A 144,179-nucleotide genomic window follows, 5' to 3' on the forward strand; every position below is an offset into this window, starting at 1 on the left:
TCTAAATGGGGTGTAATTTTAAGGCTGCTGGCAGCCTTTATGTTGAGGTCAGTTTATTTAAATTGGGGAAGCCGCACCGAGCTGACGCTTGTGAAACTGGCACCTGTCAAACAAAAATAAATGTGCTTTTGCCAGTTGTCCTGGGAGTAACCTTAGGTCACGAGTAATGTTAGCCATCTCTGTAGTGTTAGATTTTTAAACCTATGTTCGCAGCCCTTCTAGCCTACACGTGTACCTTTTTAGAGTTTTGGAGGCAAGATTGGGTTAATCTTGATTTCTGGGTTAAAAAGTTATGCGTTTATCGTGTGCATAGTTAAATGTGGTCTTCTCTAGATGCTGCTCGCTGGTAAATCCAGCCTCGTGCTACCGGTTTTCTGCATGAGCAAAAAAGTGCAGTTGATGATTAGGAAGGAGTACTAAACAGCTTTACAGGGATAATTGACAGTAATTGGTAATCAAAGCAGAAAAGCTAAGGATTGACCGGGAATGGACCGTAAATCACCCTCTTGCCTCTTGGCCCGAGGGGTGGACGTCCCTGTGTGGCAGGTTTGGAGACAGATGTTAAGGTATGTGAAAAAGTCAATGCCTCTTGTTACAAATGAAAAGCATAACCCACTTTGCTTTGCATTCTGGGATGAGAAGTTCTGTATTTATTATGGTACAAGGCTACCAGTACCAGAAGGCAAAACATGAAAAAAGGAATGTATAAACCTTAATCAAGGCCACTGGAATTATGCTGTAGGGTAGGGCCATATTATGCACCAGGGCTGAGTAAATTATGCGGCAAGAAAAGGCTAATTATGCAGCACATTTTGGGATAGTATTATGACATATTTTGTCATTTTTAAAGTTAATACTGTCTGAGCATAGGTTTGCACCTCATTAGTCAGTTTAACACCCAAACACAGCAAGAAGCTACAGAAATGTGACTAGTCAACTTTTGCAAAGGACCTTCCACTGTGCAGCAACACTGATGCTGCGTTTTAGTAACTTTTGACCCGTTTGAGCTAGTAACAAACTTTTGTTGTTGTTAAAATCTGCAGATTATGCAATAGATGATGGATTATCTGGCAAATGTAGTACATTTTTAATTATGCAAAAATCACAACGATCACACAATCTCATAATTTCAGTGGCCTTGCCATAATGTGCATTTCCACTACGAATACAAAAAAGACATTCAGGGCCCCTTTCTGCCAACCTCTGAAATGTAGATGAAAACATTCCCTCTCCTCTCCATGCCCTGTGATGACAGTGCATATCTACAGGCTAGCGATGACGGTGCATATCTACAGGCTAGTGAAGCCAATGCATATCTACAGGCTAGCGATGACAGTGCATATCTACAGGCTAGCGATGACAGAGCATATCTACAGGCTAGCGATGACTGCATATCTACAGGCTAGCGATGACAGAGCATATCTACAGGCTAGCGATGACAGAGTATATCTACAGGCTAGCGATGACGGTGCATATCTACAGGCTAGTGAAGCCAATGCATATCTACAGGCTAGCGATGACAGTGCATATCTACAGGCTAGCGATGACAGAGCATATCTACAGGCTAGCGATGACAGAGCATATCTACAGGCTAGCGATGACAGAGCATATCTACAGGCTAGTGAAGCCAATGCATATCTACAGGCTAGCGATGACAGCGATGACAGTGCATATCTACAGGCTAGTGAAGCCAATGCATATCTACAGGCTAGCGATGACAGTGCATATCTACAGGCTAGCGATGACAGAGCATATCTACAGGCTAGCGATGACAGAGCATATCTACAGGCTAGCGATGACAGAGCATATCTACAGGCTAGTGAAGCCAATGCATATCTACAGGCTAGCGATGACAGCGATGACAGTGCATATCTACAGGCTAGTGAAGCCAATGCATATCTACAGGCTAGCGATGACAGTGCATATCTACAGGCTAGCGATGACAGAGCATATCTACAGGCTAGCGATGACAGTGCATATCTACAGCGTAGCGATGACAGTGCATATCTACAGGCTAGCGATGATAATGCATATCTACAGGCTAGCGATGACAGCGCATATCTACAGGATAGCAATGACAGCGCATATCTGCAGGCTAGTGAAGCCAATGCATATCTACAGGCTAGCGATGACAGAGCATATCTACAGGCTAGCGATGACAGTGCATATCTACAGGCTTGTGAAGCCAATGCATATCTACAGGCTAGCGATGACAGAGCATAACTACAGGTTAGCGATGACAGCGCATATCTACAGGCTAGCGATGACAGTGCATATCTACAGGCTAGCGATGATAATGCATATCTACAGGCTAGCGATGACAGCGCATATCTACAGGATAGCAATGACAGCGCATATTTACAGGCTACTGAAGCCAATGCATATCTACAGGCTAGCGATGACAGTGCATATCTACAGGCTAGTGAAGCCAATGCATATCTACAGGCTTGCGATGACAGTGCATATCTACAGGCTAGCGATGACAGTGCATATCTACAGGCTAGCGATGACGGTGCATATCTACAGGCTAGTGAAGGCAATGCATATCTACAGGCTAGCGATGACAGCGATGACAGTGCATATCTACAGGCTAGTGAAGTCAATGCATATCTACAGGCTAGTGAAGCCAATGCATATCTACAGGGTAGTGAAGCCAATGCATATCTACAAGCTAGCGATGACAGTGCATATCTACAGGCTAGCGATGACAGAGCATATCTACAGGCTAGCGATGACAGTGCATATCTACAGGCTAGCGATGACGGTGCATATCTACAGGCTAGTGAAGCCAATGCATATCTACAGGCTAGCGATGACAGCGATGACAGTGCATATCTACAGGCTAGTGAAGCCAATGCATATCTACAGGCTAGCGATGACAGTGCATATCTACAGGCTAGCGATGACAGAGCATATCTACAGGCTAGCGATGACAGAGCATATCTACAGGATAGCGATGACAGTGCATATCTACAGGCTAGCGATGACAGCGCATATCTACAGGATAGCAATGACAGCGCATATCTACAGGCTAGTGAAGCCAATGCATATCTACAGGCTAGCGATGACAGTGCATATGTACAGGCTAGTGAAGCCAATGCATATCTACAGGCTAGCGATGACAGTGCATATCTACAGGCTAGCGATGACATAGCATATCTACAGGCTAGCGATGACAGAGCATATCTACAGGCTAGCGATGACAGTGCATATCTACAGGCTAGCGATGATAATGCATATCTACAGGCTAGCGACGACAGCGCATATCTACAGGATAGCAATGGCAGAGCATATCTACAGGCTAGCGATGACAGTGCATATCTACAGGCTAGCGATGATAATGCATATCTACAGGCTAGCGATGACAGCGCATATCTACAGTATAGCAATGACAGCGCACATCTACAGGCTAGTGAAGCCAATGCATATCTACAGGCTAGCGATGACAGTGCATATCTACAGGCTAGTGAAGCCAATGCATATCTACAGGCTAGCGATGACAGTGCATATCTACAGGCTAGCGATGACAGTGCATACACTCACAAGGAGACCACAGGCAGCTGAGGTGTAAATCTTCTCCCACTCACAAGAACGACATCACAGGCAGCAGCAGTGCAAGCTTCTTACACTCACAAGGAGACCACAGGCAGCAGAGGTGCAAGCTTCTCACACTCACAAGAAGGACATCACAGGCAAGTGGTGCAATATTCTCACACTCACAAGGAGATCACTGGCAGTACACACCACATGAACACACTCCATAACACATAGCAACAATACATTGGCATTTACAATGCCATTAGCTCAAACTCAAATAAATCCGAGCCCGATTGCATTTCTAATGCTTGTTCTTGGCTGCTTGTGGAATCTGGAAATCTGTAACTGTGGCTTTTAACTGCGATTTTCAACATTATGTGGAGAAATTCCCTTGCTGCTGGAATGCCTGTAATGTTCTGGACAATGTCTCACAGTGAATGTTTGTATCATGGTCTATACTTGAACTTCACTAAGTCACAAAAGGATTACTTGAGTCACGCAAACAATCATATTGAAGTCATCAAAATAACGATGCTTCATGACCCCACCCTGAGCTCCAACACTGGATTCCTGTGAGCTTTTCATTTGATACAATTGTACAGCTATCGTGTGCAGATGGCGTTTGTAGTTTTCAATCATTTTGTATGCATGTGCATACGTGGGGCGCGTGCTTGCAAAATAACGCGGCTGGCCTCTTCAACGGTTTTAGTTTTTACCTCCGCTATGCTGCAGAGCTTCAGAGATGCTGTGCAGAGTGCCTAAAAAACATTGGCAAAGCCATCAGTTCACAAAGGCGAGACCTATTGGCTTTGCCAATGCTCGTTATAAATTGGTGTCGGATTTCTCGAGTGTCTCGTATAGTTCTCTTCAATGTTGGTGCTGTTTAAACGCTTCACACTTGTACCTTTGTGTAAACCTAGCTGTTCAGAGATACAGCTATCCAGGGTTGAGCTAGAAAGTTTAACAAACTAAGCCAACTGGTCATAAAGGGGTGGGTAAGAGTATTACACTGTGAGGTAATGCATCCACACCATATAAGACACCCCATTTCCTCACGGTTAGCAAAAAGACTAATAATTGTGGGCTGGCTTGGTACACATAGCTCCTCTATGAATAACTGGGTTAGGGATACTGTGAAGTTGGCTCTGGCAGAGAGGATACACATCATTGCATCTTGAAGTTAGGAGAAAGTTGCTGAGAATTTGAGGTCTTCGGCAGACACACTTGTTCATGGATGAACGAGAATTTGACACTTTGAATCCCCCGCAAACATCGGAGTTGCAAGATGAGATATAGGAGGCACGCAACAGGGAACTTTGGCACTTCTGATTCCCACTCAACCTCCTGTGAGTCCTGGTCACGTATAGTGTGCGGAGGGCATGGAATGGAAAAAAGATTAATGTGTATGTAACTGCAATTAATTAAATATGTATGTAACTAATACGTTGACATCAGTAACCAGGATTTGGAAGCTTGTGACACTCATTAAATTTCTTTTCATATTAGAACTGAAATACAGTTGTTAAAAGAATAACATCCAACAATAAACATGTTATTCAGTGACAAGGTACCGTTGGGTTGAACGTGCGCTTTACAAATACACGTATGTTAAAAAATATCAATGGGCCTCAACTCTGTCTCTCACTCATCCCTCTAAAATTCTCTACCCCAACTCCCTGGCTCTTAGCCCCAAAGTAACTTACCATAAAATGTGATCCTCACAGTTTACTTGCTATGGGAAAGAACGACAAACCTTTCTCAGTAATACTGAAGTTAACTACATCATCTCTTCTTCTCCCACCTTCTGCGCCTACAATGGCTTTTCTCTTCCCTCCCGAACCCATGCCTACCAACAAGCCTTTTTGTCAAGACCACCAAAGAGCCATCATTCCCCTAAATCATCCTCATCCATCTATTCTCCACAGTCCCTCCGGCATCCGTGTCTTGACCCAGCCTGCTAGTGGAACAAGCCACAGGAATCTCCTCCAGTGCAAACAAGAATGCATCCACAATGTCTTTGAGGATACCTGTGACATGCTCGACTCTAAATAGGTTATGACACAGTCATCCAAGCACGAATAATCTCAGCAAATTTAACAGCTTTGCATCTCTAACAGATTACCAGTTCACAACTGCCATATTGTCCACATTAAACAGAACTTTCTTGTACTTTAATGCCTATCCCAGAACACCAAAGCCACAATAAGTTGGAAATTCCCCCCCCCAAAAATACTGCAACCCTCCTATTTCCATACTCCAGCACAGAGCCCTATCTTCCTTGCTAACAGACCAAATTCCAATGCACCTGCCACATCTGAAAAAATCCGGAAGGACCATTCTGCCTAGCCTCTAATCCCCACAAAGGAGTAACATTAAAGTCTCCCAAGAACGCTCTCCACACCCTCAAATCCACCCTCGATACCAATTGTATGCTGTGATGCTGCAAGCTGCTTCACGATAATGCTGCCATCTTCACAAATCTATTTAAAATCAAATGAATGTAAAAACTGTACCTGGCCCCACCATCTTACCTGGGGCCAGCAGTACTTCATCAACTCTTGAAAGGGTTTCAGCAAGTGGTGGGAAGAACTACAATCCTTCTCCCCAAAGACATAGGGGTCGATTAGGATCGCGGACGGAAACGTGTACCGTCCGCCGTGGAAGGTGGCAAGATACTCCGGACTTGTCCGCGGAAAATCCGCAACAGCAATTAGGATAAAATATGCTAAAAACGCCGATCGCGGCGTACGGAGCACACCAATCCCCGTCCGCGGCGGTCGGAGTACACCTGAGTCCGCGGCAGGCGGACGGAACAGAAAGAACACCGACCGCCGCGTACGCACATGACCGCGAATACATCCACTGCCCCCGCGATACCTGCGCAGTGTCCGTGTCCGCAATTAGGATAACTCCGCAAGTACCCCAGTAGTCACTGCCATCCACGTCCGCAGCGGTATCAATGCACCGAGAATCCGTGCTCCACAGCGGAACGCCAACACAAACAACATCCCTACTGTCAAACCAATGCCATACATTGCGACGGAAGTTATCACCAAACACACGAAAATGAACGACCACCCACCGAAAACATCCAAACCAATCACAACACACAATGATCCACCGCCAAGCACCACACAATGCACACCTGGCAACACTCCCACCTAGCACCTGACTGCCAATAACCATTCAGACACGGCCAAGACACACACCATAAAATAACTCCCACCCACTCCACAAATCCTCTGCATCACTGCATAGCTGCTAGCAGGATACACGACTTAACTGACAGCAAAGACATATATCATACACATAACCCACACCCAAACACACCCACCACACAAAGACCCACCACACCATTCCTACACACCACACACCTGCACCTCCCCATTCACGCAAACCCACACCCCGAGCACCACACACCATGGCACCAAAAAAAAAAAAATAATTCACTGACACCGAGTTAAAGGTTATGGTAGATGAGATAATCCGTGTCGAACCCCACTTATTCGGGGCCCTAGTGCAGCAGACCAGCATAGCCAGGAAAAACAGCATGTGGGACCGGATAGTCACCAGGGTGAATGCCTCCGGGAGTGTCCCGAGGACGAAGCAGGATATACAGAGGCGGTGGCATGATCTCAAGACCCGAGTGAAATCCATTCGAGCCAAGAACTATCTCCGGGCAAATCACACAGGCGGTGGAACCCCCCTGGAGCCCTTACCCTACACCGAGTGGGAGGACAAGGTGATGACCATCATCCACCCTGAGACCCTTGATGGACTTGCTGAGGGAGAAGAGGCTGGTAAGTACAAACCAAGCACCACGAGCACAACTACATGGTGTGCCTCACACAACTGTGAAGACACATCTCCCAGACCCCAACCCATGCATGCAGTCCACATACTCACCAACGTCGAAATCACTCCAACAGGCCCCCATGTCCATAGGGATGGCGGTGGTGGTGGTGGGTGGTGGGTGTGAGGGGACGGAACTACAACTCCCAACAGGCCCCCATGTCCATAGGGATGGCGGTGGTGGTGGTGGGTGGTGGGTGGTGGGTGTGAGGGGACGGAACTACAACTCCCAACAGGCCCCCAAGTCCATAGGGATGGCGGTGGTGGTGGTGGGTGGTGGGTGTGAGGGGACGGAACTACAACTCCCAACAGGCCCCCAAGTCCATAGGGATGGCGGTGGTGGTGGTGGGTGGTGGGTGTGAGGGGACGGAACTACAACTCCCAACAGGCCCCCATGTCCATAGGGATGGCGGTGGTGGTGGTGGATGGTGGGTGTGAGGGGACGGAACTACAACTCCCAACAGGCCCCCATGTCCATAGGGATGGCGGTGGTGGTGGTGGGTGGTGGGTGTGAGGGGACGGAACTACAACTCCCAACAGGCCCCCATGTCCATAGGGATGGCGGTGGTGGTGGTGGGTGGGGTGAGTACCATTGCAGACAGAATCGGCAACAAAATGAAAACAACTTGTCAAGTCCACATTACTCATCCTCACATTTTCGTTTTGCAGGTCATCCTAATCTGACAGCTGGAACCAACACCCGCCCTCCAGACTCGCCACACACAGAAGTCTCAGGGGACGATTGGGAAGCCACCTCCGGGGCAGAGGATGATCCCGGCACAAGCAGGCAGCCAGGGCCATCTGGCTCCCAGGTCACACCTGCACCAACGACTACGGCCTCTGCCATTGTCACAACACCGGCCACTGTGACCTGCACAGCCACCACCAGCACCACCTCCACCACCACCACTACTGCCACCACTTCTGCCCCTGCCACCCTGCCCAACCCACCGGCCAACGCCGTGCCAGCGCCATCCCAGCCACGCAGGGAGAGTGTGAGGCAAGGCAGAGATGCAAGGCCAGATCCGGCAGGCAGGAGCATACGCCAAAGACGACATGAGGATGCCAACACACACAATGCTGTGCAACAGTCATTGGAAGCACTGGGCAGGGTGGAGGTAAGCTATCAACGTGGTCAGGCACAGGCAGACCGGGCCCACCAGGACTTTGTTGACAACACTGCTATGTTGGGGGCCATTGAGAGGCGGCTTGGCCAACTAGTGGACATTTTTACCATGACAACCAACATGCGGATGCCATGTACATCCGCCAACACCACCCTCCCCACAACCCCACAAACAACGCCACCGCCACCGCCACCTGCGGCGGATGTGGTACCTGATGCGCCAGCGCACCCAGCTGACTCCGTACCGTCACAAAGACGGAGGGGCCGTCCGAGGCTGGAAGTGGGCGAGAGCAGTGAGGAAGCAGCTGGCACACGCTCCAAGAGGAACCGAAAATGACTATAACAGTACCTGAGCATGCCATTCACCCTGCCAACTATCCGGTCCCACCTGCCACAGGCCTGCTGCACTAGGCAGACATCACCCTATGTGGTGTCAGCACGGACATTTCATCTGCCATAACCTTCTACTCTCACTCCCCCACCCCTTCACTCATTTGTAAATATGCACCTACACCCATGCACAATTTGTAAATAAATGCCACTTACTCACTCAATCATGTGTTGCCTCCATGTTTATTCACATGAATGCATCAGAAACAGATGTGACTAGGTACAGGTATCCAACTGGTACAGAATCATGGCGCTGCGGGAGTGACCTAGGGAAAATAGAAACCGCAAAGACACGTCAGGAAACATGATCACACTCATCAGAACACACTGCAGTGCAACATTGAACAACCCACACGCATCACAACAGTAATGGATGAGACGACACACATCATGGAGACGTGCATTGACCAAAAATTAACACACACACACATGCATGCATCACATAGCAGAACACAGAGATGAAGCACACCACAATGCCACAACACCAGCACACATTCACAGGGCATACCCAAGCAGCACAAGAGGAGCACACTCACAATCAAGGGAAGTAGCGATCAATAATCTGGCGCCTCTGGTCCACACCTTCCTCCTCACCACTATCCTCATCAGTTGACATGGGTGGGTCGGGAGGGCGAGGAACTTGCAGTTCATCAGGGTCCAACAGCAGTTCAATGTTATAGCGCACAGCCAGGTTGTGTAAGCATGCAGCACGCTATCACGATCTTGCATACTTTGCCTGGTGAGTAAGGCAGGGCCCCTCCAGTCTTATCCAGGCACCGAAACCTAGACTTGAGCAGCCCAAATGTTCGTTCTACCACTCGACGTGTCCTACCATGGGCATCATTGTATCTCATTTCTCCAGCTGTAGTGGGATTGCGTATGGGACTGAGCAGCCAAGGCCTGTTTGGGTAAGCCGAGTCGTCTGTGTTGGTGGAAGAGAGAGAGAGAGAAACATCACAACCTGCATTGTGGGGCACACCATGCCACACAGATATCACTCCTGTCACCACAGCATACTCACCAACAAGCCACGCTTGTGCCGGACGCAGATTAGCCATCAGTTGGGGGACCATGCTGCTCCGCATGATGTGGGCGTCATGTGCAGAGCCAGGGAATCTTGCACACACATGTGAGATGATGTTGTCGGCCTGGCACACCACCTGCACGTTGAGGGAATGGAAGTGTTTCTGATTCCTATACACCTGCTCACGTGCCCGTGGTGCAATGATAGCGATATGCGTGCCATCAATGGAACCCACAACGTGTGGTATACGACCCAGGGCATAGAAGTCAGCTTTGACCGCTGCCAACTCCGCCGCCTGAGGGAAATGTATATAGTCATGCTTGTACAGCATCATGGCTGTCAGTACATCCCGGAGTACCGTGCTGAACATGGCCTGTGACATTCCCCCGGCATGTCCAACTGTGTACTGGAATGTGCCTGTTGCAAAGAAATGGAGTGCCGCCATCACCTTTTGCGTGGGTGTCATGGAACCTGGATAGGTTCTTCGCGGCTGCAGGTGAGAAGACAATAGGGTCACAAGGTCCAACAATCGACGGCGATCCAGCCTGAATTTCCGGATCACCTCCTCGTCCACCATATCCTCCAGCACAGTGTATGGGCGATGGACATTTGGAGCCCTCCTGTGTGGGAGTAGATGGAATGGAAGTCAATTCACATACAACGCATGTGTGTGCAACTCACTCACATGTCAACGCCCTCTACCAACATGTAGTATCCAGTGTATGATTGTCATATGTGTGACTTCTCTGATTGTCAGGACAACATGGATTGACGTAGCAACAATGTGCATCCACTAGCAACATGATGTTTACCAACATGTGCAATGCACAGTGTCTCACCTCAACATTACTGCCAACCAGACATGTGACATGACCCACATGTGTAGGCCCAACATCACATGCACACATGCAAGTACATGCACACATACTAAAATAAACACCGCCCCCCCCCCCATTTCATGATGCACCAATGGCAACACCAATAATGGTGGCCATACGGACATCACATGCATGGGGACACAATAGGCAACACACATGTACAGTACACAACAGAACCCCCACCATAGTCATCATCTGACACATACCACTCACTGACAACTGATTCACAGGTGCCCATACATACGGGATCTACTGTGTAGATGTGAGGTACGACAAACTTGTGTAGGGTACTACCCGATGTGGACATGCAGACGTGATGGACCCTTGTGGCTCACCGATGGCCATGGTATGGACACACATGGGATAGAGCATGACATGTGTAGCCACGCAATCACGCACACAACCGTGAGCAGGCAGCTGCAGACAATGGTACAAGGTGCATCATCAGCGAAGATTCAAACATTGACCCCGCCATGGCGGTGCACTGCTTCCGCTGTTTACGTCTGGGCATACGCGGCCCGCCTTCGACATTCACATTGTCTGCACGTGCACAGACCGTCACGCTCACACACCGGCAAGTGCATGTGCAAGGTTCCGGGACGGATGGTCGATTTGCAACAATGTTGTATCACTGGCGCCAACATGGCGGGGCACGTGTTCGGCGGGGGACGTGCAGGCCAACACATCCATTAGCTGATGTCAATGCACATGGCAGGTCATGCCCCCCCTTACAGTGACATTGCATCATCCAGCCTTCACCGGCCGGCCGGCCGGCCCTGCCCTGCCCAGGACCGCTGTGCCGGCCATGCCAACCACCGCCGTTGCACGGCCCTTCCACTACCGCCGTTCCCTGGCGGTCCGTGCAACGGCGGTGGTTGGCATGGCCGGCACGGCGGTCCTGGGCAGGGCCTGGCACGGCGGTAGTGGAAGGGCCGTGCAACGGCGGTGGTTGGCATGGCCGGCACGGCGGTCCTGGGCAGGGCCTGGCACGGCGGTAGTGGAAGGGCCGTGCAACGGCGGTGGTTGGCATGGCCGGCACGGCGGTCCTGGGCAGGGCAGGGCCGGCCGGCCGGCCGGTGAAGGCTGGATGATGCAATGTCACTGTAAGGGGGGGCATGACCTGCCATGTGCATTGACATCAGCTAATGGATGTGTTGGCCTGCACGTCCCCCGCCGAACACGTGCCCCGCCATGTTGGCGCCAGTGATACAACATTGTTGCAAATCGACCATCCGTCCCGGAACCTTGCACATGCACTTGCCGGTGTGTGAGCGTGACGGTCTGTGCACGTGCAGAAATGGGAGGTGCGAACAAGGGCGGCGTGTGCCCAATAGAATGTACCGTATGCTCTGCAGCGCAACACCAGGGCCAGTCACTGGCCCATTTCCAAACACGCTTCTAGGGCTGACCAATGGCTGTCGCCGTATGCCACTGACATGGCCACAGGGCCCTATAAATGTGTCATGTGCAATACCACACATTCCACGATGACCACCGACTGCTGCCTGTGACCATCACCTCCATCTGCGGAGCTGACCACCGACTGCTGCCTGTGACCATCACCTCCAACTGCTGCTGCGGAGCTGACCACCGACTGCTGACCTAGTGCCCTACTCCGTGACCTTGCCATGTCGAGAGGCAAAGAGATCCGGTCTCGTCCCTTCACCGCTGCGGAGCTGGATGTCCTCGTGGACGGTGTGCTCCGCAACTACGGACGCCTGTACGGCGCACCCGGACAGGTGGTAAGTGCTGTGGGGGACAAGTTGGTGTGCATGAGGTGTACCATGACACCTGTGCTCTGGGATCTTGGCGGTGTGATGTGGGACCAACACATGATTCGCAATGTGCATGGCTGCTGAGAGTAACGTGTTGCCCCAATCTGTGTGACTGGCCAACTGTCCACTAACTTGCACCCTTTTGTCTCCCATCATGTTAGGTCAAGCTGCACCTTCGCAAGAACGTGTGGAGGAGCATTGCACGTGATGTACGAGCAGTGGGGGTGTCCAATAGACGACATACACACTGCCACAAACGCTGGGACGACATTTCCAGGCTGAGCAGGAACGTAGCGGAAGTGACACTAGGGATGATTCCAAGAACGGCACGACTGGCCCGACGCTCAATGACCCCTCTCATGCACCGTATCATAGCTGTGACGCATCCTGCCCTGTCCGAGCGGTTGCGTGTGGATGACCAGCAACGTGGCGGTAAGCATACTGTCAGTGAATGTTGCTTGTGAGTGCAATGCATGTTATGTTGGCCAGACACATTAGTGACTTCCGTGAATCGTGCGTCTCGTTGCAATGCCATGTTGGTGACATTGGCGCAGTTAAAAGTCACTTTCCGGTGCGGCATGTTGAGACGGCACTCGCTAAGCAGTTGAGTGTTGATGCACATGCTGTAGTGCTCCGTCACCCCATGGCAAGACTGGTGTGCAGATGTAGTTGCTCATGCCCTCTCCGCATGCTGTACATGTCGCACGGACAACGCCACTTATTTCGTGTGAGGATGACTGGTATGGGTGGCCCGTGTGCAGGTTGGGGGATCGAAGTACATCGTCAGCAATGGCAATAGGGATTCCGTACCAGTACTGTACGTGAGTGTGGCCGTGACTTACACCTCTTTTCTGTGAATTTCAGCTTTGGCAGAGGACACTCAGCCACAGACCGAGGAGATGTTTGAAGCCAATGCATCCGGATCAGACGTCGGGCACATGCAGACTGACACAGAAGGGGGCAGCGCCGGAGAGGGGGACAGGACCGTCCCGGAGGACTCGCATGTGGAGACAACATCGTCAACATCTTCCGACAGTGTTGGTGAGTCAGCACTGTTGTCACAGACTGGGAGTGGGCAATCAACACCTTTGGTCGGGACACAGCACACAGGGCCCACCCTGCCGCCAACTGCACCATGTACTGTTCGTGCACGCAGGAGTAGGGGGAGCAGAGTAGCGTTCGGTGCCGGAACCGCTGCCCCGGCCTCCGTGAGCCAAAATGCTCTTTGTGCTGAGTCTGTTGATCTGCTGCGACAGCTGTGTGTGGGGCAGACCAATATGATTAATGCTTTCCAAGACCACGATAGGAAGTTGGGGCAGGTGGTAGCTTTCATGGAAGGTATGCATGGCGATCTGGCTGCTCTACACAGGACAGTGCAGTCATTGGGGAACAGTGTGTCGTCTGCCATTGTACAGTCGCAGGCACTGGGTGCAACTTCTGTTCCACCATCTATAACACTGGATGTCTCAGGGGGGTGTCAATTGTCTGACCAGGACTCGAACACAGGTCATTGCACTAGAAGCAGCGTCAGCCAGCACGTCAAGTCTCGGAGGGCTCAGACACCATCCCCTAGGTCAGCTAAATCTGTTCACAGAGACACAGTCAGAGACAGTGGAGTACAGACACGTGATCCAATAGAGGGTTTGGGTTCAATGGCAACACATGCTGCACAGGCATCCCACACACAAGGTACTCCCAAGGCAAACCTTACTCCCAGTTCCATTGACACTACCTTGGACATGGGCAGTGAGAAGAGGAAGGCACCTCATGAGAGCAGGGACACTCCCAGGGGCAGGGAGACTAGGAAGGAAGGAGCCACTCCCAAGGGCAGGGAGACTAGGAAGGAAGGAGCCACTCCCAAGGGCAGGGAGACTAGGAAGGAAGGAGCCACTCCCAAGGGCAGGGAGACTAGGAAGGAAGGAGCCACTCCCAAGGGCAGGGAGACTGGGAAGGAAGGAGCCACTCCCAAGGGCAGGGAGACTAGGAAGGAAGGAGCCACTCCCAAGGGCAGGGAGACTAGGAAGGAAGGAGCCACTCCCAAGGGCAGGGAGACTAGGAAGGAAGGAGACACTCCCAAGGGCAGGGAGACTGGGAAGGAAGGAGCCACTCCCAAGGGCAGGGAGACTAGGAAGGAAGGAGCCACTCCCAAGGGCAGGGAGACTGGGAAGGAAGGAGCCACTCCCAAGGGCAGGGAGACTAGGAAGGAAGGAGCCACTCCCAAGGGCAGGGAGACTAGGAAGGAAGGAGACACTCCCAAGGGCAGAGACAAGGACAGTCACAAGACATACGCACCTAAGAAGAGCACGGACACTCCCAGGGGCAGGGACACACACAGGGAGAAGGTGTGTCCTGGGGATGTGTACACCAAAGACAAGTCTGCTGCCTGGGACAGGGCACCATCCAGGGAACAGGGAAGATCCACAGACATCATTCCTCCTACGGAAATAGGACATCCAAGGGCAAAGGCATCTCCCATGGACAGTGGTGCTGTCAAGGACAGGCATACATCACCCCTTGATGCACTGCGGTTGCTGTTTTCTGGGAAACGGAATACAGATGTCTCCGCAGTGGAGTCACCCCTTACCTCCACTCCCATCAGGGCCCGTCAGGAGCGCATGGAGGTTGACCCTGTAGTAGCATCCCCCATGCCACATGTTGCAGAGGCCAGAAGGCAGCCACACAGCAAACGACAAGCTAGCTCAAGCACGTCCCCAGAGAGCATTCCCCCGCCTGCAGATGCACCTCCCATGGTGGGTGATATTTCTACCCAGTCAGGCCCACTTGCCAGTCCTGTCCTGTCCAGGGTGCAGTCACATGTCACCAAGAAACGGAAACACACACCATTGACACATGCCCAACCCGATGTCGGCCAATTGCAACTATCCCCCGCTCCCAGAGCCACCCTGCCTCCTGGCCCATACAGCCCTGTGGCTCATCATTTCAGTGGTCCCAGTGGCGCCGCTGCAGTTGACTCGCATGTGTCAGGTAGTGGCACTGTGTCTGTTGTTTGCTGTCATGCATCATGTAGTGGCACTGTATCAGTTGTGCCTCATCCTGTATCAGGTGCTGGCAGTGTGTCTGGGTCTGTGGCGCATGTGTCGGTCACTCGGGCTGTGGCTGTGTCTCACACTCCTGTTTCAGGTGCTGGCAGTGTGTCTGGGTCTGTGGCCCATGTGTCGGTCACTCGGGCTGTGGCTGTGTCTCACACTCCTGTTTCAGGTGCTGGCAGTGTGTCTGGGTCTGTGGCCCATGTGTCGGTCACTCGGGCTGTGGCTGTGTCTCACACTCCTGTTTCTGGTGCTGGCAGTGTGTCTGGGTCTGTGGCCCATGTGTCGGTCACTCGGGCTGTGGCTGTGTCTCACACTCCTGTTTCAGGTGCTGGCAGTCTGTCTGGGTCTGTGGCCCATGTGTCGGTCACTTGGCTGTGGCTGTGTCTCACACTCCTGTTGCAGGTGCTGGCAGTCTGTCTGGGTCTGTGGCCCATGTGTCGGTCACTCGGGCTGTGGCTGTGTCTCACACTCCTGTTTCAGGTGCTGGCAGTCTGTCTGGGTCTGTGGCTCACGTGTCAGTCACTACATCTGTGGCTGTGTGTCACACTACGGTTTCTGGTGCTGCCAGTCTGTCCGATGCGGGAACTTCACGCAATCCACCTGATAGTGTGATGTAAGGTGCTGTTGTCTTCACTCACATGTAATTGGACATGGTGTGTGAATTGTCCATTGTACACAGTCTTCCACTGCTGTGGACCTTGTTACGGGTTGTTGGTGATTCGTACTTGTGGTGCCTCAGATACTGCTCTATGCCCTGTGATGTACTGCCTCTGATGTACCTGCTCTGGTGTCCACACTGCCCTGTTGCTGTTCTCATGCTGCTCTATGCCCTGTGATGTACTGCCTCTGATGTACCTGCTCTGGTGTCCACACTGCCCTGTTGCTGTTCTCATGCTGCTCTATGCCCTGTGATGTACTGCCTCTGATGTACCTGCTCTGGTGTCCACACTGCCCTGTTGCTGTTCTCATGCTGCTGTATGCCCTGTGATGTACTGCCTCTGATGTACCTGCTCTGGTGTCCACACTGCCCTGTTGCTGTTCTCATGCTGCTCTATGCCCTGTGATGTACTGCCTCTGATGTACCTGCTCTGGTGTCCACACTGCCCTGTTGCTGTTCTCATACTGCTGTATGCCCTGTGATGTACCTGCTCTGGTGTCCACACTGCCCTGTTGCTGTTCTCATGCTGCTCTATGCCCTGTGATGTACTGCCTCTGATGTACCTGCTCTGGTGTCCACACTGCCCTGTTGCTGTTCTCATGCTGCTCTATGCCCTGTGATGTACTGCCTCTGATGTACCTGCTCTGGTGTCCACACTGCCCTGTTGCTGTTCTCATGCTGCTCTATGCCCTGTGATGTACCTGCTCTGGTGTCCACACTGCCCTGTTGCTGTTCTCATGCTGCTCTATGCCCTGTGATGTACTGCCTCTGATGTACCTGCTCTGGTGTCCACACTGCCCTGTTGCTGTTCTCATGCTGCTCTATGCCCTGTGATGTACTGCCTCTGATGTACCTGCTCTGGTGTCCACACTGCCCTGTTGCTGTTCTCATGCTGCTGTATGCCCTGTGATGTAATGCCTCTGATGTACCTGCTCTGGTGTCCACACTGCCCTGTTGCTGTTCTCATGCTGCTCTATGCCCTGTGATGTACTGCCTCTGATGTACCTGCTCTGGTGTCCACACTGCCCTGTTGCTGTTCTCATGCTGCTGTATGCCCTGTGATGTACTGCCTCTGATGTACCTGCTCTGGTGTCCACACTGCCCTGTTGCTGTTCTCATGCTGCTCTATGCCCTCTCATGTGCTGCCTCTGATGGACCTGTGCCTTGCCAAGGACTGTTGGTGCACTTAGCCCCTCTCATGTGCTGCCTCTGATGGACCTGTGCCTTGCCAAGGACTGTTGGTGCACTTAGCCCCTCTCATGTGCTGCCTCTGATGGACCTGTGCCTTGCCAAGGACTGTTGGTGCACTTAGCCCCTCTCATGTGCTGCCTCTGATGGACCTGTGCCTTGCCAAGGACTGTTGGTGCACTTAGCCCCTCTCATGTGCTGCCTCTGATGGACCTGTGCCTTGCCAAGGACTGTTGGAGCACTTAGCCCCTCTCATGTGCTGCCTCTGATGGACCTGTGCCTTGCCAAGGACTGTTGGTGCACTTAGCCCCTCTCATGTGCTGCCTCTGATGGCCCTGTGCCTTGCCAAGGACTGTTGGTGCACTTAGCCCCTCTCATGTGCTGCCTCTGAGGGACCTGTGCCTTGCCAAGGACTGTTGGAGCACTTAGCCCCTCTCATGTGCTGCCTCTGATGGACCTGTGCCTTGCCAAGGACTGTTGGTGCACTTAGCCCCTCTCATGTGCTGCCTCTGATGGACCTGCTCTGGTGTCCACACTGCCCTGTTGCTTTTCTCATGCTGCTCTATGCCCTGTGATGTACTGCCTCTGATGTACCTGCTCTGGTGTTCACACTGCCCATGCTCGAGCCTACACTGTGATGTTACCCCGATTATGTGTAAATAAAGTTGTCATTCATGTGTCGTGGGTTGTCGGAGTCATTCTTGCGTGTGTGATGCTGGTGTGTATTTGTTTTTCCTTCAAGGCAGTGTGTTTGGATATATGTCTCTCCCCCCACCTAGGTCACGACTCTTGCAGGTGCTGCCGTCCACACGACTCAGTGGTTTCCGGTACATGTGACTTCCCCCTACCTGGGTGACGACCCTTGCAGGTGGTGCCCTCCACAAGAATCAGTAGTTTCCGCTACATGCCACTCCCCCCTACCTGGGTGACGAGCCTTGCAGGTGGTGGCCTCCACACGTATCAGTCGTTTCCTCTACATGTCACTCCCCCCTCTCTACGTCACGTCCCTTGCAGGTACTCCTCACCAGGCTGCGAAATGTTTGTAGCCTACCTGCGTCGTCCTCGATGGTGGGCCAAGACTAGGACGTGGTGGATCGCGTAGAGTATCGGGTATGCGTGTAGTGCAGGGTCCATGTCGGCGAGCGGCTCGTGGTGGGTATGGTCGCTGTGGTGAATCCGCTGTGTTCAGGCAGGTTGTTTTTCCGCGGCGCTTTTATGTGTATTTTCCGCTATCTTGATTTGGTGGACGGGCGTAGACGTCAGTCCGTACGGCGGCGTATCTGGATTGGTTACGTCCGCTTTTGACCTCTATTTGCTATCCTGATCTGGCGGACGGAGTGTCCGCGACAGGCGGACGGAGAATAGGCATGTTCCGCATACTCCAGGGCCGCGGTGGCTCTTACGTCCGCCATCCTAATGAGCCCCATTGTGTGAGAGAGACTGAACTCCTGATGTAAATGTCAACAACCACTGAAAAAAAAAAAAAGAACTGACCTTTTTAAACGGAGCACTTGAAAGAGCAATTTATTGGCAAGGCGTTATCCACATATGAACAGCCCTTAAACGGTATGCCCAAGAGCATAAAATCATCTGGATGCACCAGTATAAGTCCAAATGCTGCCTTGATATCCCAATTTGCCATGCATACGCCTGCTCCTGCCTCCGGTATCAATTCTATGGCTACATCCACCGAGAGTGCTCCTCAGATATTAGCCCATCAAGTATAAAATCATTAACAGATTGTCCTATTAGTCTAAACTCACCTTTCAATTTCTTTGGGACCACGCCTGCAAAACGAATTACATTTTCAAACAGCTATAACTTAAAAATATCCTGCTACCCTTTATCTTCCTCCATCTCCTTGATCAATGTTTGCCTCGTCACATCTGGGTGTTTTCTTGCCGAACTCAAGTTCTCTGCCCACTTTCCCACCCGTGAGCCCTCAGACCCAAACAAAATCCATATTGATAACCTTCCAAAAGTAACTGTGTATTGCTTCTGTTCTCATTGAATTGCTATCAGGACTGTAAACACTCACGCCCTAACTAGCATATGTGACTTTTCGCAACTGACCCCGCTTGCCTCTTCCCCCACCCCTCCACTGCTGACGTCCTCCATCACGCCTTCCCTAAGCTCCTTCTGCCTGGATCCCACAATGCCTCAGTGGGTGCTTACCTCCACATTTTGAGCAATTGTGTTTAAATCTGCAATACCTTCTATTGCAGAAGCGTTTCCCCAACAGGTTCATGTTTACCCTCTCCCTACACACACCTTCCTGGGTGAACCACCCTTAAAAGGACAGATGAACCAGCAAACCACCAGCCTTCGGCACGGGTGTTGGTCTAGTTGGTGCCAACCACTGCAGTCACAGGTCCATATCCAGGTCTCTCTATCTTCCCTCAACATCTTCTTCCAAACTTGCCAGGAGATCTTGGTCATAACAAACCAAGGCCTATCCACCAAATGTTATTTGAGCTTCCTGAATGGCACGGATCTACTTGCATAGAGCTATACAGCGATCTGGCACAATACACACTCACATACATGAGAACCGTAGGCTCTTTGAAAGTTCAAATTCCTGCTCCTTCGAGCCTTCCTTGGCACTCTGTAGCAATTTAAAAACCTCAACATACTCTCCTTTCCATATCTTTGTGACTACTTTAAGATGTGCCCCAACAGTTTTGTAAAACGCATAGAAAGCAATTTTTAAAGTTTTATCCGTTTACTCTTTTTTTTAATCCTTGTCTTTATAGTGGTTGATCACTGCATCAATCGACTTTCCAGTTACTGACCTTTCAGTCTCCTTTCAGGAATCATTTCTTTTTTTACTGCTTCCTCTTCTCACCTACTCCTTAATCTGACACATTTATCTTTTAGTTACAGCACCTTGTTTCCTTCGCCTCCATACTCATTACCTGCACCTTTGGATCTTGACCTTGCATCCAATTTACAAAACATTTTCCCAGCATTCCTACCTGTCCTCTTGGTCAGGGCCCGCGCCAATGTCTGCTGTCCTGCCTCAAGCCGCCTCCTTCCAGGGATACCACATGCCCCCTACCCACAGCTGGCTGCTCCTTCTGCACCTGCAAGACATCAACCTCTCCCGAGGAAGTCATTGGATCCCCTAGCCTTTCAAATCTTCTTAACACCAATGCCATTCCTTCTCACTCTTAACCTGTCTCCATCAATGCACCAGGCCCACAAATTCCCTTTTCTCCATGTCATCATCCTCATCATCGTAATCCTGCAACGTCTCATCCTGCTCCTCACACATACTTCGCCGCACGGTCAATCCAATGGTGCTTGGGACCTCCCCACCATCCGCAAAAACATCACCCAAATGCAAAGCCCTCTGTGCCAATGCCTTCGCCAAGGAGCCACGCCAGACCTTTCTTGCATTCCTACTTTGGGGTCCACCACAGCCACTGGGTCGGCCAACCAGGACCGTGCCCGGTCTTCAGTCCAGAATGTAGGAGAAGCACAAAACGCTCCCACCTACCTTTCTTCCCTTGTATTCTGGATTGACAGACATTTATGGCCACCTAACCCTCACATCATCCTAGTCCTTATCTGTGATCTATTCATCACTCTCCATCTACCTTTCTTTGCCTTCACATCCTCTTCCCTGTGGCCTGCCAGTGGTCCCAAATTCTCTATTTTTGCTCATATGAAGCATCCCCAAACTACTGTTTTCCCCCAGCCCTACAATTCTCCGGTAATCTCTACCCTCGTACCTGATCTTAACCTTTCCTTCCGCGCTGCCTTCTCCTACGCCCTTCACAAACCTTCATGAAGCCATGCCGAGCCACAATGCATGCTGTGACTGAGCTTGCGCTACCGGACAGCGCCACCTGCTTCCCACCCTTCTCCTACCAGTGTCACCAGGCACAGGCCCTGGTGCCTTTTTTCAAGCTCAGCACCTTTTCTTGCTGCCACCCACAATGTGAACCCACCAAACCAGTTAAGTCTTGTCTGTCCACCCATACTGCCAGCCCCTCTCTCCGCCACAATACTGCTGCCTTCAAAGGCTTATCCGCCCTTGAAAGGTGCCCCTGGCTTCACCCCACAGCCTCCACCACTACCGAATCCTCACTGCCCTCTGCCTTCTTCACCTGTGACTTTGGTGGTGAGTAATCTAACATTGCTGCACCACCCTCAGCTGAGCACCTAGGCAACCATGCATGCTCGAATGCCTCTGAAATAAACAAATCCACCCTTCCTGCATCCTTCAATGCCAGCTATTCCTCAACCTCTAGTCTACCCTGTGCATTAGCCATCCCCACCTCTACCAACACTTGCCCCATCGACAAGGCCTGGCCACCAACCAGAAGCCCACCTATACTCTTTCTTGGTGGCTGAGGTGCTGTGTACTATTGTGAGCCCGCATGGTACATGAACTCTAATATACCTCATTATTCTTTAACAATCTTTGGTGTCAATGATTTATACTTTTTTTAGTTATTAATCTGGTTGATTTTCGCACTTTAGGTGGCGATTCCCAACTAAACAGGAAATTAAGTGATTTATAATGAAATTCCCTACAGAAACAACTGGTCTCCATACTAAATACTCTTGCAAACCGCGAGTTAAACTTAGTAGCATGTTGGTGTAGGTGTATTCATCGATTAGATGTAGTTAATTGTTTGTAAATCATTTTTACTGACGTCGCTTCCTGTGCCGTCCTTGATGCAAATGTTTGTGACATCACTTCCTCTGATTCCATCACATATGGTAATTAATTCGCACTTAGAATTGAAAGTTCTGCATTTATTGAATGGCCTGCTTCAGAAACAAGCTGCACGTTTTCCCAAATGCCCGGAGGACCCAGCCCCCCAAACCTGCGCCCACTGCAAGCAGAACAGAGTGCCTTTTTGTGCAACAAATCATGGTTGGAGACATGGTTATAAAAAGTGTCTTTATTTAGCACACGTTTTCTTGACAGAAATAAGTTGGTAACAAAAACTCGCCACTTTATTGTTCTTCCCTGGAAAACAGAAGAAACAAACTACCAATGAGTTTGGAAAGACAAGAGAGGCAGATAAAAACTGGTCTGATCGAAAACCTCCCAGCTTTTTACTAACCAGGAGACCGTGGGTGAATTGGGGTAAAGGGGTGAATCATTGGTCGGCAGCAGGTCTTTCTCCAGGGTCTGCAGAGTCCACACTCTCAACCAATCGCAGCTGGTGGATTGTAGGCATGCTCTCAATTCAAACATGGGGGTTGCGGTGCACAGGGCAATGCCCTTATCTAATTGACTCTGTGTGAAGGTGGGCAGTAAAGGGAACTGGTCATTTATAGGCTGTGCTAGTGAGGAGAGGAAGGGGGCAGTCAACAGGAACACTGGAGTGTTGGTCAAGTGCTTGCATACAGAGGTGTGAGGAGTACAAACAGTGAAGTCAGAGTGGGAGGTGGTTCACAGAGTTACATTTACGTGAGTAGTGGTTTTCTAAGTGTGAAAAGATCAGAAGTAGTAAAGGTATTTCAGCCTCAAAACATTGGATTCATCAGGTGAAAAAAATACAATTCATTCTTTAATTAAGTAAAGTGAGGATTTCTTTTTTGTCGCAATGGCCCTGTAGATCCTAGGCAGTGGCGCTTCCGGTTGAAAACATTTGCCAATGCTGAAGGAAAGGGCTCAAAAGTCTGCGTTAAGGGTGCAAGAGAGAGATAAAATCTGATGTTAAAAAGTGTTCAGAATGGGAACTTCAGGAAACGCACCCCAGCTGCTTTGCAAACAGGCAGACCAGCTTCATAGCAGCAGGCACGGCCCGTGCAGGGCGTTATACCGGGGGAGGGGTGACGTCAGGCGAGGGAGGGTCAGGGTGGGGGGTTGTAAAATGCGGGATATGGACCATTACAGGTAAGTACCGAAAAAGGTAAATAAAACGAATGTCGTTACCTGCGCTGCATCACATTTGGCGATGCAACAAAATTCGTTTCTCCCCCCCCCCCACCCCGGTACTTACCTGCAATGGTCCATATCCCGCATTTTACAACCCCTACCCTGACCCTCCCCCACCTGACATCACCGCCCTGGTATAACGCCCTGCACGGGCCGTGCCTGCATAGCAGGGAGAGGTCCATCCTGCTGCTTCGTAGCAAGACCACCATATTGCGGATGGTCTGTTGGGTCCGGTAAGGGCTTGTGAGATAGGCTGCATCCACCCTTAGTGGCAGCCCCCCCATGTCTTTCAGCCCATGACTTCTTGTTAGTTCAGCAAGTCTGCCAAAAAAACAGTATGGGCCTGACTGGGAGTTAAGGTGCCATTTATCGCATCCGATAACTATACCACGGGGTATGTTACCGTTACAAATCACACTTATTACAAGTTAGTGGGGAATAACATGCGGATTTTGGTGTTTAATGCACAAAAATCTGCACGACATAGTAAATCCCGTCTGCTTTTTCCTCGTTTAATTTCGGCAGGTTTGACTTGCAGAAATTTAAAGAAGGTTGAGGTATTTAACGCATCCGATAATTATCGAATGCGGTCAATAACTACAGCTCATAATTCCGACCTGTGCATAACACACAGGTCGGAATACACCAACTAACTCGTAATCAGGCCTAAAGAGGCAAGAGAGACAAACGCAGATAACATTTCTCTTGTCCTCAATTTCTGAAGCTGCTTCCTGGCTAAAAAGAGTATAGAGCCTAGACACATGCCTTCATTTATGAACTGTTTTATCCTCAGGACAGTCTCAAGGCTGTTTTTTTCTAGTCTGAGATGCCCTTAGGACTGATGCCAGTGAAAAAGTTTATTAAGTAGGGCAATTAGTATTTTTGGGGGCTGCACTGGAAGACATTATCTAAGCCTCATCAGGTATTCTATTAGAGCAACACCATATCACAGTCAGAGTAGTTGCAACTCTCGTCAAAAACATGTAGTGAACAAGCATCTACTGCTTTGGCAAAAAGCGTGGTTAGAAGTTTTTTGCGTCAACTCGCATACTAATAATACATAAATTAAAACCAGTGGCTAAGGCACTAAACAAAGTGAGTTTTTCCCCTTCTTACATTTCAGCTACAAATCTTTGTTAATTTATTTTACTACAATGTTTTGCAACTTCACAGCACTTGATGGGGCTTGTGGGCGAAGATGTAACATTTCTTTTGAAACACAAACCTAAGGGGAATGGGTGTCAAGGGAGTGGTTTTCTGTTTCCGTTCCTGGTGTCCCATCCCAATTTTAGGCGCGGTAAACCCAGCGCCCAGCAATGGTCCAGGTCCAACCTCAGTCCAAGCGGACGAGGTCTTTAATCTCTTCGTACTTTATGATGAAGTATGGGTAACACTGATCATTGTCAAAAACCACATAGATCTGTGGGTCCCTCAGGCTGTCCACGCACGAGTCATAGAGGTCGCTGGCGGGATCTTCTGGCACAAGGGCAGGGGGCCGCCTGAAAGTGCAGATGCCAGGTGTGGACTTGCCAACCAGCACTTTGGAGAGAAAGACATAGTGATGCCCGCTGGGCGAGCAGGGCGCATAGCGGTGAGAGTACTTCGCTTTCCTGGCAAAGTAGCTGCCCTGTCCATAGATGGTGGCGTGCTTGCCAGAGAGGCGGGGATCAAAGTTGTGTTTGCAGATAGCATCGATTGAAGAGTGTGAGGTACCGTGGAATAGATGCCGCTCGTTGACCAGCCGTTCCTGTTCGGACAACTTTCGAGACATGTGATCTTTTTTCCTATGGAGGAAAAGGAAATTAGATTAGTAGAGTAGTTCCTTTTGGGAGGACGTTGCATTGAACAGAACAATTTACAACAGATGATTTAATAAATGAAATCTGAATTTATGGGCCACCAACTCTGGCGCGGTACCAGTTCACCATCGTGAATATCGACCAAGCCGTCTACCCAAAACTCAAAGGCAGCTAACCTCGAGTCTTCGCTCCATAGCCTCGATCATCAGTGCTTCTTGGTCCACTGAAACATACGGTCTTCTGGCCCTGTTACTTAGGGAACGTATAACCAGGGCTGGCCTTACCATGTGCAAGTAAGGTCCATTTCCACTTAGAAACACACCATTGACTTTCTGTTCTTTTCCACTCACTGCATACTCTGCTCATGGAGGCTGTGACCAGGCTGGATTCCCCTTCTAAGCTTCTTCAGGTCCCCTCTGGCTCTCATCCTGAATTTCTTAAGGTTGGCTAAAATACATACTCAGCTACAGCTCTCTTGGTGTGGAGTCAGCCATTGATGCACCACAAAACAGAAGAGGGCATCTAGGTTTCTATTTTTGAGACTGCTCCTCCAAGACACACATGAGCCAACAACACAGCTTCATCGAGGTGGGCATAAGACAAACAACGATACTAGACTGCAGCGATCCACACTAGAGGTGTGCAAGCTGCAAAGCCTCACAACCTCATCAAGATATTTTTTTCGTATATGTATAACTACGCACACACTATCTGCAAGCATCCTCTCGACTCTCTTAAGCCTGCCTGCCCCAAGATCTGTTTTGGTTGCTCTCTCCCGCGCTTGCCACCACAGATCGCGTGACCTGCAACCTTCTGTCCATTTCCAACTCCTTGATGTCCCATCCAAGAACATACCAAAGCAAGACACTAAAGATGTTTGCCACTCAAGTGAAGTACTGTGAAATGAGCCAAACTTCGGGTAACTGAGCAAGTCCCATTTTCACCAAATAGGCATGCGTAACAAAATCTACACACAGTCCTAACAGACATCACACAACAACTGTCCCCTCAAACCCACTCTTGACTATAACCGCCCCTCATCTCAACATTCTCATTACAACACACTATACCCCACAATGCACTGCAATCAATTAAACACAGGATAATTTGCAGCATTATAATCACACCAGCCCTTCCCAGGAGCCACTCCACTCCACTGTTCCCAACAACCACCCACACGAGAACCTTTGGGTACGTGTCTTTTACTCATGCACCGGGCCAACACCAGAAATGCCCATACATCAATATACAAGACCATCAATCACCTCAACACTGTAAGGTCCTCTCACCACAATCCACATAGGCAGAAAATGCATCTTGCTAACCTACAGATTAAGGCCGACTATATCTCTCCGCACCACACCAGTGAGGCAGCATATCCTCTACACAACACAACACCCCCAGCACTACAGCTCATTCCCAAAATAGGTGTCATCTCCCAGAAACGTACACACCTGATCTCTCGCTCATATACGTACATATAAGCCTAACAGACACACACAACCACCTCACTCTCCCTAAACACTCAGTATCCCAGCCTCAATCCATCGATAAAAATGTCAGTTCCTCTCCTCTGCTCCATCCTAACAAGTAGGTAAATGGCACAATAAGTAAACTCCCCACACCGGTGAAGACAGACAGTGCACACATATAGACTGAAATCTGGGAACCCTCCTCCTCAAAGACTGTGGTCTTGAAATGTGGTCAAACACTAACCCCATTAGCCAACTAGCCTATGAAAAACTCTCAAGGCCCAACTTCTTTCTTCCCCGAACTCCTGAAGCAAGGCCACTTACGAACCCAAAAGAACAAAACATAATATGCAGTTTTCACTGTAAACCCCCCCCCCCCTCTCTTTGCCCGCCCCCAGAAGGACATTCTAGTAAATGAAACCAGGCTGGGGAAACATGCAAACTAGGAACACAAGATAGGATCAGAGCAGTGTACAGAAATACATATAGGATTGTCATGTCCTTTAGGCTAATCCTGTCATGTATGCCCACTTTTTACATACATTGTCCCATCCACACAACAATAACAGATCTGAATAGGTGACCTATTACCTACTAGTTTGCGCCTGTCTCTCTGACACCAGGCTCTTATGTTTATATCATAATCCCTGTACCCGACGTACATAATAAACATGTCCTCAGGCACTGCATATTTATTCCGTATAAGGGTCACAACCCTGTGATTGATTGCATTGTTTAGAAAAACATTCATGATTTCAAATCATTTAGGATTGTTTAAAAAAATATTTGGTTCTAGAAGAAACCCTGGAGTGACCACTCTAGTGTAAAAAATCCTTATTCCACCACCCCCCCCCTCCCGCCCCCCCTCCAAATTAGAGGAGAATTCCTTCTACGCTGACACAGGGTCCTACATGCTGACTCTTTGACACGCAGCGGTCTGACAGCCCTTGCGGGGTGTCATCCTCTGAGCAGAGACGGGGTCCTTCATTCTCTACCATCAGGTGAGGGGGTTGGTTCTTCCCTAGGGATTCTTGGCTATACACACACACACATATATAACTATACACATATACATGCTACACCTACATAGCTAGGCTAGGTACATTTATGCAAATTATGTAGGGCGCGCATTATAGGAGTTTGCAAGTGCTGCTGTCTTATCTGAACTGTACATGTTTATCTTCTTATCACTATGGTAGAAATGTATCTAATGTTTACTATTTTAGTACTTGCGATTTCTTTTGTATGCTTTGGTCTCCTGACTGTTGCAGCAAATATGTTTTACACAAGACTAACGCTGGACTAATAAATACTTATTGAAGCGTCCTAACCACCATCCATTTTCTGAGAATAAGTAAGCATGAGTGACTGAGCAAAAAGTACTGTACTGTTTTTCACGATCCCGGAGGAATCAGTGTTGTCATGTCCAGTGGTTGCCAGAAGCTACCAACACCACTGTAAGATACAGGGAAGGGCGCGGGGGCAGCGTGGAAGTGCCACTGTAGAGCTAGCTGGTCTAATGGCCGATCTCCTAGAACAGCCTCGAAATACCTAGTGCTCAAACATGACTTCAGGACTCCAGCCAATATCACTAGATATCCGAATTTCTTCCAACTATATGGAACTGGCAGAACACTGCAGTGCAGTCATTTGCTTTGGCCACACTGTCACTAAAAGAGTACAACACAAACTACCCGCAGGAGGGTATGGAACTGAATTAGCATCAGGTGAATGGCAGCTGACACAGATTAGGCGGAGAGTCGCAAGGCTGTAATTTCCACTGTAAACCGCGAAGTGTAGACAACCTCACTACTCACTCCACAGTCACCCGGATTAGATTTGAAGGTTGCAAGACTCATCTCTCCTCATGGAACCTTGCCGTGCAGACAAACCACACCCTTTGAGCACCCACATCAAAAGTGTTTCAGGAGGAGACTTCCACATTGGAGATCCTCTGTTGCATGAATCACAAGCAGAGATCAGAGTCTGTAGAAAATGCCACAAAGCTACACAACTGGTAGATGCTATTGTACACAAACACCCACTAAAAGAACACAGCATCAAATAACCTCTGCTGATCTCATCTCGTTAGACTGTTCTGGTACTCGCAATTTTGACTTCATGATTCAAAATAGCAATCCAATATAAGGTGGCCTCTTGACTGAAACCATACAAGGAATACAAAAGGCCCAGAATTGTGTAGAAATCATGTGCTCTCTCTCTCTTTTTCCAACCACACTACCTCAGACGTGAAGGCTTTGTAGTGTCTCCAGAAACTGGAAGCTTCAATGTGCCCCAGGCTTTTCATGCACTCATTTCTGCTGAACAAGGTAACCTTTTCCACAATTATCAGCCAACCAGATGCCTTCCTTCAGCTTCCGAGGCCACTGCCAATCCAGCCAGGTTAAAATAATTCTAGAGAAGCCTCTAAACTCTACCCTTTGGAATTCTACTCCCAAAGTTTGGGATGTGTTGGACCTGGCAGACTCTGCAGGGTCACCCTCAAACGTTTTGCCTCCTTCCTCCTATTTTTTCTGAATTCATTTTTGCTGGCACCAGTGCTAAAGTGCTTGTGGTCTCTTCTTAAAACATGGCAGAACTGGCTTCTACCCAATTGGCATAGTTAATTTACTTGTAAGTCCATAATAAAGTGGCACTACATGTGCCATGGGCCTGTAAATTAAAGGCCTGCAGCACCGATTGGGCCACCCAAAGTAGCCCTTTATACACTCCAGGATAGATGTGGAGCCGCCAGGACGGGAGCACCGTGTACCACTGAAGTAGGCAGACACAACACTTGTGTCTTTCCTCAACTAGCGCAGTGCATTCCACGAAATTTTTCTTATTAGGACCTATATAACATGGGAAGATTGTTTCCCATATGGTGATTGTACTGCCGTGATCATTTTTTAGCTAAATTGCTTGAGAAGACCTCCGTGGTTTTCCAAATACTTGAGTCATTTGAGCAATGTGGTGGTCGGTTTGGAACTATCACCGATTTCACTTTCCAGCCATCTGTAGTCTTACTTGACAGCTACCTTCATTCTAGTGCTTATTTACTTTCCGTTTTGATGGACTTGTACCCCACCGGGTTGGAACTATCACCGGCTGAGGGACTACACCGAGTTTGGAACTCTCCACACAGCCCTGAAGAATCAGAGACCACTGTTTCTCTGATGAAACACGTGTCGGCTGGCTTCTTTGTGTAACTACCGATTAAAAGAAAAACAAGATATCTACGTTGGATTTTGCAGTAATTTTGCTTCCCATCTACATTTGGATTGTCTGTTTTAATAACTGTGTGTGTGCACAGGATTTTCATTGTATGCCCTTTATACACGTCTCAGGCCTGCCACTGCATCCTGTAGGTGCAGCTGTAAACTCCAACTTTGGCCTGGCAAAAAAAAAACTTTTGCCAGGCCTAAACCTTACTTTTTACTACACGCATGTTACCCCTAGGCGAGGCCCTGGACAGCCCAGAGAGTGCAGTGCATTCAAAAAGCTGGACATGTCCTTTCAAGTTTGACATATCCTGGTAGTGAAAAACTCTTCAAATAGTTTCTCACTACTCCAAGGCCTACTTCTCCCATTGGATAACATTAAAGTTACCTTATTACATTTAATAAGCTGTAATTTCCAAATGGGAGCAGCTTTCAGATCATGTTTAGTGTCTTTGGAATTGTAATGACAAACCCTAACTTATGGTTAAGTTAGATTTTAAATCACAATTTAAAAAATGCCAATTTTAGAAAGTTGGCATTTTCCGTTCTTAGTCTTTTAGTGTGTGAAGCTTGTCTCTGGGTCACATGACTGGGTGTAGTTGACATCTGGGCTTCGTGTATTACTCCTAGACAGCCACACACAACAAAGAGCTTAGGTGTGGCTGAATGGGCCATCAGTGGCAGGATAGGAAGGAGGAGCTGGGCCCAGCTCGTATTACACATGAACAGGCTGTGTCCTTCCTCCACAAAAAGGGCTGCATACCCTGTGTAGTTAGTCTGGAACCCGTGCCACGAAGGCAGGGCACCAGTGCACTTCAAAGGCATGCCTCTAGAACCTTCTCTCAAAGGCACAACTGTGTATAAAAGAAGGCCGTCCGACACCATCTCTTCAGTACACTAATGGACTTGTGGATACTCTGCCACGAAAAAGGACTGCTGTGCTGCTACAAGGACTGCCACACTCCTGGACTCCTACACCGAAAGAACTGCTGTCTTGCTGTGCTGACCTGCTGCCTGGGAGGAAGAAGTGGACCTGCAACCTCATCTTGAACCCAGGACCCCAGAGTGACTCCAAGGGCTAGTCCGCTGGCCTCCTGAACTGAGCCTTGTGGACATGAAAGGCTCCCAAACATCCTGCACCAGCCCCTGGACACAGCTGTAGTGAGTTCCTGACCCCCAAGTGGTGCCCCTCAGATTCTGGATGCTTGGCGTTTTTCATGTTTTTCAGCTCTTAGTGACCGGGCCAGTTTGCATCGAGACCTCGCAGTTCACGCCACAATTCAATGCGGAGCTCAGTCAGCCTGACTCTTCACGCTCCAGCATTGACCACTGCAGGGGCCGACAACGCAAAGCTTCAGCAAAGCCCGCCTGCGAGGCCTGGCCTTGGTGGTACGTAGACAGCCTTCCACGACGCTCTCTCCCTTCTCCTCGAGGCTCCCTCCAATGCAAATGGGAGTCTTGGCACGGACTTTGAGATGGTAAACGTCAGAGAGCCTAACCTAGTGACTTTTGCCGACCTGCACTCCATTGTGGTTGATGTGAAAGTGTGACTTTGACCCAGTCCAGCAGGACCCGATAGCCCTGGTTGGCGCTGTTTGGCACTATTTTAACCTAAAAAAATTTAATTTCATAACTCCGGTTTGGATTTGATTTTTGTCATTTTGGTCTTGTTTTATTTATTAGATTTTGCTCTAATCTAATGACTTGGTGTGGGATTCTTTTTGTGTGGTGTTTTTCACTTTACTACTGTTGGAGGTAATGTGTAAAGTATTTTTGCAACCTTTCCAAGTTAAGACTGACTGCTCAGTGCCAAGCTACCTAAGGGTCGAGCACAGGCTTATCTGGGGTTTTCTTGTTTCTTACCCTGACAAGGACTGAGGTTGCTGCTTGACCAGGGGTCACACTCCAGTCAACCAACAACCCTATTTCGTACAGGACGTAAGCAGCAAGAGGCGACTTTTCATCTTTAGAAAGATATCAGAAAGTCCTCTGCGTACATGCGGTGCAGGTGAATAATTTTAGATTACAGCCTAGAGGCATCTCCATCTTGTCCCTTGACAAAACACTTCTGATATTCTACAGATTTATGAAAATCGTCCTTTTCATGGCAACTTATGATAAGTGAATCCTGAAGTCGCCTGTCCGCACCTTGCTTGATCTCGTGTTCCACACTAAAAGGTATCTGGATGCCATTAACTGCTCATCCTGTGTCTGTCCTTTTTTACTGCACTCACACACACTGTCTACAGCCTTCTCTTTCCATCTCCCTCCCATGGTATGCACTCTAAAGGCACACACATTAAAACGCAGCCAATAAGCTTCTCCTTTTCGACCTTAAAACAGTGCACTGCATAATGCGCTGCATTATTTTATACTCCAAATCTCCCTATGGAGGGGCACCACATTCCCAGCTGAAAAGAGCACCATGCATGCCAATTCCACTTCTGTCCTCCAGCTAAGAGACCCCATAATACCAGAAATGCTGCATCGTTTCTTTTCCCAGCGGTACCCAATATCAGAGGGAATGCATCATGTCTGCTTCCTGCAGTAACCAATACCAGAAACGCTGCATCACTTCCCCACTAGTGGTATCTAATATAATTTCACCTCCCACTGGTACTTAACACAACACCCCACCCCCCTTCCCACAGGGGCTTATTTCCCAGTCTTAAGGTGCCTCCTTTCCAATAGGAAAGCTGTTAATCAACTACCAGCTTCCATTCACCTCCAAGCTGACAGGCACATCTTAATTTCCAAGAGTGGGTCTACCTCCAAGAAATAAGGCAAATGCAATAAGGACAGAAGCTATTACAACTGGGTCAAGGAGCATGAATCCTATGCGAGTGTGCCCAGCGTGCTGACCCTTTCACTCACCGTTTGTACTTGTCCCACAGGAAGCAGTTCTGTACTCGTTGAATGCTGACAATCATGTACTTAGACTCTGGCATGGTCTTGTGGAAGAAGCTGTAGATGAGCCGGTACCCTCGGTCTTCAAAGGACATAGGAACCTGGGTGAAATCCTTCATGAGGTCAACCTCAAGCCATGTCTCGGGGTAAGGCTGGTACACACAGGAGGTACTCGAGGCCTGCGGCGAAAGTAACGCAGAGTTCTCCAGGTAGTCTGTTCCAGACAAGGTGCTAAAGGAGGGAGTGAGAGTGGAAGAGTAAAATATGAAACCGAGATACCAATGTGCCACCAAAATCTGATGACAGGCATTTCTGCAGTAAAAATGTATACAAAAGGGAAGCCAAATTGGAGATAGTCACATAGACAGACAAAGGGGTTTATTTCAGTCACTGAGTTTAAATAAAGAAGCCAGAGATGCAAACACCTAAATGACACATGGAAAGTTCCATCCTAGGCATGACATGCAAGAAAGAAACCCAACTGGAAGACATTTATCCCTCAGAAGATGTTAACCGGAGAGTCACCTAAGGAGAAGATATAGCAAAAATAAATATAGCCACACTGGCAAACCAATAGAGATTTAGATTAATGGGCTTGTCAATGGTTGTTTACATTGGCACTTCCATGCACTTTATTTCTTATATTTACCTTAGTGTAAGAAATGGCCGTTGGCAATGATGGAATGGTGAAGTTAAAAAAAGAAATGGTGAAGTAAAAAAAAAAAAAAAAGAAAAACCCCAACCAATGCCTGCAGGTGCATCATGACCCCAGCGTTTATGTGTCGTTGGACACAGACATGCATGTATTGTTTTGTATTGTAATTGCATTTATATAGCGCTTACTACCCCTGACGAGGCGTCGTAGTGCTTTTTCGGCGAGTAGCACGCTACTACGTTACTGATAGAGGATTAGTGTTGAATTAGTATAGTGAAACATGCAAGTACATTTTAAGTGGTGGATAGGTTAGTCAGTTATTTGGAATGATAGCAGAAGGATAGAGGAGGAGAAAAGGTTTGTATTTATATAGCGCATGTTACCCCTGATGGGGTGTTGAAGCATGCTACTCCGGAAGCCCATAAAGGATTAGTGGTGAATTAATATGGTGAAATATGAAGTAATTTCAGTGGTGGATATTAGTCAGTTATTTTGAGTGAGAAGGATAGCGGAGGGATAAAAGGGGATGAAAGGTTTGCATTCATATAGCACTTGTTACCCCTGAAGTGTGTTGAAGCGCTTTTTGGGCGAACAGCATGCTACTCCGGAACCCATAAAGGATTAGTGTTGAAAATTAATATAGTGAAATATGAAGTCATTTGAGAGGTGGATATGTTATTCAGTTATTTGGGTAGAGAAGGGTAGATGGCGGGATAGAAGAGGGAAAGAGGTTTGTATTTATATAGCACTTGCTACCCCTGATGGGGTTTTGAAGCGCAAGTAGCACGCTACTCTGGAACCCATAAGTATTAGTGAGCATATGGTGGAGATACTGGAATGGCACTTTTTTAGAAAAGAATTCTACGCTGGCTTATCTGCGCTAGCATTCCTGCACATGCACCGCGACACACTAGCAGTCATTAAAATTTTCTTTTTTAAATGTTAACACTCCATTGTTCCTACATGGCCATTAACAAATGGTGAGGTAAACACATTTGTTCAGGAGTGCAAAAAGGAACTAAACGTCCTGGTAGCACCTTGCAGGTGGCTGAGCCAGCAACAAAGTAAATAAAGTTTTAATAAAAACCAGGGAATTGGGAAAGGAGAAGACTGGAGAGCAACAGACAAGAGGGAGAACAGACAAGAGGGAGGAGGGATGGATGCGAGAAGATGGGGTGCAGGGATCCTCGCGGGAAAATAAAGCAATCGAAGCCACTGTGAATGTGTGTGTGCAAGAATGAGGGGAGACCAGTGCTTTAAATGGGCCAGTACTCACAGGTACTGAGTACCGGCACTTCTTAGTTTTATCACTCGGAGTGCCGGCACTTCACTACTGCCAAGGAGAGTACCGGTACTCATGAGGCACTGGTGCGGCGGCCTGTCTCTGACAGCCAAGGCACGTTTGTAGGCCTGAGCCGAGCCCCCGCTGAACTATTCAGTTTGGGCTCATTTGCACACCGTTGGAGTGTTCACCATCATGCTGCGTTGTAAACACAGAAATCGAGGCAGCCGGTGACAACGCTATTCAGAAAGACGTGGGAGGCAGGCGCGCAACAACCATTGGGCCCATGGGGCTTCAGCCCCCCCCCTCCCCCGTCGTGTGTGTCAGCCGTGCGGAGACAGCTTCACGGGCTGGCGACTGTTTAATTGCAGCCACACCGGAGTACTTAACAGGTCTTTAAAAGACCGTTTACTTGTAAATTAGGGTTTTGTTGTGTGTTCACCCCTTCTTACAGCCACTCTGTCCGTGGTTAGAAGAATTAGCCCCCCCCCCGAAATATTCTCCAGGCCCCCCCCCCTAGTTGCCTGCCTGGTGGGAGGTAACCAGGTTTAAATGGCTTTAAGCCCACCTGATTCTTTTGTGTGTCTGCTATGGTTTGTCTGCTTGCCCGATTGTTTTTGTGTGAGTGAAATAGGAGAGAAAGGGGGGGGGAGATTAGACACACTCTTAGAAGATATATTAAAGGAAATGTGAGGAATGCTTGTGTATGCACGTCTGCTGGTTTCTTTCTGTGTCACTCGAGAATATATGGTATGGTGCAAAGCAACCGCAATTAACAGGATTGATGTTGCAAATATTACAAAACAAGGAAATGTTAAAATATCACCACGGTTGGCTTTCGTTGTGTAATGAGCAATGAGTAAACAAACCTTCTTCTCATGTGTTTTGGTATGTGCTGCAAGTAGTATATAAGTCAAGAAGCATGTCTTCCCCTAAGCCCCGCCCACTCGCCACATTTAAATGAGTACCTGCACTTTTCCTCCCCCATTTAAAGCACCGGGGGAGACGCTACTCTTTTACGCTACTCACATGCGGGAAATGTCGTGGGCTGATACCAACGCTGATTGACAGTCCTGCCAGCCACCCACAGCAGCCAATGTCTGAATGGGGCTCTCGGAAAACCCCATTCAGGTTATGCATGTGTGCGTTTGTGTATGTTAGCTCTTGACAGACAAACCAAGCACCCTGTAGGCCAGGTGCAAAAAGAGGGCGGCGTGCACAATAAGGGAAAGCAAAGAGATCCTGAATTTACCGAAGCTGTGGGAGCAGCATGACGGGCGAGCAGAAGACGGGGCGGGCGGAGATCTGCCTCTTGGTGCCCGTCACCAGGTTCTGCTGGTAGCCGGCCAGCAGGTCCAGGATGTACTGGTACTGGAGCGTCCGGCAGTGGGCCTCCCGCACGCCGTTCCGCAGCGCCTCCTCGATGTTCTGCACAAAAACCTGAGGGAAGAACAGACAAGGAAATGACTTCTCTGCTGGATATTATAGAGATATACATCTGTAGCCCAGCCCTGCAGCTCCTTTCACTCTGGGCCTCGTGCGGTTCTGATCTCTGCGGTGGCTGAAGTGCTGCTAAGTGGGGTTCTGTCACAAGTGCTCTGCTAAACTTGGAAAACATTTTTACTGTGATCTGCTATGACTTAAGTCTGCTAAAAATGTGCCCAGATGTCCTGCTGCAGCTGTACAGAGAGCAGGTCGGGCGTGCAGAAGGGAGGGAAATACTCATCACCGCTGTCCCTTAAAATGGATAACGTGCTTTTAAAAGTGCTAGTGGAGAAGTGCAGCCAGAGCATGATGCCTAGGTGTAACAGGGATTAAAAAACATGAATTCTGGTAGCACAGAAAAGCGTCATTAAAACAAAGTCAACAGTGTACCCCCTATCTGATCACAAAACAACAACAGTAAAGTTACATTTCGATTACCTATAACCCTTTTACTGGTTTGGAAATATGAAGATCTGAAGATGCTTTTACCTAGGTACTTCAGTAAAAAGAAACGTTTCTGGGAAGACAGAATTGTAAGGCAGCAAAAGCACTGAACTTAGGGGATTTTTTGTCTTTCGTGCACTTTCACCCGAAGACACTTTCACTTGAAGAAACTGCCGGGGTTGTACACGTGCAGAAGGGGCATACCCTGCTGCCCAAAGTAACCTCCACCTGGCGGCCGTGTTGATGAAGAAACTATTTGATTTTGCTGCATAAAGTAAACTTCCTCATAGAAAACCAATGAATCCTGCAGGGGTCAAATGTTTTAGGGCCTGTGGGAGCTCAGCAACCACTCGCACCCCTTCCATAGGTTAGCAGCTCTATATTCCACATATGTAAGGAGTTGAAGGTCCATGTGCTGCAGAGGAGCCCCCTGATCACGGAACCCACAAACCTACGCCTTCCGGGCGCTGCTGCTAGAGCTGGACTCTAAATGAATCGCTACTTGGTGTGATGGCGGCTGGAGGATTGTTGGTTGCATCCAACATTGCTTGTCCTAGTGGTGCACAATTGGTATAGGAGAGAGACTTTGAGAGGCTGTCTCCCAGGGATTAGATGTGTGCTGCCTTCTTGGGGAAGCATTTCTAGTTCTCCTGCTGCCAAATATTTGTCTGTGGCAAAGAAGGATTTTCCAGCTATGAGCTGATCCACCGGCAGTACCCTACTCTTGCTTGCAATGGCCGCCTGGATCCAGTCTATTTGAACATTAAAAGGAGACCGGTACAGGAAGTGGCATAGTCAACACCTGGGAAGAGATGTGAAGGGTGTTGAGAGGCTCTGCCTTGGATCACCTGGCACCCCCAAAAGTAAAATAGAGCTTCTCATTGAATACAAAAATATATTTATTTTCTGCCAATGCAATACACTCAATTTCCATTATTCCCTCTTTCTTATAGAATCGCCTTCGCTACTCTGTGGATCTTCGTTTCTTTTGTTTCCCTTTGGTATTCGTAAAATAATCTCTAGGATGAACTGTTCCTTAGGCCTATTCTCCACATTGCGGGCTGTGCAGAGGGCGCAGGGCACCGGCTCTTCTGGCAGAACTGCCTACTCGCTTCCCCATTATTGCAAGACCGCCATTATTAGAGAAAGACATTTTGCATCAATATTTTGTTTGCACAAGGTATTTCTTATGCAAAATATCACATATCACCCTCAGGTCCTGGCCGCTCTCCGATGGGGGTGCCTAGTGTTAGCCCAACATGGCCTAGCAGAGCTTGGACACAAACGCTGTGTTGTGCAACTAACTGGCGATGAAACGCAACATAAGTGGCACCACTTGAATAATAACTGCTAGGTTTCACTGCGTTCAAGGATTTCTTCACAGAAAATAATGTGGTAAAGAATACGGTATTACAGCATCACTCACCGGGGAGCATTCGAGCCACTCCAAGGCTTCCTTGTAGTAGTACTTGTAGACCGTGTGGAAGGGGACGCTGGGATCAGCAGAGGTGCTCAGGCGCCGCACTCGGTTGAAGTCACTGCTGTACCAGACCAGCATGGAGTGCAGGTCAATGACGAATCTCAGGCCCCTGTGGAAAAAGCACATGTCATCAGAGACCACCAGGAGTATGGGGACCAGCCAGAGAAATAGAACAGCCTTTCTAAATGCAAGAGGTAGGGGAAACCATCCCAATCTGAGCACATGGATTCCTACACTTTTAACCCCTCCCATGCCTATGACAAGCTCAGCTCATCATGAGCCACGGTTGCGCTGTGCTCATGACGAGCTGAGCTCGTCATAACCCGCCCGGCGTTCCCACGCGGGGATAATTCCCCTGCTGTGCTGAGCGTTCTAAAGAAACGGGCGTGGTCATGACGAGCTCAGCCCGTCATGAGCACAGCGCCACCGTGCTGCATGGCCAGCCGAGCTCGTCATGAGCACCGGGGCGCTGTGCACGCCCCCCAGCACAGCGGGGGAATTACCCCCGCGGCCAAGGGTTTAATGCAACTACAGAGCATTGTAGAATGCAACGTTGGTAGATGGAGTAGGAAAGTTGACTTCTTGCAAGACATTGATACTGGGACCACTGTTGGGCCTAATTTTAGACAAAGCTTTTCGGTTATCTGTTGGAGGAATCTCTCTTCAGCTGAGAAATGGTCGAAGCTTGTGAATCGGAGGACACCACTGCTACAGATATGGAACGTTTCCTTCTCTAACATGGACGGTGTGGTGTCTCGGAGTCACACGTTTAAAATATGCATTCCTCGCCCATGGAGAATAACCTCAACCTATCAATATGTATTTATGTTTTGGAACTCAACTAAGGTCCACATTAGAAATAAAAAAAATACGTCCCTTATACATATTTACACAGTCACTGTTGCGACAATAAAACAATCTAAAAAACAACCACATAAGAAATTAAAATGGGACATATAACTGCATAATTAGAATTTACAATTCATTGCAACTCAATAATAAAGTTGAACTGTGCCAATCTACTCGACTGAGGACCACATAAGAAATATAAAAGTACATCCTTTAAAGCATTTACGCATTCATTATTAAAACACTACATAAATCTAAAAATACACAACATGTTAAGTCCAAATGGGACGTTTAAATGCATGATTCAAATTTACAATTCACTGCAACTCAATATTAAAGTGCTAATTGCACACAAAAGAGAATCAAATACAATCACAAGTAAAGTGCAAATGAAATGTATAACTGCCTGATTAGAATTACAAAGCAATCGTACTCAGTAACAAAGAAATGAAGTGCAAAAATGCACATACATGCAAAAATTAAAACACAGTTACAAAAATATTTTTGAAAGTAAAAGCAATTTGCACAAACCATTTCAGTTGGGGGCGAATAGACATTGACGAGCCTCAACTGCCGAATATATTTTATACTGAAAGAAAATCGGTCTCAAAAAGCGACGACGTGAAAATTTCAAATTTGGGCACATGAAAACCACCCGATTAAATCTTGAATATGTTTAAAAGAAAATTCACAAAGGTTCGCTTCCTTCGATATCCCCTACCATATTCCTGTGATCACAGGCAGAGGAAGCAGGTTTAGACTCAAATGCAAAATATATCCATGTACACCATGGGGATGGTTTCGAGTAAGGGAGGGTCGAGGATTTTTACTTTCCTTTTTTTTTCTAAAACAACCATATTCCCCCCATGCCATGCGCAAAGCAAAATGTCCCTTTTCATGCTTCCTCCATGCAAAGATTTTTTAGTAAGCTTTTTAAAACAAACATTGGAAGAGGGGAATCCTTATTTAAAAAACTCAAACATCTACATTGCTTTTACAAAAGAGGCATAAAAACACTTTTCTCTCTCATAATATCGAAAAAGTAATGCTTTCCTCAGAACTGCTGCCATAACAAGCACCAACAGTAGAGATAACCCAAATTTGAGCCGAAGAGCAAATGGGGAAACAAGAAAATAAAGATTTGACCCAAACCCGCCCCTCCACTATGTCAAAAACGGTCCAGTGTCGCATGTCCATCACTTCACAGGCCTAGCTCAATGTAGACAGGATTTTTGCCAAATAAACCGACCGGACATGTGCAAAGTGCCTTTTCCCACGCCTCGTATACAATCTATTGATGGTAGCAGCTTTGGAGAGTGCCTTACTTTAACAATGGTTTATATGGTCATTATTGCTACAATTACTGGGAAAAATCCTACCTAAGTAAGAGTAAAATTGAACTTTTTCCATCTGGACATCCCCCAAAACCCAATAAACATTTTGCCTGATTCTGGCACCCTTCTTTCTGAAAGGCAAAACTTTGCTCTTATGAGAGGTTTATTCTTAGGAAATGCTCTACTGCATAACCTTCCAAGATGCTGAAGTGCCTTTGGAGTCCTATCTGTGTTATATCCAACAAGACTACATCATCTGCATTTAAAAGACAGCATACATCCATGGAAAAGATTGGGGGGGGGGGGGGGGGGGCACTCTTTGCTTTTCCTACTCTGGTGGGCAGATCGTAACAATAGAGCAAAAAGAGCAGCTGCGACAACAGGCACCCTTCTTCAGACCGTTCTGCGTCACCACTCTCTTCGATAAGCCTAGATTCCCACCCATCAACATCGGAGTCCTCGTGGAGGAGTGAAGAGCTATAATGAGCCTCAAAAGATGATCGGGAGTTCCAAGCAGAAGCAATTTTCTCCACAGCGACCCTCGGACTACCCGATCGAACGCTGTGGAGAAATCAATGAATGCAGAGTACACCGGCATGCCCCTCAGCTGAGGGTACTTTTCTATGACTGTTTGTAAAGCTGCAATGTTAATCAGGGATACCATAGTTCTTTCGCAAGCCAGAGATGGAGTAGAATGCTTTCGCATCCATAAAGGCAATTTGCCTATATCTGCCAGGGGAAGATTGCAAGCCATTTTTTTTTTAATACAGGGTGACGACAATGCTTCCCTTCTAGGAAGGCGGGATATTGAACAAAAAGTAGCAATGATAAAATAGCAAACATAGAAATGTAGCCCATGGGAAAACCTCTGGCTTGATGATTGCTATATCATCAGGTCCCATGGCACCAGATGTTCTTGCACCTTTAATGAATCCCACGACCTCCTTACCAGAAGGTGGACCATAAAAAGCAAAGTAATTTGCATCAACTCTTACGACAGGCGAGTCACGGCTGCATGAGTTATATCCGTATAACTCAGAAAAATATTGGGTCCAATCGTCATCCAATATCAGAATAACTTAAGCTGTAACCATTGAGTCAAAATATTGAGCGATTAGAGTCCAGTACTTCGAGTTATTTAAAATAGCGACCTCCCACAGATTTATCCACTTTCGGTCCTCTTCCTTTCTTGGTTAAGTCACTTTTAATCTAGCTCTCTTATGCTCGAGGCGATAAATGTTCCCCTATCTTGGAATTGAAAAGGAAATAACTTGCTTCCGGTTTATTTCCTGATTGTTCCTGTTAGGTGGTATAGGTCCTTTGTTTTACTTCAACAGGAGAGAAGGGAAATCAACTGCATTGCAAACAGAAACTAAACATTGATGTGACACCACCATATAATCAATTAAAGATTTACCACGGGGAGAATGAAAAGTATAAGAAGCAGATGAATCTTGGGGAAACCTCCCATTCAGGAAAATGAAATCATGCAATCTCAAGTTATCTAGGAATAATAGACCCCGCCTGTCTGTTCTGATCCTTTCCCGGAGCACTGCTTCAGGAACAGACCAAGCTTCATCCATTTTTGTATTACTAATGATCATACATGCTGCATTAGATACCTTGACATTGAAGTCTTCTACAATAAATACCAGAGGACAGTCCTCTGACTGATGTTACTTACAAATGCAAACATGAAACGGACTAGATATTCCTGCGACTTGCCCCGGGGGAATACACAAATGAATTAACAAAAAAGATACAGCCCTCCTTTCTCTTTGAACATAGCCAACTTTAAACAAAGACATAGGTATGATCAAATATTTTTTGCCTCCAAGTGATATTGCTTTTCAGCAAGACGCTTTGGCAGACGGTTTCGCTCTACAGGAAAAAACAAAATAATTCTCATCCGCAACATCGGAGCAGGCCCGTGTTTCCAGCAAACATAAGATCAAGGGATTAATGCATTGCAGAGCTCTCTGCGTTTGTCTCCTTCACAACAAGAAGTTGCTAAACCCCCATGACATTTGTTCTGAGTTATTCATGTATGCTCTATTTTATCTTGTATTATATTCTTTCTATTGTACTTGTATATTTCTCACATGAGGCAATTGTGTTTGTATGTTGATATTTCTCTATTCTTGTATGATACCTTATAATGTTACTTACTTTGAACCATACTCGTTTCATTAGTTACATAATTGATACATTATGTGTCATTTATTTATTATATGTTGTTTTCATTTTATCTGTATTATTGACATGATATTTCCAATAAAATCTCTTTTTGAACTTAAAAAATAGATGCATTGCAGAGCTCAACTTCGAATCAGCTTGTCCTACCTTACTCAGGGGGTTACCTCTGCAACACTGTATACTTGGTAATGTTACTTGCACCATTCAATGTAACTGCTTGTTACCAGTCTTAAGAACTCATTTTACCAGTTTTCATATACCTACTAGAAGACCTTCTCAGCAACAAATATGTTGAGACATTTTGGAGTAGCATGGCATAGTTTTCTGCTGAGAAGAAGTCTGGCAGAAAGCATGAGGGGAAGGTTTGTCCAACTCGGGGAGAGTTAGAGGCCTATTATGACGTCGATCGTAAGGCCTCTGACCTCAGGTCGGAAAGCGTGCATGGGGGCCACTAGCAGGGCCCCCTTTCCTGTGCAGCCTCCGGTTGGTGGCCAAGGTGGCACCTATGGTGCCCCTCTGTTAATTCCTGCACCCCGTGGCAGGTTCCTTGATGTGCCTGCCACAAGATGCAGGAATTAACACTACCTCACATTTCCCCATAGGAGCATGTACTATGGCCAGTTTATGGCTGTAACACATGCTCCCATAGGGAAATGTCGGGGTGCGGTCACATCATAATGAGGTGGTCAGGACCGCCGATCGGAGGAGGTACTGTTTACGAGGCGGTGTCGCCCGCCCGGCATCCTAATAGGCCCCTTAATGTTTAATTGAGTAGTGTTTGAGGGCAAGGTGAACGGGATTCAGTTTGCACTCATTCACACCTTTTAAACTTGTGCTGGACAGGTGACCTTGCAAAACTCATTTGGGTGATGTTTGAAAGCTTTCGTTTACGGAGGGTTCTACAGCAGCAGTTCTTAACTTTTTGACTTCTCGGGACTTCCAATGAATCATTAGTGGGATCCAGAGACCCCAACTGAGTCATTATTGAAAGCAGGAGGTGCCTGGCCTAAGCAGTTTCAATGATTTTAACCACAAAACAATACACATAATACCAAAACACATATATACCAAACAAATGCTCAAATACTGAAATGTATTGTTTGATTTGTTATAAATTATAGAAAAAGAGTCCAAATTTTCAATGTTGCTTCTTTATTTGGTTATACTTTATTCATTTTAATTTATTAATTGTATTATTAATTTTGTAAAACTGTTGCAGATCCCCAGTAGGCCTTGCAACCCGCCAGGAGTCCTCCGACTGTAGGTTAAGAACCACTGTTCTACAGCATTCCATCTAATTAAAAGCTTATAAAATAAGCATTAGCAAGACAAATAGGTCTGGCATGCTTTAGATGTACATTCTCTTTATTGCATTGGTTCCATGTTATTGCATGATATTTTAGGATGCACTACCAGAAAAGACACAGAGGCAAAGCTTAATTTATAAAAGAACAACAAAAATACCAGGGCTCTAGTCAGGAGACCATTGGAGCTTGTACCACACATTGCCCCTGCTATGCTGCCAATGACAGTAACACCACAACTATTGGGCATTACACTCCTACAAGTGTGGAAATTCAGACTATTTCAGGATCCCAAAGCTATAATAATGACAGGGGGACAGGTAATAGTAATTTTTCATGCATATTGAATTAATAATGAACTGTTGTTGTGGCCACTTTTAAATTAGCCAGACAGAGCCATAGTGTGACAGACTGTCACAAGCGCCGTTTTTTGGCAAATTAAGTGCTGAGCACCAAAAACCTCCAGCTAAAATAGCATAAAAGCGCCCATAAGCACGCATGGGTAAGCAAGTGTGCCGAAGGGTGAGCACATGTACCGAAGGTGAGCACGTGCACCCACTCTTCCCCCACTCCCCATGCAGACACAGGTTGGGTAAATGGAAGGATTCAAGGCTGTGACATTGAACAGAAGGATAAATGGATGGTTGATTATTGGCTGCAAGCAATGGTGGATGTGTGGAATACTCTACTGGGCTGAGAAAATGTGAATGACACTTTCTTCACAGAATGACTACAGGAGCGAACACAAACAAGCCAATGACACAAGTAGCCTGAACCAACATCCCTCTCTGATCAATGTCAAAAGCCCTGGCTGCACCAGACCTAAAAATGGATCTACTTTTAGGGCAGGCAAAGTTGTTGGCATGGTAAATGACAATGTCTTTTACCTATCTTAATTTTTTTTGGGGGTTTGGAAAAATAGTCAATATTCGCTTGTGCAATGTATACATGAGAACATACATGTCTATTTACATATTTACAGATATGCATACATATATGGGGATATTGCTAGGCCTTAAACTAAAAACTGGAAACGTCGAGCACTTGCGGCATTCCATGGCTGTATTATTTTCTGTAGTGTATGTGATCTGGGTGCTTTTTATGGTATACTACATCAGTTGTGTGCAAAGTTTCAAATATACCAACTGGAATAGTGAGTCATTTTGAACCTTTAAAAAAAAAAATAATAACCCATCAACAAGTAGAGAGCTGATGGCACCAGTAGGAAACTAACATTTAACCGGATTTATAGAACACAAATTTGCAAAATCTGCTCGGCGTGAGCCATTCATTGGGCTTGATGTATGTTGCCTTATTCTTCTAGCTGGATCCGATGTTGAGCCATTCATTGTGATAGCTGACAGTCAGACAATAGAGCTTTCATCTTTACATTAAAATATTGTTCATAATAAAACAAGAAGTCTACATTTTAATGCCTAAATTAGTTATGAGTTAGAAACATGGTTTAAGGATTTCATAGTATTAAAATCGTAAATCATAAAATGTTTGTAGATGAGCACAGTTAGTTAATTCATCTTTATTTAGTCTGATGGCGCTATACAAACAGATTTGTCTCTAGGCGCCGATGGTAAAAGGAGAAATGATTCTCGGCCATAACCATCACTCCTGTGTGACAGTTCTCATCAGAGCTGCTGTACTTACACCAGGATGCACTTCTCAGAATATACCTTTTATGTGCGTCACACATTGTACAGGGGATGCAGCGCCCGGTCACAACGACACGGCTCACCCACTTGCTTCAATTACACGAATTTACTATATGTGCTTTTCACTTTCCCTGCCGGGTGACTTTCCGCAAAAGGGTCATTTTGGTGTATCATTCCTGTAATGTCCTTTTCTCGCTGTGCTACATCAAGCGCTCTCTCAGTGTCTCCATATAAAGTGTTATTGAGCGCGTGTTATTTTGAAATCACCACAGACCTAAGAAGGCCTTTTAAAGCATTTGTGTAAAACGATTAAAATCAAGAGCCAGTAAATTAGAGTACTAAAGATAAATGTTGTTCAAGAATAAAACTGACCTTCTTATGAAACAGCTGCATATGAAGCAAGTGTATTTTATAATTTTTTATATAAATCTTTTTATTTCAAGAACCAACAAGCAGATACATTCACCACGAATGAGTATACCATCACTTCTACTGATTATAGCTTTAATATTCTTGACACTCCTTACAGTCCTACTGGCAAGTTGTTCCTCCATTACTCCATCCTCAATCTATTCCCTCCTGCATTTCCTCCACCCTCCTCTGGGGCTGTGGTGCCAGACATGGGTTGCCTCTAAAGTCATTCCATTTACTCCAGACCTTCCCCCATTTGTGGGGGGCAACCTCTACTGGTATACACCGCCTTCTCCGCCACCATACACCAATCCATATCCCTCTTCCTGTCTCCCAGGGAAGAGGAAGAAGTCACATCAGAAACCCAAGCATGTACTATATTTCTTTTGACGATCATCAGTGCTAGAGTCACCCCTATTAGGTCTCCACTTCCCAAATTCGTTGCATCCCACACATTTAGGAGACACCATGTTGCCGAACTTAGCAACTCACTCCAGTACACTTCATTTAAACATTGAATTATTTTCGACCGGTATTCTTGAATTTTGGGGCAAGCTCATATTATATGGAAGAATGTACCCTCCACTCTACAGCCCCTACGACAGAAAGTTGCAGTTAGTGTCCCCATCTTTACCAAAGTGGTGCATGAAATGTAGGCCCTGTGGAGTATTTTGCACCAGGTGAAACCGGGCTATGATCGCAACCTCCCAGGGGGAGGCCATTGCCTCCTGCCACTCCTCATCTTGCAAATCAGGGATGTCTTTTTCCCATTTCACTTTTAAGTGTGTTAAAGTATCTGGAGCATGATTTATTCGTTTTTTATAGGTTAGTGAGGTCGCCTTTTTGGTGATGTACTCTTCCAATAATCAGTTTTCGAGCGGGAATGACTCTGGAAGAGGGACCCCTTTCTGTTAACTGTTCAGTTTTAATGCACAGTTACGAATAATAATGATGAAGTTCCTGAAGGTTGCACATGAGCATTTTCCGAGTTGCACAACTTCAAACAAGCGGTCACTAATTAAAGCAGTCGATGTCTTAACCGCGTGGAGTGGGAGGGTACAGAAAAGGCGGGCGGGAGAAGGGCAGGGATTCAAGATGTAAAGAAAGGGTGATGGAGGAGAGAATGACTACGTGCTCTACATGAACACGGCTACTGACGTTATAAAGCGCAGCAGCAGTCACGCCGATTATGATAAAAATGTACTCCTTTGAAAATGCAAACGTGGCGTCCCTGAAGCGGGCGCCGTGCTGATACGCAAGCCCAAGGCAGACCCAAAAAAATTATGGTGCATAAAGGAATGTAAATTGAAAAAGTGTAAGACCACATGTAGCAGGGGGAATCTGCTGGGAGGGTCTGACACGCTAAAAGGCAGGGCCAATTAAGCATGACCACCACACACAAGCAGGCATTTATGAAGGGCAGGGACAGGAATGAATAGAAAAGATGGGAGGGAAAGGATGTGGACTTAGAGCTAGAGCTGCCGACTGAAGCTGGGGAACCGGGTTCGAGCCTCGGCGTAGGCCCAGCATCCTGCGATTCTGGGCAAAACACTTCATCTCCCAGCACTTACCAAAAAATGAATGTGTCCATGTGTAACGTAACTGGTGCTGATGTAAAGCGCTCCAATACCTTTGGGTCGAGCTCGCGCTATGTAAATAAGCAACAACATAAAAAGCAACAGTATAGATCACAGTATGCGTGCGTCGCAGATCAGCACATGCGCTGCCCAGGTGTATCCTAAAGAAAATGATAAGTAGGAGCCCAGCTCTCTGGCCACTGGACTGACTGCATTGCTTCAGGTACTTACAGCTAGGGCCCAAAATTTAAAGCAAGAAAGTTTCATCTGTTGTTTTTTCCGCATTCTACAAGGTGACCAAGTACCCGAGATTTGTTGGGTTAAGTCGTTTGTTTTTTGCCAAATGTCTCGCTAAATGTCAGTACTTTTAGCACGTTCCAACACTGACAGAGAGTGGACTGAACAGAGAGGGGGAGAATATGTCCCAGGGCAGAATGGGCTCTGTTTCCTTCGTCATTACAGAATTCTAGTCCTACTTCACGGTGTGTAGTATGTCCCAGGCTTTGGTTTCCAGATCTGGTCACGCTAGCAAGCCAGCCCCAACACGCCACACGCTTTGATCGCAGCCTTCTGCAGTACAGTAAAATATGACGAATTTGATGATTTCCCCATTCACCGTGAGTGCGCGAGAATGGTATGAGTCAGGCCCTGAACCCGAACCAAAATGACAACATCTGCCTTCATGTCGGTTATGCAAAGTCACAGAAAGTCAGCTGAGCGCAGACACACCTCCAGGGCAGGGAGGGGGCCTGCGAACATTGTGTACCTAGAGAGAACCGCTGGAGCACTCGCTTGCCAGCCCAAGACTCTTGGAAACGTGTCCCTGCCAGCCCGAAGCCTTGAGATCCGGCCTCCAGAGAAGGAACCCGGCGGGAGGTGCAAACCACCGATGAAGGGAGGGGTGGAGGCACGGCTTCCCTCTTTTTGGGTCAATCAGGGTGAGGAGAAGGATTCTTGGCACTCACCAAGGGTGAAGCCAAGTCCCAGTCAGGGATCTGGTTATATTTATAGCCGCATCATCCTGCAGGACAACAATTAAAGTGCTTGGATTCGCAGCCACCCCCGCGTCATTGAACTTTACCTTCCTCGTCCTCTGCGAGGAGGCAGGGCTGTGCTTGGAAGAGAATAGTGGGCTGTATACAAGTGAGACCGCACACCAGTGTTCACAAGGACATTTTATTAAACAAAAGCAGGCACAGTAAAAAGTTACTTAAAAAAAAAAGTTACTAAAGGGATGTTTCCACTGCAAACGATAATATCATCATCGGTTTTCCAACTAAATAATCACAGTGTAAAGAATATGTGCTAGTCTGCCCAGGCAGCGTAAAAAAACAGGAAACAGACACATTTTCACCAGAAGACATCCTAAAATTTCCAAATACAATGGTAAGGCCGAGTTTTAGCATGAAAGTATAGCTGACAGACAGCATTCCCCGACAATGAACGCACCCGGAGGCCCACTTCCGGGTATGGAAGGCCTCTGGGGAGCACTTCCGGTACATTAAAAGCCACGGGGAGCACTTCCGGGCAGAACTGGATGGAGTCTCACAATGCCAGTGCAAAGGAAACATCCGACCTCGGAGGTCGTGCTGGAACTAGTAATAAGAGTTTCCACATTGTTTCTCAGAATAATGCGTGTCTGGCAGAAGTTTCTGTACAGAATTACAAAAAGCCCCAGTGACCCTGCTGTGTTTATCCTCCTTCCGGCGGCCAGTTAATGCCTAGCCTTCAACACCAACAAGGGAGGGGGAAGTGCTGGCGAGGGGTGAGAAACAGGAGGTCAGAAGAAGGACAGGGAGCGAGGGCAAGAAGGGAGCCTGATGGAGGAGGGGAGGGACGGAGCTGGGGGAGGAGGGGAGGGACGGAGCTGGGGCAGGAGAGGAGGGACCTCAAGTCTCACCCTTTGTGCGTGAGTCTCACGCTCCGAGTTCAAGTGGATCTCTCAGTCACACTAGGCTAAATGTAAAACTATTACCAGGGATAGAACATAGACTCTAAAAACAACTCATTTCAGAGCTCTGCTGCGACCTGTGAAGCTCCAGGAAGCCAAGTTACAGAGAGAGCCATCCCAGAAGCCCCCTTTAGATGATGGAAAGTTAGATTTGTAAACCTCATTCTAAGCGAGGTATTGGCGTCACTTTCTTTGCTACCTATATTTAGATTTTCTCTTTCCATTTCCTGCCAACCCTTCTAATAGTCTGGCATGCTGCTATACCTACAAAACTATGAAATAAAGAAGGCCCGAAGCAGAAGAGACCAAAAGAAAAGAGGGAATAACAGAGAAGCTAAATAAAAGTAAATTGGCAGTAGGGATGGAAGCAAAGGCATTCTGTCCTGCTCTCCGCTGTGCTTGCTGCTGCACCTGCAGAGCTCAGCTTGGGAACCAAGAAGGAACTCACAGGACACGTCACTCCCCATCTATAGTAAATATCTTTGTAGTAATATACAATAAGCCTTCTGTTTTTTCGAGTTAAATGTTTCTGTGCCAGTTACGACCCCCCTTAAGCAGTTTATATATACACAGAGCTTCAATTTTTCTCAATGAGCCACTCATAAGCCAACTCCATGACTAAGATTTTAATACTCGTTCCACTTTTTTCTTTTAGAAGTCTACTTGTCTATTATTTTAGAACAAATTACTTCCACTGCCACAAGCATAGGCAACGCCTTTTTCTTGTGTATATATTTAGGCCATCCCAGGCTCTGAAGCGGACTCGTTTTTAGGCTGCTGTGCACATGTGATCAAAAGACACACAATTGATGGACGGAATGCAAAACAAATCAAAACATTCACCCCCAGTCAAGAGATCTGGGTTAAATTCATAATTTCTTTGCTCACCATGCCACCCCAGTTTAGACCTGGCCATATGCAAATAAGTCTTGACCCTGTGCTTCATGGCAACAGTCCAACCCGAACTGCCAAGCCAGGTCCTCCTAGGACCGGAAACAAGCATCCTAGACCAGTTTCGGGGTTTATCCCCACTTTAGCCAGGATAGCTTGATTCCGGTGGCAGAGTGAGCCCAGGACCCACATCTGGGCATAACTGGTGCAATTAGGGCGAGAAATCAAAAGACACACATTTGATGGATGGAATACAGAACAAATTAAAACATTCAACCCCAGTCAAGAGATCTGGGTTAAATCCATCATTCCTTTGCTAACCATGCCAAGTTTAGACCTGGCCATATGCAAATCGCGGAATCCTCCAGATAAAAAATTTTCAAATCGTGATGGGAAAAAAAAAAAGTCAGTGCAGTCAGTGTGTTTTACAGAAGCAGCAATCTGGGGAAAGAGAGCGGAGGGAGAGATTATAGGAGACACTAAAGGGAAAGAAAATTGAAGGTTGGTCTCCAAATGTGGAAGCCAAGTTTAAAAAAAAAAAAAAGCACTGCCCATGGAATCCTGTAGTCCATACACAGTCTTGAAGGTCCTGCTGAAGTTTTTTGCATTAAGCTAAAAATAGGCAGAGCTCTGGTAGCCTTTTTTTTGCAGTTGCATTATGGTTGTTGACTAATGTTCATCTACATGAATTAAGATCTGTAACAATGTTGGCTTAACGGCTAGGGTGCTCGACCTCGGGATCTGGGTTTGAGTCTCGGTAACGACGCCAAAACCTCCTGTGATTCTGGGCAAATCACTTAATCTCCCCGTGCCTAAAATGAATGTGTGTCCTCATGTAACGTAACTGGTGATATGTAAAGCGCTCTGATACCGGATTCGGTTCGGGTCTAGTTTGCGCTATATAAAACTCTGCAAAAAAAAAAATGTTATAAATTAACTCCAGGCACAAGTTTCGCTGTCCTGGCGAGGGCACGGGCGTCGCTCTAGGTCGGCACGGCCTGCGCAGACACAAAGAGCCCAGGCCGGCAGCTGATGTCGGCTTCAGTCTCAGGGACACCGCTCAGCTTACACTTCCCTCTGTGAATCCTCCAGCTGGCAGGAGGCCCAACTACCGAGTCACTGCTCAGAACAATACCAGCCATTCAGCCACATCGAGCTGTACTGCCTTATGTGGAACTAGTGATCCAGGGAGAGTCTGGGATATATATGGTTCATGTTTCATTGGTTGGTCTCAGAATGTTTCTCTACTCTATTATGTTGGCTCGTTTGGTAAAGCAGGAGAGTGGGCTGGTAAAGCACACTGGTGTTGGGTGTAACGCTGTGTGGCAGTGATAAGGCTAAAAGAAGAAGTTTCTGTTCATACTAACTGGATAATCTGTCTCTCACCATTTATGAGGCAAGAGTACGACAGGGGCCTGCGGTTGGTAAGGCAAGAGCGCAGTGGCAGTACATGGTACCTGTGTTAAATCAATGAGAACTAGTCTATCATGACGCGATATGAGACTCAAAGCTGTATGTTGTTAGTGATAAAAAGAAAAGTCTTTTTTCTTTTTATGAAGCCCTCACCCACCAACCTAGTTGGTGGCATGCTTCATCATCGGGCCCACCTGGTGACACAATGTGCAACACATTTTTCGATTTGCACACAATAGTGAGCATAGATCACACTTTTCATATACATTTGTAAGTCCTGAAGAAAGCCAGTTAACACTAAAGGCCTGGCTGAAACATGTAGACCACCCACTGGATGCAGGAGTCCCCTAATACTACTCCACCTACGTCCATTGCCTTGCATTTACTACTGCCAGAGGCCCAAACATTAAAGATAATTCCTTTGGGTAATGGGACAGTTTTTAAACTTCACTTTCAGGTCACTATCACTGCACACTCAGTAAATATACCTGCTCCGCTGTAATACAGGCGTTGTAGCACACCCAGGACACATTCAGTGTCACCAGGTGGGCCCGATGGCGAAGCATGCCACCAACTAGGTTGGTGGGTGAGGGCTATATAAAAAAGAAATTTTATTTTTTAGTTTTATCACTAACCAACATACAGCTTGGAGTCTAATATCACGTCTTGATAGACTAGTTCTCATTGATTTAACATTAACCCAGGGGATAAGGACTAGCTCTCTAATCCTCACTCTCCCTTTGACACTTAATTAGTACATGGTACTTACCATGCTGGATGGACAAGAGCAAAATGTTATCTATTGGTACCAACCACGGTTGGTGAGACAAGAGCGTGCTTGCAGTCCAGTCCATAGTACCCATTAGGGTTGGCAAGAGCGCAGTGGCAGTACATGGTACTTACCACGGTTGGTAAGGCAAGAGGGCATTAGCATACATGGCTGCTACCATGCTCGATGGGCAAGAGTACAAGGTTAGCTCATGGTACCAACCACGGTTGGTGAGGCAAGAGCATGCTTTCAGTCCACGGTACCCATCAGGGTTGGTAAGGGAAGAGCACAGTGGCGGTACTAGGGGGCTCCTACCATGATGAATGGGCAAGAGCACCATGTTAGCCCCTGGTACCAACCACGGTTGGTGAGGCAAGAGCAAGATTGCAGTCCACGGTACCCATCAAGGTTGGTGAGGCAAGAGCGTAACAGCACGCGAAATATAACAGAAAATACCACCTCATGATCTGTGCATAGGTGCCACACAATGGGAAATACTGACTTTTTGGGGGACAACTGGACAGATTAGTCCAAGTACATTTTTAGTTTCACCAACATAGGTCAAAGAACAAAGGTGCCATACTGGCAATGCAGAGGACGTCACCCTCAAAATAGCAGCCCCCTTTTTCCCACGGCTGGCCACTGGCCCGGCAACTAAACTAGCCAGCCACCATCATCATCTTCACAATTTTCTAAGCTAAAAATTGTTGCCCCCTCTAAGTAAAATATAATCAACTCCAATGCAAGTTGGAAAAATACTTTCCAGTGATTTTTTTTTTAAGTGTTGCCAAGCATGTATAGAGCTCTCAAAAGAACACCGCCTTACAAGAGGTGCCTTTAGGAGTAATTGTAATGTGGAAGTGAAACTAGCAGGCCACGTTGACCCGATCACGCCGACTCCAAAAGAATGTGGTTCCTGGGATGCTAGGGGCAGGATGAAAAGTGGGTACTGGGGGACCACCTAAAAGGAAGTATAAAAGGGGCCAGTTTGGGTAATCCGCACACTCGACAACGCTAGCAGATCTGTTGCTGAAACTGTAGGGAACATGTAGGAAATACCATGACCACCCCAGCTGGTGCATACCACTCAAAGGGACCCCACTAACTAAGGGCAGGGCTCGAGTCGGGGGTACACGCAGGTACACGGCGTCCCCCCACTCTTTTCACAGGGAGGACGCCGTCCCCCCTGCCAAGAAGCTGGGCCCCAGAGAAATAAGCTGAACGTGTAATTTTCAGACACCTGGACACATTCAGGACGTGACGTCATGAGGTCATTTGCATATCGTCAGCCCCCACTAGTACTTGTGCCCTGACTAAGGGGAAGGTGTTGCAGTCTCCAGATACAGAGTGATTGATACATTACATAATAAAAATGTGGAGGAAATTATGTCCTCAAGCATTTAAAATACATTTTATGTATAGGTATATATATTCCCTCCCTCGGATCAGGACACGCAGAGGCATGTGCGAGCAAGTGTGGGCTTGCTGCTGCTGCTGCTGCTGCTGCTGCTGGGAGCCACCACGTTTACAGTGAAATCTGAGGCATGTGGGGCCGAGGGAGGGCGTTCATAGGCGTCAACAAGTGCATTTCCTGGAAAGACCAATATCTGCACATTCAGAGGCGAAGCCGATAGTCCCTGCCCTTTGAGAAGCGACAACCCTGGGGTGGAACCGACATGAACTGCTAGCCCTGGTAAAGGCGCCGGGCATGCGCAGACAACAGCAGCAGGCCAAGGTTGGATGGCAGCTGGAAACCCAAGTAACAAATGTAAATAAGTTAAGGTAGTAAATGAGGAGCAAAATATCTACATCAATATCTATTTTATATGAAGGTTCCAGGGGAGTTCGTTGTTCTTTGCATTATGTTACAATGCTTGATTGCATAAGCGGAAATTAATTATTACATTCCTCACTTCAAATGAGGAACTAGTTCTTCAGATGCAGTAACACCATCACATGCCTGAGCAGTGAGTAAACCTATGCACAAGTCAGGAAAGTAATGTTGGCCATTGTCGATGGTTAACAAATGTAACATGACCACATTTGATGGAACGTAAATATAAAACGAATGCCACATGCCCAGCCTCTGAGGCCATGTGCAAGGTATCAGGAAGAAGCTGCAGCCATACATCACAGATGCACAAGCCCAGACAGGGCATTTCTTTGGCCGCCATGATCAAACATTCCTGCAAGTGCAGGAGTCACACTTCGATCATCAATCACAGACGGCGATAGTCAATGCTCTGATGTTTGGCGCATGTAACGAGCCAAAACAGAATAAAATGCTGCAATGGGCAAATGCGATCACTTTGCAGCAGCAGCAGGCCAGGGAAACAGAAAAGGCCACAAGTGTACGTGAATTCTGGCACAGGTAAGGCGTCACGCAGCATCCTTATTTCAGGCAGAGTGCACAAGCATGCGTTTAATGTCAACACCCAAGAAAAACAGGGCACCACTCATAGAAGTCAAGGCTACAACGAGCAATGGCAAATCCAGTAGCTCTCACCTATGCAAGAGCTAGCGGCTTTCCCAATGTGTTTTAGTAATGTTATACACCAGCGTAGACGCTGTTCTGCACGGCTAAACGTTTGTGGCACAGAGGAGAGTGATGTGGAGTAGCACATAGTGGCATAAGCCGGCATAGACTGTCAGAGTGAAGTGTCACAGCATCGTAGAATGTAGTGGCATAGATTCATGTGGGGGCAGGATAGACTAGAGTGGCGTAAAGTGCAGTGGCTTAGAGTAGAGTGGCGTAAAGTGCACTGGTGCAGCGTACAGTGCAGTGGGGTAGAGTGAGCCGAGTGACGCTCAGTCGAGTGACACATAGTGCCGTGTAGAGTGGCACAAAGTTCAGTGTCAGGGAGTGAAGTGTTATAGAGTAGAGTGTTGCAGAGTGAAGTGGCATAGTATAGAGTGGCATAGAGTAGAATATAGTGGCATACATAGCAGTGACGCAGAGTGTAATAATATAGAGCCGAGTGGCATAGCGTATAGTGGCATGGAGCGCAGTGGTGCAGAGTAGATTGCTGTAGAGTGCAGTGGTTTAGGGTAGAGAGGTGTAGAGTGCAGTTGCATAGGGTAGAGTAGGGCAGAATAAAGTGGCATAGAGTGCAGTACGTAGAGTGGCACAGCTTTGAGTGGTGCGGTGCAGAGTAGAGAGGCATAGAGTGCAGTGGTGTAAAGTGAATTGTTTCAAATTAAAGTGGAGTGGTACAGGGTAAAGTGCAGTAGAGTGTCACACAGTAAAGTGTTTTGGCGTAGAGCGTATTGGCAGAGTGCAGTGTTGCACATTACTGTGGTATGGAGTGGTGTAAAATGATGTGGCATGGAGTAGAGTGGTGCAGAATGGCGTAGACTAGAGTGGCATGGTGCAGACTAAAGTGCAGAAGCGTGGAGTTGAGTGGTACATCATGGAGTGTATTGGCACAGACTGCCACAGTACAGAGTGCAGTGTTGTAGAGTCATGTGTGGCACGGAGTCGTGTAGAGTGGAGTGGCGCGGTACAGAGTGGTGTAGAGAGCTGGGGAGCTAAGTGGAGTAGACTGCATTGACAAAGTTGAGTGGTGCACAGTAGAGTGGAGGTGCGTAGAGTGAAGTGGTGTAGAATGAAGTGGAGTAGAGTGGTGTGGCATAGAGAAGAGTGGTGTAGAGTAGAGTGCAGTGCTCAGGAGTAATGAATTGGAGTGGCGTAGACTGGAGTAACAGAGTGTCGTGGAGTATGCATGGTGTGGTAGCACACTGGCATTGCTGACAAGATATTTTCAATTAAAATGACCATTACATTTGCAGACATACAGGATAAAACTATACAGCACACCAACAGTGTGCAAATGTCATCACCTAGTGATTTGTTTTGATCGTATTACAATACTTGTTTCCACCACACTTCAGAATTGCAAAAAAAAATAATTGTTTATTTGTGCATTCCTAATTCTGATATACTCGGAATTATATGCACAGTTCATTACAAGCATTTAAACTTTGTGGTGTGTTAGAAAAAAAGGCTTTCATAGCAAGATGACGCTATGAAACGTTTTGGGAAAGAGCTCCGGCACTGAAACCTGGTTAGCAGGGACCAGGCGCACTACCAATCGAAATCACAGGAGGTATCAGGCAAAAAGTGGGGGCAACCCTGTCAAAAAGGGGCACTTTCTTCAAGCAAGACACTAGGTAACAGCCTAATGACAAAGACAGCCAGAGAAAATACAGGACACGCATCTATGTTTAAGAGTGCCACAAAAGGCAGGAATAGGGCCAAACATTGTGATGGAAGTGCATAGGTGTCCTACAGGGCAACAGTGCTATCCTATTCTGGTGAGACTTCTTGTTGTGGTCGCTTGATCAAATCGAAAGCCATGCAATGGATCTTACAGCGGACAGTTCTTATTCATAGTTAAATGACTAATCTGTCTCGGTTCTGAAAATAACTCGGAAAACAGGAAGAACAAACAAACATGTCCTGATGTTACAAACAGGCCTACCTTCACAGCAAGACACCACAGAGCATAACCCGGTTCCTTAAGGGAGTGAGATTCATACAGGTGCCTGGAATAACCCTGACCGAGAAGCAAACATCACAGGAGCCAAGACAAAACGCACAGGGGGGGCATTAGTTCCTAGTACTGCCCACGTTTTTGTTCAAGTGCATCTCAATCTTGTTTTCTTCATCCCTGGGTGTCGTCTTTCAGCCGCACAGTCTTAATTTCTCGAGTAAAAATGCCCATATTCCCTTTGCATGCAGACAAATAAAACTAAGGCAGTTTTCCTGCTTAAACTCCTAAGACCACTTTTGTTAGGGCAGTGAACAACCTTTACAACGCAACTTTTACCTTTACGACGCAACTTTTACAACGCAAACCATTACAACGCATAGCGCTGGGGGGCGCTCTAGGATAGGGAATAGGTTTAATTTACTATCCAACACCTTCCCTACTATCCACGGGGACTGGAGTTGGAATAGTAAATTAAACAATTCACTATCCAGCGCCCAAAAGCACTACGCGTTGTAAAGGCATGCGTTGTAAATAACGCGTTGTAAAGGCATGCGATGTAAAAGCATGCGTTGTAATGTCATACATCCGTTAGGGCTGCCCCAACAACTCCCAATGACCATAACATGCGGTCTAGGGCAGAGTAATTTACCCACAGGGACTTTGATTTCCGACCAACAGATGGGGGGGGTCACCTTTTCAACCAACCAGAATATGGCCAAGTGTAAGAAAATAATCTGAACTAACCACACATGAACTTCACAAACTGCCCACAAATGGCTAATTTCACAGACGTCCACTGTAAAATTACAGACTGCCTTCTTTTTTAGCTCACTGAAGCCAAATGCGGATCTGGCAGAAATTGTGGATTTCAGCTACAGTTTGTATTTGTATCTCATGGACTAAAAAATCAACTTTAAATCTGCCCTAGGTCTGAATGACCAATTCCGCTGTCTGGCGTTAGGGGCCTTATACGGTCTCAGTGTCCCAATTCCAGGGCCTCTATACGGCTACCTCCCACAGACAGTCAAGACACACACTATATGAAGGTTAGAAAAAGGCTTTCAGTGGTGGATTATCAAGAGATCAAGCCATACACTTCTAGCACTGCATAGGAGAGTAGGATTTAAATAAAGCATTCACTTTTGTCGTGCATTTCCTAGAAGTCCCGTAGGACCTGCGTGTTTTGGGTGACCTAAACGAAGGGCTTGGTGTCCCAACCGCTTCCAGACACGCCCACAGGATAGGTCCGCCGTTAGACCAGCTAGCTCTACAGTGCCGCTACCACCCCCTGTATTGTACAGTGGTGTAGGTAGTCTCTGGCAACCATTGAACATGAAAACCCTGACTCCTCAGGGATCGTGGGAAACCGAAGAGTACGTTTCGCTCAGACACTCGTGCTTGCTTTCTCTCAGAACACACAGAATGGAAATTGGGACATTTCAATAAGAATTTATTGGTCCAGCGACAGCCTGGTGTGAAACATACATGTTGCGACAATCAGGAGACAGAAGCATACAAAAGATTTCTAGTACCAATATGGTGAATAATAGATACATTTCTACCTTAGTGCTAATAAGAAGAACAGACACAGTTTAGATAAAAACAGAAGCACTTGCATATTCCTAAAATGTGCCCCCCCCCTGCCCCCAAGTAATTTGCTAAAATGTACGTAGCCTGACCTGGATGTGTAGGTGGGCATGCATAAAGCTACGTGTATCTGTAGCCAAGATACCCCCAGGGAGGAACCAGCCCCTCACCTGATGGTTCAGAACTAAGGACCCAGTCTCTGCATCGAGGATGACAACCTGCAAGGGAAGTCAGACCGCTGTGAGCTGAAGATTCGGCATGCAGGACCCCAGTCTCAGCTTGGAAGGAATTCTCCTCTAATTTGTAGGGGTTAGTGAGGGTCTTTTATACTAAAGTGGTCATTCCAGGTTTTTTTTCTAGAATAGATATGTTTTTAAAACAACCATGGATGTTTTCAAAACTATCAAATGTTTTGAAAACAATCACCGATGCTTTTCTAAACAAGTGCGATCATGCACAACTGGCTGTTGGCCAAGGATGAAAAAGAGTGGTGACCCTTAAACAGAATAAATCTGCAATGCCAGGGGACAAGTTTATTTACGTCAGGTACAGGGATTATGATTGAATATTTAAAGCCTGGTGTCGAGGAGACAGGAGCAAGCTACTAGGTAAAAGGTCACCTGTTTAGAATCGTTATTGTCGTGTGGATGGGACAATGCATGTAAAGATGGGGTATACATTGATGGGACTATCCTAAAAGACATGGCACTTATCTGTGTCTAGTCGACAATGTTCAGTGCTCATTTTCAACTGCTGAGTATACAAGCCATGAACCCCCTTTTTTTTTTAAGGTTTGGCATTTGCCAAAACTTTTTGATTTTACTAAAATTATATGTATAATACATTTACTTAATGGGGCTTTTAGATAGCCTCCTTCACCCACTGATATGTTGTTGTGTCATTCACATTTTGTTCCACCCACTAAAGCATACAGCGGGAGTCAAGCGGTTCAGCCCACTTATGCCATTAGGTAATTTTACTGTGAGCAAATCGGTCCTTTCACAAGGAGCACAAGCAAATACAAACTCGTTTTCTTAAGTTCCAGGGACCTCTTTGGTATTGGCCTAAAAGAAAAATTCCCAGATCTCTCCCAGGAAATGTACTTATTTCACTATATGGTGGTAGGCTTCGGTGAAAGAGTCTACTTATAATTACAGTACAGACTAAAGAGCTTTATTTACCAAGAATGATTTCTCATCTTCGCTCTGAGATTCCAGATAGTCTCCAAGTAGATCCCTGGCAAAAGGCCCTTCTAGGGAACTGACTGGCCTCCCCGTTTGTGCACATCCATAGTTATTTTTCTAGGAAGTGCTGACCCCAAGGCCACAGGAATTAATGTTAATGTTATGGGAATTTGTATAGCGCACGGCTGCCCCAGCCAAGGGGCGTCCCGGCGCTACGAACTGACCAGAATGCAGAATGAAGGTGCACAAAGAAAACAGATTATTGGAAAAGATGGGTTTTGATGGCCTTTCTAAAGGCTAAAAGATCATACATCCCCCGTATGGTTACAGGCAAGCTGTTCCATAGCTTGGCAGCAAGGAGGCTGAAAGATCGGCCACCAACTCTGGCAAGTCTAGTGCGGGGAATGATCACTAGATGTTGTCCCTCTGAGCGGAGAGATCTGCTAGGTGTGTACTCAGACAAGAGGGGACTCAGCAGTGGGGGAGAGGCGGTTTTGAGGATCTTGAAGGCTAAACATAAAGCCTTGAATTGGATCCTTTTTCCCACCGGGAGCCAATGCAGTTTTCTCAAGGTTCCTGAGACTGAAGAATGGCGAGGGAGGCCGACCAAAGCCCTGGCAGCCGCATTCTGGACTCTCTGCAGTCTGGTGGTTTCGGCCACGTTCGCTCCCAAAAGGAGAGAACTGGCATAGTCCTGTCTAGAAAGGATCGTCGCCTGGACGATGAGCTGGCGGGTGCGGCAGTCGAAGAACTTCAGGATAGGCCTGATGTTGCGTAAAATGCCGAAGCACGTGGCAGCCACTTTCTTGGTGTGGATGGTATATTTTAGTGCCGAGTCGACCCAGACACCTAGATTTTTAACACAGTCTTTTGGCTTGGGGGGTGGGCCCAGAATGTCAGGCCACCAATTATCTCCCCAGGATGCGGTGTTTTTTCCCAAGAGGAGAATCTCGGTTTTACCGGCGTTTAATTGGAGAAAATTCGCCGTCATCCAGTTGGTGATGTCAATGAGTGTCTGTTTGAAGTGATGGGCTTCCAGACCACTGTTGTTATTCAAAGCCACCACCAACTGGGTATCATCTGCATATGATACCAGAGCCATTCCATTCCTTCTGGCCACCTCCGCTAACGGACGGACATAGACATTGAACAGGGTAGGGCTAAGGGATGAGCCCTGCGGCACTCCCTGTCCAATGCTATGCTCATTCGAGATGTAAGGGGGGGTGGAGACTTTGAAAGACCTGTTAGACAGGAAGTCTCTGAACCACCCCAAGGCTGCCCCTGTGACTCCAATTTCCTCCAATCTCATCAGGAGGACCTCATGTGACACCGTATCAAAGGCAGCACTGAGGTCCAATAGGACCAGTGCTGCAGTACCGCCGGCGTCAAGAATGGAACGGAGGTCTTCGGAAACACTGAGCAAGGCTGTCTCGGTGCTGTGACCAGCTCTAAACCCGTAAGTGGCACTCTTGCCAAAATAAGTCTTGTGACTTTCCTAGGGTGTGCCAGGTAGGGTAGAGGATGTTTCAATCTACCTGCAATGTTCATACAAGTCATGGCTGGGAATAAAAGGTTTGTGGAGTCACATTAAACCAAGTTAGAAAGAGTGAAGCAGCACACCCTCTTCGCGTTGAATCCCTGCAGCACGTTTTGTCCTAATGCCTGTACATGGAGGCCGTGCCCTGCCAAGCTCCAAACCACCCAAAGAAAGAGGAGTTACTTGCAACACCCTAGTGTGCCACAGAAGACAGAGGCAGGAAATCTAGAGTCTAACGATGACCAAACATCTGCCTTAGTAGAGGCAGGATGGGATCTTGCTAAGCGATTCTCAGGTGATGCCATGTTTCTGTCCAAATGCGCCTAGTCAGTTTCTGTTTGCGATGGATTAGTCTACCCATTGTGAGCTTTTAGAGAAGCTAGTTGAACTTATACACTGCTAACTCAGACAGCACTGAAACAATATACCTGCTTCTAACACTACTCATATGGTGGGTTCAATGCCAACACTACCAGCTCTCCATAGCATGCCCACTGCAATCATAGCCTAACCAGACCGGTATCCCAGCTGCAAGTATCTTCAGCACTGAGCAGCCAACCTAGTATTAACCCGACCAGTCCTGTGCATTATAACCAAAGTGAGGACTGGGCAGGACACCCACAGCTGACACTACCAGACTTTGCATTATACACCAAGCGCACACAGGGCAGGACACCCACTGAAAACACACAGCAACACAACCACAGCTTACACCACCAGACTCAGGCAGTACAACTACTAACAGTGCCAACTTTGAAGCACACCAACAATGACCGAGTAGAGCAGTATAATCACAGAATAGTATTCCCACTACCACATGCGAACAAGCACTTCCACTGCAGGTGCAATCAGTACCCCTGTGTCAAACAATCACAACAGATGAAGCTGAACAGGTTATAAACTTACTGGTAAGTCGCTCGGATGTGTACCTTAGCAGGGTCGCTGTAAAGTCTCTCTAAGATTTCCTGGGCATCTCCGCTCACACTTTCCCAGCTCTGTGTGGGTGTGTGCCAGAGCTGCCAGTGGTAGGGTAGAATGGTGTGGTGCTGTGGGCATTGTTGTCCGTAGAGGCAGCAACCCAAGAGGAAGGCAGAACACACCTCAATCCCCTCCTCCTTGTGGGTGTGGTAATGCAACTGGTTAACCACTTCCAGAATGTGGTCAAGGGTCAGCTCCTCCTCCAGCTCGGCTGTGTCCTCCCCTGCCACGCCCACCAGTGACTCCGCCTCCTGAAGGTCCTGCTCCACCCTATCAGCAAAGGCATCCTGGCCAGTTGGAGCCAGAGGGAGGTCAGTGAGCTTCAGCACACACGGTCTGTCTTTTTGGGTGGCTTCCTGTTCTGGAGTTATGCAGCCTGGGGTTGCCAAGCACCTCGTGTAAAATGGCAGCGCTCTCTGCCGACGCCGTCGGAGTCGCCTTTCCCTCAGCAGGACCCGCTGGCAGGCCCGAATCAGCGCGCTCTTGTGATGCCGGTGAAACAGTTTGCTGCAGCCCCGAACGCTGGGATCAGGCCCCGCCCTGCTGTTCACTGGTTTGGGCAGAACTGGCAGCTTAGTTCGCTCATGGCTGACAGCCATTGACAGGTTGGGTGATCCTGTTCCACCCTCTCCCTTTTCCACGTTTACGGTCACTGGAAAACCTTAAAAAAAAGAGAAAAAAAAGAATCACTATTTATGATCAATCAAGACCAAATCTCAGTGCAGACACTCAAATAGAATTCATACAGATTGCAACAAGCTGTGAACTGGCCTACGAATAGTTAGTGATGTGCTGAGATAAACTGCTGCCTCTGAAAGAAATCTAGGGAGGAGAAAGGTCTGACAAATGCCAGCCTGCCTTTTCCCTACATGTCTCCAGGAGAAGGGCGTCCCTACGTTAAGTTAGGGAACATTTACAGAGAGAAAGGGAACATGTTTAGGTGAAAATCTTAGAACAATTGAACATTCTTCTTTTAAGACCTCTTTGGGGGATTTTAAGACCAGATACAGTGTAAAAGAATTGCAAAGAGTGGGAGTCAGAAATTAAAGACTTTGAAAGATAGCAGTGGGCTTACAATATCACCTAGCACCGCAGCAGTCTCAAAGTAGTGGACGGGCAATGGTTTCCCATGAATATCACCCTGTAATGGTGGATACAGCCTAGTAGTATTCCGCATTTGGTACATACATAGCGTGTAAATAGATTGTCATGCACCAAACCAGAACCTTTTTAAACTGGATCTAAACCCAGAATGCATAACGTTGAGCACTGCGCTCGACACCTTCCCTAACTGTAGACATCTTTAGTTTAAAACCAAGGAAATTATTTTCTTCCTAAATCTTTAAGGCATGGAATATTTTGACATCCATTAAAACAGGGTTGCTTTCCAGGCTTTAACCCTGGAATTTTATCACCCAGCATTAAAGGGCTTTCATTGGCAACCAACCAGTTACTGCCCTAAACCTTTGTCATGAGTGTTCACCCAACAAGGTATCCAGACATTACAAAATATCCAGGGAGGCTACCAGAATGCGAGGCTTTTTGAGAACATTTGACTGGTTGGACAAATAAAGATGCAGGAAGAAAAACAAACAGCACACCAACACCTAAAACCATTTTGCAATCACCAAATCGCCTGTAGCATTAAATGAAATCGAAGAACAAAAACATACAGGAGGTGGGATGAACAGAACACCCAGTTGAAAAGCCCAAAAAAAAACAACAGATTTTGACGTTTTTATTTTTAACTCTATAACTCAAGTATTCTTTCTTGGTGTGTGTTAGAATTGAATTCAGAGCACATTTCTGGTACGTCCTACGAGATCAGTTCATTTTGTAATAAACCCTTAAAGTTCTAGGGGTTGTTTAGTAAACTCATGGGTCATCATGGTAGCCTGAACCCACAACTAGTGGTCGCGAAGCAGCGCTGCTGACAAACCAGGGCCGGGTTTCTGATCAATCTGAAGACATGTAGACACCCAACTCTCACAACAGCCTGCACATGATCAAGATCTCACAGGATGTGTCATGCCACTGAGGAAATGAAGTAACAGAGCAAGTCCAGCACAGGGGCCAGTTGTGTAAACTGGTGCGGTGACACCCTCCAGCAGTTTATAGGCCCTGGTTTGACAAACTACACAACTAGGACTGCAATTATATTTAAAAATAGCTTATCCCTTTTCACAATCAAACCTTGGAACGTAGGAGAAAAACGGGGGTGAGGGGAAATGTACCTTAGTCAATGGCTGCTCAAGAGATCTGTGGAATGGATTCCCTGTAGAAGCAGTTTAAATCTCAGCCCATCTACTGCTGAAACATGGGTGTCTGCTCACGTCCTTGCAGCCTGCCCTGCATAGATCCACAAAGCTACCATAGTTCATGAAGCAGGGTATATCCCCAGTAACACTTTCCTCCTCTGTGACTACTCCTGCCCTCATCAGGGGAGGGTGTGCCTTACAGGAGGGGAAGGGGGTATCTACCAATGACCACTGCTCATACCCAGGCACGCCCCAAATACACGGCTCCAGACCCACTCTCAAGTCCACCCGGCACCACCATGTTGTCTTGAGTAGTCTAGGGTGATTCCTCTTTCCAGTTGGTTTGTCCTATGGTGTCCAGTTCTTGATGCTCCAACTAGGGTGTGGTACCCATTTCTGCAGGCCTCATCCATGGCAGAAGAAAATCCTCACTAGGGGTGACCAGGAGCAAAACTTCCAAACAGTGCTAGGTCTCCACAGGAGGTTCCCAAGGGGAGTAGCTCCAGGAATTAGAGTTGCACAGTCTAGAGCAGAGAGGGGTCACAGTGCACTCCTTGAAATACTTCCTGGGGCATGAATACAGAGGAGGCATGGTTCTAGAAATATGGATCATGAAAAGAGGTTCAGGAGTGACAAAGTTGGACACGCTTGATGTGCCAGGGGGTCCTTCACTTTCATCAATATATTTGTGATACTCTCATAATGTTGCTGGCTCAACTTTTCACCCAGCTGGACCACTTTTCAGCACAACGCTGGTAGCATGCTCAGGCAGTGTGCAGCCCAATTTCTGTCCTTCCCATACTTAGAAACGGACCCAATGTTCCTGACAGGTAGCATCCTCACAGGCTGAACTCCTATTCCAGGCCAGCTTGTGCCAAATAAGAGCTGGGCAGCCGCACAAGCGGAAGACTGCTGCAGAACAAGGCCATTTCAGGGGTGAAAAGGAAGTGCATGGAGATGTGAAAATTAAAAGCTACGGACTTAAAAACTGGGGAACCAGGTTCGAGTCCCGGCCTCGGATCAACATCCTGTGATTCTGGGCAAATCACTTAATTTCCCCTGGCTTGAAAAAAAATTGAATCTGATGTTGTGTAATGCAACCTGGTTCTCAAGTAAAGCGGGCTAATGCCCTTGGACCAAGTTTACATATAAAAAATAAAAAAAAGTAGAGACAGGGTTAGAAAAGAAGACAGACTGACAACAAACTTACTAGGACCATGCCTAGAATTCTCTGTTTCACCCCAAGAAACAGGATTTAGAGTGGTCCCTTGTGCAAGAAACTGGTACACAAAGTTGGGCCATAAGCTGGAAGGTGTATCACAGCGACTTAGGCTGTAACTGGGTACCAGTGGGGAATTCCAGAATATTCATGGATTGAAAGCCCAGTGTTGGTTGGTGGAAGGTTTGTTTTCGGTCTGTCTCAGTGTTATGGAAAAACTAGATTATGATAATTTGCTTATATATCGCTTCATTCTGCACATTTGGGGGTGTATTACCGTAAGCGCCCCAGGGGCATTCCCGCCCACTTCTTACCCCCATATCCCCCCAACCCAGGGCATGTTATTATATAATGGGATGTAGATGCTTATGCAGCCCCTTCTATAATATGGATCGCGCTGATGTACTTTCTGCACCCGTGCGATTACTAGGCCATTTCCTCATTTGCATAGGGCTAGACTCCATGCAAATGAGAAAGCGCTTTGCGTTTGCACCCGCGCGGTATGATCGACGCTGGCACAGAGGTGAAGGAGCTGTCGGAAGTCCACTATTGGGGGTGGGCACATTCAATGCACCCTTAGGAAGAGAAGATGAGGTCCTAGGCACCCATGCCCCCCCCCCCACCCCATGGCAGGTTGAGGTACCCACTCCATCCAACTGCAGAGCGGCTCAACCCTGTGAAATGCGGTTTCCCACCTGAACATCGAAAGCCAGGCTGGCGACTTCAAACAGGTGGTCCACTTTTCACTAAAAGTGTTTTCACCAGTGCTCGTTTGTAGCTATTGGGGAAAGTTAATGAACTGTAAGTGGGCCCACAGTGCCAGTCTGTGCCTAGTGCACCCAGTTACATGTGTGCTGTGGCAGAAGCTGCCCCAGTGCGCCCTTGTTGTAATACAGGTACTGATGCTCTACATAAGAGGTGCTCGGGTTATCCAAAGTCAACGCAGCCATGTAGCAACTCTTGGAAGGATGGCGCGGTGAATAACCCTAGCTGGGAATCGTTTCGCCGCATCAGCGTTCAACTGGTTGACCCTTCCTGGCGGCCCAGGGTTCCTCCCAGAACACAGGGGTCGTTTGTTTTGTAATTTCCTGCGTTTTCAGACATCGCATGACACTGAGTGACCAGGCTTTTCCTTTTCCGTCAGACAGGCCAATCAGTCGCCGGGTTCTCAGACTCGATGATCTGAGATGAGAAACCCAGACACACACCCCCAACTGCTTGAAAAAACAAAGATAATACAAAAAGATAATAGTACAATGTAAAGAACCCTCTACCAACTGCAAAAACGCGAGCTAAAAAAATAGAGCACTGCAACATGAATACCTACCAGTAACTGCTTGCAAAATGCGCTCCTGAAAAATGTAAATACTGCGATATGAACTGGTTTAAAAAGCTAGTTTTAGATACGGTCTTATGCTACTACTTTATACACGGCACTGTTAAGCATCACAACTAAGCAGAGATTATACAGAAAAAAATACACATGCTTTTAAGAGAGGCCCTGCAAAAATAGATGCACAGTTTCTTTAAAAAGAAGAAAAACTCACAAGTTCAATGGCCACAACATGTCTGCTGAAGCGAGATCTAAACTGTGAGGTACCACTATTCTGACTCGGGTGATGCTGGTCCTAACAAGTCTATCATTGACAGAGGCGAGGCCCCCTGGGGACCATCCTTCAGACATCTGACTCAAGGAAGTGATCCATGGAGGAGGGCACATCCAAGGAGATAACCCTGGCCTGATGGATCCTGGGATCCTGGAGCTAGAACAATGGGGACTTGTGTTGTAATGTGGGGGATTCTTGGCAGGGCGGCTTGTGGCTCAGCCCGGATGGCCATGAGAAGAAGCTGCACGTGTCCTTTCAAGGCAAGAATTTGTCCAGAGACCAATTTAATCACACCATAGAAAAAAAACACAATTTAAAAACAACACTGGCCTTGGATTTTAGCAAACCCAAAACCATGTTTGATTGTTACAAAAGCGAAGAGGCTTCCAACCCTCCCTCAACAGCAGGAGTTTGGTGCCGCCGCTTGAACTGTGTTGGAAGAACTTTAATGGGGACTGCAGAGTGCGTGGGTTACTCATCCGACCCCAGCCGCCGCCGAGAAGCTCTGTAGCCCCCCTGCATCCTTTAATGCCGCCCTGGAGGAAGAGATGGCCGGGGGAGGCTTCCTGAAAGTCTGGCCTCGAGCCACTGCCTGCTGCGGAATATTCGGACAGGTCCACTCTCCCATTCAAGATCTTTTTAGGTTTCGACCTGGCGAGAGCACTGCAAAGCAGTGCTCCGCCCAGGGCGAAATCTTTTGAGTTACAGTATGGATGTTCGTCCCGCCTCTGTTTCCCATTGGCTAGCTCCATAAATGGACGCTAGCCATTGGCAAACAGAGGCGTCCGTCATCCTGCGAGGCGACTCGTGGGCGTTCCTGGGATGTTTTTCTCATCCAGCCCCTTTGGACACGTCAGTGCGGCGGTGGGCGGGGTTTATTTTTGCGTTCGTCGCGGTTTCTTTTCGTCTTTCCGCGGCCGACCGCCGCCGGAGGAAGTCCAGGTGAGTGCTTTCCGTGTGTTCCCGCACCCCCCTCCCGCTGTCCGTCTTCCCGTTCCTGCCCCCTCCCGCTGTCCGTGTGCCTCCCGCTGTCCGTTCATCCATTCGTGTCCCCGTTCCCAAGCACCATCACAATTGTCCCGGTCATTAAATTACAAGATATTTTGTGGTAATCTTCTACGCCTTTTGCAAGTGCACACAATCTCCATTGATCTGTCGATTGCACACTTCATGTCCTCTTTCCCATCTACGCCACAAGGGCGGTGCATATGGCTCTTATAAACGAACGGGTTAACTTCTCAGATGAGTTCCCAAAGTATGGCGGGCAGGATTGTTAGAGTATCCCTAGCAAAGGGGGTACAGGATCCCGAGCAAACGGCTAAACTAAATGGTGCCCCTTCACCTGACACCAAACCTAGAACCTTCCAGCTTTTTAATATATTTTATTTTATTTCTCTTTAATATGATTTGCTTCATGCATCTTTTGTGGGGCTTTAAGTAAATCAAATCACAGATGTTTAACATTTCACCCGCCGATTTACCTGTCAGCACAGTCTCTCTGGAGAGGGGAAATATTTCCAAAACGAGGCTAAAAACTTCTTTAAAGGTATAAAGTTTCAATGATTGGCCAGTAGTCAAGACAACTATGCCACGCTCTCTTGCAGCTCAATTTTCCCCCTTTTCTTCTCACGGATTTCAGGACAACGCTGTCTTCAACCCACACCATTAACCCGACAAACGTCGAAAACAAACCCCACTCCTTGGAAAATTAAACGAATCAGTCCGCAAAGTGCCGTCAAGTCCTCGCTAAGATTTCCCCTCTTTCGCCCTCAGCTTTCCCTTGACACGGGGGGTGAAGCCCTTCCTTTGAGAGCGCGCGCCGCTGGTGACCTGCAGCAAAAGGCAGGGCCCTAATAACCAAAATTAACATGAATAGCCGAGTCTTTAATGGCAATTACCGCTACTCTCGTCACCATGGCAATGTGCCTGCAACAAACAAAAATTGTCCCCGTTCCCGCCCCCCTCCTGCTGTCCGTGTGCCTGCCCGCCCCCCTCCCGCTGTCCGTGTGCCTCCCGCTGTCCGTTCATCCATTCTCTGGCAGACAATGCCTTCTCCATGATCAAAGGAGCAAAAGGATGGGGCATTCACAGTGAAGATCATGCTCACTCTGCAAGGGATATTATGAATAGCATAACCCATTTAGCTGCAAGAAATTATCTGTGTCTACAGTGTTGTAATAGCTGCGAGGACAGCGCTGTCATGACTAAGTGCACAGTGTTGTAATAGCGGAGAGGACAGTGTTGCTGTGACAGGGCACAGTGTTGTAATAGCTGAGAGGACAGTGCTGTTGTGACAGTGCATAGTGTGTTAATAGCTGTAAGGACAGTGTGGCTGTGACAGTGCACAGTGTTGTAATAGCTGACAGGGCAGTGCTGTCATGACTAAGTGCACAGTGTTGTAATAGCTAAGAGGACAGTGCTGCTGTGACAGTGCACAGTGTTGTAATAGCTAAGAGGACGCTGTCCGTCTTCCCGTTCCTGCCCCCCCTCCCGCTGTTCGTGTCCCCGTTCCCGCCCCCCTCCCGCTGTCCGTGTGCCTGCCCGCCCCCCTCCCGCTGTCCGTGTGCCTCCCGCTGTCCGTTCATCCATTCTCTGGCAGACAATGCCTTCTCCATGATCAAAGGAGCAAAAGGATGGGGCATTCACAGTGAAGATCATGCTCACTCTGCAAGGGATATTATGAATAGCATAACCCATTTAGCTGCAAGAAATTATCTGGCTAGTATCTTGGAATATGCATTTCAGTGAGAAGGACTCTGTTCGTCATTAAAAGATGCTTTCCGTTAACCCTTGCTCGCTGTCTGTGTTTGGCTGCATACTTTCTCAGCATATTTTCTCTTATGTTAATACACTTTTTTATTTATGGGTTCTCGTAACTTCAACTGACCCTGCTTTATAGAACTGTGCCGCAGTTTATTATAGCAAGTACGTTAGGCAAAATCACATCATTCAGTGAGAACATCTTCTGTCCGGGATACCACTGCTACGCACTAACATCCACTTCCCCTCTCTGACTCGAGCTACCACAGAAATCACCCCTTGACTCTACCTTTGCCTTTGACCAACACCGCTCCACCGCCTGTCAGCTAGGTTCATGCTTTACAAAGGCCACATAAATACATACCTACCATGAGGGACATTTTTGGTGGAAAAGCTCACATAAAATACCACTGTGACTGCTCCAGAGTGTGTGTGTGTATGTGACTGCTCCTGTGTGTGTATGTGACTGCTCCAGTGTGTGTGTGTGTGTGTGTGACTGCTCCAGTGGGTGTGTGTATGTGACTGCTCTGGTTGTGTGTATGTGACTGCTCTGGTTGTGTGTGTGTGGGGGCTCTGGGTGTGTGTGTGTGGCTCTAGGTGTGGCTGGCTCTGGGTGTGTGTGGCAAGCTCTGGGTGTGTGTGGCTGGCTCTGGGTGTGTGTGGCTGGCTCTGGGTGTGTGTGTGTGGCTCTGGGTGTGTGTGTGTGGCTCTGGGTGTGTGTGTGTGGCTCTGGGTGTGTGTGTGGGTGGTAGTAATTGCTGTCTGCTGAGCTCGTCCGTAGGGTACAATAGTTCTCACATTTGCGAGAGATTAAGCTATTGGCAATGTAAATGACAATGCCATGTATTTATCTGTTTTCAAAACCAACACATAAATACAAATTGTGTCATTTACAATGCCAATAGCTCTAACTTCTCCAAAGGCGAAACCGTTGCATTGTAAATGCTTGTTTAACAGGTTTTCCCAAAATCATGCCAAAGTCAGCAGACCAGACAGACTTCAGAATAGTAAGGAAGCACTTAGGGGGCGAGAGAGGGTTTGATGCATCTGTGTTTGCACAGGACACACGGTCTGTGCAGACAGCTGACACCCGGGTAATACGATATTTATAACCAGGGAGTGTGGGAAAAGCCGGGATTCTCAAGAAAAGCCCCAAGGGGGGGAGCCCCTCCTTTCTCACAACCATGATAATGATAAGTGTATTACTTTTTGAGGGTCTGCGTGTACGGGTGTGCCATGATGTGTACATTTGCTTGGGACAAAGAGCACAAGGGGTTACATGTGTGCTGAGACAGACTCACAATAGCTGTGCAGAATGAGGCTGAACTCTCACTTTCCTCTGTAGAAGGATTCTACAAAGGACTCAGGGAGACAAGCATTGCTTATTTACATCAGCTGACACTGTACCGTGGAAGTAACGTGGGATTTGACCTCTGCACTTAAGTAACAAACGAGGAAATGTAGGATTATTATTACACTTGTTGTAAATAATAGGTTTTACTGAGGCACTTTATTTTACTTCGGAGGCATAATACGATATATATAATAAATACATATAAACACATACACATTCACACACACACACACAGAGTGGTGACGAGTGCAATATGCTACTACAATTGTTGCATGGGGGAGGGGCCTATCCCCTCCTTCAATATTGGCTAGATCTGACTATCTAGTTTATTAAGCCACGTCATTTCTTAATCTGTATTTATTTTGAAAAATGTATTCAACCAAAGCAAGGATTTAAGGGATTGAATCTGTGTGGTAAGGTAAAATAACTTTGAAAAGTTAAGAGGGACTCTTAAGAGGGTTGTCCCTCTGTGTAGAATAATGCAAAGAGGCAATGTGAGACAGGAATCTGTGGCTAACTTGGGTCATTTGGATCAAACTGCATGTAGTTATGGCAAAATGGTTAGAAAAATAGTGGGCAAACAGTTAAATTTAAAAAACAAGCCAATCAGGTAGGGCCAGTATTGGGGTAGGGGTAAAAGGGTAACTAGGACAATGGATAAGGTTAGGGATAGAGTAATGTTTAGATTTCGGCTTAGGATGGGAGTCAAGTTCAGAGTAATAGTTTAAGGCAGGGCTAGCATTAGGGTTACCCGATGGTTTGGGGTTAGGAATGGAGTTAAAGTGAGGATTAGGATTAAGGCTAAAGTTAAAGTAAAGATTAGGACTCGGGTAGGAACAACTCGATTGGAGTAATATGGTACATGTTCTTTCAGAATTGTTGAAAATTAATAGAACATATTTTTTAATAAAATAATCGAAGGTGGGAGTTCCCAAATCAACTCCCCGAGTTTCAACAGCATGAACGCTTTAAAACAGAAGCATTATTGTTCACTAGTCTGAGAGATAGCAGGTGTCAGGACAGTATATAATAAACAAAAAAAGAGAGATTAGAGAAAAAGTTAATATTAAGGTGAAGGAAATTAAAAAACATATTCAAACTAAATGTAAATTCAACCGATTTAAACAAATATCCTTTTCTACACTAACTGCAATGTCTAGCCAACCACAAAGACTCTTTTGTTAAATACTTTTCTCACTAAATGGTCCAACCTCTCTTCACAGAGAGCCCACAACAAGCATTTACCAAACGTTTTATTCAAAGCAGTGACTTTGGTACAATAACTCGCAGCCATATGGAAGGGAAACTGGATGGGGTCCAGGTATTCACACAATACTGACTTTCTCTAGAAATGCCTCCATCACTTACATGTGTCTTCAGATTTTTGCCCCAGGGCAGGATTTGAGCCAAGCTCAGTCATTTAGCAGATTATCAGCTACATGGCCTTCTCAGGCACCATGCCCTGGGCGCTTTCACCGTCAAATAACTCGATCCTGGTAGCTTTTAGAGGACAAGGACTGTCAAAGCCAACAGGTCGCGCCATTTGCACCTATCCGCTTTCCGAATGGTTTTAGCAATTTATTCCTGTATAGGCACTGCACATTTTACGTTAAGTAAAGACTTACTTTGAATTAGTTAACATTTATAAATTCTCTCTGCTTTAGTGGAATTTCATATTGTAATTGACTTTAGAATTGGCAAAGTCCAAAGGTCCCAGCTCTAAAAGTCTGAGCACTTCGGTTTCCTGATGCTTGTATGGTACATGTGAGCAGTGTCGCCTTTAGGTGTCCGCATGAGTTCTGGGTGTGGGAGGGTGACCTCTGGAGCTGAAGACAGTGTGAATCAGTGCACCATAACTGTGCTCAGATTCCACGCTCATCAAATCCTAGGCCTCTCCCCATTGTGTTTAGAAAGAGTCACATAGGTGCCTTTGTGATTACCAAATCCAATAATTTACAGAACCAGTGTTGTAACTAATTTCTTTCCCAGCACGTCATCAAGAAGGCCAACAGGCCTGGCTTGTTACGGTCATAGGTTTCTTGTGTGATCTGTTTAGCTGCAAAAGCAGAAAACTGAAACAGGCACTTAAATGCTGATCAGGCAGCATTCTGTGTAAAGCTTGTTTCTGGTCCAGGGAAGGCATGGCTTGGCAGTTCGGGCTGGACTGTTCCCATGAGGCACAGGGTCAGACTGATTTGCATATAGCCATGTCCGAACTGGGGTGGCAGAGTGGGCTAAAGAACGGTGATGGGTCAAACCCAGATCTTTTGACTGGGTGTGAGTGTTTGATTGGTTCGGATGCTCCGTCCATCACCACCCCCTTTTGTACCGCTTTTGGCCGCGATAAGTGTGGCAGGGTATGCTCAGACGCGAGTCCCTTGCTCACTTTGCCACTGGATTCAAGCAAGCTGGGCCGAAGACGGCTGTAATGCCAGAAACCGGTCCTCGGAAGCTTGTTTCCGGTCCAGGGAAGGCATGGCTTGGCAGTTCGGGCTGGATTGTTCCCATGAGGCACAGGGTCAGACTGATTTGCATATAGCCATGTCTGAACTGGGGTGGCAGAGTGGGCTAAAGAACGGTGATGGGTCAAACCCAGATCTTTTGACTGGGTGTGAGTGTTTGATTGGTTCGGATGCTCCGTCCATCACCACTCCCTTTTGTACCGTTCACATGTTTTAAGCCATGGACTTCATTTCTAAGGCCACGCCTATTTTACAGAACACACCCCACACACATACCCATTTCATGCCAATTAAAGCGTGGTAGTCCACAGTAGGCTCTTGCCTACAGACCGGTTAACTCTGTCTAGTAGTAAGATATTTCTACAAATTGTGAGTTTGTAAAACTGTGGAGATGTGGCCCAATCCAAAAGTTGTGGAGCAGAGAGAAGTAGTGATCGCTTTGCACTGGGGCATTCACCCCGGGGAACTCACCCCGGGGAACTCACCCTGGGGCACTCACCCTGGGGCACTCACCCTGGGGCACTCACCCTGGGGCATTATTGGGAGGGCACAGCCAGTGTTGTGCATTGAGTGAGAGAAATCAAAGGGCCTGGGCTCCTCCACTGACAAAACCTAAAACGCCCAGCCCAAAGGCCTTGTCTGGAAAGAGACTGGTCTCCTGTCCAGAGTCAGCTGAAGATTTATTCACTTGAGTTTTACATAGCGAAGGCTAGACCCGGAGGTATCAGAGCGCTTTACATGAGGAGAGTTACATAGGTTACAAATTACACATGGTTACAGAAAGCCAGAGGTTCACATCAGGAACTGTGTGAACCGAAGCAGTGGAAGAGGCCACCGAGGCTCTGATAAATGAAGGGGTGATAGAGCCTTCGATAGGCGGGTGCAGTGTTCCTAGCCCAGGGTGCTACTTTTAATGACAGTCACTCCAGAAGTCACAAGTTTCGCCACTCGTCTTCCAATGCAGCTCATTGCATCGGGCACCCCCGTGGAGAGTACGCACCCATCTAATGCAAGAGGCAAGATGGGGTTTACAACCAAGGGGGCAAGCAGAAGAACGGAGTGGAGGAAGGACTAGATTAGCCAGCCCCAGGGACTCTGATGAAAATCGAGAGCCAAGGAGGCGAAAATCTCCATTTTCTGACACAAACAGGTGAAATTCAGGCAATACCAATCTTCCTTGTCAGAATCCACCAAGGACAATTTGATGTCACCGATTTCTTAACAGAGACAAGATATACGATCAACTGGTCTTTAGAAATCTCCAAATGGACCCACGAGTACCGGTCAGAGACAGGCTGGACATTACATCTCTCTATTTAGAGACCAGATCGGGGCCAACCTGGTCAGAATGAGCGCTATTCACAATACATGATTGGGGAAAACCTGTCTCTAATAATCATAATCTCTATGCAGACATCAGGAGACCCAATCAAGTGGGAAGTTCGTTTTGGGACACAATCAGGGGCCGATCAGACATTTATCCAAATCTATATTGAGGGACCTATCGAACTGAAGGATCATTCTTGGCCACAACAAAAGGCGACCCAGCAATCAGGAGAAACTTCCACGCAGACACCAAAGTGCTGTCGCCCGGGTTCTTCACTAGTCAGGACGGTCACAGGTTGGTAACAGTGATACAACCCCAGACTGGGCTCATAGCGAGAGAACACTTCTTGTACCCTACCTCTACTCACTCTCTCTCCTTTCTTCTCTCTTCTTACTATCCTGGCTCCAAGTTTCCAGCAAGTCAACACAGAGGAGACCAGCTGGGCGTGACAGTACCATGTAATTACTGTAATACCAACTACGTTTATCTGGAAACCCATAACAAAAATGCGAGTGTACTTGTTTTGTAAAAGAATTATAAAAATACTTGAAATGAAAGAAAAAAAAAAGCGAGACAGTCTCCCACAGTCTGATTGGCCCTTGAGTGAACTGCTCACCTGACTGATCGCTGCGATAAACGCAGAGTTATCTTCTATGCTTTGAACCTCCTGTGAGCAAAGCAACTGTTCCGGGTTACTGCTCCGTGACGTCACCCCTTCCCTGTGAAAAGGGGGAGGTTTGGTGTACAGGTGTCCTGGCTGTGCTCAAACCAGCCCAGGCAGGTATTGGTGATTCGTCATCAGCACCTTTCCTCGTGATGGCAGGTGAGTTAACACGCACACAGCGAGGCACGCTCCTATGTGGCAGCAGCCTTCTTAACCCCTTGTGCGCGGCCAAGATTCTGCGCGGCACATTCCGATCGCGGGTGTGGTCATGACGGCCGGGAGCCGTCTTCAGCACACGAGCACTGTGTGCCATGGCGGCTCCCGGCCGTCATCAGCATAGAAGGGGTTAAAGTCCAAAGTGGCAAAGATCGGAGCGTGTCCTCGTCCACTTTTGAGGGTTGTATGACGGTACAACTTAAAAATACTCTGCATGCCTTTACCACGCATTTTTTTTTTAGAACGCATATGCTTTTACAACGTATACCTTTACCACGCATCCTTTATATAAACAATGTATTTGTGGGGGGGAAGACCCCAAACACCCATGAACTTACCTTAAATACGTGGTAACGGTCAACGTTGTAAAAACGCGTTCTGAAAACATGCACGGCAAACAAAATGTGTGGTAAAAGTGATGCAGCAAGGATTCGCATATTACGCGACTTGCTTAAATTCATGAACCTCGAGTAATATGTAACAAAGTAATCCAACCTGTTTGTCTTACTAATTTACCTTTATTTTGACACTGGGAATGTCCAAGAGAAGCTTGCCTATGTGTGTATTAACCTTAATAACGCTTGTTCCTAAAATGGCCGTTGCTTGGCGGGTTTTCTTCTGCGCATGCGTTAGTCACACTCACGTGACGTGACGTATTTGCAGTTCTGGTGGGAACCTTTTGCGCCTGCGCAATTGCATTAATATGGCCGCTTGGTGTCCTCACATGGTGAAGCTTGCACGGATGTTTTCGTGTTGAAGTTTAATTGCACTAAACCTTAATGCAAATAGTTTATATAAAGTAAGGGGTATAGAGTAGCTATTCCTGGTATACAGTGTAATCATTTATTTCTGTGTTTTAATTTGTTTTCGCTTACTTTTCATGTGTCGCAACTCATTGGGCCTGGGAGGGAAGAAAACCCCATCTTGAAAATCTCTACTGCACATGTCACCCCGGCAGAGGGAAGACAACCTTGAACAGTGGAACTCAGCCAGCTGGCAGCCACAGTCAAGATGCTCCTGAGAAAGTGACCTGCGACCCAGCAGGATGGAGCAGAACTGTACTGCAAAAGTTACATTTGTATAAGTTTCATTGTATTGTATAAGTTTCATTGTATTCTGTGGAATATCTCATGGGAACCCCAAATTCAAATAGGCGGTTCCAGAGTATGTAAATGTGAGCTTGTAGAGATGAAATATGATTGGTGTGTTTACTTGGGGACCAATCGAAATTGGGGATTCTGACACTTGCAACATTTGGGGGGTGGTACACTGACCCGAAACCAGTATAACTAGCCTAGGTTTAGCTAGAGAAATTGTCCGACTTGTCCGAATAGCTGACCTGTCACTGACCCAACGCACTCAATAGGTGACTTGATACAGAGGGCTGCGGAGCACTCTGTCCGTAATTTCCCTAGACTCAAGCAGAGTTTTGGAAACCTTAAGTGCTGGCGGAGCACTTTGCTGGTGAATTCGATAACCCAATCGGGGTTCTGGCTGATAGCTGCAGAGAGGGTGGAGCGCAGGCGTTTCCTCCAAACTGCGGGTGCCGGTCGTGCCTTGGTGGTCCTGTCCTGATCCTAATCTGGTTTCCCTGTCCTGTCCTGGGGTGTCCATTCTGCACCTGCTGTCCTACTGATGACGGGTTTCCTTTGGGGTCCCTCCTGTTCTTAACTGACCTGTGGCCAGGGTTAGTCTTCACACCATTCTAGGTAAATATAGTACTGAAACTCTATACTGCACTTTTCTATTTTTCTGTCTTTTGCTTTAATAAAGACATACCTTGCATATATTGATTTCCATGCTTTTCGCATCTCTGAATGAACAAGTCATACATAAAATTATCGTTATTCTAGCATGTTCCATTTTCTTACCCATCCTTAGTAAATTCCTTTTCAGTTCATGAGACATAGATGTTCCTTGTCCTTACTCATTGTTTAGTTGATTCAAGTAATTGCACCAGTTTATTAGTATGGTCTATTTGCATATTATCTATAGTTCCTCTTTATGGGGAAATGTTTCACTGTGACATTCTAGTATGCTCTTTATTCTTCCCCGTCTTTTAGTCTCTCCATACTAAGTTTGAAATTCTGAAACTGTTGCCTAGCGTGTTCCCTGTTCTTACCTCCCTTTAGATTCAAATGGTTGGTTTTATTTACTTCCTTTATGGATACGTGCTCTTTATAATCTTGGTTATAGATTGTCTACTTATTGTAAATCTTATGCTTTCTGAATCTGAACTTTAGATAAAGGTTTTCAAAACTTCCTGAGTTTGTGGTTATTATAAAGTACAAATAGAATATAAATGATATAAGTATTTTGGTGTCTGCCTTTCTTTCACAGCTAGCTCCCCGATTCATTGTGGTCATAGGTACCCGTAACGGTGGATTGGTAAGTCGGGTACACTGAAAATAAAATAGGAAGGAACTGGGATACTGATAGTAGAGTGTAAGGTCACCTGGTTAATGTATATGATAAATTGAAGTTTATGGGCCCGATACGTACATGATAAATTTGGTTGGTCGGGTGACCTGCGCGCTCTATCAGTATTTTTCTGGTAGCAGAGTGTATGGTCACCCGATTAATGTATAGTGTATTATTGAATTTTATGGGCCCGATACATATATGTTAAAATTGTTCGTGGGTGACCTGCGCGCTCTATCAAAAGTACAACGTGGTAAAAACATTGTTGTAAAGGCGGTTTCCTCTTTTGAGGCCCTTTGGCAGAGTTTACCATTATGATCCTCTCCATTCTGGCCCCAGTTCCCATGTCAAAAACAGAAGTTGAAAGGTTAGACTTTCTCTTCTCTGTTGTCCTATATCCGGGGTGTCAAAAGGGTGTTCAGGAGTGCTTCTAAGTAAATAACTTACATTCAGATTCTTTGCAATGTAAATTTATTTTCTGTGGATATCCTGAAAATCTGGGATGGAGCTGAACCTCCTACGCCTGCGCTGGACACCCCTATTCTACAGTGATACCCCATCCCCACATGTTATGGATCCCGAGTGCTATTTATATATTTTTGTTACAGTAGCTAAGCTTCTCGTTTCACTTTTTCAGGTGGCGCGCCGCCCTCGCCATGACCTTCCTCTTGCATATCTACCATAATCTTACCTCAAACTATTTTGACCAATTGCAGTTATCAAGCACTGTACGCTGCTTAAAAAGGAATTCTAGTGCTGAACAGTAGCGAAGAACGTCAAATGTGGTAGGCGCAGCCTGAACAAACCGGTTTAAACCAGACCTCCAACTCAAAAAGCATTGCAGAATTTTAGGTTTGGATTTTGATAGCGCAGTTTTTACTTACAATATACAGAGTGGGCTTTGAGTCTGTCCCTTTCAGCCATTGGCTTCCTTCAACCAACCCCTTTAAGCCATTGGCTTGACACTTTGTCAATCACAAGCCCAGTGGAGTATTTGTCTCTCACCTAATGCTATTGCCTTTTTGAGTCTTTCCTTCCATCTTCATTTGAGTGCTCGCATTGAATTACAGGAGGGACTACTTTGCAACCATAGCCCTCTCTGTCCACTCCTGCTGGCTCCCTCGAGTGTGTCTTGCTCTAATGTGCTAATGCTGCATGTCTTAGGAACATTATACCAAGATCTATTGGCTTTGCTAATGCTTGCTTTGAATAGCTTCTGGCCGACTGTTGCAAAATTTAGAAACAGGATCTTGCTTCCACCAGTCCAGGCACGGCTGATGCTAGGAACAATTAGTTGCCTCTTGTCTTGTGAGCTCTTCTCTGCAGGGGAAATGTCAATGGAATTCTCTCCTACTAATAACATGAAGCAAACCCACAGACTATTCTAGGAACCCGAACCAGAGGTTTGAATTTGCACGAGCTTTCACAAGAGGCCAGCGAGGTTATTGAGGGGTGGGGTCAGGTCCATCGCTCTAGGATTTTTTTATAATAGCGCTGGTAATTTAATGCGGAACCTTCTGCAGGTGATGCAAAAAATCTCTCAGTGGGGCAGTATGGCGTTTAGTGGAGGAGAGGATGTGGCACCATGGTCTGAGCTGCTGAACTTTGAACTGGGGAACCAGGTTGAGCCTTCATGACCAACCCACTCTAATGAGGGAGCACATTCCCATGCTAGACCTTAGAAGGTCCCGCAGGACTTTAGAAGCCCTGGTGTCTTAGCACCCTATCAGTGGCAAGTGTGGGTTAAGCTTCAAGGCCTTTCCCCCACAATCCATACTGAAGTTCACCTCCAGTCTTGTGGGCAAGGCCTATGAAGCAGCACAACCTACAGCAACAGTTACTTGGTCACTGAAGTCACAGGACCCTTAAGAAGGGCCGGCTCTAGGGCAGTGCAACCTCACCGGGTGCGGACTTTGGGTGGGGGTGTCAAGTTTTCAAGTATATTATAGTTTAAAAAGATATTGATGCCTCCTTCTTGGCCTCCATCAATTTTCGACAACAATAAAAATATCTTGATAACTCTAGTGATTAATGTTCTTCGTGGAGAGAGATCAAAGTTGTCTAGTTGAAGTTTTGACTCATGGAAAGGTAGTGCAGAGGGTTAATGTGTCTGCTGCAAAGAACACATATCATGCAGATTACAAAGTGCACATATTGTAAATAGGTCAGTGGGCTACTGCTTTTGTCAGAGAGATCCTTTTGTTACTTGCAGTTTAGAAGTTAAAATCCTAACAGAACAGTGGGCTATTAACTGTCATCTAAGAGGTGCATGCAAACTGCAAGGTATAAATTAGAGCGTAACGTTTTTTTTCCCAGTCTTTGATTATCCTAATGTTGCAAAAAGTGTTCATTCAGATGGAAATCAATTCTGATAAATAAAGGGAACCCCCAACCATGGTATTACGTTCTAAATTCTGAGTTTAAACTATATTACCTGCTAGTATGGCTGTCAATTGACTCCTACACCTTGTAGTCCTTTGTCTTATGTAACATTTCCTATACAGTGATTTTCACATGTATAATTTAATTTGTAATGTGGGTGATGTAAAGTGCTTTGACGCCTTACACTGATATGAGTGGCGCTGTAAATCAAATTAAATGCCTCCTTGTAATGTGTGTGATGTAAAGTGATCCGACACCTTACACTGATATGAGTGGCGCTGTAAATCAAATTAAATGCCTCCTTGTAATGTGTGTGATGTAAAGTGATCCGACACCTTACACTGATATGAGTGGTGCTGTAAATCAAATTAAATGCATCTGAGAGAGTGTGGTTATGGAGACTTGAGGGTCACTGTTAAGGGGTGGTAGTGAGGGAATCCGTGGTGGAGGTGGTCATTGGGGGACACCAACAAACACTGTTGCCCAGGGTGCCACCAGCGCTAGAGCCATCCCTGCCCTGCAGGCCAGCCCACCTCACCCAGTGGTACCTCCGTTGGCCTTGTTTCAGCAGTAGTAGCTGCCCCTCATCAGGGCTCAGCAATGCAGGATTTGCACGCACACCAAACTAAGTTCGCAAACTCCAGTCTCTCTGCTTCATGCACAAGCACTTTTAACATGTGCTGCCTGCTTTGGGGGGCACTGGAAGTATGCCGCAAAGGAGGACAAAATTATGCCACATTTTTTACTAAATTATGCAGCAAGTAAAAAGGCTGCAGCATAATGCACTATATCACATTTTTTGTAACTTTTGATCCGTTTGAGCTACAAACAATTTATTAATAGTTCACTGCCTGTACCTCAAGGTTATCAACAATAACAAGCCCAGGGACTTGGAGGTGGGGATGGGCAGTGAGATCAGAGGCGGAGGACTGAGTGGGAAGGAGAGAGAGAGAATGGATGGAAAGGGGGATAAAAGGAGGCGAGGAAGGCGGCAGGGCTGTCTCGAGCCTCTGTGCCATGGCTGCGTTTGGTTGCCCAATCCGGCCCACCGCGCGTTCAGTTAATATTTTGCACTTCTTGAAGCGATTAGGAGTTGGTGTGTGTATAGCCAGAGAGGCGTCCTGCTTTGGGTATGTGCGCTGCTACGTCAGGGGTGGTTGTCTACGCCTACGGTGTCCTGCGGGGCTCACAGAATCCCTTGGAATCCGTGCACCTGTGGGGTGTGACGTGGAGCACCGTATGTTGTCTCTGAAGTGCGTGGTTTTATGAAGAATGGGGCGTGCCTCTGACGCATTCCTGGGTCGATTCTATCGAAAAGGCCGGGGGGCCCAGGCGGCGCCGGGGGGCCCAGGCGGCGCCGCGGGGCCTCTGCGGCCTTGAGGGCTGCGAGGGGGCCCATCTCTGCGGGGGCTTCTGCCCGAGCTCCTTAGGCCTCGGCGGGGTGATCCGCGGTAACCTCTCGGTCTCCCCCACGGAGTACAGCAAAGAATACCGGGAACTGACACGGACCAGGGTACTAGCAGCAGGGCCCCCGGAGCCATAGGCACCAGCAGGACCCCAGGTGCCATAGGCACCAGCAGGGCCCCCGGAGCCATAGGTACCAGCAGGGCCCCAGGTGCCATAGGCACCAGCAGGACCCCAGGTGCCATAGGCACCAGCAGGGCCCCCGGAGCCATAGGCACCAGCAGGAGCCATAGGTACCAGCCGTGCCCCCGGAGCCATAGGTACCAGCAGTGCCCCCGGAGCCATAGGTACCAGCAGGAGCCATAGGTACCAGCCGTGCCCCGGAGCCATAGGTACCAGCAGTGCCCCCGGAGCCATAGGTACCAGCAGAAACCATAGGTACCAGCAGTGCCCCCGGAGCCATAGGTACCAGCAGTGCCCCAGGAGCCATAGGTACCAGCAGGAGCCATAGGTACCAGCCGTGCCCCCGGAGCCATAGGTACCAGCAGTGCCCCCGGAGCCATAGGTACCAGCAGTGCCCCAGGAGCCATAGGTACCAGCAGGAGCCAGAGGTACCAGCAGTGCCCCCGGAGCCATAGGTACCAGCAGGGCCCCATGGAGCCATAGGTACCAGCAGGAGCCATAGGTACCAGCCGTGCCCCCGGAGCCTTAGGTACCAGCAGGGCCCCAGGTGCCATAGGTACCAGCAGGGCCCCAGGTGCCATAGGTACCAGCAGGGCCCCAGGTGCCATAGGTACCAGCAGGGCCCCAGGAGCCATAGGTACCAGCAGGGCCCCAGGAGCCATAGGTACCAGCAGGGCCCCATGGAGCCATAGGTACCAGCAGGAGCCATAGGTACCAGCCGTGCCCCCGGAGCCATAGGTACCAGCAGTGCCCCAGGAGCCATAGGTACCAGCAGTGCCCCCGGAGCCATAGGTTCCAGCAGGAGCCATAGGTACCAGCAGTGCCCCCGGAGCCATAGGTACCAGCAGTGCCCCCGGAGCCATAGGTACCAGCAGTGCCCCAGGAGCCATAGGTACCAGCAGAAACCATAGGTACCAGCAGTGCCCCCGGAGCCATAGGTACCAGCAGTGCCCCAGGAGCCATAGGTACCAGCAGAAACCATAGGTACCAGCAGGGCCCCCAGGTGCCAGCAGTGCTCCGAGAACGAGCGCCTTCCCAAACAGCGCTATACCGGATCCTAGAAAGCCGCTCTGCTCCAGACCCACCCTGTCTATCCAGGTCTTCTGACCCCACCCCGTGCAAGCAGATGGTTTCATCCGGTGCTCCAGACTCGTGACTCCATAGTTCAGGCCCAGAAGCAGGGGGTCAAAGGTCGAGCACAGTAAACACACGGTTAGTCACACCGACCCCCTCCACCCAGTCTTACCCAGGCTGGGATCAGCTGTTGCTCTGCTGGTCTCAGCCGTCTAACACGGGATGGGTCCAGCGTGACCTGCCATCCAGCACCAGCTTCCCCCTCCCCCCCAAGAAAAGAAAATAGACGCCTAGCAGACTTGGAGTGGAGCTTGAAGCGCTATTAGGAGAGAGGGTGTGGCTAACGGCCAGACCCCCCGACTTTTCAACTGGAGAACCAGGTTCGAGTCTCGGCGTTGGCTCACAATCCTGTGATTGTGGGCAAATCACTTAATCTCAACCTACCGGCCAAAAAACGCACGTGACCTAGTGCATGTAAAGCGCTCCAGTACCTTATGGTGGAGTTCGCGCTATTTAAAATTGCAACAACAACAACAAAAAAATACAACCAAAATAGAAGTGTCAGAAGTTTAGGCGTAGGGTCGCCGCACTCCTCAAGGGTATGCCAGGGTAAATCCGCGGATCTATAGCTCTTGGACAGACACAGAGTGTCAAACAAAGTACAGCAGACCACTAAGTCTGTCGTGTCTTCATTAAACTCCGGATGTACCTTGGACAAACAGCCAGGCCGAACTATCACCCATCTGTGTGAGCACTGCAATTGCCGTGTTTAATCCAATGGTTACCGATTACGGTCGGAAACTGGAATTCGTTTTTTCCCCAACGAAATCATTCAAAGCATCCGTCCCGGTTTCTCTCTGATCGATAAGAGGGGGTGAGATAAGTCCCGGGGCCCATGTGGGTTCTTGAGGTGAACTTAACAGATGGACGAGGAGGCCATGTTTTGCTAAACTGCGTGTGTATGGTTCACAAGAGGGCAGGTTGTGGGCATGAAAGGAGAAGTTGGCAATTTACAAAAATACAGTAAATGAGATTAAGGGGGCAGGCTTGTGACAGAGAGTAGGCATGTAGAGGGTTGAAGGTAAGGGGGGACACCGTTTAAAATAAAGGAGTAACTCTTGAAAGATTCTAGTTAGATTTTCAAGCAGACGGGGCTTTACAATGTAGCGGGAGGGCTTTCTTGGGGGTAGCATGCATCTAAGGAAATAAACTGCAGAAAGAAACCGGTTAACCTTCAACTGAACCCTGCACGCCCATGCCTCGCAGCACAGACACCCACTGCACAGCCGAGTATGAAAACTGTCTAGGACGCAACCTCATACTACACAGCACGTTAAGGCAGAATTCCTACCATACATCTGGCAGTGCCAAAACCTGGCGTTATTTTGCTACTACGACACCCAGTAGAACTTGCTGCTAACAATTCCTGCGTACCCCGATTTGCCTAGAAACCGTTTCTGGCTGCACTAGGAGTGGCAAGGGGCCATTCACGGGCACCACAGACAGGAAAGTGGCAACAACCATGCACCCGTGATGCACGGGGGGCAGCGCAGCAGGCCGGGACTGGGGTGCACTGGCAGAGCACGCTACAGGACACAACGGAGCAGCAGGTTACGACTGAGATGCAGAGGGTTGCGGCGATAGGTCAGCCTATCGGCGGCGTAAATGGAGATAGGCCAGTCACCTTATCGGCGGGCGTAAGTAGCGCTATCGGCGGGCGTAAGTGGGGATTGGTCAGTCTATCGGCGGGCGTAAGTGGGGATTGGTCAGTCTATCGGCGGGCGTAAGTGGGGATTGGTCAGTCTATCGGCGGGCGTAAGTGGGGATTGGTCAGTCTATCGGCGGGCGTAAGTGGGGATTGGTCAGTCTATCGGCGGGCGTAAAAGGCATCCTGGCCCAATGACTGTTGCCAAAAATATCTCTGCCATGAACTTCAATGGGGCGACACTTTTGTGATATTTAAGACATTACATCAGGCACTATTGTGCCTAGGGTATTCTTGTGCTGCACCAAAGGGCTGCGCGGATTGGCTGAGCCGTGCAGTGACCCCAGGGCTGGCACGGCTGGAGTCCCTGCAGGGCACAGCAGCTGAGCTGGCGGGCAAGCCGTGCCAACACCTGCTGGCACCGAGGCGGGCTCTAAGCAGCTCCATGAGTCACTGCACCCACCGGATGCACAGCACCAGCGTCGGAGCACAACACCCCATCCCTCCGCGAGCGAGAGCCGCAGACCGGATATCCGGCCCGCAGCATGGAGGGGCAGGGCCCAGGCAGAGGCCTGCTGCTCTCGGGCCGCCGAGCTCTCCTAAAAAGGGCAAAAGAACTGTGATTGCTGAGCATCTTTGAGACGTGCCGCTCTTCATTACAGAGCGCTCCGTCCGAGTCCCCGTTCAATGCCACTGTAGGAGCGCGGGCTGGAGCTGGGGACCTGTACTGTGGTCATTTCACAAGCAGCATTACCAGAAGCGAAATTACCACAAGGGATTCCGGAGAAAAAAATGCTAACTCGGTAGTCCACAGCAAATTACCAAGATTTCGGTATTCACAAGCGGACACTAGTGCGGAAACGTCCATTTTGAACGTTAATCTACGTTAGAGGCAATTGTGAGCCCCAAACGTAGTAATACTGTAATTTCAAGGACCGATGCAGCATTACCGAAAAGGAGGGTCCGAACCTGCAGTAGTTTGGGAAAATTCGGAGGTGACACTAGCACGACGGGGGTCCTGTAACTACCCCTCTCACTCTGGTCTGTAGTACTGACTTGCAAGGTGTCTGCAGTATAATGTGAAACGCGCAGGGTTGGCAATCCCACGGTGTGCTTTGATCAGGTGTAATTCGCAGTTTGCATTTGTTTTTTACCTTCGTAACACCCGGATGTTTAATGGTCAAGTCCAAAAGAAAAACCTTTGAACCAGAAACAATTTCCTGCCCCGGCCCCCATTCCACAAAGTCACCAGGGGATGATGTCACATATGATTGTGAGACAGTGGCACCCCCGCCGCCCCCCTTACAGACCTCAAGTGTCCCCCACCAGGTGAGAGCAGCTCCCCCAGTCTCCCTTCTTCGCATCCTGATACTAGAAGATTTGATTCATCTTTAGTAACTGCCGGGACTAGAATGGAAACAAGCATTGGAGGAACGCAGGTGACCTACTCACGCCTGACCTGGCACAACTGGAAATGTCTGCCCTGGGCCAGCAGCTCAGACCGGATTACTAATGAGAGAGGAATCACCAGAGCTGACCCGGGCCAACCTGAGAACTCTGGGTTAGGTGAGCCTTTAACAGCACCCATGAGACAGCTGGAGATCTTTGTATCGGGTGACCTACTCCCACCAGATGCGAGACAACCTGGGCCCTCTGTACTGGGGAGCTAATCCCACCCTGAGACCTCTGTATGGGGAGCTACTTGTCCCAGACATGAGACAACCTGAGATCTCTGCATTGGGGAGCTACTCCCACCCAACGCGAGACATCCGGCGACCTCTGTATGAGGAAGCTACTTCTACCCGACGCAAGACAACCTGAGATCTCTGCATTGGGGAGCTACTCCTACCCAACGCTAGACAACCGGAGACCTCTGTACGGGGAAGCGACTTGTCCCAGACATGAGACAACCTGAGATCTCTGCATTAGAAAGCTACTCCCACCCAACGCGAGACAACCAGAGATCTCTGTATTAGGTGCGCTTTTTAACACCACCCAAGAGACAACTTTAACTCTTGTTATCGGGTGACATACTCACTCCAGATGTGAGACAACCTGAGATCTGTGCACTGGACGAGCTACTCACACCAGACGAAAGACAACCTGAGATCTCGGTATTGGGGAGCTACACCTACCTGATGCGAAGAACCCAAAGATCTATGTATTGGGGAGCTACTCCTACCACACGCACAAGACCACCTGGGCTCTCTGCATTGGGGAGCTACTCCTACCCGACACAAGACAATCTGGGATCTCTGTACAGAGGAGCTACTCCTACCTGATGTGAGACAACCCGAGATCTCTATTGGGGAGCTACTCGAACCCGACGCGAGACAACCGGAGTTCTCTGTTCTTGATGAGTTACTCCTACCTGATGCGAGACAACCTGAGGTCTCTGTATTGTGGGGCTACTCATACCCAATGCGAGGAACCCCAAGATCTCTGTATTGGGGAGCTACTCCTACCCGATGCAAGACCACCTGGGCTCTCGGCATTGGGGAGCTACTCCTACCCAACGCAAGACAATCTGGGATCTGTTTTGAGGAGCTACTTGAACCGGACTCAAGACAACCTGAGATCTATGCATTGAAGAGCGGCCCCTACCAGATGCGAGCCAATCTGAGGTCTCTGTATTGAGGAGCTACTAATCCCCGACGCAAGACAACCTGAGATCCCAGTGAGTTACATCTGACAGTGGACAGCCTGAGGCCTCTTTATTTGGTGATCTACTCAGCCCACCAATATCTCTGGTTTGGGTGAATAACTTATACCTGAAATCTCTGTATTGGTTGCACCAACTCCAACACCACAAAACACCTTCTAGTCTCTATCTAGGACGAGTTACTCCAACACCCACAAAACATCTTCTAGTCTCTATCTAGGACGAGTTACTCCAACACCACAAAACATCTTCTAGTCTCTATCTAGGACGAGTTACTCCAACACCACAAAACACCTTCTAGTCTCTATCTAGGACGAGTTACTCCAACACCACAAAACACCTTCTAGTCTCTATCTAGGACGAGTTACTCCAACACCACAAAACATCTTCTAGTCTCTATCTAGGGCGAGTTACTCCAACACCCACGAAACATCTTCTAGTCTATCTAGGGCGAGTTACTCCAACACCCACAAAACATCTTCTAGTCTCTATCTAGGGCGAGTTACTCCAACACCCACAAAACATATTCAAGTCTCTTTTAAGGGGAGTTCCTCAGACCAACCCATGTAACACCCCGAGATCTCTGTAATTGCCAAGCTCCTCACACCGCCAGTGGGACAACTTGGTATCTGTGCTTTAGATGAGCACCGAACATCCGACATGGGGCAATTTAAGATCTCCTCTCAACCCCTCCGCTGTTAATTCTTTCAGATCACCACAACTAACTATTACTAGTAAGCGCCTAGAGGCAATAACCTTGGTGGCCACCTGCGCTCTTTGACGCTCTAGCTCCATATCTTTTCTGTGAAATAGCGCGGGGTTATGACAGGGCCTAGAAGCCTGCATGCTACAGATAAGATTACCCTTCCTTTCCCACGCATCCGTCTGCATCTGGCACAATATGGTGTGGTGGGCGGTAACAAAAATAACTTGCTTAGTATCACAATTATTGATACAGCTTTGTCATTTTCCAAATGACTAGCTAGTTTAAAAGCAGATATTTGCTTTAACAATGCCCTTTACCCACTGGATTGGTTGGACAGGTGTCTCAGTGGTAAGCCGGTGGCATAAGCATACTCTGCAGTTCACTAAATAGAATCAGAGAAAGGCGAAAACCCATATTAATCATCCGAGACCAATAAAAGGAGTACTTTATAGAGCTTCCGAAAATGACAAAATCCCAAAACCAAGCAGATTAAATAAAAAAAAATATATATATATATATATATATATAGATATAGAGAGATAGAGAGAGAGAGAGAGAGAGAGAGAGAGAGAGAGAGAGAGAGAGAGAGAGAGAGAGAGAGAGAGAGAGAGAGATAAAATGCAAAACTATTTTTTTTAAATGTTCTGTAACTGTGAAGGACTTTGGTAGGAAAGATGAATATTAAGTTAGTCTATCCAGACTGATTCGCGGAGCAATTGCATCTAGCTGCATGCAGTATGGATGAAGAGTGCCCGCCGCTGGATTTAGAAAAGCTTCAACCTTCCCATTCATTTTTTAATTTGTTTGTGAATTAAATATGTAATCATGTGTGTATTTGTTTCATGGATGTTTGTTTCTGTATTTTTTAAATATTGTTTTGAGGCCGAAATCCTTTAAAAAAAACGTAGGCCGGGATCCAGTAGTTACTCAGTGGGGGTCCCTGGCTTCCAGTATTGACTCAGTGGGGGTCCGCAAAAGGTTAATATCCGCTGGTATAGACATTAAACCGCGCAGGCCTCTCAGCGTGCACTCCACGATTTTTAGGCTAAAAGCAACCCCCAGTCTCAGGTACAGCTACCCACTATGTCATCATGCTACCCACAAGTTGCGCTTAATATCTGCAGCAGGTGCCTTAACCCACTGTGCTGGGCGACTAGGTAGGCTTCAACACATGACGCATGCAAGGCTACGTAACAGGTGCATTGACGAACTGCGCAATACATTTCAGACTAGTAAACAGTCCACATTCCTTACTCCTCACTCGCAGGGGAGGATTTTAAAAGAAATTAGAAACACAGGTACCTTTCTGCATCACCGTTGCATCCCCTCCCCCAATCCCACTGATAAGAGTGAAAGATCATATTTTTCTCCTACACTTTCAGTGAAACTTTAAAATCATCAACGTTAGTAACCAACCCACCCCAACAGTACCCACATATTTAATATTTACAGGCCCAATGTTCTCAGCCCCTTGTCGGCGTCACTCTTTCGAAGAAAAGTTTCCACCCCCCCCCCCCCTAAAACTAACCTTCCCTCTCGTGTCCGCCTCGATCCTTTTTTCGCGGAGCTGCCACCGTGTGCAGCCCCAAAGTTTAGCAGCCAAGGCCGCGCACCCGTGTCGCCCCCTTTTTTTTCACTCGGGTGTCCGGAGGTGTCAGAAGTCCCCCAACTTTCTTCAGGGTAAATTTCACCCGAAGGCCGCGAGGAGGGGTCCCGGGGATAAAAGTTCCTGTGAGTCCTGCTGTCCGACGGCTGCTGCGTGTGGCCGGCCCCAGTCTGCCCAGAGTCCAGACCCCTTCCCTCCCTCCCTGGCCCCGACACTTCCTGGCCTCCCGGGAGCCTCTGGTCACAGCCCTCCTCTGCCTCCACCCTCCGGCCTTCGGTTTATGAAGTTAAGTCCGCCCCATGCCCGGCTCCACCCCTTTCTCTTCTCTGATCCTTGCCAGGCTGAGTCAGGCACAGAGCAGGCAACAACCAGGGAGGCAGCCTGCCAGGGGCTCGGGGGGGGGGGGGAGCCTTTTCCTCAGAACTCACCCCCTCCCTGTCGCCTTTCGGTTTCCTTTCGACTAGGTTTTTTGCCCTGTCATGTCCAATCTGCTTTTGTGTTTTTAAAGGTTAAGGTTTCAGCGCGGCTGGTATTTTGCAGCTTTACGGCTGTGTTCTGCTTATGTCGCTAAAATCATGCGTAACCAAGGACCTGCCACGTTACTCAGAGAAAATTACCGGCCGTTTGTTCACGTTTTAATATTATGTGCAAGTCCGGGCCTGATACTTTAATCGAACTTTGCAAAATCGTGTATTTTTATTTTTTTGTTGCTTTTCTGTTTTTGTTTACTCTAATTTTCAAACAGGACTCGTCCAGGCAGCTCTGGAACACATCTTAAAAGGATTTCCTATATTTACTGTTTAGGTTATATACGGATATTATGAAAACACCTGTTTTAGGTGATTTTCCAAATCTTTGTACTGGTCGGGACGGTAAAATACTTGTTACTCTGGTAAAAAAAAACCTGGTGGCAGCACTCTTCATGGACCCAGAAAAACACAGCTGTACGCATATATAAAAGGATTGCGGGCAGGCGCGCAACACCCATTGGACTCAAAGGGCTTCAGCCTCCCCCCTCGTCGTGTGTGGCAGCCCCGGAGTTGACACTTCCCGGGCACACACACAGCCGCAGCCGAACACTTCACAGGTCTTTAAAAGACCATGTGCATGTTAATTAGGCCTTGATGTTGTTTCACCGCTTCTTAGAGCCCCTGCAGCACCACTCTACCTATTGCTTAAATATTCAGCCCTCCCCCCGCCCCCGAAATTATTTTTTACCCCCCCCCCCCCCCCCCGAAATGTGGCTCTAGTTGCGCCTCCAGGGGCGGCTCTAGGCTCATGGCGGCCCTGGGCAGGGAGTGTAGGTAGGGGGCCCAGGAAGAGGGGGTGAGGGGTCAGGGTGTTTGGAAGTGGAACAGAGCCAGAGGCCGCCAAATCCCTGACAGACGCTGCCACACAAATATGTATCCATCCTCAGAGGATTATTCTTTTAAGGATTATTATATTGGCGTGGTGGCCCCTGGAGTTTGGTGGCCCTGTGCAGGTGCACAGCTTGCACACGCCTAAGGCCGCCCCTGGAGCCTCTAATCGCGGGGCACAAAGTGGCTATCAGCAATTTGAACGGTGTGCAAGCAGTGCTTAATTTGTAAAAAAAAAAATAAGTGCCAGGGTCCTTCTCAGAAGGTCACTGCAGCATTGCCCCTTCCAGCCCTGCCAATTACAGTACCAACATAACACCTAACCATCACACTCCTACAAGTGTGACGATTCCGACTATTTCAGGTCACACAATGCTATTATAATGGTGGGAGGGGCTGGTATTACACATTTTCTGTGCAAATTGACTTCAACACAGTTGCTGTGCTCCTTTCAAACGTAAACAGACAGTGCCACCATTTGATGGACTGTCACTAGTGCTGACAATTAAGTGCCTGTGACAAGCACCATAAACCAGCTGCTCAAATTAAGCACTGGGTGCAAACAACACTGAGGCTGGGATCATAAGGTGACCGGTGAGCGGGCATTCAATACCTTTTCGAAAAACAAGTGCTGTTTATGCCTCGCATAAGACTGGGCATCTCCCCATACCTGCAACACGTGGAATCCGGAAACAGAAACTTTAAAAAAAAAGACATCTGGGGAATTAATTTTCCCCACTGACTTGCATTGAAGTGGAAGCATTTCTATGTGGGAGAACCCCCCCAAAAATATACTTTGGGGTTTAAAAATTGGCATTCTCCCACGTGAGCTGGATTGGTTGGCACATACTTGTTTTAAATAATACTAATATTAACTATTCTTCAATACATTCTTAAAGTTCTTAAGTTTTTTTAATTATCCAAACCTTTATTTTGCTTAGTTTTCACAACTGAATATTGAAGTTTTCATTTTAAAACCTTTACCATATTGATTTAACTTTATAATCCTACATACCATTTTTTTCTCTAGAGTCCATCAGCTGGACCTCTAAGTCAATAATGATTACTTGAGGCACACAGCTGTGGTGTCACCAGTGTAAGTTTGAACAAGCATTGGCATAGCCAATAGGTCTCGCCTTTGGGACCTTATAAGTGTTTGCCATTCAACAGTTGATTTTGTTGCACCCAGGATATTGTTCTGGATAACTAAACGCTTATAAGGTCCCAAAGGTGAGACCTATTGGCAATGCCAATGCTTGTTCCTTGATGCACTCGTATACTGGGCTCAGTTTCCTGTTAGTGAGTGGAGTGCTTTTCGACAGGCCTGGTACTCGGCAGTGAAGATTACCCATCAGCTACGGGAACTATATAATCTTCAGTTTCAAGGAACAGAGACAGTGCCAAATTCCAGTTTCTAACGCGAAGAGAAAACAGTGGTCTGGTGCTCAAAACATAGCGAGTTCTGAAAGGCAATTAGGACATATTGGTGTTTTTGAGACCCGAGAGCGTTTATACTGCTTAAACAATATTTAACTAAGATTTCTGTAAATTATTTGTTTTGATGAGGTGCTAATATAAGAACACGTATTCAAATACAATTGTACAGTTTAATGGTTCCTTCTCCGCACAAATAGTTAATAAAACGTGATGTATTGAAGGGCTGTAAAATGAGCATTTTGTTATTGATGTATGTAACCATCATCGTGTTAAAGATGGCAGGAGGCTGCAGCATTTCATATTCGTGACTTTCGCTTCATATTCCGGAGCCCGTTGAAGAAAATATTATTTTTAACACGGTTTTAAGATTTGTGAAGACTTGGGGGAAAGTGTCCCTTTCCCCTTTTCTGTTCACATTGATGGAGCATTTGATGGTGGCTCCATCTCTCTGCGTTTGTCTTCAGCTGTCATCAACCCATACACAAGGCTGTTTATTGCGGTCGTAAACACGAAGTTCATTGCAATGTGCCTTTCTTAGATACTGGTGAAACGCCCGCTACTGCTGAAATACTGGCATTTAGGCATCGGCCCTCCTTTTATCCTAGAGCAGATGGCGAACATTGGCCTTGCCAGTCTTATTGCTAATTATAGATCTCCCTCAATAGCTAAGTGGCTTCGATTTTGCTACAAGAGCAATGTCACAGAGCTGGGGTGCCTCAAAGTGCAGCCATTCATTGTCAACACTATACCTAGAATTTGTTTCAAACAGTAAGAGCTGAGCGCAATAAAGCAATTGAGGTGGCTAGACGTCTGGGCCTAATGAGCTCATGACACGGAGAGGAGCCTTTCTCTGAAAACACTCTCTTTTTGAGGTTTCTGTCTGTTCGGAGGAAAACAAAAAAATACAGACAAACCTCCTCCTCAGGAATCTGGCCTGACCATAAAAGCTAATGTTTACACCAGGTCTGAGAAAAAAAATCAAGGGGAGCCGTTTAGAAAGGAATAATAATGGTTGGTTCAGTATTTATTTAGCAACTAGAGGTCAATGTTGTTCCGTTATTATTATGTGCTAGTTCTGTGTGTTGGTGATCGGAGCAGTTTCTTTTCATTCTCGTGTATACGTTAACAACATAAGATCAAAGATCATGTAAGAAAAGAAAGAAACTAATTTAATTAAAAATTAAATCAAAGTCAGCCAAAGAAAATAATCCTCTGCCTTCCGTGCAATTGTATTGAACAATTGTTGCATGAGAGCCATGCGGCTGACACTAAACATGCGCGGCCCCATGGCCGCGAAAGCTAAAGCGAGGCGCAGCCTTTCCCTTGCGGGAGCGAGCAGGGGCGCCATCTGTTTTGAAGATAATTACTAACAGATAGCGCCGCTGCTCGCTCCTGCAAGAGAAGCGCCAAACGTGCACACGTTGCAATACAAAGCAATACAAAACGTGCACGCCTTTAGGCAAAAGTGGTGATCGATAGCAAGAGGTCCCCTCCTATGCAGCTCTTGCGCACTGCGTAGGCGAGACCTAAAAATGGTGATTCAGTGTTTCCACGGGTGATACAGCGTGAAAGAAGCCACTGTCATCCTTGGGAGAGCGTGTCGGTCCTGTGGAAAATGTGCGGCAGGCAGGGGTCAGAGGGTGCTCCGGAGTGGATGCTCTTCATGGTCTTTAGGGTGTCTACTGTCATGAGAGAGGTCCAGGTGAGAAGGCTCTGTTGGTCGGCAGCATTCGGGGTAGGGGTGAGGAGGCAAGATTCAGGGTTACCCCAAAATACAAAATTTAGGAGTGTTAAAGGGGTGTGCAGGTCGGGACTGATTGGTCCCTTCCCTGGAGTGGGTACACCCCTATTATGTCATACTCCAGTGGGGGGGAGGCATGGTCCTCTCCCTAATTGGCTGTGTCACCTCATCTTCAAGATGGAGGGGACCAAGATATGTGCTTCACCTCGCCTCCTCCACCTGAGAGTTTGGGTTGGCAAAGGTGGGCACCCCTCTTCTCCTAACTCGGTATTCCTGCCGATTCTGCCACCCAGAGTGGGGGTCAGAACCGTTGGGAGCCAGTTGCTGGGGGCAGCAAAAGGCAGGGACAGCTTACAAAGGAGACAGGCCTTTAAAGCTTACCCTTAGTGAACCCAGGCCATCGTGGGGGAGGAGGCATGACACCTCTGCCCAGGATGGGCTTTGTTTCTGGACCCAGAGAGTGGAGGCCCTCTACCCAGGGGTCCAGAAACCTATCTGTTGGTGTCGAATGACGGGCAGCCATTCAGGAACCACACCAGGCCATCTTTTTTCAGGAGGGATCTCTAAGATGCCATCTGAGTGCATTTCACATTAAATCCCACACTGGCATCAGTGTTGGGTTAATGTGCTGGGAAGTTTGCCACCAAACTTCCCATGTTTCAGTAAAGCCATTCTGGAGCTGTGAAGTTCGTTATGACCAATTCCTAGATCATATACTCTTCATGGCTTTACTGCACTTACAATGTCTATAACATGGACATAGACACTGCTGGAGTGCTGGGCTCATGCTACTGTACCCTCACCTGTGGTCTAGTGCACCTTGCCAGAGGGGTGTTTTACCTAGGCCCCAGGCTGTGGGTGGCTGGCCTGACACACAGGGATGTGTGTCAGGTCTACTATTTTTCTCTGTGCTAGAACACGCAGCCTGTAGTGGCAGTGTGTGAGTGTTTAAGGTGCAGGGCCTCTAAGGATGGCACAAGAGGTTCTGCAGCCCTTAGAGGCCTTCCCTGTTCCCAGTGCCCTTGGTACCCATGGTACCTTTTACAAGAAGCTTACCTGTGGCCAGAGATGTGCCAAGTGTGGATACAAAGGTATAGTGTTGGGAAAAAACACAGGCCCTGACAACCTGATTGGCCCGGACCCAGAGCACATCAAGTCAAGCTGCATCAGATGCCAGGCAAAAAGTGGGGGGTAACCGTGCAAAAGGGGGCACTTTCCTACAGTGAGCTTAGAAACTACATCACATGCAGATACACTGTGGAGCAGGCACCGCTGAGTGACATTGACTGTGGACCTGCTAGAGGGGGAATATTGGGCCACAAGAGGCCCAAGACTGAGACTGCCGCCTTCGACTGCACGACTGCGGGCGTTCTGTGACAGTCCGCGGGATATCTTCTGTGGCCACTCCCTGCTGTCCTTAACTAAGGCCGTCATTAAGTGACAAAGGGCTCTACCCCACCCAAACCCATCGGGGAGGCCTAGAGCGGCTGGGGGTGCCCCCCTAATTGTTAGTTGAGATAGAGTCAATGGACCCTGCACTGTGAAACCCCGTCGTGGCCCATACCATTGCCCCACAATTGCAGCAATAAGACATAGCAACAAGCATTGGCATAGCCAATAGGTCTCACCTTTGGGACCTTATAAGTGTTTAGTTATCCAGTACAATATCCTTGGTGCAACAAAATCAACTGTTGTATGGCTAAACACTTATAAGGTCCCAAAGGCAAGACCTATTGGCTATGTCAATGCTTGTTTAGATTTGTAACTTCATAATAATGACTAACACTAGTTACAAATTAATTTTAATTGAGGGCATGCTTTTTCCTGGTACTTGTGTTATTGTCACCTAGTGTCACTATCATTTGGGAGAGTGCAAGATCTTAGAAAAAAATTCAAAGCCTGGTATTTACATGAGGAAAACATCACATTACTACTCCTGATGGCGAGGGACTCCACAAAACGCAGATTTATTAAGTTTGCTCTTCTTAGTTTTACTAAATGAAGTCAAGCAGTATATCCTGAGTCATGCCAATCTACTTCCCTTTATAAATATAACAACCTTAGAACCTTTTATCTTAGTGGATACATTGTGCAAAAACAATGCAATTTAAAATATATGTAATGCAGAAGAAAAATTAAAGTACTTTGAATATACTCACAATACATTATTAAACAAGACAGAAAGTACTCAATTTCTCTAATAACCGTTTTGCATTTTGTGCTATACCTACCCTTGGAACGGTATATGTCCTCACGACTATCGTTGACTAATCCTTTTCTATGATGGACGGCGCATTTTCATTTATCCTGGAAGCACATTCCACGCTAGTCATTCTTCTTGGTCTAGAGCTCCTGCTACTTAGGAAGTATTCTGTACATTGCCGCTTCTTATTAATGCAAAGAGTTTTCAAGTGGCGTTGTATCCACTGGGTTGAAGGAAGTTGATCATGTTTCTTTTAGATTATCGGATGAGCACTGGTGTCTCTGGTCCAGTGTTCGTCGGATGATTTCTGGGGATTGTTGGGGTCCAGCTACCTCTGTGTGTCCAGCAGAGAGAAGAACGCGTTCCAACGTTCATCTTCCCAGATTGGTTCCTGATAGAATGCTAAGCCCCTGCTCTTAAATACACCTTGAGGGATCTCCAACGACAGGTAGAGTTGTCACGAGTGGAGAACCAAACCTTGCGGTCACATGTAATAGGGATGCCCCAAAGGTTACATTGAGTACAGAATGGGGGAGCTGACTCTGGACCTAGCCTTCCTACAGGTTTAACTTATACCTCTCACTTACAGGAATGTCAACAAAAAGCAGTTCCTTCGGCACCCCCACCTTCAAGGCACAATCTAAATTAAGGTTAAGGTTTCAGCGCGGCTGGTATTTTGCAGCTTTACGGCTGTGTTATGCTTATGTCGCTAAAATCATGCGTAACTAAGGACCTGCCACGTTACTCAGAGAAAATTACCGGCCGTTTGTTCACGTTTTAATATCATGTGCAAGTCCGGGCATGATACTTTAATTGAACTTTGCAAAATCGTGTATTTTTATTTTTTTAGTTGCTTTTCTATTTTTGTTTACTCTAATTTTCAAACAGGACTCGTCCAGCCAGCTCTGGAACACATCTTAAAAGGATTTCCTATATTTACTGTTTAAGTTATATACTGATTTAATAAAAACATACCCGTTTAAGGTGATTTTCCAAATCTTTGTAGTGGTCGGGACGCTAAAATACTTATCACTCTGGAAAAAAAAAATAACTAAAAAAAACAAGCATTTACAATGCAAAGGTCTCGGCATTATTAAAGGTAGAGCTATTGGCATTGCTCATGACTTTTTTTTAAAATCATAAATAAATGGCATTGTCATTTACATTGCCAATAGCTTAATCGTTAAATAATGGCATTGTCGTTTACAATGCCAATAGCTTAATCGCTCGCAAATGCATGACCTATTGCATTTACACCCACACAGAGACACCAACACAGAGCCACCCACACAGAGTCATTCACATAGAGCCACCTACACAGAGCCACCTTCACACCGACAGAGCCATCCACACATCGAGCCACCTACAAAAAAAGCTATCCACACAGAGCCACACACACAGAGAGCCACACACACACAGAGCCCCCCACACACACAGAGCCCCCACACACACACAGCACCCCCACACACACAGCACCCCCCCCCACACACACAGAGGCCCCCCCACACACAGAGGCCCCCCATACACACAGAGCCCCCCCCACACACACAGCCCCCCCACACACACAGCCCCCCCCCCCACACACAGACCCCCCCACACACACACACAGAGCCCCCGACACACACACAGCGCCCCCCCCCACACACACAGCGCCCCTCACACACACAGAGCCCCCCCCCACATACAGAGGCCCCCCCACACACACACAGAGCCCCCACCCACACACACACAGAGCCCCCCACACACACAGACCCCCCACACACACAGAGCCCCCCACACACACAGACCCCCCACACTACAAATCCCATGACAATCGCTACCAACACTCAGAGCCTGCTGGTATGACCCACACCTCCAGGATTCCCAATCTGCATACAGCTCCTTGGTGCAACAGTAATCCCTGCTCCGCCACACTGCAACGCGCCTTCAGGCCTCGACAAGAGGTAGGAACGTGCTGTAGAAATGAGGTGGAAACAGTCAAAGCTGACAATCAGACAGGTGCTGGCTGGGCCACAGAATAAAAGACTAAACGCAACGTCACTTCTATGGACCCCATCAGGAGCAGTAACATCAGAGCAACCAGACATCCACCCTCTAAAGGAAGGGGGAATGACGCCCTGGCAAGAAAGATGGCCCTCCCTCTTTTTCCAGCGATCCAAAAAAAAAAAAAAAACAATGGCCCGCTTATTCACCTAACACTGCCATGCTACAAATAAATCAAATGGCAAATGGGAAGGAAAGACTACTCGGTGTGCCTGGGAGGAAAAAGATCATCAACTTCATAACACCACTTTCACACAGACAACCGCCTCTAATGGGTAGGTAATGATGCCACAAACACCAGGACACATACAGGTTAACATGTGAACAAGAACTGTGTCTTGGACACGCCTTTCATTTTTGTTATTATGGCAAATGTATACAAAAGTCGATATCAATTCTAAAACATGCTAACGGTAGTGCACAGGTTTACAAAAATAAAAAATAACCTGGTGCAAAAATACATTAAAAAATTAAATAGAATCAGATAGGAATGCCAGCCATGTACATAAAAGTCGACTACATAAAAGGTAGGATGCACACATACTAATTCACAGACAAGAGCCAATAATGGAATAAAATGCAAAAGACACATTAACAGACTGATAGATGAAGGGGGTTGATGAAAAGTCTCTCTGTGTTTGAATATATGTATTTAGATTTATGGTTTTTGGAGGAAAGACAAGGCTAGCAAAACAGCTAAAACTACCTCTGGCCAGCTCTAAAAAGAAAGATGCTTAATCAAAGGGGCAAAATGACAGTGCAAGATAAGCCGCTGACAAAAAGGTGATGTCGGACGTGTTTCCATTCACCCGCCATACTCACCATTACATTGGACTCTGGGGATGGGGCAGGGTATCAGGGGAGCAGAGGCCGCGTTACCTCCTTTGTGGAAGAAGGCATGTAGCCTGCATAGGCCAGCACGAAGCTCCAGCACGAAGCTGCAGAACTTGTTGAAGTTTTCGATGGTCCTTCGTCGCTTCTCTGGAGGCTGCAAGAAAGACAGCCAGTGAGAATAATTCTCCGTGGGGCACACCACCTCTAACTTTAGCGGGCGCCATCTTCCACCAGCGACCCATGACGGGACGGCCAGTTCCCCGAGGTGGCATTCAGGAGTCACTCTGAAATCTCAAGGAAATGTTTACAACATCCCAGCGACACCCGAGTCTAAGGCGCTCATTGGACAATTGAAAGCATGTTTCTACTGCATAAAAATAAATGAATTACACGTATTTCATGCTACCAAACTGGACATGGTTGCTTTTCGTCCCACTAGGCGAGAATTTAAAAAAGATGAAGTGGGTGAAATTAAAAAAATAACTGGTAGCTAGCTGGCCGCTGGGTTGATGCAATTAGTACACTGTGGATTGAGATAAAGCAGCATTCACCTACCTGTGGCTCCGTCTTCAGGCTCGGTGGAGGGTCTGCAAGGCAGAAACATGGACAGGGGAGCACAGAGGCATAAAACCGGGATCACGGACAGGGAGCATTGTACCTTGTGCCCCTCCCTGAGTTTCAGAACTCCACAAATCTAATCACACCAAGGAGTGACTATAACCTGAATTTGTATAACACTTTGTTTTAATTTAGGGCTTCATATTTCACTTTGGCATTTTCTAAGCGCTCTAAATAGCAAGTGTTAAGGATGACTAATGTAACCATACTGAACTCATCAGCCTTGGAGGGATGAAAGCCAGAGTTGACCTTGCAGGGATTCAAACGAATAACCTAAAGATAAGCGTTCATGGGAGGGGTGAGAAGTGAACTCGCGGACCGACTACTCATGTAGCACACACCCCGCCAGCCGAATGAACTCTGCCTTGAATGACAGGTGGCAAGCTGAGCAGACATACATGGGTCATGACCCCCCCTCTATCCAAGTGGCTGGACGTGGGCCGTTTACACCCGGCGTTTGGGTCACTCGATCCCACTGAAGGGATGGGCGGATGAATGATTGTACTTGTAGAGCGCAGATCTGCTAATACTATCGCCTCAAGGCGCTTCCTGGTGGAGGGGTGTCGGAGCCCCGCACCTCCAGCGGTATTCCACGTGCTCCATTCATTGGCCTCCTTACAAAGATACGAGCACGTCTACCAGCCAGGGGAGCCGCCTAGCTGTCATAATCCGCAGACCCGGTCTAAACATACACTGCATTCTTAAGCAGTTTAGGGCGGGGGAGAGAATTTGAAAACTCTTATGAAAAAAAGGATTACAGCAGCGGTGGTTTTTGGTAGGTGTAAACACCAATTCCTTCGCTCTTCGGCAAGTAATGTGATATTCATCGTCTGCAAGCGCCTTGCACAGGGTAGCCAGCAGCGGAACGGGCAGAGGGAAAGGGGGGGGGCGCGAGGAGAGATGAAGGAGAGCTGCGGGCCGGCAAGACAACAAAAAACAAGGCTGCCCCCGTGTGTTGTACACCTCCAATGAGAACTGCATGGGACGGGGGAAGAGAGGCAGGACGGGGCGGAAGAGACCAATCGTAGACGGCAGAGGAAAGGAAAGCGAGGGCGAGGAAGATAGACAGAGAAGGAGAGGAAGGAGAGATGGAGAGATGGAAACGAATACAAGGATGAGTTGTAGGAGGAATTCTTGAGGATAGGAAGGGAGAAGAAGACAGGAAAGCAACGGTTCACCTTCACGGCGAAAAAAAAAATGGCGGCCGCAAGCTTCCGAAATTTTCGGAATCGGGGGCGTGTTTTGCCGTTGAGTGACGGATGATGTCACAGGTGGAAAGTACGCAAAAAATACACCCCCAAATCCGAAAGAGACGGGGCTTGTTTGGAGTGACTCCCTTCTCCTCCAATGGCTGGCCTCCGTTTAGGAAGCCAGCCAATGGAGGAGAGGTGGAGGAGAGAGGCCGGTTCAAGCACCCATCTCAAAAACATTAAATCTCTTCCCGGAAGCTGGCAAGCCAGCCTTCCGGTCCTCGACCTAAAAAAAACTGGTGGCAGCACGCTTCATGGACCCAGAAAAACATAGCTGTACGCATATATAAAAGGGTCGCGGGCAGGCGCGCAACACCTATTGGACTCAAAGGGCTTCAGGCCCCCCCCCTCGACGTGTGTGGCAGCCCCGGATGAGACACTTCCCGGGCACACACACAGCCACAGCCAAACACTTCACAGCTCTTTAAAAGACCATTTGCATGTTAATTAGGCCTTGATGTTGTTTCACCACTTCTTTAACCTCTGCAGCTCCACTCTGACTATTGCTTAAATATTCAGCCCCCCCAAAATGTGGCTCTAGTTGCGCCTGAGCGCCTCTAATCGCGGGGCACAAAGTGGCTATCAGCAATTTGAACAATGTGCAAGCAGTGCTTAATTTGTAAAAAAAAAAAATACGTGCGCATAAATGCGCATGTCTGGGTGGCCGTCCCAAGAGACATGCGCATTTGAAAGCGCACAGCTCCCCGCTGCTGCCACTCGACAGCTCTGTCCCCACCCCATCCTGACACTTAGTTCAGGATGAGTTGCTGAAAAATATAATAGTAATAAATTAACTATACTCCCATTTTAGTTTTCACCTATTGGGCTTGTGGGCGATGTTCCTCCGCTCAAATTGAGGAGCCGCCCCTAGCTTATAGTATTTAATAAACCCACTTTATGAGTTGGAAAAGCTTTCCTGATTTGCAAAATGGGTCTAGTTATCCATATCGAATGGCAATAAGGGAGGGGCATGACATGTGTGTCACTTCCTAAATACAATGGGGTCTGGCATTTAGCAAAGACCACAATTACAGTTGCAAACCATTGACCAATTTCTCACACCTCAAAGGAGGTGATAACTGATTCGCCATGGAGAAGGGGTCCCCTTGGGATGGTGAAAGGTGTCGGGTGACCTTGGGGGGCAGGACAGTGGTCCAAAGGACAACTGTCTGCTCCTACTGAAGTATTACCCAATGGGAAACAGTTTTTTTTAAAGAATCAGTGGTTTCTTTAAGGAACATGGGTTTAGGAATGCAAGCACAGTGGTGGTGGTTTGCTGCTTCTTGCAAGTCACCATCACTGGGTTTGTAGCCAGCCACAGGCGGTCGCAAACAGCAATCTGACAATTTTGTGATCTATTACTTTATAGGGCACCTTGCAAAATCAGAGGCGTGTCAAGAAAAGTTGGGGTGCAATTCGAAATTACTTTTTGCCACCTGTTTTTTAGTACATCTGGTGATCTGTTTGCTGTTGCCAAGCTGTATCTTTTGCATGAGGCAATGATTCTTGTGCTGCTGCTGCCCAGTTTACACTCATCATGTGATGGAAGAAAAGTATAAATAAAATTCAATTTGTGATTTTGTGCCTTTTTAGGTAGAAGCCATGACACATTCCAGGCAGCACAGCTCTCTGGTTAAGAAGGATTTATTTGGGACATGTTGATAGCTGACCTAGAAAGAAATTCCATCCATTGCTTTCCATTGGCTTTCTGTTTTGTTGCTCTTATGTTCTTGCTTTCTGTTCAATGGCTTTATTTGTCTTAGCCCGTTTATCTAGCCTTCGTGGGAGGGAGCCTCTCTCTCTGACCGATTTGGTTTGTCCTTCCACAAGTGTCTGCTTTTCAGGATTTTTTTTTTCCCTAAAAACATTCCATGAGACTGCATGTGTTTCCCTCTTTCTCCTTGTTTTCCCATTTTTCTCAGCACATTTTCATAGCATCAGAAAAATGTCATTTCCCACCAACTTGTCCAATGCCCTGCGCTTACACATGCGTTCACTTTTTACAGCTTCTCTCTTCAGGCCCCTGTTCTTGCTGCACTCTCTCTCGTTTCTTCGCTTCCACCCACTCCACGTGGGTCTGTCTCTGTTTGTTTTCCGCTCTACGCTCTCTGTGTTCTTCCCCCTACCTGCACATTCTTGTATTGTTTGTTTCCCCCTGCCCTCCTTTTGCTTCCCAGCCCTCTGTGATTCCACCCTCCGTGTTGCTTCCCCCACCCGTGTTCTTCCCCACCCATCTTCTTTTCCCCACTTGCTTGTGTTTCATTTCTTTTTGTTTTTATATCCAACTCGGATCAGTAGAGACAAATAACTTGCATCGTTTTGTAGGCATGTGCTTGCTTGGTGCATGCGCCTACAAAATGCCACAGCTGGCTGTGGGGGCCTTTTTATCCTTTTTTTTAGCCAGACTGCACAGCATCAGGAATGCGCTGCACCATACCTAAAACCATGGGCACGGTCAATTATTGGTCCCAAAGGCACGATCTATTGGCTTTCTTGAGACACATAAATGTAAATACTCCACTGAGGTTGGGAGATGGCTGAGATAACCTTTCGGTTGCAGACGCCAGCATCCTGCCCCTTCTTGGTTCATTATCACTGCCCTAAAATAAATGATTGTACTGAAAAGTCCTCAGGTCCCAGAAGAATGCTAGTCTGGGTTTGGGCATTCAAACACCCGAAGACCCTCAACCCCGTCTCCTGTGATTAGACTGTATCACCAGCCACTTAGTCTGTCTAAAGAGACAAAAGAAAACCAAAACAAACTTGCTGATGCTTGACTCTACTTGAGACTCAGCCAAGAGTTAGGCGAATCTGCAACCCCTATGTTAAGCACACTTGCTTGAACAATAATTATGACACGGCTGGCAGGTAACCCCCAGGTTATGTGTAACATTTCAGCAGTCCTGTCTTTTTGACCAACAGACTGTACGTACTTGGATTATTGACCATAAGCTTTCCATGTTACAACTGAAACTACAACTCCCAGAATGCAATGTGCGGTTTGCATAAAAGCCAAAGCTGGCTAAAGTTGGCACACGTGCGTGGCAACTATTAAACTATAATTGAGGTCTCAACAGTGAGCTTTATGTCTGTTAATCATTGTGGAAAAAATTATTTGCTGATAACTTTTTAAAACGTGCGCAAAAATGTCATCAAAAAATGAAACGCATTTCAACCTTCCTTTAATGTTTTGTAGAGATCAGACAAGGACAGAAAGGTTGGAGATGAGCCACATATTTGATTTCCCTGGAGAATGACGACCGATGTGGCATGCACAGAGAGGCCAGATAATGTTTCAAATTTGGTGCTAGTTAGTTGAGTACGTTTTGAGAAATCGGTAAAAAAAGAACTCTTTTTCAGACAGTATTCAAGAGGTTAATTTAATGTACAACTTTCTATCTCCTTCGCCCACTTCTTTAGGACTCTCGTTTGTGGAAACAAATAAAATGTTCGTGAACACCACATGATTGGAGCTGACGTGAATGGGAAGCACCAAAATCTGCACGTTATTCCCCATTATCGTGGAAAAACAACCAAGAGATAATATTTATTGCACCTGATAAATTGCGACCCTTGAGGGTTCAGATTTTATCGGGAAACAGCCTTCAGTCGTTATCTGGATACCTTTGCTCATCAACTCGTGTCCCCAAAAGTGACAGGTCTGTGTGTCCCCAAAAGTGACAGGTCTGTGTGTCACCAAAAGTGACAGCTGGTGCACAAAAAGTTTGGGGACATGATGAATGTGTGGCAGCCCTACCAGGACCTGAGCAAACAAAGAAGCTGCTTGTAGGTTTCCAGGCAGGGCTCGGTCATGATTAGCAGATGTTAAAAGGATAAAGGGACAACAGACGTGGGGTGGTGGGGGTCCCAAACTTACCCCAGGAGAATCTGAAACCTGAGAACACGGGGCAGGAAAAAACACTGCAGGAAAACACGATGCAGGAGATAAATCTATCAGTCTCAGCAGCCAGGGCTGTGCCGACTCAGCAATACCTACAAACACGTTTCCTGGGCCCAGCTCCTTACGACAGTTCTCAGGCGTGATGTAACTGTGAACATGTTCCCTCCAGAGACCACAAATGCCTTGTTCTAAGCCTCCCACCCACCATAAAGTGTGGGGCCTTCTAATTAGAATGCCAGGACAAGTATAACAAGTGTACTTTAGGTGCCGGCAGAAACAGACATTTAACAAGCATTGGAAATGCAATAGGTCTCGCAGCATTAGAGTTTGTGCTTTTAGAATTGTTTATGGTTTTTTTTTTTTATCTTTAGCATTTTTGTTTCCTGTAGGCAATGCTAAAGAATTACAAAGAAAAAAAGCCATAAACAAATCTAAAAGCTCTAACTCAAATGCTCCGAGACCTATTGCATGCACCCATTCAGTTGTTGGCCTCTCAGCTGAGTCTGCCAACTAGACAACAAAGTGGAGGTGGGGCGGTTAACTAATGAGGCAGTAAAAAAACAAGACGGAGGGAAGGCAGAGAAGGGGAGGGGGGAGGCTAGATGGAGAGCTCTATTCCTCAGCAGATTGGCTTGGTACACTGTCTGGTGATTAATGTACGACCTGACCTCCGTTTTTTGGCCGTCATCCTTTCCGGTTGTATGGGTTGCTGATAGTAGAGTCGATGTTGAGCCGTGGACATGAGCCACTCTGGGAATTCAAGAGCCTACTTTTCTTCAAGTCGGTAACCCTGGTGACCGAAATACCTAACAGACAGAGGAAGCCTGATATTGAGAAGACACACAGGATACAATCCATTGCGGGGGCGGGGTGCTCTTTGGCGAGGGAGGAGGAGGGAGTTAAGCACTGCAGGACTGTCGAGTCACGGCCTGCGGCCGTGAATAAGTCAGATGGCTGTGAAGCAGGGGGCGGGGCAGCGCTGGGGGAGGGTGATTGATGCCGGGTCAGCGGAAGCCTTTGATGTGGCTTGGCGGCCGTGGAGAATGACTCTTACCCCAGAATGCGGGTTTTAGATTTAACAGTCTTCAACCTCCTAGCTGATAATTGTACATGTTCTCTGAACATTTAAATGATTGTTGCAACCCAGCTCATGGTATCTGCGACAATACAGTTGTAAGAACTGAAATACTGTAAATGCAAGCCCCAGTTGATGGAAATACTGACAGTCAAGAAGCGATTAAAATCTCCGACTAGGTGATTCAGTTAGATGGCACGGTGGCTAAACGTTGCACATCATTCCCCATAGTAGCTCACTAAGTTGGTAAGGGTGGTGCTTAAGTTATTCTGTCAATGTAAATGTGTAGCCCTACTTATATCCTTGCAGAATGTCCCGATATCGTTTTTAAATTCTGGTCAACGTACATAAGAAGTAGTTTAATTAGCCAGAGACACCAAGAGTGTCTTCCGTCGACGAGCTAGGCATGTTCCCGACTCTCGGCAGTTCATTCCAAGTGAGAGAATCACATGAGTCCTCGAAAAACAAAAACATTCACATAATAAATCCGGATCCAAATCAAGTCCTGCAGCTCTGAATAGTGCAAATACATTATTATTTTATTGTTTTGAACGTTTGTGCATGGCGTTTCAGCATGCTTGCTGCAGTGTTATGTGTACACGCTGTATCCTCTTCACGGTCCTAAGATAGCCTGTACTTTGAAAAGTAAATCCCCAGGAATGTCGTGTAACAAAACAAGCCTTTCACCGTAACACGGCTGGCAGGGGAGGGGGCGGAGAGGGGAGAGGTGCGACACGGCAGTAGGAGGAGGAGGGGGGAGGAGAGTAGGGGAGGCACGGCCTAGCGGCAGGCAGGCAGGGGAGGAGAGGAGGAGGGGGGAGGAGAGTAGGGGAGGCACGGCCTAGCGGCCGTGCAATCAAGTAGTGAGGGGGCGGAGCTGGGGGAGGCTGTGAGAGAGAGTAGGCAAGGCAGGCGGCTGGGGGCATGTGCACGCGCTTTTAAGCTCAATGCACATGCGCATTGAGCTTAAAAGTCACGGGCACTGCAAGGAATCGCCACGATTCCTTGCAAGTTAGATAAAGTCTGGATGAGCCCCTATAGTCTCGCTTGCTCGATGCGCATGCGCATCGACAGGCGAGACCTAAAAACCCTTTTGGAATGCCTTGTTTGGACTGTCTGCTGCCCAGACCTACATCAGAAACTTAAAGGCCACGATGAATCAGAGCAACTTCTCACAGATTGACGCTGCGTGCTGCGCTCTGATGGTGGATGGTGCAGTTTTGCAGGCTTATGGGGTTATTTAAAGTATTGGTAGGGCATGTATTTAATGTGAACAAGGTTGCATTTTAACCCCTCCCATGCTCATGATGAGCTCAGCTCGTCATGAGCCATGGTTCCCGTGTGCTCGTCACGGCCGTTAGAATGCTCACACGCGGGGATAATTCCCCTGCTGTGCTGAGCGTTCTATTGAAATGGGCGTGGCCATGACGAGCTCAGAGCACACGGAGAACCGTGGCGTGGCTGGGCTTTGCTCGCCCCCTCCTCCCCCCAGCACAGCAGGGGAATGTGCCCCGCAGCCAAGGGGTTAAAAGGGGTTTAGCGCTATGTAGGATGGTGTTTATATTGTTTTAAATAATGTTTATAGAGTTGTGGTCTGGTGCCTAATGTGAATAAGGTTGGAGGTGAAACTGGGTTGTCATTTTAAGTTTTTAAAAGGCGCAAAGCGCAAGGGAACTGTATGTAATATGAATAAAGGCTGGTTTTGGTTGTGGCGCAGGGTTGTAACCTTAAGATTATGCAGTTTATAGAAACATTTTACCATGAGGGGGTACATTTAATGTGGGTAAATGCTAGAGGCTATGAGGGTGTAAATGCTTGCAACTTAAGGGTTTAAAGGGTTTTTTAAACATATGTGGCTTGTATATGAAGTGAATAATGGTGTTTTTTTAAAGCATTGAGTTTAACCCATTCCGTGCTCCCATTGGCTGCCTGACTGGTGCTGCAAACGACCGTTGGCCGATGCACCCCCACCCGTTTTTTGAACGTTCCGCACTGGCGCGGAACGTTCGAAGCAACCATGGTGTTAAAGCTATGTGTACAGGCATTTAATGTGAATGCTTTTGGTTATTACGGGGGTGGCACAGAGGTCGCAGGGTGTGTATTTAGGGTGCATAAAGCTAGAGGCCTTAGTAGGGTCCATGTAGAGGGAACCATATATTTTACAGCGCCTAGAAACATTTTACATGGTGTGTGTGGTACTGTAAGGTTGGCACAGTACACCCAAATAAAATACACTGTTTACAAATAAAATAAATACATATTACAGTTTTGTACTCACCACACGGCTGCCCTGTGTATGTCTGGGGTCTCAGGGGTTTCAGGGGTTCTGGAAGCCAAGACTCTTTGTCCCTGTAGGAGGTCAGGCTTGCGGTGGTGCGGGTTCTGGCGCATGTTGTTCCTCCAAGGTTTGTGTCCCGGGCACAGTGCTTGAGTCAAGGAGGTCGATGCTCCAAGGCATGTATTCTGGGAGCGAATGTGTGGGTTGAGGCCTTGGCTGCGGTACAAGGGGCCAAAGCTCTGTGGTGGCTGTTTCAGGGGTCCAGTGCTGGGTCAAGCTACCCAGTGTTTTAAATAAGCCCCCAGAGCCCTCTGAGGACCGTGCGGCACTGGGGGGTTGGTGAGGGCCGGTATAGTATGGGGAGCGGTGTCCCCAAAGGGTTTTAAAATTAGGCACCCCAGAGCACGCTGAGGGCTGGTTGGTGCTCTAGTGCCTTGTGGCGGCCTTAGGCATGTGCAAGCTGTGCACCTGCACAGGGCCACCAAACCCCAGGAGCCTCCATGCCAATATATATCCTTAATATAATAATCCTCTGAGGATGGATACATATTTGCGTGGCGGCCCCTGGCAGGGATTTGGCGACCTCCGGCTCTGTTCCACTTCCTAACACCCTGACCCCCCTCCTGAGCTCCAGGGGGCTCCGCCCCACCCGGACCCCCTCTTCCGGGGTCCCCTACCTACGCTCCCTGCCCAGGGCCGCCATGAGCCTAGAGCCGCCCCTGGTTGCACGGGGGTCTTTGTGGGGCTTGAGGCCCCATGATTTGAAGAAATAAAAGACCCTAGCGCCCTCGGCGATCCTGGAGGGCTCTAGGGGTGGTGAGGTATTGGGGCTCGAGGGCCTGGTTTATGGATAGAGTTCGGCATGGTCCGCTCGGTTGTTGGGAGGCCGGGCCTCAGCGTATTTTTTTCAATATAGCCCACGGAGCACACTGAGACCTTGCGGTGCTCCGGGGGTTGTGGGTAGAGTGCGGCATGGTCCGTGGGCCCTGTGGGGTGTGTAGGTTCCGTCATGCGGGGCATCCCCCAGAGCCCCTGTTGATCCGGGTGGGCTCTGGGGGATCGTTGCTGCCATAGTGTGGGGCTCAAGGTCCCGTTTTATAAAATAAAGTACCACAGAGTCCGCTTCCCAAGGCTGGGCCATGCGGAGCTCTGGGGCTTTGTGTGGGCGTTGGCGCTTTTAGGGGTGAAGGGTGGCGCTAAGTACTAAATAACCCCCAGAGCCTGCTGTGTACCGTACGGGGCTCTGGGGAAAGGGGGGCATGGTCCGCATTGTGTGGGGGCCGCGGACCAGACTTGCGGTTGTAGCCCCCAGAGCCCTCGAGATCCGAGAGGTCTTAGGGGCGAGTTGCGGCAGTGTGTGTGGGGGGGGGGGTTTGAGGCCCCATTATTTATAAAAAAATAAAGACCCCACAGAGGCCGCTTCCCAAGTGCGGGACTCCAAGGGGGCTCCTGCCGCCTTGGGGCTGTGTGGGGCACGAGGCCCCGTTTTTAGGGCTCGGGCTCTGCGTACACTGAGCATGCAGGGTGAGCAGTGTGTGAGTGTGTAGGGGCAGTGTGTGAGTGTGCAGGGTACGAAAACTCAAACTAAGTCCACCACACACACACATAAGACCACACACATAAGACCACACACACACACACACTCCACACACACACTTTCACACCACACTCTCACCACCACACTCGCACCACCACACACTCACCACCACACACTCACCACCACTCACTCACCACCACACACGCAACCACACACACAACCACACACTCATCACCAGCGGTCAGTGCACGCTTTCACCGGGCACAAACACCACCAGCCGTCAGTGCACGCTTTCACCGGGAACACACCACCAGCCGTCAGTGCACATTTTCACAAAACAAACACACACCACCAGCCATCAGTGCACACTTTCACCAGGCACACACAACACCAGCCGTCAGTGCACGCTTTCACTAGGCACATACACCACCAGCCGGCAGTGCACGCTTCCACCAGGCACACACACCACCAGCCATCAGTGCACAATTTCTACAGGCACAAACACCACCAGCCATCAGTGCACGCTTTCACCGGGCACAAACACCACCAGCCGTCAGTGCACGCTTTCACCGGGCACAAACACCACCAGCCGTCAGTGCACGCTTTCACCAGGCACACACCACCAGACGTCAGTGCACATTTTCACCAAACAAACACACACCACCAGCCATCAGTGCACACTTTCACCAGGCACACACAACACCAGCCGTCAGTGCACGCTTTCACCAGGCACATACACCACCAGCCGGCAGTGCACACTTCCACCAGGCACACACACCACCAGCCATCAGTGCACAATTTCTACAGGCACAAACACCACCAGCCGTCAGTGCACGCTTTCACCGGGAACACACCACCAGCCGTCAGTGCACATTTTCACCAAACAAACACACACCACCAGCCATCAGTGCACACTTTCACCGGGCACAAACACCACCAGCCGTCAGTGCACGCTTTCACCGGGCACAAACACCACCAGCCGTCAGTGCACGCTTTCACCGGGCACAAACACCACCAGCCGTCAGTGCAGGCTTCCACCAGGCACACACCACCAGACGTCAGTGCACATTTTCACCAAACAAACACACACCACCAGCCATCAGTGCACACTTTCACCAGGCACACACAACACCAGCCGTCAGTGCACGCTTTCACCAGGCACATACACCACCAGCCGGCAGTGCACGCTTCCACCAGGCACACACACCACCAGCCATCAGTGCACACATCAATTGTTAACGCATCCACAATTAACTATTGTAGCAATCGCAGTATGGTGCACTTTACTTTTAAACATATTCATCTAAAGTGCAGCATGCCACCATTGCTACAGTTCCAATCCAACCCACATAATTCCACTACACACCACATGCATACACTCCATAACACATGGCTAAAAAACATTGCCATTTCCAATGCCATTAGCTCTAACTCAAATAAATCCGAGACCTATTGCATTTCCAATGCTTGTTTAAAATAGAAGCCCCAAGAGCACGCGTGTGGAAGGTATTGCTCTAGGGATCGTATGGCTGGGGTCAGTGCGCGGCGGGATGGCTCTGGGGGCTAGAGGCGGATGGCGGCGCTTCCTAGGATCCCACGTGGATCCTGATGTCGGCGGCGGCAGGAAGCAGGGAGCTTCTTCTTCGTGTCGGCTATGGAAGGGCCTGCCCCTTCCGTGATGTCACCGGGGCACCCCTGACATCACCAAGGGTTGGGCCCTTCCACCGCCAACACAGACTGGAAGCTCCCGGCAGAGATTCCTCCAGGGTGACTGTGAGGCTATGGTGATTGCCGCACCCAAGGGCTGCCAATAATGCATGTACAGCCGTAGGGACCAGTTTAGCAGCGTCCCAGCGGCTATGAGGATTTGTTGTTTTTTGGGGCATATTTATATAGCGCAAACTCGACCCGAAAGTCTTGGAGCGCTTTTAGGATCCACGGTGCCTACACAAGCACACACTCATTTTAGGTGTGTCTGGGGATCTTAAGTGCTGTGCCCAGAATTACCTTACCCTTCTATATGGCGTTCATGCTATCTAAGGAGAGACTCCCTCAAAAAGCACTGTATTGCTTATTGACACCTTGTTTTTCTTGGGGTGCAGATCTCCATTGACAAAACAAGGTGGCACTGCAGATGGTTATCTACTCCAGAAATATTACTTTAAATCTGATATCCCAAATATCTCTTTGGTTTGTCAACTCAGGATGTCCCACTTTAGGAAAATCACAGCTCTCAGGCCGTCCTGTATGTCTTTTTTTTTTCTTCTGCAGGGGTGGATCTCATCAGTGTGAACTTACACTAATGCCGAAAGAAACACCAAAGCAAGGTCGCAAGGCATTGTAGGAAAATCCAATGAGGAGTTTGCCAGCATGAAGAGGGCAGAATGGAATATGGGATGAACGAAGCTCTGATTAGACACAAGGGGCCCGATGTAGGTAATTCCGATTTACCGACTCTTAAATACCGAACCATACCGATTCGGTATTTAAGAGTCGGTAAATCGGAAGCAGGCAGATGTAGGTAATAAATTGCCGATTCTGTACGATTCGGTATTTACCGAATCTGTAAATACCGAATCGCTATTTCCCATTGATTCCTATGGGCCTTGAAGCCCATAGGAATCAGTGGGAAATACCGAATCGGTATTTACCGATTCGGTAAATAACGAATCCTGCAAGGGTGAACGGGGTGTCACTTTGACACCCTGTAGCACCCCAATTCCAGGCTTGTGTGTTATGTGGCACACATACATGCCCTAAGGGCATGTCTGGGTGTCACATGGCACAGGTGTACATGCACAGATGTGCATGTACACCTGAATTCGGTATTTTACCACCCAATTGTATTGGGTGATAAAATACCGAATTCTGAAGGCCTGTAGCACTGTAAACAGTGCTACCTACATCTGGGATTTACCGAATCGGTAAAATTACCGATTCGGTATTTTACAGAATCGGTAAATTTACCGATTCGGTAAATTTACCGATTCTGTAAAATAATGGCCCCTACATCTCAATCACCAAATACCGGTCGGTAACGGCCGAATTCGGCCATTACTGACCGGTATTTGGTGACCTACATCGGGCCCTAGATATATTATCCTCAAAGAAACGCCCTATTGCTTCCATGATCTCTTCCTCATATGACCCCTTTCAAACTGATGAGGTGTGTAAGCTGTAAAACGGAATCAGAGCATTCATCCCACTGATGTAGCCCTGTCCAAAGCAGTGAGTCTTGATTTCGTGCAGTACTCATATCTGATATCCTCGGCCTCATGAGTGTGTCCCCCAGCCATGGAGATAGCACCTGCATGTCTAAAAGGCTGAAGCAACCAATAATCTACCATAAATTTCCAGTCAATTACAAGCAAGTACATTCAGAATTTCCTAGGTCATGTAAAATCCTCAAGAGGAAAGCCGCAAAACCACATCAGTCCCTTGTGAAACCTCCTAAACTCCTCTTAACCTGCAGTCATAGAATAAAGTAATGAGAAGGTGGAATCTGCTTTGACCGACAGCTGAGAAGACAATGTCATTATCCTTGACAAAACCAACTGGGCTACAATCTTCTCCTGAACCTGCTTGCAGGAAGTGACTTAATCTAGCACAATCTGACTTAAAAGATTCAAACCTTCATTACCAGTGGCACTTTATTTCGGCTGAGCAATATCGCACCCAGTAAAAGACTATACCATACTGTTTAGTGCGTGTTGTATTATCTCAGTCCTGGTTGCACACTTCAGAACGGGGTATAACACAGCAAAATTCCATGTTTTTTCTGTACCAAGTTGCAGATCTCTGAATATTGTAGCATTCGCCCACATAAATTCCAACATAATTGACCATAGGGACGTAGGCACTGTTAGAGCTGGGCGGTAATATTACAAGACCATGTTAGGTCCAGAGGAGAATCTAGTGGTGGAGTTAATCACAAGGGTAGCAAGGGACATTCATTTTTGATGATGGATTCTCCTCTTCTGGGTTTAGCATTTTCTCTAGAAATGTGACCGCTTTCCATTACCACCAACCTCTAAATCAGGCTACAAGACAAAATCCTCGTCCACTTACGGAACAAAGCCTGGTACCAAATGTACCCAGACAGTAATTTGCCATGTGTCACTGGATGAGGACATTATTATATTAGTCTGAGTCCCCTCAGCTCCCCAACACCTAGGGCCCCTAAAGCCATATATTTTTTAATAATAACCAAAGTCCTGCCTCCTGCACCCTCTACTAGCACAGGTCTTCGGGGACCCCCCTTTTACCGGCCCAAACATCAGGTACCGCGCTGCAGCCGTTGGATTCTGGCAGCCTACACACCGCATCAGATCCTGGAGACAATCTACATTTAAGGTAAGTGTATAACAGTCATTGTTTTATTTTTCATTTTTACCCTCCTAAACTGCTAAGCCTCTCTGACATAGTACTGCAATCCCATTTGTGTGCATGCTTTTTACAGTTATTCCTGGTCTAAAGTTAATAAGTAATGCTTGAAATACTTTATAAATTAGAATCAATATTCAAAACTACTTACATTAAGTATAGATCCGGTTTTATCAGCGTGACTGTTGCCAGGGTGTGCCATGTTAACCTCGGGGTCTTCTGCCGCAGCCTGTTCACTCGCTAAGATGCTGGTAGGTGCTCCACAACACTTGTCAGGGTGCCAGTGTGCGTCTAAGTTCTGTCCCTATTTTATGCCTGTTTCAATCTGATAAAAGCCCAGGAGGGTTGTCCTTCAGACTGGCGGGAACATGTGGCAGAGAGTTTACGTGTAAAAGCGCGCCTTTAAAAAGCTGTACACTCACATGTGTTACACCCTGATAAAATAGGCTCTGTAGGATCCCTCTAAGTGGCGGGAAACTGGTGGAGAAGGAACTTACGTATTACCCTTCAATTTTTCTCTGCACACTCCCAAGGAGTAAAAAGCGCGCCTTGAAAAAATGTCATACTTTCACTGCCCCTCTCATACACTGCCCCTCCTAAGAGTCCCATGTGCACTTTTCGCGCCACTCTTTTACAATAGAGTGGTGCTTATCAGTCCCTGACAGCTGACTCCAACGTAGAAGCTTCTTGGTGTCTTATCAGTCTTTTAGGCGCTGAAAATTTTACATCAGCAAACGTACATTTTAGTTTTGCCGCTCTTGTGAGGCTTTTGTTCGTCCCGCTCTTTCTGGGCTGCAGAAGCATTTTTTTTTCACCCTGTTACATCTCCATGACTGGTTTGCCGCCTTTTGTGGAATTTGCGCCATCCAGCCCCTTATGGGCTGTGGCAGCCTATTTTGCAGTTACAAAAATATGCCTGTACATGTTGCCGAACCCTAATGCATGTTGTACAAGAATGCAATGTTTATCAGCCATGCCCCCCACACTCGCACGTAGAGCTAAGCCTCAGTTGCATAACACAGGAATTTATTTATTTATTTCTTTATTTTTTTCTTTTCGTGATTAATGTTATTTACATCCAAGACTTTCAAATAGGCTGTACATAATACTACACCAGGGACCTTACAGCAGTGGCGGCTGGTGACATTTCAAAGTGGTGAGGCGTAAAATTATCACGGTACTGCACTGAGGCGAGCAAGCCCTAACAATCTACGGGGGGTTCGGGGTTCTCCCCCGAGAAAATTTTGAAAAAAGAGTGGATAAATTGAGCATTTTCAAGCAAATTTGAGGAAGTAGGAAGGTTGATAAAGCACTTGCGACAGTGTTATGACAGGATCTGTAACAACATCCTTATATCCATCAACTTCACCCCAACACAAGTACAAACACACACTCAAACACTAGTATCAAGTACACACATAAAGCACGAGTCACAAACATTTGTTTAGGCTTAAAGACCTGTACACAAAAAAGTATACAGAGACCGCTGCAGCTGCAAGCAGACGTGAAATACTCGATTTACTCACAAAGTGACAAACACAAAACCCGCAGCCAGACATACTGGGCCCGGTGCCACCTCATAAGCAACCCTAGTCACACCTTCCCCTTTCTGGGGGCTTCCATGAGACGCGCTGGGCTACATGAGGACATACTGAGTGCTTGTCCTAGCAAGTCGAGTTTCTTTCTGTGTTCAAAAATGATCACCTTCCTTTTTCTGCCTCCCACTCATTTCTGTGTTTTGGTGTCTTTGTCTCTCACACCCTTCACCATCTCTGCCACCCTCTCCTCAGCTGCCCTCTGCACTTCTCCCTCACCTTTAGGTCTCCCCCATCACTCTTTCTACCTCCTGTTTTCCCCCTTCCAGCCTTGCCTGAATTGCACCCTCTTTCATGTTCATTCTTTCACTCTCTCCTTGCTGTCACTCTTTCCACTCCCCTTTGCCCTCCCCCTCCTCTCTGTGAACCTCTCTCTCTGTCACTCTCCTCTCATTGCCACTCTTTCCACTCTCATTTGGCCCTTATGAATATCTTCTCATGCTCTTCATCTCCATCCGTGTCACTCTCACCTTGCTGTCACTCTTTCCACTCCCTTTTGCCCTTCCCTCCTCTCTGTGAACCTCTCTCTCTGACCTCCATCTCTGTCACTCTCCTCTCATTGCCATTCTTTCCACTCTCATTTGGCCCGTATGAACCTCATCACACGCTCTTTATCTCCATCTGTGTGACTCTCCTTGCTGTACCTCTTTCCACTTCCCTTTGTCCCTCCCTGCGAATCTCCCTCATCTGCATCTGTCACTCCCTCTCATTGACACTTGTTCCCCTCCACTCTGTCCCTTTCTCCTCTCTGATCTCCATCCCTGTCACTCTCCTCTTATTGTTACTCATTGCACTCCCCTCTGTTCATCCCTCCTCTCTGTGAACCTCTCTTCTGCACTCCCTGTCCCCGTCCTTTCATTGTCACTCTTCTTTGCACTCCCTTTGCTCCTGCCCTTTCCATTTCTTGATCCGTGGCTACTTCTTCCCACTCTTCCTTTCCCTCTCCCTCTCTCTCCTCGTACGCTTTTATTTGTACTCCCTGTTCATAGTACCAACTGGCACAGACATCATTTTGCAGCACCTGAGTTTATCCAGCAGCCGAGCCGAGCTACTTTTAAGATAACGCGCTTCCTGTGACCGTACTCGCAGGTTGTGACTTTGAAGAAAATTTGTAATTAATGGTCTATTCAGGTTTGCCGGTTAAGAATGCAGTAATTTACTTCGGGGAACATTTGAAAAAGGTTCATGTGTATACGAAGCTTCAAAATTTTTTTTTAAGGGTTAGACAACCTTGTTATGTGTTATAAGTAGGTTCCAAGGATGACAAGAGGTAGCCATGAATTATTAGCATGTAGAGGTTTATTAGTTGCTTCAGTAGATATAAGTTAGAAGTCAAGTTAAGTTCATTTTACGTCCAAAAGGGAATCCCACCAGGAGCTAGATGGTTGTTGCTCAGCCTTCACTCTTCAACTGTCATTCCTCACATCCCAACAAGCACGCTCACTTTCCAATCACACTGTCATCAGGCATTCCAACATTCCACGCAGACATCACATTCATTCTGGCTGAGCAACTAAGGAGAGGATGCACTAGGGAGAATTAAGTCACTACATTATGTTTAAATCATCGAAAGATTTCCTGATACAGCACCACTTTCCCCCACAGTACAATTTGCACATGCCAGCACGCATGTTCTTTGCATGCTGAAGTATGCCCAGTGTAACTGCTGCAGGGCCCGGGGTATTTGTTTACACAGCAGGGAGACGTGTTTGCTTCTGTCTGCCGGGTCTTTTTTCATAACACCACAGTTTTTGGCTTCCAGCGCCTTGAAAAATCCTCGGCTCGTGGCGCTGAGTGGGATGTAATGGGCCACTTTGCACGCTTCATCTGCTGCTATTGAAACATGGCGGCGTATCTCCGAGCGGTGGATGGCTCTGCTGGCAGTGCCCAGCTGGCAGGCCTGGCACCGGGGGCTCTCTCCAGCTCGAAGAAGCAGAGAACAGCGCCTATGGCAGCGCAGAAACAACGCAAGAGAAACTCAGGTGTCTCTGGTGCAAAGACGAGTTTATAATTGAAGAAAAAAAGCTTACCAGACCAGGTCCGTGAGGCGCCTCTCTTCTTTGGCCGGGTCCGTTGGCGCCTCTTCTATGGAATAGCACGGCCCCTCTAAGCCAATACTGACTGACGCTGCCCCAGCAGCGCCAGCATTGGCTTAGAGCAGGGTGACTCACCGCCCACCTGCCCATTAGGAGACCGAGGTTTGAGCCTTTGCTCAACCCTCGCTGTCCTAATGGGCATGTGCCACCCACAGTAGACAGTAATGCGCATGAGTGGGCACGGCGAAAACATTTGCCAACCTTCACCCAGCATGCGCACTGCTGCCTGCTGTGCGCTCTGCGCCGCCCCTGGTCTGCTGCATGTCAGTCACTCAGCAGCATGATACCGGACCGCCCACCCTGGGCGGTCCGAGTTCATGCTGACTGACATTATTGTCAGACAGTTCTCCCTCGGCCTCTCTGAACGTAAGTAAACGGAGTCAGTTTACTTAAGTTTAGAGATGCAGAGGGAGCTGCGGGTGCGGGCGGCTTTTGGGGCAACGCCTCAGCGCCCTTATGGATGCACCGCCACTGCCTTACAGTGTAGGTTTGTGACAACACCCTACCCTGTTAATGGACCCTGCAAGGGCTTGTTACACAGCCCCCAGCTGCCCTACATACTGGCCCCTGTTTATCACCCCTAAAACATTACGCTCCCGTACAAAAAAGCCACAATTACACAACACATGTCTTTTTTTAATTTATTTTTTATTTCCTTTATTTTGGTTTCCATAACTGACATCATTTTACATCAGAGACCTTAAAATATGTATTTATTTTTCCATTTCATAAAAGGCGCCATTTTACACCAGAGGCTTTAAAAGTTAGGCTGTGCAAAATATTACAATGGCAAAATAGCAGTCTAGGTTGGGTGCAGCACACTCCAACTGCTAATTTACACACTTTCAAATGTTCATCATCCCTATCGCATTACTCCATGCAGAAAAAAACACGTTTGCACATCACTTGTTTTTATTTTCATAACTGCTCTCATTTTTCATCAGAGACTTTTTAAAATTAGGCGGCAAAATTACTGCCACAGCAAACCAATGGTCTAGCTTCCCGCCTCTTTTAGGGCCAATGGCTTTCCTGCCCTCTGCTGACTATGGCACGCCCCCACGCCTCAAGCCACCACTCAGGAACTCCAATGGCATCAGGCACGCCTCCTAGGGGGATGGCCTATCTCCCAAAAAAAGACCATGCAACACTCTAGGGCTCCCATTCCACAGATGGACCTCGATGCTGCTCAAGCAACAGCAGCCTGCAGCCGCTACTAGCCGATGGACATGCCCAGACATGTCCCTGCATGCCCAGACATGCCCTGGCTGGCCCAACCACCATGGCGCAAGCAGGTAAGTCTCTGCTCCCCCAACCCAAAACCCTAAAACCCCAGTTGGCCCTACTGACTGCCCTGCTGATAGCCCTAGCCACCCCGCACCGCCACTCTACACATATGACACACCTAGACATCCATTAATCCCTGTGTGAAGGGCACTCACACACATTACCCCTGCCCCGCTTCCGGGGTTGCCCCACAGGTGCTGGACTTCCGACCCTGGACTTCCGGCCCTGGACTTCCGGCCCTGGACTTCCGGGGCGGGACTTCCGGGGGGCGTTCCCACCTGTCAAAAAATGAATGGTGATGGATGGTATCATTCTATTACTCTCCAGTCATGTCCACACCTGCATCTTACTTTACACTCCCAATTGTGTCCTTGCCTCTCACTAATTTTATGCACATTGTGTAATAAACTCTTGTGTTTCAATTGTTACCTATTCAGTCTATTGCTGCTCCCAAACAAGGACAAGGTTTTTGGGGTGAACCTTCATGGACATTTGCCCAATGAAAATGCCAAAATGTAATTTATATCTTTCACTATTCAGTTTTGATATTCCTGTTTCACTCATTTATAGACTATGGGCTATTTACAAACTCCATGTTTTATGTTTAGTAGTACTACTAATATACTACAAGATGCTATTCACAATCCTATGTACGGAGACCTCTTCCTCGCCTATCTTTTCTGTGATGGGACCACCAATCCAACTGCGGAGGTCTCTGCACTAAAGTCTAGGATTTAATCGGAACAGGGTCAAGACTGATTTGCATATCAGTGGGTCCAAACCGAGGTGGCATGGTGGGCAAAAAATACGATAAATTAGGTGGCCTGAGGGATTGCCATGTCGGAGATTAGTTCAAGCTTTCCATTTATCAACTTGTTTTTGATACCCAAAAAACTGAATAGCAATAACACAATGTTATTTTATAGAATATTTTTATAACTTTTTTTAATTTAAAAATGTGGACAACTTAATTCTGCACATCACCTTTATTGTTTTTTCATAATATATATATATATATATGTATATACATATATATATATATATGCCAACAGGGTTCCTTTCAATGCCGAAGAGAACGAGGAGACACAAAGGGGTGCTGCAGGAAGGGGCTTTATTCCATGAACAACGGCATGACGCGTTTCGGCACAATGCCTTTATCAAATGCCATCTCTCACCCCTGCACTGCCAACAGTCCATCAAAATCCTCCCAGTCGTTCCGCCTTTAAATAGTCGTCCTGATTTGTCAGTTCTCATCACGCACAGACCTGTAGTCTTTGTAGAAAACTACAGATCCCAGCATGCACTGCCACTGCATGTGAGGTAGGTGATGATGCCGACGCGGGAGTAGTCCATGTAAATCAGGCTTTATACGGAGCGCTGTGTGGAACTGCGGCAGACAGTGCACTAGAAACAAAGTTCTCCTCCTGAGTCCCCATGACGCCACAAACCACACATGTCCGCTCCTGGTAGTGGCCTGAGAGGCTCTCATACAGTGACAGAGCCCCCTCCGTGAAGTCACGAACTGCATGCAGCGGCCATGATGCAAGGGCGGGTGTGGTGGGAGTAGAGCTGTTCTCAAACATGAGAGGGAAAGAATTGCCGAAGCTGCCATTATAATCATTTTACTTTAGGTGGGAATTTTTAAATATGTATTTAAAAATTTTAATTTCAATATATTTTTATCAATGAAATGTTTATTGCAAAAAGAAGTAATGTTACACCATTTTTTATTTTTGTTCCACATGTCCAATAAATATACAACATTATTTTACATGAATGTTGAACATTTCCTGTACTTTACTATGGGGAGATCTCCACCTTGGTGGTGAGGACATATTCCTACGCGAGAAACGGTCCCAGTAGTAACTGTACACTCATAAATTTGACTTCGGCCCTATTTCCGGGGTGGAGGCATTCTAGTCTACACTTTGTAGTAAAAGTGCACTAATGTAAGAGTACATTTACAAGTGCTTGGTTTACCGATATGTAACTTTATCTTGGCAACAATCGTGTGTGCCAGTTGACAGGGCCTTTCTTTGGCAGCTGCCTAGGGTATCATCTTAGGAGGTGCCATATTTCCCGCAGAAGCACTAATAAGGCCCCTTTGACAAGGGAAGTGACGTCACAATGCGCTTGCCCCTCTGTTTGCTGTCGGGTGTTAGTTCAGCGTTTGTTGTGGGCTCTAACTTGTTGACATCCGTTTGTGATTGCTGTAGAGAGGGAGGTGGAATTGGGGGAGACGGTGACAGGTGATTCGTACAATGAAGTGTAGAGGACTACAATTTGGGTGAGCCTGTTATAATGCCCCAAATGTTCATTTTTTTTGCCCCCACACTAATACTTAATCGCATTAAGGGTCGAAGAGCTGACCTCTGAACTCCCATGCTGTGTATCCCTGAACTGACCTTCTTTGTATCTGGAAGGTGCAAGAGTCGCCGTAAAATATTAATTTATGGAGTTTTTTTTAGGTCTACATGTTTTCATGCTTTATACGTTACTTTTATTTTAGGAGAAGTTAGAATCATGGGCTACTTGAAGTCTTCCGGTCTATCATTCTCTATAGCTGACATGTGCAGTACCTGAAATCCGCGAGAAAGCTCAGGAGATTAATGCGCCTGCTGCACAGATGTGTGCATTGAAAACTCGCAGGGCTCCGGTTCAAGTCCCAGAAGGGCCCAGTTTGCCTTTCATCCATCCAAAACACCAACTCTTATGCATAACAGTAGTCTCTGCAGCTGATTCGCCAAACGCCTTGATTAATGGCTGGCAATGACATCTTGTTCCCAGCCTCCAATGGCATAAGTTGTCTCAAGCAGTGTTAAACGTTGTACACAAAAACAAGCCTCATGTCATCACAGCGAGATTTGAAAACCGCCTTGTTTCCGTTTATTGGAGACCTGGAAAGCGCTGTGAAGTCACCGAGCATTGTTGTGCTGCACTTCCTGTGCTCTTGTGTGAGCGCCACGCAAATTCGAACAGGTGGCGCCGGTGTCAGACAGCGACCAAAAAAAGAGTCCTTGCTTGGGGCTTCTCTGATAGCCACTCTCTGTATGAGAGATAACACTGACTCTACCTTTTCGTTTTGGGACCTTTTTGGCAGGAGGTGACGAGCCATACTAGTAGCGCCTGTATTATAGCTTTTGCGCATGCGTCCTTGCAGTGTTGGGCCTAACGGCTAGGGCGCTCGACCTCGGACCTGGGGATCTGGGTTCGAGTCTCGGTAACGACGCCCTGTGATCCTGGGCAAATCACTTAATCTCCCCGTGCCTAAAATGAATGTGTGTCCTCATGTAATGTAATTGGTGCTATGTAAAGCGCTCTGATACCCGATTCGGTTCGGGTCTAGTTCGCGCTATATAAAACTCTGCAAAAAAAAAAAGAAGGGTGTTACAAAGAATATATTGAATAATGTATACTATTGATATGCACAAATGTTATGGGTGTACATATGGTGGGGCCTGTGGGTGGCAATCATGGGGTTCTTATTAAATAGTAAACGTCATTGCACAGGTTGGTTTCACTTATGGGTATGTGCTTTCCCAAACTTTCACCAGGGTGTTTAGCATTGGGCCTGACAGGTTGTGTCTACAGTTTGCGGGCCTATGGTCTATGTAACATTTTCCTAGATGCTGTTTTACATATACCCTGTGTAAGGATGCGTGTCTCTATGTAATATGTATTTACGTTTTCTAAGATCTATGTGACAAACTGTAATGCCGTGAGTAATAAAAGCTAATACCCTTAATCCCCATTCATGCCCGGAAAAGTGACGGGTCCCCCCCAGGGACCCCCGCCCCCCTCAGTGTGGCAGGAAAAAGTGAGTGGTTTGTCCGGAAAAGTGACATGTGGTGGCAGGAAAAAGCTGCGTGTCCTTAAAAGTGACAGGCCTCAAGCCCCCTGGAAATACAAGGGTGTGGCCCTGGGTTTTGTGTCCGCGTGTGAGCGCCAAGCGCATGGTGAAGCCTGTGCTTGCTTATCAGGTCATTTATGGTGCATTCATGTAAGAGAGAAATGTAAGGGTCGGTTTAAAAACGCAAGCTGTAGGGCTGTGACAGTTGGTGTCTACGCAAGCATACCCAAATCCCCGGACCAGGGGCAGCAAGGCTGTCTAACACAATGGTTTACGGTGCAGAGGATTTTTTAAAAGGGTCTTTCTTTAGAATCATGTTACAATTTGAAATGCGCCCCGACCGTAGCTGGGGCCAGAAAACGACCCATTAGGCTCACAAGCCACAAAGTAAAAATGCAGGAACAAAAGTCACAAGTCACAGCATGAAAGCATGGGAACAAAAGGCCATATACCATTGCATTGAGAACAGGAAAAACTAATCAGCAAGTCTCAAGCTTAGCCCGAGCCTTAATTTGTATAGGCTTGTTTATAAAACAGCAGGCCATCTTGCCCATGAGCACGAGTCCTTAACATAGGTGATTAGACGGCCATGCCTGTTGGCTTAATTAACAAATGTCAATTGCTGAAGTGTGTCTTGAGCAAAAAACAATGCACTGGTCAGAAATGCACGCAATAATGATCCTCACATGCTCATACAACATTTCCCTAAAAGCTTCAGTCGGAGCCCAGCCCAAAATCAGGCCTCAGGCCGGAGGTTTAATTACCAGATGAGCAGTTTTAATTAACATCAGTCAACAGGACAAGATACCACATAACAAAAAGAAGGCGGTGGCCGGAAAACATTCTAAACAATCTCAGCCGGAATGGATGGCGCCCTTCCAATCAGCACACCAGACCGCTAAAACTTCTGCCGGCGCTCATCCCACAGCAGGCCGTAGGTTTAATTAACAGTTGTCAAAGTTTAAAACGCCAGCTAGCAAATCATGCCAATGGTCAGAAAACGGTTACCAATAATGATCAGCACTACACTGTTCTATTACCCTTAATGACCCGTACTACAAGTTTCTAAGCACTCCCTATCAGTAAAGGTGGACGTCCCTCCAATTAACAGATCCGTACATGCATAAAAAGTATACTTCAGGGGGTCCCTCAGAATCAACCATTCAAAGCACTTCAGAACAAAGTGCGTGCGTGGATTGTCCTGCTGCACAGACACACCACTCCTGAAGATGAAAGGCTCCAATGGATCAGAGCAACTTGTCACAGATCGACGCTGCATGCGACAACTTACGGGAGGTAAATAAATAAGGGACGGATTAGTGGTGGGTGCTTAAGGGATATTTTATGTATTGGGGAATGTATTTAAGTGAACAAAGTTGTATTTTTAAAGGGTTCTAGAGCTGTATAGGAAGGTGCTCCCAGTTGCAAATCATGTTTAAGGCTATGTGTGATGCTGTTTAAATGTGAATAATGGGGACTGTGAAACACTGTTGTAATTATGAGTTTTAAACAACGCAAGACACCCTGGGATTGTAATTAATATAAAAAGGGTGTATTTTTAAGGGCTGTTTAATGCATGGTGTGAGGATGTTTTAATTAATGGTTAATGTGGGTGGGGGTAGACTGTTCATTGTCAAGAGAGGGGGGTCTGTAAAATACGGTTGTAATTGTAAGGCTTAACAATGTATTCCTCCTGCTTTAGAGTCCCCAGAGACCGCTAAAATAGCCCCAAACAATTGAGCAATAATACAAAACTGTTTAAGTACTCACCCCAGGGGCTTGGCACTGGTTTGGGGCTCCGGCTGTCTTCTGTGGCTCGTGGTGGTGGTACCGGTATCCCTGGAGGCGTGGGGGGCGTTTGGTGGTGGGGGCTCGGAGCGGCTTTTTAAAAAAAGTTAAGGCCCCACCGGAGCCCAGAGGTGCTCCAGGCCTGGGGCTCCGGGCTGTTGTGGATGGTTGGTACGGCATCCAGGCCCAGTTGAGGCAGTGGTGTGGTCGAGGCCTGTTTTTTAAAAATGAAGCCCAGGAGCCCCGCTGTGCTCAATGCGGGCTCCGTGGTATGTGGCGCGGTTCTGGGGGCTCATGTGCCCCACTATGGAGGCATTTAAAAAAATAATTAAATAAATATACCGCAGAGCCATCGGTGCTCCATGCGAGGCTCCGGGGTTTTGAGGAGGGTGTTGGGAGCTCCTATGCTCCGTTGTGGCGGTTGTGGGCTCCCGGGCATGTGCGGCTGTTGTGGGGAGGGCTCTGATGACCCCAGTGCTGCGGGGGTAGGACTCCATGCCCCAGTTTTAAAAATAAAGCCCCGGAGCACCGCTCAGGCTCCCTGCGGGCTCCGGGGGCATGCGGCGTTGTTGTGGCTCCAGTGTCCCATGTGTGGCGCTGTTTTTTTAAAAATAAAAAATGAAACCCCGGAGCACCGCTGCGGCTCCATGCGGGCTCCGGGTGCATGCGGCGTTGTTGTGGCTCCAGTGTCCCATGTGTGGCGCTGTTTTTTTAAAATAAAAAATGAAACCCCGGAGCACCGCTGCGGCTCCCTGCGGGCTCCGGGGCATGCGCGGCTGCTGTAGGGTTGCTTGGGCTCGCGGCCCCTTTTGTTTAAAAAAAAATGAAGATCCCAGAGCAAGTGTATGGCCTGTGCTGCTCTGGGGGTTGAGGCGGCTGGCGGCATTTTGTATCAGCCCACGTGGGTCCCGATGGTGGATGCCTGGCGTTTTCCCCTCCGGGACTGCTTTGGTAGGGGCCGCCCCCGCCCGAGACATCAGGGGAGTCCCAATGCTGTCACGGGCGGGGGCGGCCCCTACCTCAGCAATCCCGGAGGGGAAGTGTGTGGGGCTGCCTCAATGCCATTTAAGGCAATTTTTATATAGCGCTGGCTTTACCCGAAGGTGTCAGAGCGCTTCACAAGAGGCCTGATACATAAGAACATTACAAGTGAACAAATTACAAAAACAAAAGCCGTTACATGCGGTAAAAGTGGCAATCGTGATCAATACATGATGTAGCAAACGGTGCATTACAGGCGGAAAAAGTGACATGTGTGCAGGTTCCAAAAGATATCGTTAAGTTACAGGCGGGAGAAGTGGTTATATGACAGACACTTAAAAACAAAAAAAACATTACGTTAGACAATGGGGGCACTTGTGCATGTATCTATAGCCAGCAGAATGTAATAGGTAGCAAACAGGATGTTACAGGCGGAAAGTACTGTGTGCATGTTACAACAGAGTCCCGAGCACATTTAGATGGGTAATAATGCCATAAATGGGCAGAACCTCCATAGTATGACACTCTTATAGCCCTGTAGAACAGAATTTCCTATAATGGCAGGTCTTCCTTCGGATTATAGAGAGGGTGTGAATTAAATTAGGAAGTGCCCTTGAAGGTGGTGGTTAAAGGAGGAGGTATTAGGTCAGTTTTGAAGACCTGGGCAGTGGTTTTAAACGGATGCTTTTTTCAATATTATATACACGCATAAAGTCGCTGGTTGTTTATTTTATGCAGCTACCCAGAAGTAAACGCTAATACTCATGTGTTGATTTTCAAGGTGTGATATGTGTTTTCCTATGAGGTATGTAACTGTAACATAGTGTTTATGAGGTTTGTTTTAAAGCATCCCCTTTTTCATTTTATATATTTACCCCCAGCCACAAGACCTGCCTGTATTAACCCTCACAGACTCGGACCTGGCGGAATTGTTCCTCACAGACTCGCAAATGCAAACCATAGAGACAGGTATATGCATTTAGAGATTCTTACTTCCGAGTTACTGCACACACCTGTATCTTAGAAGCCCTGCTTTCCTAATGTGTTCTCACATATGTATACTTTTTATAGGTATGAATCCCGAACTACAGAGGATTCTTGACGAACTACAGCGCCTACCCATGGCTCAAGACGCGTCGCTGAGTGCACAGGCTAATCCCCTTCTGTTGTAAACAATGTTGGAAGCGGCACACCAGCGTCGTGTAGTTCAGGGTAATTTATTTAAGATGCGAAGCAGAAAACCCAACCATCGTGCACAGGCTGAAACGGGCAACTGCCAACCGTTAGATAGAACACAGGACATGTCATAAAGTGAAGCAGCGCGAGTGCAGCGCGCGACATGAATCGTGACACAAAGCAAAGGGTGAATATAACACATCTCCTTTCTTTAAACGGAGAAAGAAAAGGATACAACAGTATAAGTAAGTCAAAAGCTCATAGTAAACTCTTTACAAAGAAAAGGTGAAACATAAGGAAACACAGCATCATTGAACACATCTCTTGGCTTTGGGAAATGCAGAACAAAATAAAACAAGCCATTCAACCCCACATTTTCCCTTAAACAGACGAAGTTACACATAGTCCTTCAAATAGGCAGGAGCCACCTTGCAGCGAAGAGGTCTGCAAACTCTATCAGTAATCACATCCTTAGTAATTTGAGCTGAAGGAACAGACTTAAGCTTTCTTTGGTAAAGTGCTACCCTGCGGAGATTCCACGTCTGACCATTTTGTAGCTTAACATAGTTGCCAACTACAGACCTAACCTGGTAGGGTCCCCTAAATTTGTTGAACATCCTTTGATTGCCCCCAGGTTTTACTTTTACCAGGTCCCCTTCAGCTATTTTGGAAGAGACAGCTTTCCCCATGAAGTCGCCTCCCACACCCTTTTTTTTTTATGTAGCCAAGTGGGAATGAGTTTAGTGCCTGGCACCCTCCCCCTCATGAGCTCAAAAGGTGTTACAGACATGCTGCTGTGAACAGTAGTGCGGTATGCCCACAGCATTTCTTTGATCTCCTTCTGCACAGGGCGACCTGACGCTAAAGCGAGCTGCATAGTACCCTTAACAAGCCTGTTAATTCGCTCACAAAGTCCATTCCCTTGTGGGTTGTAGAGCGATGTACGCAAGTGCTTCAACCCAAGGAAAGCAAAATATTCCTCCATAATGGTTGAGGTAAGCTGCGTACCATTATCCGTTAACAACATTGAGGGAATGCCCTCACGTCGAAATATCTCATCAAGGACCTTGATAGTGGATTCTGCAGTGATGTTTTTCATGAAAGCGACTTCAACCCACCTAGAAGTTGAGTCAACCAAAACAAAGGCGAATTTCTCAGCATCAGTCAGATCATGAAAAGGACCTATGAAATCAATGCAGACCTTCTGCCATACACCATCGTCTGCAATAATCTTCCCCATGCCATCTTTGCTAGCACAAACCTGTAATCTCTTTTCAGACTCTTTGCACGGCTGGCACTGCTCAACCCAACTCTTCACCTGTGCATCTACACCTGGCCACCAAAAATCCGCTTTGACTCGTTTGCCAGTAAGGGTTTGGCCAAGATGGCCCTCATGCGCCAGCTCAATGATGCGGGGTCTAAGGGATGCCGGAGGCACATATTTCTCTCCCCGCACAAGGATGTGCTCACCCTGCAAAGAAATCTCGTCCTGTAACTGGACATAAGGCCTAAGAGCAGGTGAGACAGTGCTCTGCCTTGACACCCCTTCTTTGCACATCTTGATTAAGCCAGCCATAACAGGATCTTTCCCCATTTCCTCAATCCATTCCCTGCTAGATATGGAGCCGGGTAGATCACTTTCCAAGTCATCTAAAAATGCAACCACATTTTCAGTCACTAACTCCTTAGGTGGTTCCTTGGTGTCAGGTAATCTAGAAAGACAATCCGCCACACTGTTGCACCAACCGGGCAAATACTCTACCCTACAAGTAAACTCTTGTACACAAACAGCAAGTCTCGCTAACCTCCCAGAGCAGTTCCTAATCCCGCCAGGGGCCAAAACTTTCAATAGGGGCTTATGGTCAGTCCTGAGTGTGAAGGTGATTCCCCATAAATACACCCTGAAATAGCGAGTTGCCCATGCAGCTGCAAGAGCTTCACGCTCTATGACTGAGTAGTTCCTTTCGGTCTCAGTCAGAGAACGCGACGCAAACGCAATGGTGTTTTCTTTGCCACTCCCTTTCTGTGTTAAGACCGCACCAATCCCAAAGGAACTAGCATCAACAGTTAGGAAGGTGTGATAAGACTGTACAAAACTGGACAGAATATTAGCATCTAATATGTTCTGTTTGATCAATAGAAAGGCATTTCTCTGATCTGCACCCCAAGTGAAACCTTTCCCTTTCCGCATGATAATACGTAAAGGTTCGACTTTTTCTGCAAAGTTCTTTACAAATTTTGCATAGTACTCAACCATGCCCATAAAAGATCTTATTTTTTCTTTGTCATCAGGTTCAGATACATTACATATTGCGCTTACAAGGTCTTTCTTGGGTTGTATGCCAAGGCCAGATACGTGGTAGCCCAAATAGTCCACTTCTTTAACGGCAAATACACATTTTTCCCTGCGTAATGTTAGACCAGCACTTGAAAGAGCAGAAAAAACCTTGTCCAGAATGACATCATGGTCACCCACATCCAAACCATGAATCAGGATGTCGTCCTGGAAAAATACTACCCTTTCAATGTCTTTTAATACATCCGTAATGATCCTTTGGAAAGCACTAGCTGCCGAACAGAGGCCAAAAGGGAGTCTTTTAAATTGGTAAGTACCCTCCGGTGTGATGAACGACGTAAACTGCTTTGAGTCCGGATGGAGCTTTACCTGATGGTATGCGCTGCGAAGGTCTAACTTTGAAAATACCTTTCCTCCACCCAAACTCAGGACAATCTCATTTATGTTCGGAAGTGGAAAGCTATCCATTATCACCGCTTTGTTAAGGCTCCGCAGGTCCACACAGAAGCGCAAAGATTTGTCCGGTTTCTGTGTGATCACCACTGGACTCAACCACTGTGTGGCCTCCACAGGCTCAATTATATTGTCCTCTAATAACTGCTTGATGATTTTCCTGACCTCATCTCTTGCAGAAAGTGGTATTTTCCTTGCAGTGTGTTTCACAGGTGCTATATCTCTTCTGGTTTTAATGATGTGCTGATAGCCAATGGCCTCCCCCAATTTCTCATTGAAGATACACTCATGTTTTTTAAGAATAGTTTCTAAGTTATCATGGACTGTACTACATGCACTTTCAACGTCAATACACATTACAGGTGGATCAGCTCTTGGGTTCACTCTTATATTTAGTTCATATTGGTGTAACCATCCCAAAATTGCAGGGCCATGTGGGGACACGTAAACCTTCCCCTGAGTGATCCTCCCTTTAAACCTGATACTTGCTTCAAAGTATCCAAGGACACCAATGCTTACACCCTGGTAACCCCTTAATGTAATATCAGACTTCACTAAAATTGAACCAGAGCAAGATGAATTGTACAATATCTTAGGGACGATTGTGTAAAGCGATCCTGTATCCACCATTAAATTAACAATTATACCATTCAATTCAAAATCCGCTTTAGGCAGAGATAAGACAACATTCTCCATTGACTCCAGGTTGCCAGCAGACGTAATCATCATAACTTCAGCTTCATCATCAGTAACTTCAGCCTCAACCATAGCAACTTTTTTTGAGCCAATTGTTCTACACATTCGTGCATAATGCCCTTTCTTCCCACATTTTAAACAATCCCTGGACAAAGCTGTACAATTCTTTGAGTCAGCTAAATGAAACGGGCTTCCACATCTATTACAAGACCGTGTGGCTGGTTTAAACTTGCTTGTCACACTTTTATTAAATGAGGTTGTGGGTTTCCCCCCTTTATTTGTTTGCCTCCCTTGTATTAATGCTATGCTTTCCGAAGCATCTGCCTGTAGGTTTGCAACTTCCTGACAACTAGTATGTCCTAGTTGTATTCTTTTAAGTTCTTTCATACACTTATCGCTTTCTTCAGTGACTTTAGCAATGGTAATTGCTTCTGAAAGAGTGGGGTTTTTAGCTGCCCACAACTTTTCCTGTGTTTTCTTGCTAAAACACTGTACAATTAATTGGTCCCGAATCATCTCATCCTGTATATTCCCAAATTGACACTTCACAGAGAGTTCCCTCAGCCTAGAAATAAATTCATCAATAGTTTCATTTTCTCTCTGAGGGGCAGTGTAAAATTTGTGCCTGCGCATTACAACATTTTCTTGTTTAGCAAATCTAGTATAAAGTCTAAACAGGGCATCTTTGTAAATATCATCAATGTCAAGAGGTGGACTTGGCAAGTATTTAAACACCCTTTGACCCTCTTTGCCTAGAGCCCCCAACAGTAAAGCTTTCTTCCTGATGGCCGAGAACTTAGTACCATCTAAAGCAATTATGTAATTCTCAAACGCCTCACACCAGTCATCCCACTCCATTGAGGGTTCACCAGGGGCACTCAGGAAAGGAACAGGCGCTTGAATAGCATTGCTTACATTCATAGTGAATACTCTGCAGTAGTACACAATCTACTATAAGAATAGTTTAAACAGGCAAAATTTTATACAGACAGTAATGTTCGCAGTGTCTTAACTTAAAGTGTGTTTGTCACTGAAGCTTGAGTGGCACACTATAGAGATCGATTTAAAAGTGAGTGTGTCACTGTGAATTTGCTCTTGACCAATAATGGTGGTCTTTAATTGCAAACGTCTTAAAATTAATGTGACACACAAAAGCGAACTTGTATGGAAGTGAGTGTGTCACTGTAGAAAGAATAGCGGTGGTATTTTATAAATTAAACGCTTTCCCTTTGGCTTTGCGTTTCCCTTTTAAGACATTCCGCCTTCTGAGCAGTGGGGCTCACTGGTATAGTCTTTCCTTCACGAATGATTTCCCTTTTAAGACCACTTGCAGCAAGGAGCACTGTTGTCTGCGTCGACGGGCCAAGGAGCAACAGTTAACGCTCCGTCGCGCTTGGGAGAATAAAGCCTTGGGCACACTTCCTCTCACGGTGAGTGATTTTACGACATACCTTCTGTCGAGGCTTACTTTCAACCGCTTATTCTTCGAAGATAAATCCTCCGGTCGGGTTTTCTTTTCCTCGCTTCGTCTTTTCTGGCAGATATTTTCCGCACGTTATCCTCCGCCCTCAGCAGTCGCCAAAATTGTTGTAAACAATGTTGGAAGCGGCACACCAGCGTCGTGTAGTTCAGGGTAATTTATTTAAGATGCGAAGCAGAAAACCCAACCATCGTGCACAGGATGAAACGGGCAACTGCCAACCGTTAGATAGAACACAGGACATGTCATAAAGTGAAGCAGCGCGAGTGCAGCGCGCGACATGAATCGTGACACAAAGCAAAGGGTGAATATAACACCTTCCTACAGGTAAATCAAAAGGGCGGTGGTTTTCAGAGGTTTAAGACCCGGGAGGCGGGTCTAGTACCCCTAAAAAACAAATGTGAACTATAGGAACGCTCCTCAGAGGGGTCTGCTAAGGTCTGGCTTATACTACAAATGTGATTATTTTTTCTTTACAGGTCCCCCTGAGTCACGCCAGGACATCGTGATTGTGCAGGAGCCGCCCCAAAGCCCAAAAGAAACAACTGTGAAAAGGAAAGCTACAGCATCTAAAGATGGACCTGTGAAAAAGAAAGGATCTGGGAAAAGTCATCTAAAAGGTGTCGTTTTACAAAAGGGTGTGAAACAAAAAAGAACTCTCTGGGTTTTATTCTCTCAAAAACAAAGGGGCCTCAGACTTAGAGTACCGGGTCCTGCGGAGGGTAGTGTAAGCATCTTATACAAGATACCTGTGTGTTTCTAATATATATATTTTTTTATTTTACATGTCTAGGAGCAGCTTAAAAGAACATCGGTGCTGATACTCATAAGGCTAAGAGAGCTACGAAACCGTTGGCGGATATCACAAAGATCGTTCTGAACAAGGGGCCTGCAGCAAAAGGTGTGAGTAGGCGTGTTCGCCAGGATAAACTCTGTTCTTATTACAGCCATATACACCAGCGAACAGGGACATCTCAGAAATGTCAAATCAAGCCCACCACCATACTGTTGAACCCTTTTACAGGACAGTCTATTTTACCAGGGGTGGGTGTCAACCGTGGAGTAGTACTCACAACCCCAGCCGTTGTAAAGCCAGTTTTGTGTAAAAGAACCCTCAGCGTATCTGAAACCTCTCAAGGCCTCAAAAGGGAAGCTCATCACAACCAAGCCTGTCCTTAACAAAAAGCAGCTGAAACCCGTACCCCATACCGGGCCCATAAACCTCAAGAAGAAGAAGGGCGGTCATATGTCCCAACCAGGTCCCTTAGACCTCAGCAAGAAACCTGTGGCTTCTGAACCCCTGACGACTCCTTTAGATCTATCTTTAAAAAATTTTGTTAAACAGGGGAGCAAGCCCACTACCCAGTGCTCTATAAGGACCCATCGACAGCGACGCCTGTTGCGGAAACTTTGTTACAACCACAAACTCCTAAAGTCAACAGGCTTTCAAGAAAATATCTTAAGAATAAGCATAGGTTAGATGTGTCAGAAGTAGAAACACCTGAGGTCCCCTTAAGCAAACCAGTTACACCTCAGACCCCTTATCCGCCTATGAAACCTTCGGGAGTTTCAAACAAACTAACGAATCATGCAGAGGCGTGTCCCCTAGACCAAACCCTAAAAACTTTGATAGGCGCTTGTTAGACCTGTCTGCTCTTAGGGTAGTCCCTCCTTTTATTATTTATTTTGTCCCCTTTTTGCCCCTCATAACCTTCATTTTTTATGTCCACTGGGAATTTTACAAGTGTTGACCTGGGGGGTTAGGTGCTCCTTGACCCCATGGTTCCGCTCAGACCCAGAAATCCCTCCTTTTCTGAGGTACAGCCTAGATACCTAAAATGGTGGACAGTAACTGCCATAACGGTCTCCTTAGGAGAAAGACCCATAGGCTAGAATAGGGACCTTCCTTGAACCTTCTGGACCCTGCTGGACCTTTGTAGGGGAGCCTATATAAGGCGGACTGTTAGGCAACCATTTTAGAATTGACCCGTGAGAGCACAGAGTGGACCTGGCAAGGAGAGAGGCGACTCTGAGAGGGAGGACAGCGCTTTACAAGGAGTGGGATCGACCTGTGGGCCGGCTGATCTCCTGTTTTGACCTGACCCCACTTGGGCTGACCAAACCCTGCCAGGGTAGTCCACACCTAAAATTCTCAAAAGACCCTCGTGATTCTCCAAATGCCCTGGGGACCCCATATTGAATCATTACCGAGGAGCTGAGGAAATTTAACTCCGAGGGGTCATCCCTAGAGACTGCGGAACTCAACTTGCCCCTCGTATTGCCTGCGGGGAGTTATCTGGCCCATTCATCAAGGACTCACCGCGCGTGGATCTTGCGAGGCCAGCCGTCCTTCCTGTGGGGCAGAAGCACCCTATTCGGCGCGGACTCCTTCTGTTGTTGACGGACGTCTGAGCAGCGTCGGAAGAGGCGGACCGGCATCGGAAGAGGCGGACCAGCATTGGAAGAGGCGGACGAGCGTCGGAAGAGGCGGACCAGCGTCGGAAGAAGGGGGCGGGAAATTGACGAAGGCCGCCCGCATCGCTTCCTCCCCCTCTGACGAGAAAGGCGCGGGGCGGGATACAACGTCCTGAGGAACGCCGGGAGAGACGCAGCACAACCCCGGTCCCGTCAGCTGTTTGGAAGCCGGCAGCACGGGGGCCGGAGACACCACAGAGCTGGGGTGCGTGGCCGAGTGAACAGACGGGGACAAGTTAGCAGGAACCCGGTAAGGCCGTGAGTGAAGCGCGAGGCCCCAGGGGTGAACGGGCCCTGCTTCAGCCTACTAAGTGGTGGCGGGAGGGGAGAGACTGGCACCCGAGTTGTCATCTGGGTACCGAGTAACTGTGCATTAAGTGGGAAGTACCACTGTTTAAGTCAACAATCTCTGAGGAAAGGAGCTAACTGACTGTAATTCCGCTCCGCATATAATAGCTGAGGTGTTAGGGCTGCACGGAGGTTAAGGGGGAACCGGATGAGAAGGGTGTTCCAATTGCACAAAGAATACCTAAAGCCTAAGGATGAGTCTGTAAGAAACGAATATTCCATTGTAGGTTAAGAGCAATCTATATGGTGATATGAAAAAGTAATATACATTGCCTGTCGTTATCCAGATTTCCAGCTGCTTGCGCCATGATATTAGGGGCCTGTTAGTGGACTGTTGCTGAAAACCTGTACCCCCTGCCTGTAGTAGCGCTGAAACATCGAGGGTAATGTACAAAGTTGGCAAGTTGTAGGACAATCTGATAACCTCTGTGTACCTTAATTGAAGTTGTGGAATGTACATTTCTTGCATGAGTTTCAGGAATTAAACCTGGGAACTTGCCTTGAAGAAAAGTGAAGAGTATAAATGCTGCTTTGTGAAATTGTGCTTAGACCATAAATTGACAACAGAGGGATGTACTGTATTGAAAGGAGACTGTGCTGAAAGTTAAAAGAAACTGCTAAAGATTATTTTATAAAAGAACAACCGTATTTTCCTAAAACTGGTGTAGTGTCCTTATTTTTGAGTGGATGGACGTTATGTTACTGAAGGGTGTGACGCAAACTTAACGCATGTGCCTTTGAATTAAGCCTTCTTGCTTAGTGCCAAGCTACCCTTTGTGACTTGGAGATCCCAGGTCCAACATAATTGGTGTCTAGCGGTGGGATCAGAACTGTGTTTGAGTCCACTCTGAAGTAACAAAGTGTACTCCACAGGCGTACACCTGGAGTTTTCTCCTTGCGGACTCCCTAATTATATTTTTGGTTTTCCAAATTTACTCCTGGTGGTGGGTGGAGGTAGCTTCGAATTGCCTTTTTTTTTTTTTAAACCAATTCTTCCCGAGTGGTTGTCCCTATATCTTTCATAAGCAAAATGGAATTTGCTCTGGAGGAACTGGAAACCTATTCTGCAGCCCAGCTTAGAGACTTTTGCCAGAAGATGGGAGTTTTTTTAAGTGTGGTGCCAAGAAAGGGGAACTCCAGACCAGTTTGAGGGCTTGGGTGGCAGCACATGGAGAGGGAAAGGAGGAAGAGGAGGAGGAGACGGACCGGGACACAGTCATAGGAGTAGATGGATTGTTCCAACCTGAGATGGGGAACATACTACCAGGACCTAGGACCTTTTCAAGGGAAGGCAGCAGTGTCTCCGGGAGAAGCTTAACCGAAGCTGAACTAGTGGACAGGAGGGAAAAGAGACAGCTAAAGTGGGAGTTAGCCAAGATGGAAATGGAGAAAGAGGAACAGAGGATGGCTCACGAGTTGAAACTTAGGGAGCTAGAACTCAAGGCCCTACAGATAGGACCCTCCAATTCTCCAAATGGTGGCAGCGAAACAAAAGAACTGACCAGGGAATCCAGACCCTACCTACCTTAGGATATAGTTGCCAGCTACAGCCCAGAGGATGATATCGCCAAGTGGCTGGCTGCCTATGAGGTCTCCTTAAGAGCCCATGGGATCCAGGAAAAACACTGGGGGGGTGGCTTGTACAAGTACATGCCTCCTGCAGGACGGGATACACTATTGGCCCTAGAGCAGGATGAGCAGACCCACTACCCCACCATGAAAGTGGCGCTGATCAAAAAGTTTGGACTGACCCCAGAGAAGTACAGGCAAAAGTTCAGGGGAAGTCACAAGTTAGGCACACAGAATTGGGTGGATTTCCTGGACTATGCAAGGAAGGCACTAGAGGGTTGGATACAAGGCAGCGAGGTGAAGGACTATGAGGGGTTGTATAACCTTATTCTCAAAGAGCACCTACTCGAGAAATGTTTTCCCGAGCTGCGTCAACACCTGGTGGACGGCAAGCTGACCAACCCCCGGAAGCTTGCAGAGGAGGCGGACATCTGGGCAAGTACCCGGTTGTCCTCAAAGGGGACTGGAGGGGATTCCCAAAGGGCCGGACAGGGCGCCCTCCAGAAGAAAGAGGGGGGAGATAAAAAGAGGGAGTTCTCAAAAAGCCCCCAAAACAGTTTCCAGGGAAAGGGAACGGAATTCATCCCTAAGGCTAACCCGCCCAGAAACCCTTATCCTGGCCAAAGTCAGCAGCCAAGGGTTGTCCACTGCTTTGAGTGTGGTGGTGTTGGACATTATAAGGGAGATGTCAAGTGCCCAAAAAGACCACTCCCTCCCACCGGAGGAAAAGCCCCGGGAGTCGCTAGTGTAGTGCTTGGGGAGGAGTTGCCCTTAGATAAGGGGGGTGAGTGGGCGGGTGTCACCTTAGTGTCCCTGGGAGATCGGGAGATGGTTCCTAAGATCCAGGTGCCCTCAAATACTATAAAGTATGGGCAATGGGTCACCATCAATGGCCAAAGAGGGGAGGCTCTGAGAGACACAGGAGCCAGTATGACTATGGTAAGGAGTCAACTGGTGTCTCCAGAGCAGGTGATTCCACATGTACTCCACCCCGCCGCGATGGCTGACGGCAGATTGGGCCACTACCCTGTGGCCGAGGTTCCCTTTGAGTGGGAAGGGGTTGCAGGTTCACTTCGAGTTGCCGTAAGCCCTGCCGTGCCAGTCGATTGTCTGTTGGGAAATGACATGGAGCACAATGCTTGGAAGGAGGTGGAATACCGGACTCATACGGAGATGCTGGGTACACCTGACTGGGCCTGTGCAAGCACAAGGTCTGCGACTACCCGGAGAGGGAGTTCGCCTGGGCTGGAGCCTGGAACAATGGCCCAGCCCGCTGCCAAAAAGGGAAATAACCGAGGACAGGAGAAGCCTGCTTCGGCTTCCACGCCCCATGAGACAGATCGGCCACCTGCGGTGGTGGACCAGGAGTCTGTGGGGGAGGAAGTAGTCTCCCTGGAGAACCTACCTATCCCTGCTGAGTGGCACGTGGAAGGAGGGCCTACCAGGGAGGAGTTTTGTAAGGGCCAGAAGGAGTGCCCTACGCTTGAGGGACTGAGGCGACAGGCCGAAGCCCAGGCAGCAGGGAACATTGCAGGGCACTATCATATTTACTGGGAGGACGGACTCCTCTACAGTGAACCCAAGGTACCTCTGCCCGGTTCATCACGGGCCCTGGTAGTCCCTCAACGATACCGAGCCTTTCTTCTAGAATTGGCTCATGAAATTCCCTTGGCAGGACACTTAGGACAGGACAAGACCTTTGCCCGGCTTGTCCCCCACTTTTACTGGCCTCAGATGAAAGTGGCATCTGACACATACTGTCGGACGTGCGTATCCTGCCAAGCCAGTGGGAAGACAGGGGAGAAGCTGAAAGCTCCCCTGGAACCACTTCCTGTCGTTAGCACCCCCTTTGAAAGGGTGGGCATCGACATTGTGGGGCCATTGGATCCACCAACTACAGCTGGTCACAGGTTTATCCTGGTTCTGGTGGATCATGCCACGCGGTACCCAGAGGCAATTCCTCTGAGGACTGTTACTGCACCTGCAGTGGCTAGGGCCCTGATGGGGATCTTTACCCGAGTAGGTTTCCCCAAGGAGGTTGTGTCCGACAGGGGGACCAACTTCATGTCAGCATATATGCGGGCTATGTGGAAGGAGTGTGGGGTTACCTACCGGTTCACCACTCCTTATCACCCCCAGACCAATGGTCTGGTGAAAAGGTTCAACAAGACCTTGAAAGGCATGATAAGAAGTCTGCCTGAGAGCCTGCGTAGGAAATGGGACGTCCTCCTACCCTGTTTGCTGTTTTCCTACAGGGAAGTGCCACAGAAAGGAGTGGGCTTCAGCCCCTTCGAGCTTCGGTATGGGCACCCTGTGCGTGGACCTCTCAGCCTGGTGAAGGACGCATGGGGAAAGTCTCCCAGAAAGCCTCCCCGGGATGTGGTGAGTTATATGCTGGCCTTCTGGAGCCAAATGGCAAAGTTGTGGAAGCAAGCTTCTGACAACTTGGAAGCCAGCCAAGCAGTGATGAAAGAGTGGTATGACCACAACGCTCACCCTGTGGAGTTGGAGCCTGGCCAGAAAGTGTGGGTGATGGAACCTGGAGAGCTAAGTGCCCTCCAAGATCGCTGGACAGGCCCCTTTGAGGTATTGGAAAAGAAGGGTAAGGCCACCTACCTGGTGGATCTTAAGACCCCTCGACAGCCCCTACGGGTGCTGCATGCCAATCGCCTCAAACCCCACCATGAGAGGCCCGAGGTCATCTTGATGATGGTGACTGATGGTGCAGAGGAAGCGGAAAGCGAGCCTCTCCCGGATCTTTTTTCGTCTCAGGAAAAGGATGGGTCAGTGGAGGGAGTGATTCTCTCCCCATCCCTAACTCTTGAGCAACAAGAGGACTGCCGCCAGGTCTTGGAGCAGTACTCCTCGTTGTTCTCCCTTGTCCCGGGATGGACCCACCTGTGTACCCATGATGTGGACACAGGAGACAGCCCATTAGTAAAGTCTAAGACCTACCGGCTGTCAGACAAGGTGAAGGCCAGCATCCACGGTGAGGTTACCAAGATGCTGGAGCTAGGAGTCATTGAACCTTCCAGTAACCCCTGGTCCAGTCTGGTGGTTCTGGTACCAAAAGCTGCCCCACCTGGCACCACTCCAGAACTGAGGTTCTGTGTGGATTACCGGGGACTGAACTCAGGGACCAAGACTGATGCACATCCGATCCCTAGGGCGGATGAACTTATTGACCGGCTGGGAGCTGCCCAATATCTGAGTACCTTTGACCTTACTTCAGGGTACTGGCAGATCTCCCTTACAGATTGAGCAAAGGAAAGGTCAGCCGTCTCCACGCCTGAGGGCCACTACCAGTTATGTGTGATGCCCTTTGGGCTCAAGAACGCCCCTGCCACTTTTCAGCGGCTGGTGAACCAGGTCCTCTCTGGAATGGAGGCTTTCTCCGCTGCTTATCTGGATGACATTGCCGTCTTCAGCAGCAGTTGGGAGGACCATTTGTGTCACTTGCAAGCTGTTCTCCAGGCCCTGAAACAGGCTGGCTTGACAATCAAGGCCAGTAAATGTCAGATTGGGCAGGGGTCGGTTGTGTACCTAGGGCACTTGGTGGGTAGGGGACCAGTGCAGCCCCTCCAGGCAAAGATTGAGGCAATCATGGCCTGGGAGCCCCCCTAGACCCAGACTGAGGTCCGAGCTTTCCTGGTCCTCACAGGTTACTACCGTCGCTTTGTGAAGGAGTATGACACGATTGTAGCGCCCCTCACAGAGCTCACATCCAAGAAACAACCTCGACGGGTAGTCTGGACAGAGGCTTGTCAGCAAGCCTTTGTGAAATTGAAGTAGGCAATGTGTGCAGCACCGGTCCTGAGGGCCCCAGATTTCTCCAAGGAGTTCATCGTCCAAACAGATGCATCAGAGCATGGCATTGGGGCAGTGTTATCGCAACTCAATGAAGAGGGTCTGGATCAACCTGTTGTCTTTCTATCTAGGAGATTGCTTCCCCGGGAACAGAAGTGGAGTGCAATTGAGCGGGAAGCTTTTGCAGTGGTATGGGCTCTGAAGAAGTTGCGGCCATACCTGTTTGGTTCGCACTTCCTGGTTCAGACCGACCACCGACCCCTTCGTTGGCTGATGCAAATGAAGGGGGAGAATCCCAAGCTGTTGAGATGGTCCATCTCCCTACAGGGAATCGACTTCCGGGTGGAACATCGACCTGGAGTGGACCACGCCAATGAAGACGGTCTCTCTAGGTATTTCCGCATTAGTGATGAGGACTCCCAAGGGGTTGGGTAGCTCGCCCCACTTTCAGCTGGGGGGACGCGTGTTAGACCTGTCTGCTCTTAGGGTAGTCCCTCCTTTCATTATTTATTTTGTCCCCTTTTTGCCCCTCATAACCTTCATTTTTTATGTCCACTGGGAATTTTTCAAGTGTTGACCAGGGGGGTTAGGTGCTCCTTGACCCCATGGTTCCTCTCAGACCCAGAAATCCCTCCTTTTCTGAGGTACAGCCTAGATACCTAAAATGGTGGACAGTAACTGCCATAACGGTCTCCTTAGGAGAAAGACCCATAGGCTAGAATAGGCACCTTCCAGAACCTTCTGGACCCTGCTGGACCTTTGTAGGGGAGCCTATATAAGGCGGACTGTTAGGCAACCATTTTAGAATTGACCCGTGAGAGCACAGAGTGGACCTGGCAAGGAGAGAGGCGACTCTGAGAGGGAGGACAGCGCTTTACAAGGAGTGGGATCGACCTGTGGGCCAGCTGATCTCCTGTTTTGACCTGACCCCACTTGGGCTGACCAAACCCTGCCAGGGTAGTCCACACCTAAAATTCTCAAAAGACCCTCGTGATTCTCCAAATGCCCTGGGGACCCCATATTGAATTGTTACTGAGGAGCTGAGGAAATTTAACTCCGAGGGGTCATCCCTAGAGACTGCGGAACTCAACTTGCCCCTCGTATTGCCTGCGGGGAGTTATCTGGCCCATTCATCAAGGACTCACCGCGCGTGGATCTTGCGAGGCCAGCTGTCCTTCCTGTGGGGCAGAAGCACCTTATTCGGCGCGGACTCCTTCTGTTGTTGACGGAAGTCTGAGCAGCGTCGGAAGAGGCGGACCAGCATCGGAAGAGACGGACCAGCATTGGAAGAGGCGGACCAGCGTCGGAAGAGGCGGACCAGCGTCGGAAGAAGGTGGCGGGAAATTGACGAAGGCTGCCCGCATCGCTTCCTCCCCCTCTGATGAGAAAGGCACGGGGCGGGATACGACGTCCTGAGGAACGCCGGGAGAGACGCAGCACAACCCCGGTCCCGTCAGCTGTTTGGAAGCCGGCAGCACGGGGGCCGGAGACACCACAGAGATGGGGTGTGTGGCCGAGTGAACAGACGGGGACAAGTTCTCTGAGGAAAGGAGCTAACTGACTGTAATTCCGCTCCGCATATAATAGCTGAGGTGTTAGGGCTGCACGGAGGTTAAGGGGGAACCGGATGAGAAGGGTGTTCCAATTGCACAAAGAATACCTAAAGCCTAAGGATGAGTCTGTAAGAAATGAATATTCCATTGTAGGTTAAGAGCAATCTATATGGTGATATGAAAAAGTAATATACATTGCCTGTCGTTATCCAGATTTCCAGCTGCTTGCGCCATGATGTTAGCGGCCTGTTAGTGGACTGTTGCTGAAAACCTGTACCCCCTGCCTGTAGTAGCGCTGAAACATCGAGGGTAATGTACAAAGTTGGCAAGTTGTAGGGAAATCTGATAACCTCTGTGTACCTTAATTGAAGTTGTGGAATGTACATTTCTTGCATGAGTTTCAGGAATTAAACCTGGGAACTTGCCTTGAAGAAAAGTGAAGAGTATAAATGCTGCTTTGTGAAATTGGGCTTAGACCATAAATTGACAAGAGAGGGATGTACTGTATTGAAAGGAGACTGTGCTGAAAGTTAAAAGAAACTGCTAAAGATTATTTTATAAAAGAACAACCGTATTTTCCTAAAACTGGTGTAGTGTCCTTATTTTTGAGTGGATGGACGTTATGTTACTGAAGGGTGTGATGCAAACTTAACGCATGTGCCTTTGAATTAAGCCTTCTTGCTTAGTGCCAAGCTACCCTTTGTGACTTGGAGATCCCAGGTCCAACAGCGCTCCATCCGTTTTTAGGGACAAAGGGTCTGAAAAGGGGCGACCATTAGGTGGAACGGTAGACAGCCTTGAGGGAACCTCAGAAGCAGCGTACGAGGGCCCTTCTAACAACAGCAATATGGTTTTGCAAACGTGTGTTACACCTACACCTCCCCAACCCTACGATAGGTCCTTAGCTGGTAGTACCCTTGATTATTGCCACAGTCAATTACACACACCCCTTCTTATGTCCCCTATACCCCCTCAAGGAGTTTTCGACCCAACCTGCCCAGCAATTTACACTACTGATAGTACAGGGTCGGGCGAATGGTCAACTCATAGTATGGAGGGGGCATTTAGTATGATCCCGCCCCCAGATGCCCCGGGGTGTTTGCACTGGGACCCTGTTTCCATGATCCCCCCAGGCCCGCAGTTACCGAATGGTGGGGGTTTTGAAGACACTAGAGAGGTCCCTGGCGCGTTAGAGGTTGCTACACACACAAGCCCTGTATTCACCCCCAACCCTCCAAAATATGACTCTATAAATCCAAAACCGGTACTAGATGCGTATGTAAAGGATATACAATTGGCTGTCAGAAAACTAAAGCGCCAAGCGGTCACCGCAACCTTAAAATGGGGGTTGGGGGGTAGCTGTGACAGATCCATGGTGGCGGCACAACAGAAGATATTGCAAAGGGTTGACCTGTGTAAAAGAGTGATCCTCCAAACTTGTCAGGAAGCAGGATCAGACATAGGGGCTATACAGCCGTGACTAAGACGCCGCCAGCTCCTAAAGAAACGACAGTCCCCCGGGGTTAGTAAAATACGCACCTCAAAATATACCCGTAAGGTCCAAACAGTTCTAACAAAATCCCTGCGTTTCTTATGCTTACGCGGTCATAAAAAGTGCATAGAACACCGCAAACAGAGGCATGCTGTTTCAAAAGCCAAGTCCGAATCATATACCCCGATACCAGACACACACCAGAACACTTGCGCGGGTGAGGACAGTCAGAGGGGTGGCCCATTGAAGGGTTTTGGTGTTAGAGCCCCAACACAACCCCAACCGGAACCCTTAGAGGAGTCGGTT

General features: G+C 47.7%; 1 protein-coding gene across 2 annotated transcripts; it reads right to left on the reverse strand.

Moving 5' to 3' along the window:
• Positions 1-22,379: 22,379 nt before the first annotated feature.
• Positions 22,380-115,225, reverse strand: LOC144799579 (protein mono-ADP-ribosyltransferase TIPARP-like). Of its 2 annotated transcripts, XM_078670952.1 has the most exons (8): positions 115,086-115,225; positions 99,881-100,046; positions 62,195-62,927; positions 38,072-38,234; positions 35,969-36,156; positions 32,747-33,010; positions 23,540-25,164; positions 22,380-23,225 (listed from the first exon to the last, which is right to left on the reverse strand). In XM_078670952.1, exons 1-7 carry the CDS (start codon positions 115,134-115,136, stop codon positions 24,714-24,716), a joined length of 2,016 nt encoding a protein of 671 aa, XP_078527078.1. In that variant the 5' UTR covers positions 115,137-115,225; the 3' UTR covers positions 22,380-23,225; positions 23,540-24,713. The 2 variants fall into 2 exon arrangements, with proteins under 2 accessions (XP_078527078.1, XP_078527079.1); XM_078670953.1 differs by lacking the exons at positions 99,881-100,046; positions 115,086-115,225 and adding an exon at positions 90,199-90,697.
• Positions 115,226-144,179: the final 28,954 nt, after the last annotated feature.

The sequence above is a fragment of the Lissotriton helveticus genome, chromosome 12 (genome assembly GCF_964261635.1).
Source record: "Lissotriton helveticus chromosome 12, aLisHel1.1, whole genome shotgun sequence".
Classification (NCBI taxonomy): Eukaryota; Metazoa; Chordata; class Amphibia; order Caudata; family Salamandridae; genus Lissotriton; species Lissotriton helveticus.

What these genes read in the sequence shown, in the direction of transcription:
- LOC144799579 (XM_078670952.1), bottom strand. Translation starts at nt 115,136, where the DNA reads ATGGCACACCCTGGCAACAGTCACGCTGATAAAACCGGATCTATACTT. An exon ending in CACATCCGAGCGACTTACCA is followed by an intron (nt 38,235 to 62,194) that starts GTAAGTTTATAA and finishes CTTTTTCCACAG; the next exon opens with GGGCCTGAGATTCGTCATTG. An exon ending in ATGCTGCTCCCACAGCTTCG is followed by an intron (nt 33,011 to 35,968) that starts GTAAATTCAGGA and finishes TCCCTCCTTTAG; the next exon opens with CACCTTGTCTGGAACAGACT.